Below are 144179 nucleotides of genomic sequence, written 5' to 3'. Positions count from 1 at the left end.
ATCGGGACCTTTCCGTGAGTACCAGACATGTGAGCTGGGAGCGCTCTCAGCACATATGTTTTTCTTAATTGCACACAAATGTGTGGCCGCTCGGCGTCTAGGCCCATTTGTGTGTGGCCAGTGTGAACAGGTTAACAAAGACTGGTCACTGCTGCTCTCTCTCTTATGCAAGAAGACTTGGTCTCATCTCCGCCCCCTCCTGTACTTTTCTGCAGGCAGCCTCTAGTGGGTGGAGCCTGCTGGACCCCTCCCACAGCTCTGCTCTCTGAACAGGGTGTGTACAGCACAGTGATTACAAGGTAATATCTGGGTTTGCAAAGGCATTTGTTTCACACAAAGTGGATTTATATTCTTTGTGGCTTTTGGGGAATGTACTTCAATTAAATTTTCTGTGCCCGGAGTTCAGCTTTAAGGGTTGAAGCAATCATCTCATGCCTATGGAATCAGGAAAATGCTGTGCCACTCGTAAAATAAAAATGTAATTTTCTTGCCACGCTTCAGATGAATTTTTTATGCAAAAGAATGGTTCATCCAAATTTTTTATATCCCTACGATCTCTCCTCCCCACAATTTGATGTGTCTGTTTATGAAGCCAGGGAACAGAACATCCTGTGTACAAGAACCATGACAATCCCCGAGGCTCTCCGTAAAAATAGATCCTGAATTAATGTCATTGTGGGTTGGGTTGTATGATATCATATAGAAAAATATGTTTTCTTATTTTTTGTAGTTCGTGTGTATTCAAGAGGTGAGGCGGTCCCCCGAGGACCTAGGGTCTGCTTGTAAATGAGACTTTGTTCCTACACCACAAATTGAAGGCAGTTTTCTACTTTACTTCTACTTTTATTGAAAAAAACCTCTTTAATGGGCAAGTTATCTTTTTGCAATGTTGGTCATTGGTGTGGACTTTCAAGTCAATAACAAGAAGGGGCATAACTACAATTTACGGGTCCCCATAAAAAAAAATTATGGGGCCCCCCCAGCAGGCTTCCTTTGTGACACCCGGCAATCCTGAGACAATATTGTTATTGATTTTACAATACAGTATGCCTTAGTCTAGGTTCACACCTATGCAGGTAGCGTTTGAGCAGTTTCCGCATTGTGTTTTGCGTTGAGTTTTTGCTGCATTTTTGCTGCGTTTTGCTTTGTTTTTTTCCTGTTGCTAGGCAGATTTAAAAACGCAGCAAAAACACAGCAAAAATGCACTACATGCTTTTCTGCAGCATTTCCATCGATAGTCTATAGATCGAAAAACAAAGGTAAAATTATTGGCGCTGGAGAGGAAGGGATAAAACTTTAAAGTCCCAAAGATTGGTAACTCACTAGATACAAGTGGGTCAGAGTGGGCATGTATAACAGGCAAACGTCATCCTGGTGGAGTTCCGGAGGCAGGAAGGGTTGGATAGATGGACATCTGGGGGCCAAGGCTGTGGAAGAAGCCAGGTCTCCTGACTCACATCATGTCCCGATCAGCGTGCCGCAGGCTGTGTCTATGTTGAACCCAGGCTGGAACGCAGGTGGCTGCCGGGCAGAAGTGACGTCACCACGTGAACGTCACGCCACAAGGAGGGGGCAGTAACGCGTTTCAAAGCTGCTGATTCTTCGTCAGACCTGACTGGCCACTGAACCAGCCATCTAAATAGGGAGCTGAAGGGGCGGGGAATGGCTGCAGGGGACGAGTCTGACCACCCTCAATCACAACCAGTACAGGAAGGGTAATATTAAAAATCATTGGGGAACAAGCAGAATGGAAAATATACATGATATATATATATATATATATATATATATATATATATATATATACACACACACACATACACATGTGAAGAACAATAAAACAGAAATTAAAAAGTTATAAAAGTTAAAAACTATGCATTGCCCCAAGGCATGAAGACATTGGCAGTGGCAATACCAACACTTATTAAGAACGTTGTGCATTATCATCATTACCACCAGTGTCATTATTGCACAATGTTCTTAATAAGTGGAAAACACTTAGGTATGAACCTAGGGTTAGGCTCAGATCACACTAGCCGACTCAAAAGTTGGACGATTTCCCGTGCGACTTTGGAGTCTGACTTTGATGCGACTCTGATCCGACTTTACGCTCTATGGATCTAAGTCGCACCAAAAGTCGCACTAAAGTAGTACAGGCACCTTTTCAAAATCGCCGTGACTTTAGGTGACACTGATATGAATGGGTGCCATTGAAAATAATGGGCTGTGACTTGCATATCTCCCAACTTTCTGAGATGGGAATGAGGGACACCTATTAGCAAAAGTATGTAGGCATAGGACACACCCCCTTAAAGGAGAATTATACAAAAAAATGATTAATTAAACCAGGGGTAGGCAACCCTAAAGAGGTGGAGATCTACCTGAACAACATGGGAGAAGTCAAAGATCACCGGGCACAGTGTCCCCTCCTCACACCTGATTTAAAACTCTAATTGCCCTACTACTGTATCACAATCGGGTGCATTGCACGCCAATCATGGGTTTTAATTAGGTGATGAGGAGGCAACGTATCACCCCCTCACCACCCTTCAAACACACTGGGATCGCTTTGCAGAGGAGCAGCAGTGCCTACTGCACCTGTGAATGATCCCTTAGTTGTAATCGGCAGCGACTCCCTAAGGACTCGTTCACATGTAAAGTTTGGGGGTGGTAAAACCCTGCGGTTGAATCACGGCTTTATCGCTGCCCAATCCCTACCCCCTTTAGCTGCTGAGGCAGCAGCCAAAAGTGTACACCTGCTGCAGCAGGAATGACACCCCCTGCTGCTTTTGCTGGGTGCTACCGCCTGTTAACTGAGACCCATTCAAGTAAATGGGGCCACTCTGCAAGTGTCCTAAAACTTCATGCTGCTGCAGGGTCCAAGGGCCTAAAGCAGGTGATGAGAAAGCAACGCACCGCTTCCTGTTTAACTCCTTGTTTGTAAGTGCCCTGCAACCTTGTGCAGTACAGCAGAGCGGCCTTGTCCACTTGAATGGGTCATGCTTGGCTGGTGCTACACCCACCAACCATGACGGGGCGTAGGAGCAGCACGACAGAGGACACATCAACTTATACGACTCTTGTTCCCTACTACAGCTCCAACTTTACAAATAGTTCCTCTGCATTGCACTCTGATGCTCTGGGATGCCGGTCAGCAAGCCCAGACCATGATCTACCCGTCACCTGGCTGCTGACCCCTGAGTTAAACCCACAAGTGGTTTTTTTTACCTCTACTATTCCTTTGTATTGGCTTTTAAGTGCTTTCCCGCTGCCCTATAGCAGATATATTGCTACAGGGCGGCACGGGTGCGCAAAATCACGCATATATATATACGTGATTTCACATTTCCGGGTATTCGCGGATTTGGCTGTCAATCACTGGGTCCCAGCTAGTGATTACTCGCTGGCACCCAGTGATCGTGGAGCATTACCGACAGAGGGAGAGAACTGTATGTAAACAATATAGTTCTCTCCCCTGTCAGCTCCTGCACACTGCTATGCATGGCTTTGCATAGCTGAGCCATACAAAGCAGTGTGCTTACAATTGAAAGCACACACACACCACACAGTGAAACAGCACATAGCACACAGTTAACCCTTTGATTGCCCCACATGTTAACCCCTTCCTGCCCAGTGCCATTAGTAGAGTGTCAGTGATTTTTATTAGCACTAATCACTGTATTGGTGTCACTGGGGATGTCAGTGACACCAAGTCAGTTCCTCCCAGTGTCAGAATGCCCACCACAGTCCCACTATAAGACACTGATCACCGCCATTACTAGTAAAAATAAAAAGCAAATTCCAGTATCTATACAGCCATTTGTAAAAGCTATAACTTTAACGTAAACCAATTTATTTACACATATTGGGATTTTTTTTAGCAAAGACATGGAGCAGAATACATTTTGGCCTAAATTTAGACGAAATTTGATTTTTTTAAATTTTTTTACTGGACAAGTTTAATGTCAAAGTCAAAAATATTGGTTTTTTTCTCAAAATTGTCAGTCTTTACCACCAAAAGAAAGCTCTATTCGTGGGAAAAAAGGACGTAAATTTCACAAAACAATAATGCAGCACTAAGATAAATGAAAATGTATGTGTAATACAACAGTGCAATGAAAATATATCAATCTCTTATGTGTCACCATAAATTGAAAAATTAAAGGAATCCAAATGTGGAGCCAAAAACTGTGAATTCAGTGGTTCTTCAATTATGAGGGAAATGACAGATGTGGATGCCAAACGCCACCAAAACCTCTTAGTGATGAACCACACAGCACCTCCGTGTACAACAACGGGAGGCTTACCAGAATCATATGACCCCCAATTAAGAGTGGTCAACCAGCACTTGTGTATCAATCCAAGATATCCATCTTTCCTCTAAACCACATGTCAAACGATGGTACTGCCGTGTTATATCAGATCGCTGCGCATATATACTCAGTTGGACATAGTATCATTAAAAAGACAGGCTCTCCATAGTGTAATCCAGATTAAAACACCAAGTTAATGTGGTGAATGCACTTACAATGAAGCGGTGACAATCAGGCACTTCATATGATATAAACAACTCGCATTCCAAAATCCAGGATGGCTGCAGCTGGATCATGTATGCATAGTGCCGTGTGTTCCGTCTCTTCCCACACATTCTATTGGCTGGAATTTACCTTTATTGAATTATTATACAGGATTTATATAGACCTGACAGTTTGCTCAGCGCTTTACATTAGGTGGGAGACAGTACACGAGACAGTACAGTAACAATACAATACAATACAATACATGAGGGGTTCGAGGGCCCTGCTCCTTGGAGCTTACAATCTAGGAGGGAGGGGATAGTGGTACAGGAGGAAATAGCTGTGGGGGATGGAGTGGTAGGAAGAGTGGAGGAGTTCAGTAATTAGCTGAGGGCGTGGTAGGCTTCCCTGAAGAGATAGGTTTTCAGAGTGCGCCTAAAGGTGAGCAGAGTAGGTGATAGTCTGATGGATTGGGGTAGGGAGTTCCAGAGGATGGGGGAAGCCCTGGAGAAGTTCTGGAGACGTGCATGGGAGGAGGAGACCAGGGAGCTAGAGAGTAGGAGGTCTTGTGAGGAGCGGAGAGTACGTTTTGGGTGGTATTTGGAGACAAGATCGGTGATGTAGTTTGGGGCAGTATTATGAACAGCTTTGTACGTCAGTGTTAGCATTTTGCATTTTATCTGTTGGGCAATGGGAAGCCAGTGGAGGGATTGGCAGATGGGGGTGGCAGATACGGAACGGTTAGTAAGATGGATGGGTCTGGCCGCAGCATTCAAGATAGACTGAAGCAGGGATAGCCTGCGGTGAGGTAAGCCGGTGAGGAGGGAGTTATAGTAGTCGAGGCATGATATAATAAGGGAGTGAAGGAGTTGCTTAGTGGTTTCCGAGGTTAGGAACGGTCGTATTTTTGAGATGTTGTAGAGGTGAAGTCTACATGAGTTTGTCAACGATTGGGGCTGGAAGGACAGATTGGAGTCTAAGATAACACCTAGTACTCTGGCTTGAGGGGTGGGACTGATGATAGTGTTGTTGGTCTTGATGGAGAAGTCAAGGGGGGGGGTGCAGGCTGGGGGGAAAACTAGGAGCTCAGTTTTGGAAAGATTTAGTTTGAGGAAGTGGAGTGACATCCAATCCGATATGTCGTTCAGTAGGCTTGTGATACGGGCGGAGACTGAAGGGGTGAGGTTAGGGGTAGAGAGATAGATTTGCGTGTTGTCGGCATAGAGATGGTAGTTGAAGCCGTGGGAGTGTATCAATTGGCCAAGGGAGGAGGTGTAGATGGAGAAGAGAAGGGGCCCAAGAACAGAACCTTGAGGGACCCCAACAGAGAGGGGGAGTGAAGAGGAGGTGGCAGCGTTATAGGTAACACTGAAGGAGCGCTGTGATAGATAGGATGAGAGCCAGGAGAGAGCGGAGTCTCTGAGGCCAAGAGAGTGTACTGTAGTTGTTTGGAGGAGGAGGGGGTGGTCAAGAAGTAGGAGCACTGAATAGTGGAAATTAGTTTTGGCAGTAAGCAGGTCGTTGGTGAGTTTGAGTAGGTCAGTTTCGGTGGAGTGTAGGGGGCGGAAGCCAGACTGTAGGGGATCAAGGAGGTTGTTGTCGGTGAGGTGGGAACTCAGGAGATTATAGACTAAGCGCTCTAGGAGTTTGGATGTAAATGGCAGCAGGGAGATGGGTCTTAGGTTGTTCAGGTCGGTGGGATCCAGGATGGGTTTTTTAAGTATGGGAGTGATGTGCGCGTGCTTTAGAGGGGAGGGGAAGGTGCCAGTAGAGAGGGAAAGATTAAAGATGTGAGTGAGGGAGCGTAGGATGGAAGAAGAGGGTGATCGTAGGAGTCGTGAGGGGACAGGGTCAAGGTGGCAGGTGGTGAGGTGGGCTTCTGAGAAGACCTTAGTGGCCTCTTCAGTAGTAGCGAGGCCAAAGGAGTGGAGTGTTGAGGGGGTGTTAGTGTGAGGAGTGCTAGGTGGGGTAGAAGTCTGAGCAGTGGTGAGGTCGAAGGAGTGGAGTGTTGAGGTGGTTTTAGTGTGAGGAATGCTAGGTGGGGTGGAAGTCTGAGCAGTGGCGATGTCCCTATTAATTGCATCGATCTTGTTTTTGAAGTGGTTAGCAATCTCGTGGGCGGTGAGTGAGGTACTGGGTGGAGGTGAGAATAGAGAGTTAAAAGTAGAGAAGAGCCGGCGAGGACTGGAGGAGAAGGTATTAATGAGGGTAACAAAGTAGGCTTGCTTGGCAGCGTGAAGGGAGGAAGTGTACGTTAGGAAGGCAGATTTATATCGGGTGAATGCTTGTTGGGATTTGGATTTTAGCCATAGTCGCATAGTGAATGGAGCTCTATGAATGAAAGACAGGATCATGAAAGGTCCACCTCATCTATTCGTAGATCGCTTTTCACTAAGAAAAGTTTTAGTACAGTTTTTTCGACTGGAGGAGGGGGTGGAAAGGGCGGGCATAGTTGGTACTCTTGGGGAATGCCTGCCAGGTCTAGCCACTGGCATTAATCCCAGCAGCACCGGAAGATCACTGCTGCAGGGGTATGGGGTTTGGGTTTCAACTAACAGAGCAGCCAGCAGCACCAGGGACAGTAGTTACAATAAAGGTAAGTACTGTCCCTTGTGCTGATTTTTTAACCAAAAAACATGCTGGCCCTTCCCTTTCCCTGGGATGTTATTAGCATAGGGAAGATTACAGTATGTGCAACCTACCTGCTGTCCCTAGGTGCCACTAATTTGCAGAGTCATGACTAAGGTATTGCAGATATTACGGCTGCTCTTCACCTTTTAAAACCCCAACCTACTTTTGTGACCTCCCCAAACAACAGACGACACTGACCTGCTTTGGAGTTGAAAAGGCCATAGCATTTTATTAAACAAGATTACAACTTTGTTACTAGATTGTTACAAGTAACAAGAAGTAACAAGATTGTTACTTTGTTACCAAAATACAATTTCTTTATATAACTCTCTGAACATTAATAACATTCATCACCTTAATGCTACGGAAATGACCTCATTAAAGTCTAGGGTCTTAGAAGGCAACTTGTATATCATCCAACCAGCTGTATTTACCACCAAAATAGACTTCAAGGCCCCCAGCCGCAAATACACCGACTCAGGGACAATTTACTAAAAAAATACCCTTGATACAGCCAACTGACTCTTGAACCATTACTGACATAAATTTACTAGGGTAGGTACCTGTGATAGACCCAACCCACCATTCTCCCAAATTTAAACCGTCAAAAACTGCTATGACAGAACCCAGAGAAAACAAGCGAACCCCCAAAACACACAGTAACATGGCCAAGCAATCTCCCATATAGGAAACTGCCTGAGCACCACCACAGAAAGGCAGGAAATAAAACAAAACAAAGGAAGCACCGAGAACACGGAGCTACAAGACATGTCGTACGGGAGGGAGAATGTTACTCTTCTTAAAGTGACCATTTTATCTGCCCATGTGGAACAAAGTAAAGTGGTCACTTGGTGCCCCTCTTTCCCAATTGACTATGCTCACTTTTTCTAATTTACTCACTGACCTATTCAGTCACTGGGATTGTCTTTTGTAAGCTCCAAAGTGACTTGTTGGGACTCACATGGGGCTATGTACTTCCTTGGCCCATTCAACAGTTCTGTGCCAACCCCATGACATTAATGCTATCACACTGCTGACGTAAAGTGCAAGGTTTTTCACTTCACTCCTGGCAGCTCAATGGAGAGGGGTGAGAGCGAGGAAAGGTTAGTGCATACTGCTGGGAAGAGTGGGGGAGTTATAGTAGTTTTAAACTTCAAACATGAAATGTAAACAAAGCATATCCCTCTATAGTGTGTACCAGGCGGACTGACAACTCATGGCGCCCCTGGGCAATAGGGGATTATGGGGCCCCTGTGTCCTTGCCCTGTTAAAATGTCAGGTTTCTGTGATGTAAAAAAATGAGACAAAGATAAATCATTTCAGAACTTTTTCCACCTCTAATGTGACCTATAAACTGTACAACTCAATTGAAAAACAAACTGAAATTGTTTAGGGGGGGGAGAGAATAAACATAAAAAACTACAATAATGCTGTTGCATAAGTGAGCACACCCTCCTATAACTGGGGATGTAGCTGTGTTCAGAATTAAGCAATCACATTCAAAATCATGTTAAAAAGGAGTCAGTACACACCTGCCATAATTTAAAGTGCCTCTGATTAACCCCAAATAACAATCAGCTGTTCTAGTAGGTCTTTCCTGACATTTTCTTAGTCGCGTCCTACAGCAAAAGCCATGGTCTGCAGAGAGCTTCCAAAGCATCAGAGGGATCTCATTGTTAAAAGGTATCAGTCAGGAGAAGGGTACAAAAGAATTTCCAAGGTATTATATATACCATGGGACAAAGTGAAGACAGTCATCATCAAGTGGAGAATATATGGCACAACAGTGACAATAACAAGAACTGGACGTCCCTCCAAAATTGATGAAAAGACAAGAAGAAAACTGGTCTGGGAGGCTGCCAAGAGGCCTACAGCAACATTAAAGGAGCTGCAGGAATATCTGGCAAGTACTGGCTGTGTGGTACATGTGACAACAATCTCTTGTATTCATATGTCTGGGCTATGGGGTAGAGTGGAAAGACGTAAGCTTTTTCTTATGAAGAAAAACATCCAAGCCTAGCTAAATTTTGCAAAAACACATCTGAAGTCTCCCAGAAGCATGTGGGAAAATGTGTTCTGGTCTGATGAAACCAGGGTTGAACTTTTTGGCCATAATTCCAAAAGATATGTTTGGCGCAAAAACTGCACATCACCAAAGAACACCATACCCACAGTGAAGCATGGTGGTGGCAGCATCCTACTTTGGGGCTGTTTTTCTTCAGCTGGAACTGGGGCCTTAGTCAAGGTAGAGGGAATTATGAACAGTTCCAAATACCAGTCAATATTGGCACAAAACCTTCAGGCTTCTGCTAGAAAGCTGAACACGAAGAGCAACTTCATCTTTCAGCATGACAACAACCCAAAGCATACATCCAAATCAACAAAGGAATGGCTTCACCAGCAGAAGATTCAAGTTTTGGAATGACCCAGCCAGAGCCCAGACCTGAATCCGATGGAAAATCTGTGGGGTGATCTGAAGAGGGCTGTGCACAGGAGATGCCCTCACAATCTGACAGGTTTGGAGTGTTTTTGCAAGGAAGAGTGGGCAAATATTGCCACGTCAAGATGTTCGATGCTAATAGACTCATACCTAAAAAGTGCTGGAATAAAATCAAAAGGGGCTTCAACAAAGTATTACTTTAAAGGTGTGCACACTTATGCAACCATATTATTATTTTAGTTTTTTATTTTTACTTCCCTCCACCTAAAAGAATCCAGTTTGTTGTTCAACTGAGTTGTACAGTTTATAGGTCACATTTAAGGTGGTTCCGAAATTATTTATCTTTGTCTCATTTTTTACATCACAGGAACCTGACATTTTAACAGGGGTGTGTATAATTTTTATATCCATTGTAAATGCTACGTAAATCATCTACCCTTACTGAAGATGGCTGCGGCTAGAAATGCTGGGGGGTGCTTCTCAAATTGTTTTTCCAACAAAATAAAGCATGGAGACATGGATAGATGAGAGAATTAGCTTTGAATAGTAAAAATGTTGTTTTTTTTAGTTTTCGGTGCTTTGATACAGTTTCACTTTAATTTGTACAAAAAATGTTCAGTACTGCGCATTTACAGGCGGGGTGGACTGACAACTCATGGGGCCCCCGGGCAATAGGGGATCATGGGGCCCCTGTGTCCTTGCCCAAACTCAAAAAAGCCTATGAAAAAGGTACCAGGGGCATCTCATGGGGCCCCCTACTGACCCCGGGCCTTTGGGCAGTGCCCGAGTTTCCAAATGGTCAGTCTGCCCCTGGTGTGTACTTGTCTCAATTAAGAGCACTAAGTATCATTTCTGTCTGCTGCCTCATTTCTCTGCTATCTGCATGAGTCACTTCTGACAAGTCTTCCTGATACCAAGAGAAAAATGGTGACACGGGAGGGACCTCCAACAGATTGACAGCCTCAGCTCTGTTCCTGTGAGCTGAATGGAGGGGATGTGTCTCTTCCTTCCAATCAGCTCTCAGAGCTCTCCTCACTGAGCTTCCAATGTGTATTTTCAGCTCTCACCCCATTTTTTTCCGAACTCACAGACAAGCTTATACATTTCAAACTTTGAATGGATGTAGAGAAGAGAAGACTGCAGATAAACAGATAAAACATATGTAGGAGGATTTGTTTAATCTCCGTGTATCTTCTGAGGCCAGTCACTTCACTGGGTATATGTAAGGGTTTACAACTACTTTAAGCGACTCTTTTACATTGCCCTACATGGGCATAGGAAACGGACATTTTAAGCTAAGCCAAAAAATGTAATTAATTCTAAAAATAAAGACACCAATTAATATGGTCTAATTATAAAAAGTTAATTTATTATGAGATAAATTGGATGTGGAGTTAAAAAAATGTCATCAGGAAACTATCTCCATCTGCATGTTGGCAGTAGTACCGAATGTCCACCCATCTACATGTATCATTGTAAGATTGGGGATCCCAAGCTCAAATTCAATAGGGATTTTTTTCTTTTTTTTTGCTAGATAAATAGTTGAAATATACAAAATGTTTAATGTTCTACCTGGTAAGCCAGTCTTTTTGATTGCTGCCCACTGCACAGCCGAACCGGTGACACACCTATCATCTGGCTTAACTTTGTGGATTCCTGTTATCACTCCACCTCAAGTCTGCTTATTGGATAATCAATCAACACTAGTGATGGGCCGAACACTGCCATGTTCGGTTTGTGGTCGAACATTCGAATCTACCAAAAGTCTGACTGCGAACTTCGAACAGGGACAGTTCACTAAGCGGTATCTTACCGCATCTGAGTAGGCGGTAAGATACTGCACAGCTACTTATATTATTAAGTCATGCAGTAGTTTAGTAGAAAAAAGAATTGCTGGCATCGCCTGGCAATTAAAATTAAAAAAAAAAAAAAAAAGTATGAGGTCCCTCCCATCCATACCAAGCCATTTGGGTATGGTATGGATTTTGAGGGGAACCCCAACACCAAAATGTAAAAATAAATGCCAAGCATACTGCTAGGCAGGTCAGGAAAGGGGGGGATGAGCGAGCACTCCCACCCCTTTGGAATCATACCAGGCCACATGCCCTCACCGTGGGAGTGGGGTGCTTTGGGGCAGGGGGGCCCCCCCAAAGCACCTTGTTCCAATGTTGATGGGGACAAGGGTCTCTTCCCCATAACCTGCCCCCCCCCCATGTGAATAAGTATGGGGTACATGTAACCGCTACCCATTCACAAAAAAACCTCGCTGTGCTCTCAACACTGGCTCCTGCCGTATGACAGATGACAGCTGTGCCGGGATGACAGTTCTTAAATAGCTTGATGCCACAAGGGGGCAGGGTAACCCCATCCCTTGTGACATCATCATGCGCTGTGATTGGCCAAAGCATTGCACCTGACCTGTGGTCAATCACGATGCACTTTCAGAGCATTTCCGTTCGTGTGTTTGCCAAACACACGAATGGCCCTTGTTCAAGTCGAGCTTATGTTTAATTCAAATGTGAGGCCCAACCCTAATCAACATCCTCACCTCTGTCTAATGACAAAGTGAAACACTTTTCAGATATTTTTAAAACATTTTGGAAACCATTTATCATTTTCCTTCCACTTCCCAATTATGTGCCACTTTGTGTTGGTCTATCACATAAAATCCCAATAAAATACATTTACATTTCTGATTGTAACATGACAAAATGGGGAAAATTTCATAGAGTAGAAAGGGGTATGAATACTTTTTCAAGGCACTGTACAGCAGAAAGCTTTCAATGGTATGTTTAACAGACCAAAAGAGGGCAAGTGAGAAAAGCTCATTGTTGGGGTTTACATGTCCTTTATTCAGCTTTTCAGTTTGCCTTTTACGCTTCACATGAATTATTTGCTGTGCATAGAATTTTGTGTTAATAATAATGCTTTTTAATTAAATATCCCTAACGGAAGAAAGATTTATATTTTGCTATGAAGCCTGAGGACTGGGATCATTTGTCCATGTCATGTACAGTTCACCAGACTTTTATTGCACCTCCGTGTCCCCAACAGAACAGCTGAGATAACCTGGTGGGGTCAGGGTGAGGGGACACCATGAATGGAGTGATTTGCTAGGATACAGCAGGTGTTCTGGATCACAGAGACTTCCCATTCCTAGTTTTATGGCTGGCGCTGTCTACTTCCATGTGCTGGCAGCAATACCACCTGATGGGGAATTTATATGAGACTTTCTGGGGTCACGAGTTTAAATTCCATCAGATGCCATTTTGTCCCTTAACCCTTTAACTCCCTATCTACAACTAGAGCCAGCTCGTCTTGAGATTTAGATGTGAGATTCATTTTCTATAAATTGATTCTACAAAATATTTCTACAAATGTTCAGTTAATTTTCAATATTATTTGTATTTTATTCAGGCAAGAAAGAAATACTCCCTTTTTTAAACATAGCATGACTTGATAATGGTATTATGTGTCATAATGATCTGTGAGAAGTATCATTTTTTTGATAGTTCCACTTCAATAGCTTTGATAGATGAAAGGGCTAGAGCCCTGGTGCCCACCCTAATGACCGATAGGAACCAGTTGATTTTCAGTCCATGTATACTCACCGGCCACTTTATTAGATACACTTGTTCAATTGCTTGGTAACACAAATTGCTAATCAGCCAATCACATGGCAGCAACTCAATGCATTTAGGCATCTAGACATGGTGAAGATGACTTGCTGAGGTTCAAACCGAGCTTCCGAATGGGGAAGAAAGGGGATTTAAGTGTCTTTGAATGTGGCATGGTTATTGGTGCCAGACGGACTGGTCTGAATATTTAAAAAACTGCTGGGATTTTCACTCACAACCATCTCTAGGGTTTACAGAGATTGGTCTGAAAAAAAGAAAATATCCAGTGAGCCGCAGTTGTGTGGACAAAAATGCCTGTTTGATGTCAGAGGTCACAGGAGAATGGGCAGACTGGTTCGAGATGATAGAAAGGCAATAGTAATTCAAATAACCACTCGTTACAACCAAGGGATGCAGATTACCATCTATGAATGCACAACTTGTGGAACCTTGAAGCAGATGGGCTACAGCAGCAGAAAACCACACCAGGTGCCACTTCTGTCAGCTAAGAACAGGGAACAGAGGCTACAATTCGCACAGACTCACCAAAGTTGGACAACAGAAGACTGAAAAACCGTTGCCTGGTCTGATGAGTCTCGTTTTCAGCTGCGACATTCAGATGGTCGGGTCGGAATTTGGCATAAACAACATGAAAGCATGGATCCATCCTGCCTTGTATCAATGGTTCATGCTGCTGGTGGTGGTGTAATGGTGTGGGGGATATTTTCTTGGCACTAGCAAGGTGTGCCTTATAAAGTAGCCGGTGAGTGTATATCCTGCACAAGGAGCAGGGCCCTCCTATCCCTCTTGTATTGAACTGTATTGTTGCTGTATTGTCTCCCGTTATATTGTAAAGCGCTGAGCAAACTCTTGGCACTATATGAACCCTGTATAATAATAATAATAATAATAAGTCCCCTGAAGCATGTCCCCTGTCTCCAACATGCAACCTCTGACCATCTGTTATAGCACGTCTGTAGTCTATGACCATCTCCTATAGTCGCTACTGTTTCCCTGTTGGATAGGTTCATCCTCTATATTTGTCCTGGTGACCATTGTCTCTGGGACAGAAAGTAATGGATGTCCAAAATGTCTGTAACTGTCACTAGTAGAGGAGGTAAGTGGAAATCTTCCAATGGTCAGGCGTGGTCTGATGGCGTCTAAAGTTGGCCGTATATGGAGTGAATTTCCACTGGTTCCGGAACCACACAAGATTTATTCAATGGGTAGCCCTGTATGGGGGTCTAACCATTCCATAAACTATCCAAAAGAGAAATGAAACACACACAGCATAAAAAGGAAACAAATGGGGGTTTGAATTATTTCCTACTCTATGCCATAAAAAAGTGTTGCTAATTCTTAATGTATACAGTATCTAAAGCCAAAAGCAGTTGGAGTTTACTAGTACTTAGATGTAGTGGGTGCATTAGTTTTTTTTCTTTTATTTTTGCCAGGTGCTCTTGTCAGTTACACACATTCTGTCCTAGGCTGATCTCCTAAATTGGACTAGAAACACCTCCGCTCTTCTCATCTCTACATGGAGGAGCGTTGCTTTTTTAGTTTATAGAACATAGCTGAGAAAGCTGATAATGTTTTTTAAGATTTCAGCTCAGTCCACAGTAAGTTAGACACTCGTTAAACACAGGATTTCTAACAAAATCAACCATTATTTGTCTACATTTCCAGACAATGTACTTGGTCTGAAAATAAAACTAATGCAGTCACCGCACCTGGACTGGTAAAAGGAAATACAATAAATGTTTGTTCTTAAAACCCAACTCTGGGAAGCTTATAAAATTGTTCCTTGCAATTTACTTGCAAATGGGCTAAGGACCTGACATCATCTAGATTAGGGTTCATGGTCCTACAGTGGATGTGATTACACCAAGGAACAGTCCATCGCTGAAGCATGGGGGAGCTCCATCTGCCAGGGGAATCAAGGATTGGGTAAGTGTTTTCACTCTCACCTAAACTAAATAAGCCATTAATCCTTGCAGAGTGGGTGCAGCCGTACTGCAAGGGATAATTTGAAAGTGTTACTAAAGCCATGACCTTGCATTCACTGTATCTGGTCTCCCACAGTACACAAAACATGGAAATCCAATTATTTTAGTAAGTATAAACTGCTAAATACCTTTTCTCATCAGCAGTTAAGGCAGTCCTGTGGCTTCTATCAGTGTCCAGCAGAACACTAATTAGAGCTTGTAGAGGGAGTTTTCATTCTCCCCCGATTGTCCTTTGAGGCTGCATAACCCCTGACCCTTTGTCTGGACTGTGCTGATCACATGCACCCTCCCAAGAACGAAAAAAAAAAACTCTAGCAATACACATCAAACTGAGCATGTGCATAGTGACTCCTAGGGCTCTGTATTATCAGCAGATAAATTGGGGACAGTAGAAGAAAGGGAGGATCAGAGAAGACAGGATCAAATATCTTTTTACACAATGCAGAGGATTAACCCCTTAGGTTCCATAGTGAGTATAACAAACATGCTTTACTGCATATACAGACTGATTTTACTGTTGTGGGTTTAGTAACACTTTACGTTTCATGGAGTTGGGCTTTAAGTTGAGATATAGTTTAAGTACAGTAACCTATGGCAGCCAATCAGATTCCATCTTGTACTAGTTTGTGTGCAGTAGAGTTCTGATCAGTTGCTATGGGTAGTTAGAACATCGTTATTCTTAAATAAGGTTGTCACCAAAAAAGAAGCTTAAAGTGGTTCTAAAGGCTGGTGCATTCTAAGCATGAAGGTAAAAAAAACCTTCTGTGTGCAGCAGCTCCCCCGGCCCCCTCAATACTTACCTGAGCCCCATTGTGATCCAGGAATGTGAATGACAGCCTTGGCTGCTCTGGGTCTCTGTCTCCTCATTGGCTGAGACAGCAAGCAGGAACCATTGGCTCCCGCTGCTGTCAATCACAGCCAGTCAGCCAATGAGGAGGGAGAGGGGGCAGGGCCAAGCCATGGCTCTGTGTGTGAATGGACACACAGAGCAGCGGGTGCCTCCATAGCAAGCTGCTTGTTGTGGGGGCACCAGACAGACAGGAGGAGCCAGGAGAGCCTGTGGGGGACCTGAGAAGAGGAGGACCCAGGCTGCTCTGTGCAAAATCACTGCATACAGCAGGTAAGTATAGAAATGTTTGTTATTTTACCAAAAAAAAAATGAACCTTTAGAATCGCTTTAACATGTTTTCTGCACACCTGCTGTGTTCTGCAAATCCTTCTATTCTGACTCCAAATTTTGTATTAGTGACTTATCCCTTGCTGAGACTCTATGCCTGTTTAACCACTTCCAGTCCGGACACTTTTACCCCCTTCCTATCCAGGCTAATTTTCAGCTTTCGGCGCAATCACACTTTGAATGACTATTGCGCAGTCATGCAACACTGTACCCATATGAATTTTTTAGCATTTGTTTGAGACAGATAAAGCTTTATTTTGGTGATATTTATTCACCACTGGGATTTTTATTATTTTTGCTATGCAAATGAAAAAGTCCAAAAATTTTGAAAAAAAAAATGTTTTTCTTATACAATTTTGCAAATAAATAGTATTTCATCATAAATCTTGGCCAAAATTTATTCTGTTATCTTTTTAGTAAAAAAAAAAATAACCCAAATTAGTTTATAACCAAAAATTATAATTTTTAAACCTTTTTATTTTATATTATTAATGTTTTTTTTTTTTACATACTGTCACCCTAGCAGTACAGTGTCACCATGGTGACACTGTACTACTTGTGGGGGGTGAAGAAGATTTTTTTTTTTTTTTTTTTACACTGATTGCTTTTACACCCATTAAGGCTGAAAAAGCAATCATTTCTCCTTCTCTCTAGTTGCATTCTTGCAGCCATTGAGAACTACTGTGTGAGCTGTGATTGGTCACAGCTTGTCACATGGTACAAGGCTGTTGTGAATAGCCTTGTACCATGTGACCTCTGTGATCATTCACAGATTTCACACGTAGCAAGGAATGATGTCACAAGTGACATCTTGCTTACTACTCTGCATGTGATCACTGATTGGCCAATGCGAGGCCTGTGCGAGGTCCTGTCTGACGATCGGTGTTCCACTGTGTCCGGAGGACACAACGGGCACCGGATCGTGGTGCTGCACGCTTCTAGGGAGCACGCACAAGCAGGGTGCGGGGAGGCCGTTTATAAATGGCCACCCGACCCTGCACTGCCACCGTCCGGCCGTTTATATACAACGGCTGGACGGGAAGTGGTTAAGTAGATACAATCACTGCAAACAGTCTTTATCAGATAGCTGAACTCACCAAATATAGTTTTCCTGTCCACGGATCTTTTATTGCAAAGCAGAAGGTACAGCAGACAACAAGATGTAGCAGATGAAAGGATGGTATTTTCAGATCAAAACATGGAAATGTGTCCCCAGATGCGAGCAGATTACATGTAGCCATATTCATCCCAAGAAGACAGTGAAGAAGGAAGAGGAAATGCATCACTAGCTGGTGGGAGGGACACAGAGTGGAAGACAGAAAAAGGAAGGTGCAATAACCAAAATATTCACAAGATGGCAGTATATTAACATTAACCATGGGTGTCAAACTGGGGGCCCTCCAGCTGTTGCCAAACTACAATTTCCATGAGGCATTGCAATATTGACAGTTACAAGCATGACTCCCAAAGGCAGAAGCATGATGGGACTTGTGGTTTTACAACAGCTGAAGGGCCACCAGTTTGACACCCATGACATTAACCATAACTATGTATTGTTACACAGTAAGTGTGGCAGTACACCTCCACCTAATCTTTTACCGTCAGTTTCCAAGCCAATGGGACCTAAAGGAGCTGCTCCAATATGGTAGCTCTAAAAAGAGAAGACCAGAAAAAAAGCCCTAATTTCTTCATTATCTTCAACTTCTTGGTTGATGCTTCATACTAAGATTGCTGCATCTTCAAATTAAATGACTGATGTGCCTTACACACCCGCATGTTACTAGTATACCATCCCAAATAAAGATAGTTTGAAAAAATAGTAACTTGCCCCAAATGCTTTTAGCAAAACACACTTTTCGCCTACAGCATTTTCATTCTCACATCTCTCTGGTTGGGTGTTATTATTATTAATATTATATAGCGTCAACAGTTTGCTCAGCGCTTTACAATATAAAGGGAGACAATACAGTTAAAATACAATAAAATACAAGAGGGTTAAAAAGGCTCATAAGAGCTCACAATCTAATAGGGTGGGGCAAATTGTACAAAAGGTTGGGGATGAGCTGATGGAGTTAAAAATTCAGTTAGTTGGAGGTATGATAGGGTTACCTGAAGAAATGAGTTTTCAGGGATCGCCTAAAGTGGAGATAGCCAAACAGATTGAGGTAGAGAGTTCCAGAGGATGGGAGAGGCTCTGGAGAAGCCCTGTAGATGAGCATGGGAGGAGGAGACAAGAGAGTTTGGGGGCAAGAGATCTTGGGAGGAGCAGAGGGGACAGTTTAGGTGATATTTGGAGACAAGATTGGTGATGTAGCTCTTGGAAGAGTTGTGAATGACTTTGTATGTTGTTGTTAGTATTCTGAATTCAATTTGCTGGGCAATCAGAAGCCAATGGAGGGATTGGGAGAGAGGGGTGGCAGACACTAAGTGGTTAGTAAGGTAGATAAGTCTGGCAGCAGCATTCATGATAAACTGTAGAGGGGAAAGCCTATGGAGAGGTATGTCTATGAGAAGAGAGCTGCAATAGTCAAGGCAAGAGGTAACAAGGGAGTGAAGAAGTAGCTTGGTGGTTTCATTAGATAAAAGGGGGAGAATTTTAGAGATGTTACAGAGGTGAAGTCTACAAGCATTTGGCAGGGATTAGATTTGGGGCCAAAAAGACAAGTCAAAGTCCAGGATGACACCTAGTACCCTGGCGTGAGGGGAGGGACTGATAGGTGTATTATTGATCTTGATGGAAAAGTCATGGAGGAGGGCACAAGCCGTGGGGGGAATATTACAAGCTAAGGTTTAGAGTGATTTAGATTGAAGAAGTGGTGTGACATCCATGTTAATATGTCAGTTAGCAATGCAAGAGGAGACTGAAGGAGTGAGGTGAGGAGTAGAGAGTAGATTTGGGTGTCATCAGCGTGGAGATGATATTGGAATCCATAGGAGGTTATCAAGTGACCAAGAGGGGAAGTGTAGATAGAGAAGAGAAAGGAACCAAGAACAGAGCCTTGGGGGACCCCTACAGAAAGAGGAAGGGGAGAGGAGGAGACAGAGTTGTAGGTAACATTGAAGGAGCGCTGTGATACTGTAGGTAGGAGGAGAACCAGGAAAGAGCAGAATCTTGAAGCCAAGAGAGTGGAGTTTTTGTAGAAGAATCTAAGGAAAGAGTGGACTATGTACAAGAAAACATTTGGGGTCACTTTATTTATATAAAAGCTAAACTCCTGGATACTCTTATATTTTCCCCCTAACAATTCCCTTCCCCATCCCAAATAGAAATTAGTAGGTTTTCTTTAACTCACTTACATATATGCTGAGAAATCATATATCTAAAGGACCTTATCAGTGGGGCAACACAGTAGCTAAATGGTTAGTACTTCCGCCTGATGGCACCAGGGTCATTCGTTCAAATCCCCACCATGGCACCACCTGCCTAGAGTTTGCATGTTCTCCCTGTGCCTGCATGGGTTTCCTCCCACACTCTAAAGACATGCTGGTAGGTTAATTGGATCCTGTCTAAATTGGCCCTAGTATGTGTATGTATGTATGAGTTAGGGACCTTAGATTGTACACCCCTTGAGGGTTAGGGACTGATGTGAATGTACAATATATATATATGTAAAGCGCTGCATAAATTGACAGCGCTATATAAGTACCTGAAATAAATAAATAAATCAGTGCTAGTCAGAAAATTCAAAGGATGAGACCAGCTTTAGTGTCACAACATTTGCATTTGGAAAACCTGCAGTGTGTGGGAGAGATTGGGAGTCTTCTGTTAATCAGCCCCTGCAGTCATACATAGCTGGGGCAGATCAGCCTGGGTCCTCCCACTGCAGAAAGCATAATGTAATTATGGCACCGCTCATAGACTAAGGCCCCATTCACATCTGAACGTGTTGTAGCGTGAAGCGCGAAGCTCCAAAACGCTCAGGGTAAAAAAAAATCTTTGGAGATGGTTCTCATCTCCATTCCAAGTTGCCTGAAGCAGAACGGCTGAAGCTCAAAAAAGTTATGGAGCTACTTTTGTAGCTCCATTCAGGCAGATTAATGCATTTTTGGCACATTTCAATTCCCACAGAAATACATGGAAACACACAAAAAACGCGTTTTTATGCGCTATAGCGAGTTTTGTTGCGCAACCAAGAGCGTTTATCGCCAAAACATGGCAACAATTGATGTCACAGATGAAATTTCTCTCTATTAGCTAATACAAAAGGGCCAACACAAACAAGCAAAAAAAAAAATGCGACAAACGCGCAACAAAATGCACAAAAACACTATGCTCAGGTGTGAATGGGGCATTTATATGACTGGTGGCCAAGGGTGTTGAGGGCAAATAGGTTACCAGTTTTAAAAAAAGCAAATAAAGATGAGGGGACCCTAAAAAGGAGAACCTGGGGGGGGGGGGAGTCATGGCTCATTTACAAAAGTGCTTTTACATTTTCGTCTGTAGTTGGGCTTTTGGGCCCAAAATTAAAATATTTGTTAATTGGGGCTTTTTCTCCACCAAGAATCAGATCAGGGCGGACCTGATGAATCATTGGTGGAGCAAATGTGAAGAAGTAATGCTGAAGCTAGCAGTGGTGTGTTTTCATAGAGACATGAGTCACTTACAAGCAGCAGGCATGTACACAGGGATTTCACCTTTCATCTACAACATATTCCTGTTTTTTTGGCCAGCAGCCCAGACTGGCACTTGAGTGCTTGGGTGCATAGTGTGAGTTGTAAGCATGACACATTAACAAGGCTCAATGATGGCTCATAACTAGTAAACTGACACTAAGGCAGCAATGCTGCCTATCACACACCAATGGATGGCCTGACACGAAACCAAGTATTGCTCATCAATTGAGACCTTTTTGCCATCTATGGGCTGATTATAACGTTTTTGTGCAGACTGGTGTGATTTCATGCAAACAAATGTTCTTAAAGGATAAGTCCACTCAAAAGTCAATATTTAAGTTTTGTTGGACACCAGCATTTTCATTAAAATAACAGCTGTGTTAAAAGTCGATCAATTGATAATAATCATATGTGATGAACTAATAGACCATGACAGCACTACCAAATAATATCATTATTCTTTGTATAAAAGGACCTCTGTCTTACCATGTAGAAAAATTGGCCTTACTCCTTGGTGTAGCCCCCAGTCTTAGCAGTCCAGGTATCTAGATACCATTCATTACTGCAGAATCAGCGGTTTTCAATCTGAAAGGAAATGAGCAGATCTAGGATTGCCCGTATACACGTAATTACCAACCATACATAGAAGCAAGGTCTTTAATGCATTACCAAAGTGGTTGTAATGGCTTCAGGTTTTTTCCTCTGCCTTAAGAGAAAAGACCTTTTATGCTCATTCCCCCCTAAATACTTACCTGAGCCTGATCTTGATCCAAGGCTGTGCCCGAGAGCAGCAGCTCTGCTCTCTCCCTCTTCACTGGACTCAGTGAGAGCAGCAGGAGTCATTGGCTGCTGGCAATCAAATCCAGTTACTAGGGGGCAAGGCAGGGCCAAGCGTGCTGTTTTTCAATAAACACACACAGCATGGCTCGGGATCAAGCCCACATGTATGCCACCATAGGAAGCAGCTTCTTATGGTGGTACACATAGAAGAGGAGCCCAGAGCAACATGTTAAGAATAACATGTTTGTTATCAAATAAAAAAAACAAACTTTGGAATACAGTAAAGAAAATGTGTATGCAGAAGTTACCTGTCATGAAAAGGGCATGTAAAAATAAGCAGATTCAGAGATATAGGCAGCTAAAGTTATACACCAATCTTGACTTTTCCTCTGTGAGTCAAGCATGGCTATTCTATTTCCCATTACCTCCTGGCAGGGGCGGACTGACAACTCATGGGGCCCCGGGCAATAAGAACTCATGGGGCCCCTGTGTCCTTGCTCACACTCAAAAAAGCCTATGAAAGGTACCAGGGGCATCTCATGGGGCCCCCTACTGACCCCGGGCCCTCGGGCAGCGCCCAAGTGCTCAAATGGTCAGTCCGCCCCTGCCTCCAGGTTTATCTATTAAAATGAATGGTCTTTGAAGTTTCCTTTAAAATGATTGGTCCCTTGTTGAGCAACTGGGTAACCCAGAAGGCAGAAAGTCTTATGTTGCACAGGGAGCTGGATCCTGAAGAAGTCTACACTGCAGGGATGCCCTGTCCTCTTCCTGTCTCTGAATGCTTCCAGTGCAATGGTTTACAGCTTCACTGCACGGATGCCCCATCCTCTTCCTCCTTTATAGGTGCTGCAATGGTTCACAGCTTCAGGTCTTCAGGCAGAACAACATTGCAGATGGTCCATCAGGGATATGTCCACTCCTTTTTTTCTCAGTGAAATTCTTTCAATGATTATACTGCTTGTAACACAATCTGTGAAAGAGGGAGAGAACTATGTGACTGATCAGTCTCTACCCCATTCACAGGATCTTGAAGAGTGCAATGATCACCGTAGTAGCGTAGACTACTACAGTCATTGTCAGATTCCAGAGAACTCAGGTATGAGATATTAGTATTTACAATGGTCGAAGATGGGTCAATATAGATAGATCCTGGAGTCCAGCTTTAAAGCCATTGGATCACCAACCATGCAACTAGCATTTTAAGAAGGAGATGATAGTAACGGCAGCCTCCATGTTCTCTCACTATAAAGTCTCTTTAAAACCAGAAGATAACCAATGGTATCTGACTCCGGTCAAACTCTCTCTCTACTACCCAAACCACTCCCCTACATGCTGGAGACAATGTGGGGAAACGGGCTCAACGATACATATCCTGTAGTCTTGTAAATCACTTAGATCCTTCTGGAATACTACCTTCCAACTAATATCTGACATAACCAAAAGTGTAATTACCCCGAATCCCTCATTAGCACTCCTACATATCGAGATTGAAAAATTTCCCTCTCACTCCCGTACAATTATCACCCACATTCTCTTTGCTGCCAAAATAAACATCACTAGACTATGGAACTCAAAAATTGCCCCCTCAATCACATCACTGATTACAGACCTCAACTTCCAATGTGAAATGGAGAAAAAATTTGCAATCAACACTTCCTACCTCCTTAAATTCAACCACAAATGGACCCGATGGTTAAGTCACCCAAAATGCTCTGTACAACCCTGATAACACTCAACATTTAAAAACATCACCTAACCCCCTGACTGGTACATCCTTCTCCACCTAGTTACACCTTTCCCTCCCCCTCTCTCCTCCATCTCCCCTACCAATAACCCCCCTAACATCCCAACCCCTCACCAAAGTTTTTCGTTCATATATAAATGCCTCTGATGATATAGCTAATTAAGACCAACTTCATCATTGCCTTAAGAGTGGAATAACAACAACTACACTGTTCAAATGTACAATGTTTTATTTTATTGCATTATGATATGAATGAACAATGTCTTATTCCCTTGTTCTCCTTTTCCCTGAAAAATTCAGTAAAAATATTGAAACATAAAACCAGAAGATAGTATTTAAAATGTTGTGTGACATGTTCACATTTGAGGGTAGTGCTGGTATTGCTATTTAGTTAGAGATTATTCACGCTGCACCTTTATATAATAAGTTCTGCATGTCTATAATGGAGAAATGTTACATTTGCTTCCAGTATTTCAAAAATTACTGTACTAGTCTAACACAGATAAAAAGGACAATCCTGCCCCCTAGCGGCCAATATTGATGTACAGATTTCATTTGCACATTTATTATATCATATATACACCATATTACCAAAAGTATTGGGCCAGCCCTCCAAGTCATTGAATTCAGGTGTTCCAATCACCTCCATGACCACAGATGTAGAAAATCAAGCACCTAGGCATGCAGACTGATTCTACAAACATTTGTGAAAGAATGGGTCGCTCTCAGGAGCTCCGGAATTCAAGCGTGGTACCGTATTAGGTTGCCACCTGTGCAATAAGTCCATCCGTGAAATTTCCTTGCTACTAAATATTCCACGGTCAACTGTTAGTGGTATTATAATAAAGTGGAAGCAACTGGGAACACCAGCAACTCAGCCATGAAGTGGTAGGCCACGTAAAATGACAGAGCGGGGTCAGCGCATGCTGAAGCGCACAATGCGCAGAAGTCACCAATTGTCTGCAAAGTCAATATCTAAAGACCTCCAAACTTCATGTGGCCTTCAGATTAGCACAACAACAGTGCATAGCGAGCTTCATGTAATGGGTTTCCATGGCCGAGCAGCTGCATCCAAGCCTTACATCACTAAGTGCAATGCAAAGCGTCAGATGCAGTGGTGTAAAGCACACAGCCACTAGATTCTAGAGCAGTGGAGACGTATTCTCTGGAATGACTAATAATGCTTCTCTGTCTGGCAATCCGATGGACGTGTCTGGGTTTGGTGTTTGGCAGGAGAACGGTACTTGCCTGACTGTATTGTGCCAAGTGTAAAGTTTGGTGGACGGGGGATTATGGTGTGGGGTTGTTTTTCAGGGGTTGGGCTTGGCCCCCTAGTTAAAGTGAAGGGAACTCTTAAGGCGTCAGCATACCAAGACATTTTGGACAATTTCATGCTCCCAATTTTGTGCACAAAGCAAGGTCTGTAAAGACATGGATGAACGAGTTTGGGGTGGAGGAACTTGACTGGCCTGCACAGAGTCCTGACCTCAACCCGATAGAAGAACTTTGGGATGAATTAGAGTGGAGACTGCGAGCCAGGACTTCTCATCCGACATCAACTCATCCGACATCAGTGCCTGACCTCACAAATGCACTTCTGGAAGAATGGTCAAACCTTCCCATAGACACACTCCTAAACCTTGTGGACAGCCTTCCCAGAAGAGTTGAAGCTGTTATAGCTGTAAAGGGCGGGGCCAACTCAATATTGAACCCTACGGACTAAGACTGGGATGTCATTAAAGTTCATGTGCATGTAAAGGCAGGCGTCCCAGTACTTTTTGCAATATAGTGTATATAAATGTATATATGTAAAAGCAATCCGCAAAAGAAAAGAGTTAAAGCTCAACTCCAGCATCATCTCATAGTATGTCCACTTTAAGACCAGGTCTTTTCTGACACTTTTACAATGTTTACATGTAAAAAATAGCTTTTTCTAGAAAATTATTTAGAACCCCCAAACATTATATATTTTTTAGCAGAAGCTCTAGAAAATAAAATGGTGGGTTTTGCAATATTTTTATGTAACACAGTCCTTGTACAGTGGTTTCTTAGAACTCAAATTTTTTTGAGAAATACACTGTAATGAATTTTATTGCACACAAACACAGTATAATACTCAGTTTATGTAAAATATAAAAGATGGTGTAACACCGAGTAAAAAGATACCTAACATGTCATGCTTTAAAATTGCGCACACTCACGGAATGGCGCCAAACTACAGTATTTAAAAATCTCCATAGGCAATGCTTTAAAACCCTTTACAGGTTGCTATGGTATGTATACTGTAATATTTATTTATTCATTTTTTTATGTTAGTAATGTCAGAGATCAGCAGCTTATAACGGGACTGTGATATTAAGGAGGGCAATCTGACACTGTACAAAACATAAATAAACAGAGAGGGCGCAAACGCCTAGTGCAGTACCTTTAACAATTTATTGTACAAAACAAGTATAAAATATACTCACAAACCTAGTGAGCTTAAAAGCATACAGATGCATAAAGCCAAATAGAAGAGTCCGCTCTCAACCTCCACTTCCACCTGGAGACAAGATGACAACAAGCTGCTAACTCGTTTCAAAGATCGGATCCCATTTCTCAGAGCTAACTGACACTTTGTGGGAACTGACTAACTACCACTGACATCTCCAGTGACGCTAATACAGTGATCAGTGACAATGACACACTAACTGACACTTTGTGGGAATTGACTAACTACCACTGACATCTTCAGTGACACTAATACAGTGATCAGTACTAATAATATACACTGACACAGTACTAATGACAATGGCACACTAACTGACACTTTGTGGGAACTGACTAACTACCACTGACATCTCCAGTGACACTAATACAGTGATCAGTGCTAATAATATACACTGACACAGTACTAATGACAATTGCTGGAAAGGGGTTAACATCTAGGAGCAATCAAAGGGTTAACTGTGTGCCTAATACTGTGTAATGTGTGCTGATTTTACTAAGGGATGTGTCAGTTTTTATTCCCTGCTTCGCCAGGAAACAAAAACTGGCACATCCCCACTGACAGGCTGCTTACATTCACAGAGCTCTATCCTGTCATCTGCTTTGCCGATCAGTGGGTCCCTGCCATTAATCATTGGCCAGAACCTACAGATTGGCTTGTGCTGCAATTAATCACAGCACAGCCAGGACGGCACGCGTGTGCCTGCGCCCCCTAATCCAGAGAGCTGGATCACGTATTAGATACATGATCCAGTGCAGAGAGGCTGCTTTACCACCGTACTCCTACGTGAGACAGGCAGCAAACAGTTAAACTGATGCTTCTTTTTTTGTGTTTTTGTGGTTTATAGAAAATCGTGAAAATGTAATATGAGGCTCATCCTTGACACTGAGGTCTATAGACATGATGAGAAAACAGAACCTGCTTGCCTCCAGCCACCCTCTCTCTGATTGAAAATACATAGGGCCCCCATCTGACTAGAACAGGGAGGGGAAATCACACATCTTTTGGCAGGTAAAACACACATGTATTTGTACTGTGCATTAATCCGTGTGCCTGGAGTTCCCCTTTAACTGTAGTATCATATGTTGTAACACATGATGTATGCATTGTCATACTGTTAAGGGTCAGTGTATATTGTGCTTTAGTCTCCAACGTTTCCTTGCAAACAGACAACATTCTTTATATTCTTTGTGTGCAGGAAAAAAATGTACAAAAGCGGCAATCTACAGTATTGCAGACTGTAACCTTGAATTAGACCATTTTCTGTAACATCAGAACATATGTTTGGTGTACTTTCCCTGCAGATTGCAAACAGATTAAGTGTTGTTTCACTTCCCCAAGTATGTCCTTATCTTGTTCGAGTTTTCTATTAAACGTTAAATCATAGTGTGCAATGTTTGCAGAAAATCTTGCATCGCTTGTACGTAGTCTCTGCTGAACAGAGAGCTGGGCGAGGAAATTCCCCAGAAAAAAAAATTCTTCAGTTACCTGAATTACAAGTCAGTCCTTGACCCTCTGTTGGCTTCTAGAGACAGAATATTTTTGAATTTACTATGTTTAGAGATCAGAATTAAAAAATAATAAAGATAAAATGTATAGTTTTTCTTAGAAAAATATTCCCTATTGGTTATAAATAATATTTATTAGAGGTACTTATATAGCGCCATCAATTTATGTACTGCTTCACATCAGTCCCTAACCCTCAAGGAGTGTACAATCTAAAGTCCCTAACTCACATTCATACACATACTAGGGCCAATTTAGACAGGATTCAACCAGCAGCAGGGGCGGACTGACCATTTGGAAACTTGGGCACTGCCCGAGGGCCCGGGGTCAGTAGGGGGCCCCATGAGATGCCCCTGGTACCTTTTTCATAGGCATTTTTGAGTTTGGGCAAGGACACAGGGGCCCCATGATCCCCTATTGCCTGGGGGCCCCATGAGTTGTCGGTCCGCCCCTGACCAGCAGTGTGGGAGGAAACCCACACAGGCACAGGGAGAACATGCAAACACTAGGCAGGTGGTGCAGTGTTGGGATTTGAACCCATGACCCTAGTACTGCCAGTTGGGAGTGCAAACCATTTAGCCACTATGCTTCATGAAACACTTCCCCTTTAACCCCTTATCACTCACGTAATGCATATGTGCAACGGCAAAGAGGCAAAGGGCCTTAGCGCCCATGCGCCTCACATATCAGGTGTGACAGTTTAATTCCTGGAATGAACTGTAAAAAAACATTTGCTTACCTATACACCAGTGGGTGTTGCCACCTTCAAAGTAGTCCCCTTGCGAACTGACGCTGCATCCTAGACAACTTTGCCACTGCCGGAAACATTCATGAAATGAGTTTTCTGGAACACTGCACAGTATCTTTGTCGTGGCGCACTGGATGTCCGGAATGTTATCAAATCTGTGTCCTTTTAAGGCATTTTTAAAATTCTGGAAACAGAAAAAAGACGTAGGACACAAAGTCAGAGAAATAAGGTGGTTGGTCAAGTTTCTGAATGTATTTCTGGGCCAGGAACTCGCAAACACTGACATGTGCAGGAGCATTGTCGTGGTGGAGAATCCACTTGTCAGGCCAGAGTTCCAGTCTGTCTTCCAAACAGTTTCCTGTAACCTTTTCAGAATTTCAAAGTAACAATGTTGGTTGATCATTGTACCATGTTCTTGCATCATCATGGACATCTTCCTGTTCGAGTGTGAATGGCTGTGTGTCTCTCCATTATAGTGCATTCCAAGAATTAAATTGTCACACCTCATATGAATGCATATGAGGTCACACCTCATATGGATGGCTGAGGTTCCTGTGCCAAGAGCATGCTCATAGACAACTCAGGTGTCTATTAATGATCAGGAGCTGGTAGAACAGGCTCCAGATCATGTGACAAATGTCAGTCAATTACAGTGGCCTCATTATCGGCCTGTCAATCACACCCCCAGGGTGCAAACATTCAGTTTAAGGGGTGCCAAGGATGCACCGGAAGGGTTTTTTCCTGTATAATATCACTATTTATTCATATTGCACTTGCCACTGATACATAGCCATTAGTTCTGTTCCTGTGCTCAGATCTTCCAACTTCTTTGCATTCCTCCCAGCTTTCTCAAATGTTAATGTGTTACTAAACCCACAACAGTAAAATCAGGCTGTATATGCAGTAAAGCATGCCTGTTATACTCACTGTGAAACCTAAGGGGTTAATCCTCTGCATTGTGTAAAAAGGCTGTTTGATCCTGACGTCTCTGCCCCTCCTCTTGTTCAATTGTCCAGGCTGATAAGACAGACTGAACCTGTAGCCCAGCTGTACATGCTCAGTTTATTTAATTTTTTTTTCTTGGGAGAGTGCATGTGACCAGCACAGGGCCAATCAGTACTGTGCACACAGAGGTCAGAGGTTTTGCCTCCTCCTACAGGAAAATGAAAACTCCTCCTACAAGCTTTAACCAGTGCACTGCTGAAGTCACAAGACTGCTTTATACTGCTGATGAGAAAAGGTATTTTGCAGATTATATTTACTAAAATAATTGCATTTCCATGTTCTGTGTACTGTGGGAGTCCAGATACAATGAATGCAGGGTCCGGGGTTTAGTAACACTTTAAAGAGGAACATATTTTAGCATAATGTATGAAGGCAAAAGACACAACATTCCCTCTGTTATATGGACCACAAAGAACTCCAGGCAGATATAAAAGACAGAAAATAATGCAGCTCTGAATTCATTATTATGCCATTTACTGGTTTTGTTTTTTGGGGGTTTTTTTAATGCGAGCAGTGGAAGTGCCTAAATATGACCTAGTGTCAGTCTCTTGCATTCCACAGTACAGCAGTGCTCAGACTGGGAGACAGAGAATCAGCACAAGCAGCCAATCAGTTGTGCCACAGTGATAACAAGAAACACTGAAAGTAGGAGAGAGCAGAGAGACTGAGAGATGAGCTCAGTAGTTTGCTGCTTCCTCTTTCAATGTCCAGTCACAGTTCTGTGTTACTTATCTGCAGCAAAATAAAATGAAGGTCTTTTGCCCTGCTAAACAGGGCTGTGCTTGTGACAGAGATGTGTGAATGTCACAACTGGATGAACAGAAATACAAATCCTTTGGCAGGTCAAACCAAAAAATTATTAGTTATGCTCACAAGTGCTTTTTTCACTATTTTCCTGGGTTTTTACATAAGAAAAGCACTATTTAGAGGCTTGAAAAAGGTTTAATGTAGTATAACATTTTTGGTTGCTAAATTATTTTTTAAACAGAAGGTCCATACTTCAAAAGGGGGACAGATGGATCTGGTTCAAAAAAGAGGGACAGACTCTCAAAATGAAGGGTAGTTAGGAGCCACACTATATTGCCAAACGTATTGGGACACTCCTCCAAATAATTTGATTCAGGTGTTCCAATCACCTCCATGGCCACAGTTGTATAAAATCAAGCACCTAGGCATGCAGACTGCTTCTACAAACATTTGTGAAAGAATGGGTCGCTCTCAGGAGCTCAGTGAATTCTAGTAGAATTCAAGACAGGTTGCCACCTGTGCAATAAGTCCATCCATAACATTTCCTGGCTACTAAATATTCCACGGTCAACTGTTAGTGGTATTATAACAAAGTGGAAGCAACTGGGAACAGCAACTCAGCCACCAAGTGGTATGCCACGTAAAATGACAGAGCGGGGTCAGCGCATGCTGAAATGCACAGTGCGCAGAAGTCACCAACTGTCTGCAGAGTCAATGGCTAAAGACCTCCAAACTTCATGTGGCCTTCAGATTAGCACAACAACAGTGTTTAGAGAGCCATGGAATGGGTTTCCATGGCCGAGCAGCTGCATCCAAGCCTTACATCACCAAGTGCAATGTAAAGCATCAGATGCAGAGGTGTAAATCATGCCACCACTGGACTCTAGAGCAGTGGAGAAATGTTCTCCGGAGTGACGAATCACACTTCTCTGTCTAGAAATCCGATGGACGTGTCTGGGTTTGGCGGTTGCCAGGAGAATGGTACTTACCTGACTGCATTGTGCTAAGTGTAAAGTTTGGTGTGGGGTTGTTTTTCAGTGGTTGGGCTTGGCCCCTTAGTTCCAGTGAAGGTAACTCTTAAGGCATCAGCATGCCAAGACATTTTGGACAATTGCATGCTCCCATTTTTCTGGGAACAGTTTGGAGATGGCCCCTTCCTGTTCCAACATGACTGCGGACCAGTACACAAAGCAAGGTCCAGAAAGACATGGATGAGCGAGTTTGGGGTGGAGGAACTTGGCTGGCCTGCACAGAGTCCTGACCTCAACCCAATAGAACACCTTTGGGAGGAATTAGAGCGGAGACTGCGAGCCAGGCTGTTAGGAAACTAGTGTAGCTCATGCTAATTCCCGTGCAGCTAATGCTCGTTCACGTGTACCAGCATACAGACAAGTCAAGGCTAATGTGCAGCGGGCAATGACATGTAGGTGCATTTCTATGCGCCATCGTGCATCGGCGTGCACGTCTTCCCACATTGGCACCAAGCTGCCTATTTAAAGGAGGCTGTGTACTAATCGCTGGATGTTCTTCTTTTACTCGACACAACCTCATCTTTTATTTTGCACAAAAAACTGGGCCTATATTGTGTTTTGTGCAATACAATTCACTTTAGTGTATTTTCCTAAAAATATGGATTTGGTAAACAGTTATGCAAATATTATGCAACATAAAAATTTCAACTCTTACAACTCTTTGAATTTACCATGTGTGAAAATTGGAAAAATTGCTCAAGAAGGGAAGTGGTTAAAAAAGTCAGTGTATGCTAAATTCATAACTTTATGCCATTACACCCAGATAATGTCTCCACATTCCAAAATATTATTATGTTGATGGTTAGCAAGCAGTCTAGTGGTTGAGCACTGTTCAGAAACCTGACCCACACAACACACAACTAATAAATACCTTTGGAGCATCAATGCAATACATTCCAGAGCAGTAATCAATTACCATGCCATGCAGTGAAGGTTATACATGTGTAATGCCCTCCAGGTAAGTTAGATAGGTTTTTGTTAGATAGAGACTGGGTAGCAGCCTGGGGATAAGTCAGCCTGGGGAGAGAGGTAGTGAGGTTACCACGGGACAAGCAGGGTGTCACGGTCTCGGTCAGGTTCAGAGACCAGTTGCTATAGCAGTAAAAGGCTTAACTGAAACCAGCAGGATCGGTACACCAGCGGGTCACCCTGGGAAATAGCGCAGGCTCACCTGAGGTGCAGGGTCTAAGTATTAACCGGTTTTCACCAGAGCTCCTAGCGGTGGAGATGGATTTGGCTGCGTGTTAATACCAGGTCGCAGATCTCAGGATCACCCCACCAGGGAATGAACAAGCTGGAAACCAATAGCAGTTCAAACAGGTTAGGGATCAAACAGAAGCAGAGTCAGTCACAAGCCAAGGGTCAGTCACAAATGGTAGCAGATGAGGCAAAATCGTAGTCAGTAGCAAGCCAAAGGTCGGTAGCGAAGATGTAGACGGCAGCAGGAACGATAAGCGGGATATTGGCTGGGAAGGCATAATAATCTGGCAAAGAGGAAATGTAGAGGCATGGCTTTTATCAGGAAGTTCATGGAAGGAGCAAGGAGTTCAAGGTTCAACAGAAAACAAGGAACAAGGCAGGATTGTCCAATAGATCAGGCAGAGTGTTGTCCAGCATCCCAGGTAGCTCAGTGAGAAGAAACATTGCCTCTCACCACAGAAGGCCCAGGTTTGATCCCAGGCTCTGACACAGGGAGGCTCTAACAGGTCAGGGCTTCTGGAGCCCTCCCACCTCTCCATAAACCTGAGAGATTTCTGGAGCCCTCCCACCTCTCCATAAACCTGAGAGATTTCTGGAGCAGGGGTGGAGAAAGGGAGAAAGCCCAGATCACATTTGAGGGACCCTGGCCAGTCCCCTGGTAGAAGGCTGGGCAACCCTCAAAAGTGGCAGAGCCTGTGCATAGGGGCAGAGAGTGGAAGATGGAGTGAGAGGCAAGATGTGTGGATCCTGGGAGGGGGCTCAGGGAACGGGCCTACCTACAGGCAGGCGCTGGAGAAGAGGATCTCCATTTTACCACCGTCTCTGGGAGAGGACAACTCGGAGTAGCAGGGAAGGACAGCAAAAGGCCTGAAGGCAGCCACCAATTGATTGAGCTATCAGGAGAGGACAGTGTGAGAATTCTTACACCCCCTAGGTCGGATAAGGGAAGAGGGCAGTCAGGTGGAGAACCCAACTAGCTTCTCATATGGGACTGCTGCTTTATATTGGCAGGCAGCAGGGTGAAGAGGTGGATTCATCTGGGGTCTGAGGAGGTACACCAGAGAGCGCTCTTATAGGAGAGACTATTTTGTCCACATCTGTACATAGGTGCTAAGGAGTTCGTTCTCAAGTTTGCAGTTTCCTTGGGCATCCCATACACCCCTCAACCCCATCCAAGGTATTAACCACTTTAATAATATCACAAAACCAAGCTCAAGGACTATTTACTGACTCTGAATGCAACATGTGGAAAAAAATGCGTGTTGCCTGGCTGTGCAGAGCTGTAGGGGGACTCAAAATTCAGTGACTCCTAAGGGGGTAGTTCTACAAATGGAATAGCAAACCAGGGTTCCTCAAGGCTGCAGGTAAAAGATAAGTTCACCTTTGGGAACATGTTACATGTTCCACCCATTTTTAGGAAACAATATGGCCTGGATGGATAACACAAGCCCAGATTGATCCAAAATATTTCTTCAAATATCTCATATGCTTCTACTTCTCTTTTCTGTATCGCTTATCATAATAATTCCCAGTTGGTGTTTTCTGTATAAACATACTGTAAACATTTATTAAACTTTAAATAAAACACACTTGCACGGTACTGTGCACTGGACTGGTGCACCACAGATTAATAGCTTTACACTGCTCTCTTAAGGCATAAATGGCAATTGCACTTCATTTATTCAGATCCGCACTGTCCCCTTACGGTGTCGATGGATATCACAATAATTGCCTCATAGGCTTGCACTGTCTCCTTAAGGATGATAGATAAGTCTCCCTTACTATGTTTTACAAGCTTTCGATCTTCCACCCTGCTTACTGTATGTTATGCTAATGTCACCAGCTCCACCCCTTACGCGTTACGCCACTGTCCTGTGGCTTCATCAGTGGATAGGCCTATGGTGGAGAGTGCACATGTGGTGAGCATACTGTGGAAAAGTGATGAAAATCACAAGATTGTTTTACACACAAAGAATTGGGACTGTTCATAATTCTAATGGACTTATATGAGATATATATTTTTTCTTTTGAGCCTCAAATATATATGTATAATTGCAGTGCTGTAGGTTTCCTTGCAGCCAGATAACATTCTTTACATTCTTTGCATGTGGGAAAAAAAAAGATACACAAAACCGGCAATCTATAGTATTGCAGACTGTAACCTTGAATTTGACCATTTTCATTGTAACATCAAAACGTATGCTTGGCATGCTTTCCATGCAGATTAAAAACAGATAAAGTATTATTTCAATTACTCTGCCATTTATTTTATTTTATATCTGAAAACTTCCTCTCTCTTAGTACTGATTATTTTTCTGCATGACAGGTAACAAATTCTGGATGGCCTTGGTCCCTTCCTGGCAGATTTACTTCCTACAAGAGTAATGCTTCTACTGTCTTGATAGCAGTACTGGATGTGTGCCATTGTAAGAGAGTGCCAAGAAAGAGGAAGTTTTGCTTCTGGTAGCTATGTGAATATGATAACCTTCTGGTTTGGGATTGGGTTAATTTAGACTTGTGTTGGGGGGGGGGGGGGTGTCACAAAAATAAATGCACAGTTGAACTGGATTTATAGGGGCACCCCCCCCCCCAACCATCCTCCTTAAGCTGGAAAGGCAGCAGAGGAACAGAGCGGGGGAGCGTCAGTAGAGACAAAAAGGGGGGAATGTTCAGTGTACGGAAGGCGTATGGCCCCCTAGGCTGGTCTCCCTGAGGCTCAGGCAGTGGCAGCAAGCAGCTGGAATCCACTGCTTGCTCTGTTTCAAATCTGCCGTGCAGGACACACAGAACCTCTTTCACAGGCACAGTGCATGCATTAAATTATCACTGAACGCCAGGAGTTGGAGTGTGATGGGACACAGGAGATATCACAGGAGGTGGAGCAGATACAGTCTTCATTCTTTTCATGCAGGGGCGTGTGGGCAGGGCCACTCACCCTGTATGCCAGAGTACCTTTTGCCACGCATCTGCCCATCAATACAGAGAACCACGTTCATCTGTGAACAGGGGTGGACTGACAACTCATGGGGCCCCAGGGCAATAGGGGATCATGGGGCCCCTGTGTCTTTGCCCAAACTCAAAAAAGCCTATTAAAATGGTACCAGGGGCATCTTATGGGGCCCCCTACTGACCCCAGGCCCTCGGGCAGTGCCCGAGTTTTCCAAATGGTCAGTCTAGCACTATCGAACTAATACAAGCTGCCAGAGAGAGGAAGGGATATAATACACAAAGTGCCAACATCCCTAACGAATACAATGGGGGGGAAAAGTCCTCTTTTTTGGTGGGACTTTAACAGCACAATTTACTTGTATGATAAATTTCAACAATTCAAAAGAGATTTTTTATAAAAACAGTATGAAATTTTATTTTTACAATCTTCAAAAATAAACATAAAGCTACAATACAGAGATGGTATTGCAAATCTAATCATGGATCATGCATGGTTCGCACTTGACGCATTTCGAGATCAACAAAAATCTCTTCCTCAGAAGTGCTCAAGAAGGCATGCCGTATGATTCCATGTGAGGTAAAAACAACCAAGAAATATTAAGAACAAATTGTTATGTGAACACAGCCATGGATTTCTCACATATCTCAGGCAAAGATGATGAAACAAAAATTAATAAAGAAAAAACTGAGACCAGTGGATGAAAAATGCCGCCCAAACGCCTCCTGAAGGGGCCCCACCCAAATGCACCATCAACAAGATTACCTGCTGGTTGGTACTGATAGGGCAGTGCTACTCTGAGTGCGAAGCGATAACCACAAGGAATTTGCGTGAGAAAGTGTTGATGACCAGGTCTATCTGACAAAGCATGCTTGATCGCTGTGAGCAAGCAAAGTCCATTCAGCAAGAGTCCAATGCTGGAAGTTTCCTAGCCCAGGGAGAACCCCATCAGGGTGGCCCAGAGGGGAGCCACGTGCTTAAGTAGGACTACATGTTGCGGCAGATCTTCCTCTGTAAATCCCACATGGAAGAGAAGAACTTGCTCTGAGCCCTCCCCTGATATCTATGTGGCTTACAGCAGGTGGCAGGACTCAGAAAGCCCAGGAAAAGAGTCTAGACTCAGATAACTCCTTCCCATCCTGAGCAGACTGTAACTGTCTGCATAACCACACAGTGTAAAGACTTTTACAGATAAGGGAAATCAGGGTGCTTTTTACAAACTGTCTGTGAAAATATGAACAGTTGAAAACCCTGCCAGTGATGTCATCACTGGGTCTGTCTGATTCTCTCTTCAATGCAGTCAGATTATGTCTGCTGAGATGGTGCTGTACATAGCCTCCTGAAAACAGGAAGCTCTGGCAATGCCCATTTGAAATGCCAAACCTCTATGATTGAAAGACATGAAACCCAATGAATCAAAGGGGCACACAGAGACAATAAGGGTGGGGAGAGAAAGGCTAGATCAGGGTTTCTCAACCAGGGTTCCTCCAGAGGTTGCCATGGGTTCCTTGAGCAATAAGCAATTTCTGTCTCTCAGATAAGTTCCCACTCACACCACTGACCTTTTTTCGCTATCTGTAATAGGGTAATTCTTCCCACTGACCATCACACTAATGTATCATGAGTTGTAGATATAGTAATTTTTAGCAGGGGTTCCCTGAGACAGGAAAGTTATTTCAACGGTTCCTCTGTGTTGAAAAGGTTGAAAAAGGCTGAGCTAGATGATTCTAAACATTCTCGAGCCTGGCAATGATGAGTGAGCTCTGACCTGTTACTATCCTTCAGTTATGAATGGACACAGGAGAGATCCATACAGATCACTCCCTTTGCCCATTCAGAAAAGGAAGTGGCCGGTAAATTACATAATTACTGGTCCCTTCCCCTGCTCTCCATCCTGAAACATCAGGGAGGGGTCAGAAACCAGCAGGAAACAAGTAAACTGGATAGGAGGGGTGGTGGGGGCAGCATATAGAGGAACCAATACCCTTCATTTTCCTTCTACAGCTGCTGAAGGCCAGGGGGAGGGAAAGGAGGAGAATCTGGCTTTCAGCGGCTGCAGGAGGAAAATAAAGGGCATTGTTTTCTCTATATACTGCCCCCACCACCCCTCCTATCCAGGTGTAGAACCAAATGTGACAGGGGAGCCGCATGGGCCCCCTGGAGCATGGGGCCAGGTTGCAATTGCAACCCCTGTGACCCCTATAGCTACACCAGTGCAGTAACGTCAGAAAGCTGTGACTGGGGGGGCAGCAAAGTTAAGAGGCTTCAAGGAAGCGGTCACATGGAGAGGAGAAAGCAAGTAGCAGGAAGGAATAACATAAATATGTTTCCTTACTCCTTTCTCTCTGGCAAAGAGATTTAAACCATGTGGGCAGGAGAGGAGAACCCCACTCCTTGGGTAAAATTAACGGCCTGAAATGGGCCCTGTCAGGTGAAACCTGTTAGCTGGTAGGTCCCATAGGGGCTGTGATTGTGGTTGTTTGAGCAAGTAAACCTGGACGTGACATCTATGTGCGGCTGATTTTTTCAGAGTGGTTTTAAAGATCTACATGCTATATTATATGCTGTATTTATATCACAGTAGTTCAGCAAATATTCCTGATACGCATTATTCCAAGCGTGTATACTGCTAATCCTGCTGCCGCAACACAGCTCTTTGCCTTCATACTGTAATCAGCAGTTAGCAATTTGCAAGAAATTCTTGAGTAATGGAAAGCCTTCAAAAGCTACAAGATTTGTCAAAGTGTGTTGGAGTGGGTTGAGTAACCACAGGAAAGGAAAGTATAGCAGTGTACGTTCAGTACTTTATTCTGGGGTGTAGATGGCAACAAAAACCATGATGGGTGTACTGAGAGGGACTATAAACCAGCTTTGTTGCTAAATTCAATCTTCATAATCAAGGGATCCCTGCAATACTCATCTCTTGCTGCTGCTTGCATCATTGATCTCTGCAGCTGTGAAGAGAAACCACAGGCTAAGATCCTGCAGAATCCGACACTTCCAGGAGTGTCGACTGCCTGGTCTTTGCTGCAGACTGTGGTTCATCCCACCGGCCTCTATGTCCCTGGAAGATACTATATTGATGTAGCAGTCAGCAAGTCAAACTGCTAAATGCAGAGGGAAAAATGGAATCTGACACCGCCACAAGTGTTGGATTCTGCAAAATCTTCATCTGGCACTTTTATATGCTTCCTATTGCTCCTTAGTATCTCGTATCCATGTACTCCCAACTCCCCTTTGAACTGATTCCATTCTCTGTAGGGAGCCTGCACCTTCACTGAGCCCATGTTTATACTAGACTGCTGTGGAACGCCACCTGCTTAGCCATCTTCATCATCTTGCGCACAAACGAGTAAAAAGAACCCCAACATAGCCGGCAGAAATTCACCATAAAGTCATTTTATCTTTCGGGCAGAATGGGGTTTCTGTTACTGAACTCAAATGTAAGGCCTAAGCTTAGCCCTTTGTTACAGAGTTCTCAAGTGATTTAGTCTGTGATATGATTTTATAATCTTTTTCAGTCACTTACGGTGTAACCTCTCATTAGGAGAGCCATCATTTACACTCCAAATACTGCAGAATAAGCTGGGTTTAACCCTAATGGCATTGCTGTTTGAAGACACTGTAATGATTACTGCTGTGTTCATATGCAATGGTGTTGATTTATCATTTCACCCTGTTTTATGTGCAAATTTAAACTGTTAATACAGTCTGCTTATCTTTCTAAAGGGCAGTGTGTGCAATTCTTGTATGTCTTTCGGGAGTTGTCAAACAAGGTATCCTGGTGATGTCATTGAGGATGACGTCTCGTCTAGGAAGAGCAGAGGACCCTAGATCACTAGCAGCTCCTGTGCTGGTAGCGCTACCAGGGGCGGACTGACTATTTGGAAACTCGGGCACTGCCCGAGGGCCTGGGGTCAGTAGGGGGCCCCATGAGATGCCCCTGGTACCTTTTTCATAGGCTTTTTTGAGTTTGGGCAAGGACACAGGGGCCCCATGATCCCCTACTGCCCGGGGGCCCCATGAGTTGTCAGTCTGCCCCTGAGCGCTACATACAGAGACTGCTTCAAATCTGTAGGTACAAAAGGTTTTTTTTCTGTTGTGGATGTATATTTGCTATTGTCAGCAGAGTTCCATTTCTACTTCTTTTTTTCATTCTGCATGTGGTCAGTTGAACTTTCAGCCCCAATGAAATCTTTTGTCACTGTTGTTTTGTTTTTTTTTTGAGTTCACTATATATTATGTATATTTGTATGAAAACTGAGACCTACAGGGGTATGCGTGCAAAATCCAACCTCCTAGAGGCATATCTTTCAGCCAGGCTTTAAACGAACATGCATGTTGGCTTGCTGTTTATGACCTTGTTGATGCGTCCTGTAAAGTGAAACTCAAAAATAAAAGAACCGAAATTGCTATGTTAAAAGAAAATGTTAATTGTATCTAAGAAGTAAGCTGAAAATGTACCTTCTGTCTGGAATTGTTCCTGGAAAATAGCAGTGCACTTCCTGGTATGTAAGTGTGCCTAGGCACGTCTGTGCTTACAGCCCCATAACTGTATATTTACAGTGTGAATTCTTAGTTACACAATTACATACAGTAGTCCATCTAGTTCAACCAACAGAAAAAAACCTGTAAATAAAGAACCTCCCTATACACGATCCCACACACACGGTTGATCCTGAGGAAGGCAGAAAAAACCCTGTGAAGTATGATCCAATTTGCCCCAGTGAGGGAAAAAAAACTTCCTGATCTTCTAGGAGGTAATCAGATATTCGCTGGATCAACAATCTGAAGTGTTATTACATAGAATAATATATTTGTGCATTTAGGAATATATCCATCTCTTTTTTAAAGCAATTTACTGAGCTGGACAAAGCCAGTTATTGAAGGAGTATATTTCACATTTTCACAGCTGTGCAGAGAGCTGCAAATAGCAGCAGTGGTTGGATGAATTCCAGGAAGTACAGCGGATATAAAAAGTCTACACACCCCTGTTAAAATGTCAAGTTTCTGTGATGTAAAAAAATGAGACAAAGATAAATCATTTCAGAACTTTTTCCACCTTTAATGTGACCTATAAACTGTACAACTCAATTGAAAAACAAACTGAAATTGTTTAGGGGGGGGGGAGAATAAACATAAAAAACTACAATAACGTTGTTGCATAAGTGAGCACACCCTCTTATAACTGGGGATGTAGCTGTGTTCAGAATTAAGCAATCACATTCAAAATCATGTTAAATAGGAGTCAGTGCACACCTGCCATCATTTAAACTGCCTCTGAATAACCCCAAATAAAGGTCAGCTGTTCTAGTAGGTCTTTCCTGACATTCTCTTAGTCACATCTTACAGCAAAAGCCATGGTCTGCAGAGAGCTTCCAAAGCATCAGAGGGATCTCATTGTTAAAAGGTATCAGTCAGGAGAAGGGTACAAAAGAATTTCCAAGGTATTATATATACCATGGGACAAAGTGAAGACAGTCATTATCAAGTGGAGAATATATGGCACAACAGTGACAATAACAAGAACTGAACGTCCCTCCAAAATTGATGAAAAGACAAGAAGAAAACTGGTCTGGGAGGCTGCCAAGAGGCCTACAGCAACATTAAAGGAGCTGCAGGAATATCTGGCAAGTACTGGCTGTGTGGTACATGTGACAACAATCTCCTGTATTCTTCATATGTCTGGGCTATGGGGTAGAGTGGAAAGACGGAAGCTTTTTCTTACGAAGAAAAACATCCAAGCCTAGCTAAATTTTGCAAAAACACATCTGAAGTCTCCCAGAAGCATGTGGGAAAATGTGTTCTGGTCTGATGAAACCAAGGTTGAACTTTTTGGCCATAATTCCAAAAGATATGTTTGGCGCAAAAACACTGCACATCACCAAAGAACACCATACCCACAGTGAAGCATGGTGGTGGCAGCATCCTGCTTTGGGGCTGTTTTTCTTCAGCTGGAACTGGGGCCTTAGTCAAGGTAGAGGGAATTATGAACAGTTCCAAATACTAGTCAATATTGGCACAAAAGCTTCAGGCTTCTGCTAGAAAGCTGAACATGAAGAGCAACTTCATCTTTCAGCATGACAACAACCCAAAGCATACATCCAAATCAACAAAGGAATGGCTTCACCAGAAGAAGATTCAAGTTTTGGAATGACCCAGCCAGAGCCCAGACCTTAATCCGATGGAAAATCTGTGGGGTGATCTGAAGAGGGCTGTGCACAGGAGATGCCCTCACAATCTGACAGGTTTGGAGTGTTTTTGCAAGGAAGAGCGAGCAAATTTTGCCAAGTCAAGATGTTCAATGCTAATAGACTCATACCCAAAAGGTGCTGGAATAAAATCAAAAGGGGCTTCAACAAAGTATTACTTTAAAGGTGTGCACACTTATGCAACCATATTATTATTTTAGTTTTTTATTTTTACTTCCCTCCACCTAAAAGAATCCAGTTTGTTGTTCAACTGAGTTGTACAGTTTATAGGTCACATTTAAGGTGGTTCCGAAATTATTTATCTTTGTCTCATTTTTTACATCACAGGAACCTGACATTTTAACAAGGGTGTGTATAATTTTATATCCATTGTAAATGCTACGTAAATCATCTACCCTTACTGAAGATGGCTGCGGCTAGAAATGCTGGGGGGTGCTTCTCAAATTGTTTTTCCAACAAAATAAAGCATGGAGACATGGATAGATGAGAGAATTTGCTTTAAATAGTAAAAATTTAGTTTTTTTTAGTTTTCAGTGCTTAGATACAGTTTCACTTTAATTTGTACAACAAATGTTCAGTACTGCGCATTTACAGGCAGGTGTGGACTGACAACTGATGAGGCCCCCGGGCAATAGGGGATCATGGGGCCCCTGTGTCCTTGCCCAAACTCAAAAAAGCCTATGAAAAAGGTACCGGGGCATCTCATGGGGCCCCCTACTGACCCTGGGCCCTCGGGCAGTGCCCGAGTTTCCAAATGGTCAGTCCGCCCCTGTTTACAGGTGTTGCTTCCTGCAGCCTTTACATTACTCTTAGCTCAATGTTGCAACAATTACTTTAAATGAATGCTGAAAACACGCTGTTGTTCCTCTTTAAAAGAGAAAGAGAACTATGGCCAAAGCTCTTTTGGCCCTACTACTCATGTGGGTCAAAGGAGTGCAATTAGATCTGCTCCCCTGTGACTCAGAACCAGCAGGCTTTATAGATGCTCCAGACGCTGAAGGGATCCTGACAATAATGCTGGGCTCCTTCCAGATGCCTTATAGGTAGCTGGCTCAGTCTCTCAGTGGGCCGTTGAGAGCCTGAGCCAGCTGCTCCCATCCCCTCTCCTGCCTGGTGTTACCCTAGGTTCACACCAGGGGCGGACTGACAACTCATGGGGCCCTCGGGCAATAAGGGATCATGGGGCCCCTGTGTCCTTGCCCAAACTAAAACACGCCTATGAAAAAGGTACCAGGGGCATCTCATGGGGCCCCCTACTGACCCCGGGCCCTCGGGCAGTGCCCAAGTTTCCAAATGGTCAGTCCGCCCCTGGTTCACACCTAAGCGTTTTCCGCAGCATTTTGCAGAAATGCAGTACAGTCCATTTAACATGATTTCCTATGGGACACGTTCAAATCTCTGCGGTTTCACCCAGTGCGTTTTTTTGAAAGGGTCAGAGACTTTTTTTAAGGCAAAAATTTGCATTTTTGGTTCTATAGACTTCAATGGAAACACTGCAGAAAAGCATGTGGTGGGTTTTTGCTGCGTATTTTATATGTTTTTGCAGTGTTTTTGATGCATTTGGTTTTAAATCTGCCCAGCAACAAGAAAAATTTTAAAAAATGAGTGCAAAAACGCAACGCAAAATGCAATGCAGAAACGGGTCAAAGGCAACCTGCATAGGTGTGAACCTAGCCTAAGAGGGGAGGGGCAGATAACAGAGCGGTGACTGACAATCACTGCTCTCTGCTCAGAGTGAACTGAGAGCTGAGTGATCAGCGGTTATGTGATTGCTCAGGTCTCGGGCTCAGAGCCGGCATGGGACAGCTTGCAGCATCAGATCAATGTTGCAGCAGGTAGGTAAGCATGTATGTTTATTATTTGATATTCCTGCACTTCTCCTTTAAGCATTGTATGTGAGTTGAGGATCATAAAACAAGAACGAGCACTGACAAACAGTGCATATGGTGGAAAGTTTAAGAGCTTCTCCCAGGGCAAATCTCTGTTCCAATCTGCTTTTCTACTAGTTATCCTCAATCACTGCAGAGATGCTCCTTAGGGCTGGCACAGATGGTCGATAATGTGGTTTTGTTGCTGCTTGATTTTAACTCTGGCTCATCCCATCTGAACATTTGTGCCACTGATTTCTAGCATCAGCACCTATGTGCTTTTACAATGAAATGTGCCTAGACTTTTACATTTTGCATGTTTTTAAACCTGAAAATAAAGCTGTTGCATACATATTTATATAACAGGTTGATTTTCCAAGTCTGACCCAGATTGGGATAACTTGCACGATTTGCAAATATATGCAAATGTTTTTGCCCCCCTGGGAGCTTTGTAAATACTTGTGTCTGTTCTAGAATGTTTTGATGTTCCTTCCATGTCCCCTGCCAACATTACATCCATTGGCATTGTCTGCACCCCCAACTTTGACATTTACACTGAAGTAGCTATAACATATCAATGGTGGCTTAGCAATTTGGAAAGTTTATTGTTTTCATGCCCTGCTAAATGTAAATTATTTTTTTACTTTTAATTAAAGTCTGTTAACGGAGCTTTGCTGTGGCTTACATCTAAACTGACACCAACTTTTTATATTTTCTTTGCAGTAACAGATTTACATCTATCCTGGCCAGGAAGAGCTAGATACTACTTCCAAACTGGAGCCCAATACAATGCTTGAGAGAGGACAGCGCTGCTTCTAGATGTATCTTGTTGGAATACAGCATGCGACAACTACATCAGTATTCAGTAGAGATATATTGTTCAACCAGTAGATGGCAGTGTTTACAGTTTGTAGCTCCATCTATGGTATACTCTATTGCCTTTTCTCTGAATAAAGTTTCCTGTGTCCTTGTTGCAGTGAAGCAGAAAAGCACATATGGACTGTGCACTGTTCTGTAGGGCACTGTTCTGTAGGGCTATACAGGGTTGTGGATAAGGGGGTACCATGAGTCCTCCTGTACAGGGCCCAGGCCAGCAGGAGGGCCCAGGCAGCTGGGTGAATAGGATGTGGGAAGGGAGGGTGATTGCCATGGCAGGGGGGCAATCACTGGAAGCAATCCCCTGTATGGCTCTCTCTGCAGCAGCTGAAATCTGGCTTCTTCTTCCCTCCTTCCTGCTTGCATTCAGCTGCTGCAGAGAGAGGCATAAAGGGGATCATGTCCAGTAATTGCCCCTCCGCTGCAATTATCACCCTCCCTCTGCACCACACGTTTCCCCCTGCTGCCCAGGCCCCCTGTGTGCCTTCACCCCCGCAGTGCTGCTGGCTTCCCTCCTCTCCTTCCCGCCGGCAGCTGCAAGCACACAATAGGATCCTTCAGGATGGAGAGTGGGGAAGGATCCAGTTAATATGTCACATTTACCAACCCCTTTCCTTCCTGAATGAACACAATGGCTGATTGGTACTGATTGCTCACTGTGTTCATTCATAACTGAAGCATTGTAAACTGGTTTTTTTTTATGGGGGGGCTGTCAGGTTGTCTATATGGGGCTCTGTTGTTTCTAACAGTAGCCCTGGGGCTATATACAGAATTTTGTAATATATCTTGGGGGAGAAAGCTGTTCTGGTGTGGGCAGCTAATGCAAGCAGAGATTTTCCAACTTGTTGGATGTGTAAAGCCCAATTTAACGTTCAGACGGTCAGCTGAACCCTTTTGCTGCCAATCACATGTCCCACACTGTGAGAAAGTCACAGTATGCAGTGAAATCACAGTAAGCATTTGTAGTGCAGGGAGAGAAGCCTGTACAGCTGTGAAAGACTGGAGGTAAGGTTGGAGATCAGCTTTAAAAGGTACCTTTTTTTTGTTTTGGATAGAGTATTTTTTTCAATCTATTTCCCATTAGATAGGTTTCCCTTCAATCCCTGTTCTGTAGACAAAATGGTTATTTACTAAAACTGATGAGTGCAAAATCTGGTGCAGCTCCTCATAGAAACCAATCAGCTTCCAGGTTTTATTGCAAAAAGCTTAATTGAACAAGTTGACGTTAGAAGCTGATTGGCTACCATGCACAGCTGTACCAGATTCTGAGTGCATTAGTTTTAGTAAATCCCCCCCTGAAGACATGTGAGTTAATATCCCCAAAGTGAGAAATTCCACCAGAACAGGATTCTCCATGGGAGGATTTCTCCTCAACACTAGTTTTTTTTTGTTGTTGTTTTGAGTTCCATTGGAGAAGTTTAACTTCACTTTCTGTCTCAGCACAGCAGAGTATTCAATGAAACAGGCGCCCCAAGAGGAAACTTTCCCTCGGAATCAGTGGCTCCCATCATTGGTGCAAGCTAGTCCCACTGGTTCTTGGGCTGCCAATGCTTCTACAGATCACTCCATTGGCATACTTGGAAACTTACCAGATTTGACCCAGCAATACCGAAATGTAGCTCCAGTTGCCAGGTCATTTAAAGGAATCCTTACATCTCCAAAATGTATATTCCACACATGTAAACAAACTGCAGTGAACAATATATCCTTTAACCGCTTCTTTCCCAGGATATGCATCATTCTGGGAGGACATACCCATACATCTTCCCAAAATAGGTGCTCATGCAGTCTCGGGCAACGCAGTGGTACGATCCATGACCACTCTGTCTATCTAACACAGCGGATCACATATTGGAGGGCAGGGCCGCTGTGATCGCAGGGACCAATCACAACAATTACAGTCAACAAGGCTAAACAAAGCTGTGTGCTAGGCTGTATATACTTCTGACCAGGGGCAGACTGACCGTTTGGAAACTCGGGCACTGCCTGAGGGCCCAGGGTCAGTAGGGGGCCCCATGAGATGCCCCTGGTACCTTTTTCATAGGCTTTTTTGAGTTTGGGCAAGGACACAGGGGCCCCATGATCCCCTATTGCCCGGGGGTCTCGTGAGTTGTCAGTCCGCCCCTGCTTCTGACTCCCACACTTTGTACATTACACATCTGCTTCCTGCACTTGTATGTACCTTATATACGTCTGTCTCTTACATTCTGCATGTAGGCTCAGGTTTTAAATGCATGCCTGAATTAGGTGAAGGTAGTTTTAGAGGGTACCTCGGTTTATGAATTTCTTGGTTAACGTAATTTTCTCTTTACAAATGAAAATCCATTGAAATTAATGCCTCGGTTTACGAATTTTTTTCGCAATACGAACCAAGTTTCCCCAGGATGCATTGTGCCTGGGAGGTTTATAGCGCCGGCCCCGTGCCTTTAGAGGCAAATTTGTCTATATTATTTTTTCATCAAAATTGAACGGAACGAAACATGAGAAATAATAAAAATATATATAAGTAACATAACAAAAAAACTAATACAGATGTAGCGATGAGCCATGGGGACAAGTAAAAATGTTTCCATACAACAGCAAAATGAGGGGATCGGCAACACAAAGTGCAGAGTTATGAAAACATAATTACTGAGGGGGCATCCCTGGGCGAGATATATGAAACTAAATGAGAAAACTCCGTACAACCACATATATCAATCTGAGCTAAGAAAGAAGATAAAAAAAAGGGAAGAAAAAAAGAAAAACCGGTCATAGAGGTAGTGAAAGATAAGAAGAGAGGGTCAGGAGACGGTAACGGCGAAAAGAAAAATCGAGGCGGCTCTCCATCAGTATCCACCAGGATGACGCCACCACCCGCGCCCAGGCGCGGTCCGCAAGGCCAAGCCGGAGCATATTCCAAAACGAAAATGGATGAATCGGGGGAGCAAGGTTCAACTCCCCAAGGGCACAGCAGAGGAACACGTCTCGGAGAGTCGAAGAGGAGGAGAAATGGAGCCAGACCATACACAGTAACTTATATTTACCATAGGTATCACTGGCAAATGCCAGCATTTCCTCCATACACATGAAATCATTAAGCACAGAAACCCACATCGGGAGAGGCGGGGGGCCCCGTGCCTTTAAAGTGCACTTTATAAAGAGTTTTGCACACATAACACTTTTTTTTTACTTTTTTCTGACCTCCGGAACGGATTAATTGGTTTTCAATGCATTTACGAATTTTTTTCGCAATATGAAGCAAGTTTCCCCAGGATGAATTGCTCCTGGGAGGTTTATAGGGCCAGCCCCATGCATGCTGGAGTCTGTGGGTAGCACGTGGCGTCAAGTGTGGAGGTGTTGGAGCGGTTTTTGCATCGAGTTTTGGAACCATTCTGGAAATTTGTAATCATGTCCCTGTACAGTATTTATGCCTTTAAGGTGCACTCTATAAAGAGTTTTGAACATATAAAATACTTTTTTTTTACTTTTTTCTCACCTCTGGAACAGATTAATTGGTTTTCAATGCATTCCTATGGGAAACCGCGTTTCAGTTTACACATTTTTCGCAATATGAAACGTCCCGGAGAATGCATTAAATTCGTAAACCAAAGTATGCCTGTATCTCCAGAAAAGTGATGCAAACGCTTGGTTGAATTCCCCAGGTTGTGTCTTATGCTGCAGCCCCTGAAGAAGCGCTGGAGTGAGCATGAAACCCCTCAGCATTCTACTGTGATCTGATTCACTTTTCCATACCAAATAAAAGAAGTTTTAATACTTCACTGTGATCCTAGAGATCTACCTTAGTCGTTTGGCCTCCTGTTATACAGCTATCTAGGTCAGTAGAAATGGTTCTCTTCTGATGTGTGAACCTATTGCGTGGGGCCAGCCCTGTCAAAGGTAATTTTTTAGAGCTATCCAAACCTTTAATAGCAACAGTTGCTTGGCAAAGTGGAAACAAAGAGGAGCAACGTTCTACAAGCTGGATGTAAGCCATTAAAGTGGACCTGAAGATTTGCTGTTACTTATGGAAAAAGGGTCATTGTGGGGAAGCAGTGGTGAGAAAGAAATGCCTTTTGTAATGAATTCCTTAATTAAAACTAACAGTGTGCTTCCTGACATATTAATGTGCTTCTGCAGTCTCATATTTTGCAATTTAGGATCTCCTAAGGCATATCTAGCTTATTCTTGCCTATCATGATCATGGGGTTTGGAGTGTCTCTCTGAGCACTGCAGTGACACTTGTCAATGGGACTACCATTCTGCTCAATGTCCATCTGTGAGCCGGCTGGAGAGCAAGCTGTGTCTGAGGACCTGCACTGCATGAATCTCCATGCTTCTGCTTCAGTTATTGCCTATTGTTGACTATGCTCATGTGCTCCTACTGTCTGTGGATATGTGGCTCCTGCTGCCTATTGATTATCCCCTCCCTCCCACACTCATCAGTTTACCAGATTGCAACTTAAAGAGGAACTTCAGCCAGGGCTTCAAAAATTCAAAGTCAACAGCTAGAAAACTGAAATGAGGAAGCAAAGTCCTGTTCCTCTACCAGTCTGACCACCAGAGAGGCACAAGGCATGATAGGTCATCACCAGGGGTGGACTGACCATTTGGAAACTCGGGCACTGCCCGGGGTCAGTAGGGGGCCCCATGAGATGCCCCTGGTACCTTTTTTTGAGTTTGGGCAAGGACACAGGGGCCCCATGATCCCCTATTACCCGGGGGCCCCATGAGTTGTCAGTCTGCCCCTGGTCATCACTGAGCAAAGATCAGCTGCAGGAGACTGCGGGCAATACAGGTGACTAGTGCAAAACTTTTGCATTATAGGCTCTCTTTAAAGAAAACCTATGGTGAAAGAAAGTATATTGGCTGCCATTATTGACCTCCCTTTGAAATTTTTTGTTGTTTGGCACTCTTGAGACACTATTAGGACTCGGTAGTTGACCAGGTTTTTTGACTAGGTTTTTCCCAGAAGCTCCAAAGACAGACGGATAGGGATGTACTCATGCTGTGACTCATTATTCCCCGTTGCATTTGGTGGGCTCTACCACTGCCCAATGCAACCCATTAAAGCGAATAGGGCTACCCCCGAGCATTTACAATGCAAAAACAAGAATTGGGGAGGTAACATATTTCCTCCTCAATGCTTGTCAAATGCCACTGATCGTTTTCAGAGATGCAGCAATATTAGCTGTAGCTAAATGGTTTTTGTTAAATAACATTTTTGATTGTTTACAAGCTGAATGTCTGAACTTTGATACTATTTTTATTCCTTATGTAACATCTTCATTTTACAAATACATAAACATATAATACAGGACACGTCTATTAGGCCTGGGTCACACCAATGCAGTTTGCATTTTGTCAGTTTTGCAGTGCTTTTTTGCGGTGCTTTTTGATGTATTTTATGATGCATTTCGCATTTTTTTTGGGCAAAAAATGCAAAATGCATCAAAAACACATAAAAACGCACTACATGCGTTTTCTGCAGCATCTCCTTTGCAGTCTATTTAACAAGAAAAGCAACATTTAGCATTTAATAAAGTCCCTGACCCTTTGCAAAAGCACAGCAACTCAAAAACGCATAGATGTGAACATGTCCCATAGGAGACCATGTTGAACGAATTGTTGTGCGTTTCTGCAAAAAAAGCAAAAAGCACTAAAAGACGCATTAATGTGAACCAGAGCTCATTAACTTTCTATTAACCAGTTCCTGACGGTGCTATAGCCAAAAGACGGCTACAACGCGATCGGCTAGTTCTGGGAGGGCATCCATGGACGTCCTCCCAGAACCACAACCCCCGCACGCCCCTTGGGGTGCACATTGCGTGCGATCTGTGATTGCTGTGTCCTTTGGACACAGCTTCTCACATGACTAAGGGATGGGCCAATCACAGCCGCTTTTACCATGTGACCAGCTGTGTCCAATCACAGCTGATCACCGGGTAAATAGGAAATGCCAATTATCGGCAGTCCTCTCCTCATGCTGACAGTGGGTGAGGAGAGGAGAGCCGGTAAGTGGCATTTCGCAGGGGAACATCTACACTGATCATCAGGGCACTAATCATCAGTGTCCTGGTGATCAGTTTAGCCCCATCCATGCGGTCAATAGTGCCCATCTGTGCTGGCAATCAGTGCCCATCAGTGTTGGCAATCAGTGCCCATTAGTTGAATCAGTGTCCATCAGTTGAATCATTGCTACCTATCAGTGCCGACTAACAGTGCCCATCAGTGCCACCTAATAGTGCCTATTAGTGCCACCTATCAATGCCCATCAGTGCCGCCTAACAATGTCCATCAGTGCCACCTATCAATGCCCATTAGTGCCGCCTAACAGTGCCCATCAGTGCAGCCTCATCAGTGCAGCTTATTAGTGCCCATCAGTGACTCCTTATCAGTGCCCATCAGTGCAACCTATCAGTGCCCATCAGTGAAGGAGAAAAATTACTTATTCACAAAACTTTATAACAGAAACTAAGAGACACTTTTTTTTTCAAACTTTTTGGTCTTTTTTAGTTTGTTTAGCAAAAAATAAAACCCCCAGTGGTGATTAAATACCACTAAATGAAAGCTCCATTTGTCTCAAAAAATTATAAAAATGTACTTTGGGTACAGTGCTACATGACCGCGCAATTATCATTCACAGTATGACAGCGCTGAAAGCTGAAAATTGGCCTGGGCAGGGGTAAAAGTGCCCTGTAGGCAAGTGGTTAAGAAAGCCTAGCAGTGCCTGCTGACTTTTTCACTGTCTCTCACCAACTCTTACAGTCATAAGGACAGAGAGGGACTGGGGTGAGTCCCTCCTCTGATCATTCAGCTGTGTGTAGAATTCAACAGCAGGGTTGAAGACAGGGGTGCTCAACCTATGGCCCACGGGGCCTTTTGATGTGGCTCTCAACCTCAAACTAAGGAAGGGCATGGTTGGGATCAGCAACCTGGTAATCGCAATCTGGGCTTGCCGACCCACCAATCCCAGAGCATCAGAGTGCATGGATCCAGTGCCGACAGTGGAAGAAGCAGGCAGCGGCAGAGAGAGCAGGAACCACATAAGCCGATGCTTCCTCTGTAGTGCCGGTGCCTGTCTCAGGCGGAGTGATACCAAGTGCTGCATAAGGGAAAAGGGATGGGGAGAGAGGTGCCAAGCCGCCAATAATGTAGCAAGTTTTATTAAATGAAAAAGGGTATAAAATGCAATAATTATGCACTCACAGACATCTCCAGTAATGAGCATTGAATCAAGCTCCAAATGGAGACATCAGTCCAGAGTCCAGTGCACATCAGTGCCACTGTCAGGAGCACTATGAAGCCAAAGCAGGGATCCAAGTAAGCTGCCAGGGAGCCCCCCCGCTGGAGGCCGAATCTGTCTGAGAGCTGTCCAAGGAGCTGTCAAATGCCCAGGGTGCTGTGACCAATCGGAACACGCTTCGGAGGCCAAATCACACCTCCTTCATCAGCCTCACATTTACCCTAACCTCCAGGGGTTATATACTCACTGCCATTATAGTTTCCAAAGCAATTATCAACGTAGGCACATTGAGGGAGCAGAGCAGTAAAACAGTATTATAACTTAAAAAAAGATTATACACTATAACTGAAGGTAAGCAGTTAAATATAAATATTATTTAATATAAATAATGTTAAATATACAAATTGTTGGGATCCCATCACATATGTGGATAAACATTATAAAATGGGGCAGCACAGTGGCTAAATGGTTAGCACTTCCCCTGGCAGCACTAGGGTTGTTGGTTCAATTCCCAACCATGGCACCACCTGCCTGGAGCTTGCATGTTCTCCCTGTGCCTGCGTGGGTTTCCTCCAGTTTCCCCCCACAACCCAAAGACATGCTGGTAGGCTAATTGGCTCCTGTCTGAATTGGCCCTAGTATGTGTATGAATCTGAGTTAGGGACTTTAGATTGTACACCCTTGGGGGCGGGGACTGATGTGAATGTTCTATATTTATATAAAGCGCTGCGCAAATTGACAGCACTATATAAGTACCTATAATAATTACAATTTTATTAAATTCTATATGCATGGATACATACATATTTTTTCCTTTTTATGAGAATCAACCTCATTAACAGTATCAAACAACAATGCAGCAATCAAGAGAATAACGATAAGTAAAGATATGAAAAATTTAAGTATTTTTGTTATTAATATTGTAAATATCAACCTAATAGATAATACCAAATGATAAAAATCAAAATAGATATTTAATCGTATGTGAGTTACCAACATGTATATACCCAATGCAACAACAAAGAAGGGAAATTCTTTATATCTATATATGTATTTTATGAAACATGATGGTAGAAGGAAACTAGTGAATGATTAAGAAAGTGGAATAAAAACTAGTAATAAACCAAGATCCCAAAAAATTACAAAATGATTGAAGTTTAAAAGGCGGTAAAACCCCATAGTTGAGGCGTGTTTTTATCACACCCCTCAACCACTGGTGTAGCGCCCCATAATAGGTAGAGTGAAGTAACCAACAGTATCCAGATTCTAGTTTATGGCAGTCAGATCAGTGAAAGGTGTTTTATGATTGGTTACCATGAGCTTCTAAACCTCGCACAGCACCATTGCTCTTTGCACCATCTTGTTTAAAGTGCATTAATATTAAGGTAAGTATTTTCATGTTATGTGAACACACTGTAAGTGCAACATTTTTAGGTATTGGGTATTCATTACCTCTCACAGTATTCCCACTGACAATGCCCTTTCTACTTTTCTCTCCAGACGAATGGAGCCATCTTTATTCAGTCATCATCCATTGTCATCATTCACTTCCAGGATGAAATACTGGCTTAGAGATGAAAAAGTAAAATCCTAGTGCCTGTGCAGGTCCTGACTGCGTTCACAAATTTTCAAATGATACAGACCAGCACCCTACCCCTGCCTCACACCCTGTGACCTGATACAATAAAGTAGTCTGCTCACTGGCAGAGATGAGATTGTGGAAATGTGTCCTCCTGTGAGAAGCAGATTGAGGAAACCATCTCAGCCTAGGGAAAGTCCCTTGAATTGAGCTCAAGGACAGCTTTCTAATAATAAAAGGTACTGCTTTTTGAAAAATGAAGTTGTTGCTGTATTGTGACATGCCAAGAAACTGTTCATGTAGACTTGTAAAGTCAATGAACGGTCCGTTTTAATAAGCATGATTGATGCATTTGGATTAGTAAAGGAGACAGTGGCGTCCCGAGGCAGGTGGGAGGGGTGCGATCTGCACCGGGTGACACCGACCGCACGGGGTGGCACCGGACCCGCTCCACAAAAAGGTAAGTTGTAAACCAAGCTGACGATCCCCACAGGATGGATCCGATCCGTCGACTTTCTTTACAACTTACCTTTTCTTGGAACGGGTCCAGTGTCACCCCGTATAGGTTGCATGCCGACGATCCTGCAGGGATCGTCGGCATGCAACCTATATGGGGTGACACTGGTGTAACGGGAAAATGTGTCTCTCATGTCGATAGATCGTGCCTGAAACCGGGACATGTGCAGTTGCTTCAGGGGGGACATATCTACATGGGAGACACATCTTGCCGCTACACCGGACCCACTCCAAGAAAAGGTAAGTTGTAAAGAAAGCTGATGATCCCCACAGGATGGATCGGATCTGCGGATTGAGCATAATGGATCGGAGTCCAATCCATTATGCTCAATCCGCAGATCCGATCCATTCTGTGGAGATCATCGGAGGGGGTGTCACCAAGTGTTACCGCACCGGGTGACACCAACCCTAGGGACGCCTCTGAAAGGAGGTATGGGTATAACATCATATTAAAGGGTGACTCCACTTTTTGTTGATGTAGCACTACTCCCTTAGGAGTTGCTAGAGATTTGGATCCCCCTATAGTCCTGCACAGCCAGGCAACATGCATTTTCCCATCCAGACATACATCCAGGAGACAGTAACCAGTTCTTGAGCTTGTTTTTTGGATTTTATTAGGGGAATTAGAACTTTAGCAGCAAAAGAACAGATCCTTCTTCTTGGAGAGCTAGCCAGCATCTCCTGTAGTACCACCCCAGACGCCAGATACTCCCTATCTAGCTCTTCTGGGTGAATCCCTGGGCAGGGGATCCAGTGTCTGTCACTTTAAGAGAATCAGTCCTGGGTAGTAGCTAATCCATTTTCCCACCAGCGTGCTCCTTCTCCTTACTAGCCCAGGTGGTGCAGGTCTACTCACTTAGTACTTCTCCTATGCTGCTGCTGGGTTGGTGCTGGTCTCAGGCCTTCTGCTGGGCCCCTCCTTCCCTGCTGCATAGGTGGTCCTCTCTCAGGAGGCCAGTGAAGTCCTGAGCTTTCCTCCTTCCAAGCTTCCCTGCCTATAGGCAAGCCCCTTCCCATCTGGGCCCCCTCCCAGGCTCTTGCTCTCCAGCCTCAATTCTCCATCTTCCACCCAAATTGTCCCTCCTGCTGAGCAAGCTCAAACACTCTTAAGGGCTGTCCTGGCCCCATGCCAAACCTCCTGTTGGGGACTGGCCAGGATCCCTTGATCCCACTCTCTCCTACTGCTTCTAGAATTTTCTCCAAAACTCTAGAGTATGGGGAAGTCCCAGAGAGCTTGTCTGCAGAGCCTCTCAGCCGCAACCAAAATTTAACCACCTGGGCAGCAATTCAGCCCTTCTAACTAAAAATTAGAACTCTAGTTCCCCCTAGCTACCTAGGAGGATGTTACATTGAGATAAAAACATCCCCCTCTGGTGATCTATGTACATTGTAAGGATTTTAGCAAACTTTGTTGTATATTTTTACTTTTTGTTATTCCGAAGAAAGAGCTATTTGTTTGATCGTGTCCATGTGTAAAGTGAATGTGAGAGACTTTATAATTATCAGTCAGCTGCTACACTTGCAGGGCTCTAACAAGGAATGTGGCATGGTCTGCATCCCTTTAGACCTGATTTCCCTTTGGGCAGGGGGGACTGACCATTTGGAAACTCGGGCACTGCCCGAGGGTCCGGGGTCAGTAGGGGGCCCCATGAGATGCCCCTGGTACCTTTTTCATAGGCTTTTTTGAGTTTGGGCAAGGACACAGGGGCCCCATGATCCCCTATTGCCCGGGGGCCCCATGAGTTGTCAGTCCGCCCCTGCCTTTGGGAGTATTTCACAAAAAAAATTACATTTTTGTTGCAGGGGAAGCCCAGTATTTCTAAGGGGGATGTTGTTCCATACACTGTGTACAGAACACTTCCAGGCTGCCATATTGCATTGCATTTTACAAAAAACTACAGCACCGCAGATTGAAAAGGAAAGGTCATTTTTAATAACATTCAATTGCAATATTATATATATATATATATATATATATATATATATATATATTGCTATTTATTTTTGTTAATTTGCTTTTTTTTCCCATGAAAGTGGGGTTACTATTTAAGACATTTGTTTAGTACACATATACTAGAAAACTAGAATCAACAGTCACAGCCTCCTTGCACAATGAATACATGCACAGGGACGTCCCCTATTATTAGTCTGGCACTTCCTCATTCCGTATTTCTTCCTTGTTGAGGTTTCACATTCAGTAACATATAAATGCAATGATTGCAGCTTAACCACAGTACCAGTGAAGCCACGGACAGGTAGCAGGGATGGCCATAGCAATGGTATTTTCCCATGCCATACCTCTGACCTTGTCACTAGCCATGTGTCTGAGCGTGGCCGGAGCTGTGAACCCTGGATTTGTGGTCAGGCTCACCCAAAAAGGACTGGATTATGGTAAGTTCCGATGAAATGATGTGGCAGATCTATCGATTACACTGCAATGCTTCAGTGCTTTAAGAACGCTTTCTCAAGCTTCAACCTTTTATTAGGCATTTCAAGCAATTATTTTTCTCAGCTGTAAAATTTCTTTGTACATTTCAATTTTGCTTTCTGTGACAGGTATTATTAACTGACTAGCTTCAAATGAAGCATACTCCAACCTTTTCACCGTCAAGGCTGACAGCTCCAGCAAACCTTGGTTGTGATATGTATATTGGGTAGTATTTTTACTATCATTCTGTGGACTGTCTAATATCATAATCATTCTCAGTGTGGCAACTCGTAAAATATTAAAGTGGAACTTCACTCTCTCAATCAACAGTGACTATTTTTGTAATCCTTATGCTGTTAGCATTAGTAAATAACAGAGGAAGGTATATTATAATTACGTGTTTTAAACTTTTTTTTTTATATTTATTCAGTTACTTCATTGTTTTCATGCCTAGGCAAATGATGTCACACATCCCAGGAGGCATCAGGAGAGGAGAAAGGGCTTTCTCTCCTGCCTGCATGTCTGGGTTAAGGGCAGAAGGATTCCAGGAAGTAAATGCTACATTAATCATCTGCCCCTACTTAACCCCTTGGTGTCGGCGCCTCCTGGCCCTTTAAGCGTTCCAGAAGTCAGGGAGGCAGGGCAGGGTTTTAGGGTCATGTGATCGCCGTGATTCGCTGTCACGGCGGTCACATGATCAGGAAAGGTCCCGATCGAAAGAGGAGATCGGGACCTTTCCACGAGTACCAAACGTGTGCTGGTTTAATAGAATGCAAATGTGCGGCTGCTCGGTGTCTAGGCCCAGACACCGGAAGGCCGCACATTTGCGTTCGGCCAGTGCAAAGAGGTTAAGACGGCCACAGACAGAAATGCTACAGGGGTCTTTTTCAAAGTGATTTCTCAGCAACAAAATATGGAGATGTGAATGGATGAGGGAGTTTATTTTGGATATTAAAAATGATTTAAATAGTGTTTTTGGTTTGTAGTGCAGATGCAATGTAGTCCCACTTTAAATTTCACTGTTGTCAAAAATTGCAGGGAGCTAGAATTATTTTAGCAGAAGAGGCATGCAAGGTCTCTTTTGTAAAAAAACATTTCATCCAGCATTCAATTTTTGCTGGACTGTATGCCCAAGAACAAGCAAGCAGGAGCTTGGTCGAAATGAAGCATTGTGGGACCCAGAAGAAGCAACGTAGGATGGTAGCAGCAGACTGCCATCACTGATGGAGGGCACAATGAAAAGTAAAGGAAGCCATAGATTATGCAATGGATGAAGGAAAGATAAGCACTCAATTTCTCTATCATCACAGTCAGTCATGATGGGGGAATCCTTCATGCTGTGCTATTGTGTCCTGCCATCGGGAGGTTTCCCCATTAGCAGAATACAATGATTCAGGGGCGGACTGACAACCCATGGGGCCCCCGGGCAATAGGGGATCATGGGGCCCATGTGTTCTTGCCCACACTCAAAGCACACCCAAAAAAGCCTATAAAAAAGGTACCAGGGGAATTTCATGGGACCCCCTACTGACCCCGGGCCCTCGGGCAGTGCCCGGGTGCTCAAATGGTCAGTCCGCCCCTGCAATGATTACTGTTGGCAGCTTTAGCCGTGAACGCACAAAAAAAGACTTCAGTACAATCAGCTTACCCATAGATGGATCGAAATTCATCTGGTTCAGAATTTCAATCTATCTATAGCCAGCCTAAGAGTGCTTTAATGTGTAAGTATACAGTGTGCGATAACAAGAGCCAACCCCCACTGAGGAAAACTTTAATTCCGCTTCAAAGCCAACTCTGTCCAAACTCATATTTCAGGTTTAACTGATTGATGGTAAGTGAAAGAACAAGCTAACTCCTTCTAGGTAACGCCATAGATAAGCGTCCTCCCCTACAATGCCCAGTTCCGCTCAACTGCTGCCACCATTACAAAGACAAATAATGATGTCAGGCTCTTTTAAAGGACAAACTCCATAAGAGATGAATAGTTGAGCAGTCCACCATACATTGAATAATACCTTAGATTTCACCTCAAGGACACAAGCTGATGTGGGACATGCTCACTATTTGAGTTAGAAGAACATGCGTGATTTATCCTTCAGTTACCCACCAAAGTCTGAAATACACGCTTTAAGTAAAAATCACCTTCAAATCACCTTCAAATATTTCAACCATAACAGAGATGTTCTTTTAAGCATCTATACTGAGCACTGTACAACTGTTTAAGAGGTTGTTGACTGTGGGAGTGCTAAGTATGGCCAAAAAAAAACTAACTGGAGTACATAGGGCATATGTAGCACACCCAGTCGCTCTTATTGGCAATTCCTGGCTGTCAAAATGCATATTATCAGCAGATGTAATACAGAGATTATATCAAAGTTTAATAAAAAATCAAATCAAATATTGTTACATTGTATTGTGTTATATTCATTAATGCATCAAAGTGCTGACATTGTTATCTTCAATAATAACAAAGTCAACACCAAATAATTGGGTCCACAGCAGAAATATAAAAATTGTTTTGATTCCTAGGAGAATACAGGTGGGAGAGCTGAAGTGGTTAATGATATCTTTTTTCTGTAAAACCAGTTCTTGGTTTTATAGCCAAAATTATACAATTGCAGACCTTGCATTTTCTACTATTTGTTAGCCCTGACACCCCCAAAAAAATAAAAAAAATTCAATAACACATAAAAAGCACATGGAAGAAAAAGTAAAACATTCCTTACATCCTGGCTTCCAGTGCGCTCCCTTAGGTGGGGGTTTTATTACAGGGTCTCCTTCCAGGATCTTGGGAATGTTGAGGATTCCAAATCCTGGGAGAAATTGTTCCTAAATTTGCATATGATTTGGGATCCTCAGCTTTCCCAAGATCCCATGGGAAGGCCAGGTGATGTTACCCTTGCCAAAGTCAACTTTCCAGAAGCTGGGGTGTAAGGTATGTTTACTTTTTCCCCTTTCCATTGCTCCCTCGCTTCTCCCTATGTAAACCCCAAGCTGCTCTCTTTGAAGGTTACACAGGACTACGAACTCTTGACCATCCCTCAATATGGCAGTATTCAGGTCCAAGAATTGGTCACTCACTCAACAGGCATTGTTGCTCCAAACACCAAAATGGACCAACAAGGGTGAATGGCACAGATTTACTATTTATTTATTTCAGGTACTTATATAGCGCTGTCAATTTACACAGCGCTTTACATATATATATTGTACATTCACATCAGTCCCTAACCCTCAAGGGGTGTACAATCTAAGGTCCCTAACTCACATTCATACATACACATACTAGGGACAATTTAGACAGGATCCAATTAACCTGCCTGCATATCTTTGGAGTGTGGGAGAAAACCAGAGTACCCAGAGGAAACCCACACAGGCACAGGGAGAACATGCAAACTCCAAGCAGGTGGTGCTGTAGTTGGGATTCAAACCAACAACCCTTGTACTGCCAGGCAGAAGTGCTAACCACTAAGCCACTGTGCCGCCAATAGGGAACATGAACTTGGAAGTAGACAAGTACATGCTGGAAATGTTCGTTTAGCATGCATTGGTTCATTAAAGAATTTTGCTTCATCATACTTATTATGATAAACTGATTTTCAGGATACATTTAGTTATATTTGGCATTTGTTTCATATATTTATTAGTCCAGATGGATTCGAAAAATTTAGCATTTTTTTCGGAAGACTGCTATATATTCGTTTTCAAATTCTATATTTCGGCAGAGTTGTTATTTATGTATCAAAACTATTTGGCAGGATTCAGTATTTTTGGATGCAGTGGAATAAATACTGCAAAATGCGGCAGCCCCAAATTTTACAAACCTGAGATTTGCATTAGATTGTAGAAATGAAATGTTAATTACAAGTTCAATTTGAATCACAACTTTACTCAAATCCGAGTTATTGATTGAATTTCAAAACTGAATTCATTTCCCCATGGGCTTGACCTACTTTCTAATCATGTGCCATTATCTGAATGAAACAAATAAAATGAATACATTTGATAATTTCATTATTTGTTATTTTTTCTGATTCGTTGACATTCGTTACTACGTCCATTCAGAGATTTGTATATCCGAATCTCCTGAAATCAAATTTTTGGATGAAAATAAATTTATACGTACCAAAATGCACATGTCTATTTGTAAGCTTTAAACAAAGATTTAAAAAATAATTGACCAACACTACATTTCCCTTTTAGGGCTACAGCTGCTTGGTTGGACTAGGTGACAATATTCTTTTTTAAATATATATATATATACAGAGCTGATACTGTCATTGCTTTACATGTTCAGAATGAAATATTGCTACTTATCTATCATTGCTGGTGGGGATTGTATTTTGCAAAGGAGTTTGGCAGCTACTTTGAATTCAGAGATGTCTTATTTTCTCAATGACAGCACGCCAGGAGGGAATGAGCGTTCTGCAGAAAGAGCTCGCAAAGGTCCATATTCCGGATTTTTCAGGATCAACACACAGTCCTGTGGGGAAAATCAAGTACAGTTTCTATGGGTGAGAAGTAAAAAAGGTTGATACATGCCTTACTATTTGTGCAACAATGTAAAATTCTGTGAATATACTGCCCTCTAGAGGTCACAAGTGCCATTACAAATCAAAGCTGAAGCTTTTAATTTCTCTGCAGATCTGGCACAAGCAAAAAGATTGCAGGCCATACATGCAGACTATTTTGCGCCCTAGGCAAGACCAGCTACTTGTGCCCCCCCCCCCAAAAAAAAGTAAAAACAGTAGAACATGTTCATTTAACAGAACATGAAACTGCTAAATTTCTTTTAATTTGCAAAAATAAGTGCCATAAGATAGCTTTGACAGATCCCAGGCTGGAATTCCCCAGGCAATGGGGGGAGATAAAACGCTGCAACAGCAGGCAGCCCAACGCACACACACAGAGAACACCTGAATTAAGCGATCCCTCACAGTGACAGATCTGACACAACACACCACCACCTACACAGCCACAGATGAGCAGGCCCAGCAGGCACTAGAAGAGCAGGCTGTGGGATCATGATAATGTCGACAATCAGTGACACATTGCCCATGTAATGGATGGACAGACACGAGACCTCAGAATCAGACATTACCTTCCTCCACAGGCGCAGCTCCGCCTCCACTGATGAATGAGAAGAGAAGGGCTGGAACTCCACAGTGATCAGCAGCCACCAGCCAGCTTGCAGTAAAGGACTGAGTCTGAGAGGAACACTGGTAGGAGCAGCAACTCAGCTGCTACACTGGCCCCAGACACCCAGCATCTTTCTCTGTCCTTTCTCCTCTCCCCCTTTGCCACCCCTTCCCTCAGCTGAAGGATCATTCATGACATCCCACACAGAGAGAGTGCCAGCCTGTGCTGCACCCAGGCGCCCCTAGGTGGCAGTACACCCTGGGCAGCTGCCTAGTTTGCCTAGTGGAAGTAACAGCCCTGCATAAATGGGTCAAATTCCAATAAATTTTCTTTAAAAAATTGGAAATTTTGTGCAGTTTGTAATTCGATGGTTCCACCATTGATTTCGAAATTCGACCAACCAAGCCTTCAATTTCACCTCATGTTGCTACAGAAAAGAAATGTCATGGCTGGGAATATTCTTTTCTTTACAGGTAACAGCTCATGCGTATTTCTTTTTCGATTATATTTCTCGCACGATTCTCCTATCATTGATTAGAAAATTTGTACATTTTTCAAAAAATGTCCACCATGCCTGATCACTCAAATTCAATAGCTGTGCGAAATTCAGCTGTTGCTGCGGCCCACTAATGGTGCAAAATTTGAATGAAAATTCTTAGTTACAATTTTCGAAAGAAAATTTGTTTGGATTTCAACCCATGTGTGGCTGGCTTTAAGCCAGCATTACCTAGCCAGGTTTTTGTGAAGTCCTAAGTCTAGTACACTGAATCAGAAAATCATACAAAAAAATACTGCTTTTGAACCAATTGTACGATAATCTGATCAGCTTTCATCCAAAACTATTAAAAAGGACAAGCACGAACATTTTTCACGTAGATACCAGATCGTACAATTTTTGTTTAATCAGAACTGTTTTCATTTGAAAATGCAATATAAATACATTATAATACATGACATCACTGCCAAATTTTTTCTGTCCTATGAGAATTTTCGGAACTTTAGAAACCTTTTCATTATCAATATGAAACTAGCATGCAAAAAAAAATGGACGCTCATTCATCTGACATTCTCAGCGCGTGTATGGGGCTGTAAACCTGGTACACACTAATACAGTAGTTTTTTTCATTCAATCCAGCGGGCTGAATGAAAAAAAACCTGACAGCTCAAGAGGAGCCAGTGTACTAACTGTCTGATGTTAGTACAGGGATCTCCCCTGCTGTGCTATTGTTTTTTTTATTTTAATTATTATTATTATATCTTTTATTAATTTTAATTAACATACATTATTTCACATTTTACAACAATATTTTTTCCATATCAAAAATTTTTACACTAAACAAAGAAAAAACCCTACACCTTCCCCCTCCCCCGCCCCCCTCCCCGATCATCTTAACCCTCAACTAACCTTATTCTTTCCTTTGCCGCACACTTCCCCTTCTCTTTCATCTTCTTTCCTCTTCCTTCTTCTTCTTCCCCTTCTCCTTTTCCTTTGTCTTTCCTTCACATTCCTTTCAATTCTGCATAACTCTTAGTTGTTTATAAATTATCCACTCCTCCCATATTTTTCTAAATTCTTTGGTTTTATCTTCTCCAAAAACATGAAATATTAACGTATTCTTATATTGCTGCACCGTGAAGTCTCCTTTATAAAAAATATACACACCCAAGGGTTATTTGATATTCTAGTTCCTGTTATCACCTGAATTTGTTGGATTATTCTTTGCCAAAACTCTTGGATATTAGGACAATCAGACCATATATGTGCCATGGTACCTTCAAACCCACATCCCCTCCAACATAGCAGTGAATTTTGTGATTGTTGTTTATGTGCTACACTCGGTGTACAGTACCATCTTACTAGACATTTATAGTTCATCTCCACTATAATCAAATTTGCAGCACTATGGGCCAATCTAAATATTTTCTTCTTATCATGCTCCTCTACATAGTTAGTCTGGCTGAAAAAAAGACAAAAGTCCATCCAGTTCAACCATTAAAAAAAAAAAAAAGTTATAATCCTGTTCCCACAGTTGATCCAGAGGAAGGAAAAAAAACCAGCAAAGCATTATCCAATTTGCTCCTGCAGGGCAAAAAATTCCTTCCTGATCCCCCTAGAGACAATCAAATATTCCCTGGATCAACTTTACCTATAAATGTTAGTATCCAGTTATATTCTGTGTATCAAAGAAAGAATCCAGGACTTTTTGAAAGCAATCCACTGAGCTGGCCAGAACAAACTCTTGAGGGAGTCTATTCCACATTTTCACAGCTCTCACTGTGAAGAAACCTTTCCGTGTTTGGAGATTAAAATTAATTTCCTCTAGTTTTGTTCCAAGCTCTTTTTCCCATTTCTCAAGGTACTTCAGACAGACAGCTCCTGCAATATTAGTAAGAATCTTATAAATACAAGAAGTTGTATGTTTACATTTCGTCTCCTGACTAAACAATCGTTGCAGAGGATACATACTGTCCACCGTCCTTATTGGTTGCGGAAGAGCTGATAGAAAATGCCTCAGTTGGTGGTACCGCCACACATCTAACCTAAAAAACAAATCCCTCTTATCTTTTAATTCTAAAAAAGAAAGCAACTCCTCCTTTTCTGTGATATCCTTCAAACGTGCATTTTTATTTTTTATCCAGTTACCTGCAATGTCTTCCTTCCCTGGTGGGAAAAAATCTGTTCCCTCCAGTGGAATTAATAGTGAATTATATTCCCATCCCATTCGCTTATGTGATCTATCCCATTCTCTTAAAACATTCTGTGTTAAAATACTTAAGTTTTCCGAAAAAGTTCGGTATTGTGGAAGCCATATTATCTTATCTAACTGTGACCCACTTAGTGTATTTTCTATTTTTACCCATATCTTCTCCGGTGTATTGTAAATCCACTCAATCATTTGTGAAACCAGTACAGCGCGATAAAACCTCTTAAAGTCCGGCACGCCTAATCCACCATTAACCTTATCTCTACAGAATACTTAAAAACTAACCCTGTAAATATATTGGAAGCATATGGAACTTATACAGGATTTTCAGAACTATAACCATTTTTATAATATTTATGTGGCCCAACCAGGAAAGTACCCGTACAGACATTTTCCTCAATTCTTCCTTAACTTCATTTACATGTGAGATATATTTTATTTGGTAAAGATTTTTCCAAGAGGGAGTGAGCTATACTCCTAAATAACTTAATTCTCTTTCTCTCCAAACAAAATGGAAGGCTTCCTGCAAGTTCTGTTATTTTAACTTTGAGACTGAAATATTCAATATCTCTGATTTTGAGGAATTGATCTTCAAATTTGACAGTTTTCTATAGTATTTTAAAAGTTTCATTAGGGTTCGTGACATAGAATAACATGTCATCTGCACAAGCTGCAACCTTATGTTCTTCCTTCCCAATCATAACTCCTTTTAGATCTAAAGACTTTCGAATGGTCTCCAGAAGTGGTTCCAGTGAGATAACAAAAAGTAGTGGTGAAAAAAGGCAACCCTGCCTTGTCTCATTATACATTTTGAAGAATTGTGATAATGAACCAATAACCTTCACTGTGGCTGAAGGAAAGCTATACAATTTTTTTATCCACTGTATCATCTTATATCCAATACCCAATTCTTCTAGTGTGCTCATCATGAACCCCAAATCTATACTGTCAAAGGCTTTTTCGGTGTCAGTTGACATTATCAATGCTGAACCCCACTCTTTCTTGCTTTTTTGCAAAAGGAGCAATGATCTTAATCCATTGTCTGTTCCCTCCCTCCCTGGTACAAATCCTACTTGTACAATATGTATCCAATCCGCCATCAGACCCTTCATCCTGTTTGCTAAAACCTTTGCAAATAGCTTTGTATCTATATTTAAGAGTGATATTGGCCTATAACTAGAACATTGGGAGGGGTCCTTTCCCTCCTTCGATATGACTGTGATATTTGCTTGCAGAGACTCCTCCCTCATATCCATCCCTTCTCTCAATGCGTTCATATATCTACATAATTTGGGCATAAGCTGTTTTTGAAACTTCATGTAATATCTCAGTGTAAAGCCATCTGGTCCCAGGCTTTTTCCTGTTGCTGTACTTCTCAATACCTTACTTATTTCTTCATGGGAGATTATTTTTCTAATGCTAACAATCTCTCTTCCTCTATCCTGGGCAATCCCGCTTCTTTTAAATATTGCTACCTCTTTCTTTCTCTTTCCCCCTCTGATTCTTTCCGGCTACTGGGTTTTAAATCATACCGGTATAACTTACTATAATTTTTTGGGAATGTTTTAGCTATATCAGTGGTTGAATAAACCATTTCACCATTTTCATATTTTATTTTTTCTATATAATTCCTTGATCTCCTCTCTCTTACTCTTCTTATCAGATATTTTCCTGGTTTATTTCCCCACTGATACCTTTCTTTACCCACTCTATTAAAAACTCTTCTAGTATCTTGTTTCATGATGTCTTTCATTTACTCTCTCTTCAAAATTATCTTCTGTTGTGTCCCAACATCTATTTTCTTTTTATGTAGTTGTTCTAAATCAAATAATTCTTTAGTTAGCAATTTTATTTTCTTCTCCCTTTTTTTCTTTTTTTGAGCTCCTATTGAGATCAAAATGCCCCTGATATACACCTTATGATCTTCCCAGATTGTCGCCAGAGATATCCCTTCCGTTTCATTGAGCATAAAGAATTGCTCCATCTCTTTCCCTAATCTTTTCTCCACCTCTGGGTCTTGAATTAGTGTTTCATTTAATTTCCACACGTTACTTCTATTTTCTTCCTTTCTCCATTTTAATTTCACTATAACAGGTGCATGATCTGATAACGACATTACTCCGCTCTTAGAATTTACCAGGGATTCCAAGTATCTATGTTCTATCATTATGTAATCCATTGAGTACATCCCATGTGTCGGGGAAAAGAAGGTATAGTCCCTGTCCCTTGGATCTTTAATTCATCACGTATCCATCAATTGACACCAATACAACCTTTTTTTGATTGACTTTAGACAATTACCTCTGTCCCTCCGTGCATATAAAGATGTATCCAGCCACGGATCCATACAAAAATTGAAATCTCCTGCCACAATCAATTGACTGTTCTTAAAATCCATAAGCCTTCTCATTAATTCCTCCAAATAGGCCATCGGATTTCTATTAGGACAATAGATATTGTCAAGACTACATTCAACTCCCTGCAATTTCCCTTTCAGAAACACCGACCTTCTGGGTCAACCATTCTATCATCTACCGTAAAACTAAAATGTTTTGCTATCCCAATTGCCACCCCTTTTGCTCGTTTAATGGGTGAGTCCGCATAGAACCATGTAGGATAGTATTTAGAAAATAACTGGGTCTTTGTATCTTGGGATAAATGTGTTTCCTGTAGGAACACCATATCTGCCAAGTATTGATGAAATTCCTTAAGGATCTTATATCTTTTAGTCCTTGTGTTCAATCCTTTAACATTATATGTTATAAATTTACATACATTCATCACCTTTCCTCAACTGATTTCACTATAGACCCATAACACAGAGAATAAGCAAATACAGTGGGGATCGAAAGTTTGGGCACCCCAGCTAAAAATTTGTATTAATGTGCATAAAGAAGCCAAGGAAAGATGGAAAATTCTCCAAAAGGCATCAAATTACAGATTAGACATTCTTATAATATGTCAACAAAAGTTAGATTTTATTCCCATCATTTACACTTTCAAAATAACAGAAAACAAAAAAATGGCGTCTGCAAAAGTTTGGGCACCCTGCAGAATTTATAGCATGCACTGCCCCCTTTGCCAAGCTGAGACCTGCCAGTGTCATGGATTGTTCTCAATCATCGTCTGGGAAGACCAGGTGATGTCAATCTCAAAGGTTTGAAATGCCCAGACTCATCTGACCTTGCCCCAACAATCAGCACCATGGGTTCTTCTAAGCAGTTGTCTAGAAAACTGAAACTGATAATAGTTGACGCTCACAAAGCTGGAGAAGGCTATAAGAAGATAGCAAAGCGTTTTCAGATGTCAATATCCTCTGTTCGGAATGTAATTAAGAAATGGCAGTCATCAGGAACAGTGGAAGTTAAAGCAAGATCTGGAAGACCAAGAAAAATATCAGACAGAACAGCTCGCAGGATTGTGAGAAAAACAATTCGAAACCCACGTTTGACTGCACGATCCCTCCAGAAAGATCTGGCAGACACTGGAGTTGTGGTACACTATTCCACTATAAAGAGATACTTGTACAAATATGGTCTTCATGGAAGAGTCATCAGAAGAAAACCTCTTCTACGTCCTCACCACAAAAATCATCGTTTGAACTTTGCAAATGAACATATAGACAAGCCTGATGCATTTTGGAAACAAGTTCTGTGGACCGATGAGGTTAAAATTGAACTTTTTGGCCGGAATGAGCAAAGGTACGTTTGGAGAAGAAGGGGCACAGAATTTAATGAAAAGAACCTCTGTCCAACTGTTAAGCATGGGGTTGGATCAATCATGCTTTGGGGTTGTGTTGCAGCCAGTGGCACAGGGAACATCTCACGAGTAGAAGGAAAAATGGATTCAATAAAATTTCAGCAAATTTTGGATGGTAACTTTATGCCATCTGTGAAAAAACTGAAGTTAAAGAGAGGATGGCTTCTACAAATGGATAATGATCCTAAACACACCTCGAAATCCACGGGGGATTACATCAAGAGGCGTAAACTGATGGTTTTGCCATGGCCTTCACAATCTCCTGACCTCAACATAATTGAAAATCTATGAATAGACCTTAAAAGAGCAGTGCGTGACAGACAGCCCAGAAATCTCAAAGAACTGGAAGACTTTTGTAAGGAAGAATGGGCATAGATACTTCAAACAAGAATTGAAAGACTCTTGGCTGGCTACAAAAAGCGTTTACAAGCTGTGATACTTGCCAAAGGGGGCAGTACAAGATATTAACTCTGCAGGGTGCCCAAACTTTTGCAGACGCCATTTTTTTGTTTTCTGTTATTTTGAAAGTGTAAATGATGGAAATAAAATCTAACTTTTGTTGACATATTATAAGAATGTCTAATCTGTAATTTGATGCCTTTTGGAGATTTTTCCATCTTTCCTTGGCTTCTTTATGCACATTAATACAAATTTTTAGCTGGGGTGCCCAAACTTTCGATCCCCACTGTATATACAAATTAGAACAGGAAAATTTTTCTTCTAGGTGACCTTTACCTTCCCCTCCATACCCTTTTCCTCTACGCCCTCCCTTAACCCCTTAGCCCATATTCTAGCCCGAGAATGTGTTGTGACTAATTTCACTTTTGATTCCTATTCGGGGTAGGACTTGGGTCCCTGACACCCAGCTATACCGGTATTTCAAAGCTATAATAACCCGTCTCTTATTTAAGTCTCCCTATGCCCCTCATAGATGAAAACACTAAACAGTGAAGAGTGGAGGGGAGAAAAAAAAAAGGAAAGAAGAAGAGGCCTTTCCCCTCTTTTCTCCCTTCACCCTCTTCCCACCCCTCCCCTCCCTCTCCCTGTCCCCTTCTACAACAACCTTTATGTCTCCCACAGTTGGAGGTAAAAAAAAAAAAAGTCCCCTGAAAAACACCGGACTAAAAAACGCCCTCTGAAAAACACTGGTCTAAACAAAAACAAAAAAAATAACGCCCTCTGAAAAACGCCGGACTAAAAAACGCCCTCTGAAAAACACCAGACTAAAAAAAAAAAAAAAAGTCCTCTGAAAAACACCGGACTAAAAAAGTCCTCTGAAAAATACCAGGCTAAAAAAAAAAGAACAAAAAACGCTGACCACCACTGTAAGAGAACACTTCTACTGACCACGAATGTGAGAAATCACAATTTATAGTAATAATTTGTGACTTTTATTTGCTTTTACTAAAAATATTTTTTAACTAGAGAGCAGCCCATGTTCTTTTATTTATTATTTTATCTCAACATATTGTTCAGGCCAATGCATCCTCAGCTGTAGAGCTGTAGATATAATAATTATTAGTAGAGTTTTCCTGAGACCTGGATGTTATTTCAAAGGCTTCAAACACAGGAGTTAAAAAGATTGAGAAAGGCTGCTCTAAGCAAAAACTTTGAAATAAGTCTCTCCAAGTGGAAGGAGGATTTTGGGTTACATGTTACTCTATAGCTATATGACCTGCCTGTAAGTGAATGTTGGTATTGGGTAATGTTTGGTTCTATTATTGCTGAAGAAACAACTCCAAGATGATGTTCAGTAGGCCAAAGGAGCATTCTCTACTGGTGTGTGTAGGTAGGTGCAGTCTTTTCTCCACTGCAGGTGTTGCTCAAACTGCAGCAGCATTGCAGATGGAGGAGCAGTCAGGAGGAATGTGCTCCTCTATGGTGTCCTGGGTCACTGGGAAGCGATCTGGTAGGATGTCACTGTTCCATGTGACTCTAGTGGCCATCTTAGGTCAGACAGAGTCTATTTAAGATCCTGGCTCCCGAGCTTGGTGCGCATTTTTGCGAGTGGACATTGCAGGAACAGGTCGACCATTTGACAGGGAAAGTGAAGAGCTGTACGAAAGGGTTCCAAACTAGTAGGTATAGCACAGGGACATGCTATCCTCTCCAGGAATCCTCCTAGTTGGACATGAATTCTCCAGACCACATTCCACCCACTGAGACAGATGCTGTCAGCACATCAGAACCTGCTCTGCTGTACATTGCCACACAGATTTGTGAGTGTTCCCAGTCCTGAGCTGTTTGTAACTTTGAGCCGATACCTCAATACAAGTTTAGTTATTTGCAACTGGACTCTGACCTGATTACTGCCGCCACACTACACATGTGAATCAGTCTGACATGAAAAGACATATATATATATATATATATATATACACACATACCCCCACCTCCTGTTTTAAAAGATCTTGTTAAATATGTACATGGGATGAATATGACACTATTACCAGTAGACTCTTGATAGTGAAAGCACAATTAACTACTATAGATAGGACAGCTTGTGGGTGTTTTGAAAGCATGACATCCACTGAGCATACAGGTATGATAGTACAACGTATAAATCAAGAACAGAAGAGCACAAGTATACTGTATATTGCCAGGACCTTGAGAAAGATGCCTGATGAAGGGGTGCTGCATGGCTCCATAACATTCCCTTCTACTACTGTGATGTGATTGCTGGAATATACATTTGGACAACTTTCTCAAGATTCATAGTGTGCTGGTGATATATACTTGTGCTTATGATGTTACTAGTCTCCAACCGGTAGTTGCTTCTGCATCTACTTAATTTTTTGCCACTTCCAGGAATGTGTGTAATAGAAATATTATATGTGTGGACAGAAAAGGTCCCTCAACCTGCCATAGACAAATGAGATCGGGCAGTTAACATTCCACCTAATAGTAGAACTACAGTATGTGAAATAACCAAACTGCATCTAGATGTTAGAATTCATAGATATAAAAAAAAAGCCAACGCTCACTGAGCTAATGTGACACTTTTGGACAAATTGTGGTATCATCTAAGGAGCAGTCCAGTAATTTAGCTAACTGTATTTCTTGGTGTTTATGGTAGAGGTTTCATAGCTGATTATGTTGTAATGACTGCCAAATGAAGGCTTGCTACAAGGCCTTGCTTAAAGTCAAGTCGCTATTTTGAGGCTAAAGTTGTTTAGTGTGGTGGCCATAAAATGTATGCACATCCTAACTTTTTGCAAAACTATATGTAACACCCTCTGAGTCAGCCAGGGGGAGCTCTAGCTCCAATTGTTAAAGAGGAGGGCTGAGCAGCAGCCTGGGTGTGATAGCCAGATGGGTCAAATTGCGGTCAGAACTGAGAAGAGCTGAGAATACTCTCTAGGACTTTCCCCTGCTCTAGAACTTTGGAGAAAGATCTAAAAGCAGTGGGTGGAGGTGGAGAGTAGCTGGTGTGTACTCTTAGAGGATCCGGGCCGATCCCCACTTGGCAAGTGGCCAGGAAAGCCTTTAAGAGTAACTAAGCCTGCTCAGCAGCAGTGAGGCTGGAGAGCGGGAGCCTGGGAGGGGGTCCAGATAGGAAGCTTGGAAGGAGGAAAGCTTGGGACTTCACCGAACCCCAGAGAAAGGACCACTTGTGTGGCAGGGAAAGAGCAGCCCAGCGGAAGGCCTGAGAGCATTCACTGACCCAGCAGCAGCATAGGAGTAGGACGAGTGAGTAGACCTGCACCCCCTGGGCCAGATAGAGGAAGGAGCACTCAGGGGGGAAACGAGATTAGTGACTACCTGGGACTGTGTTACTTTAAAATGAAAGGCACTGGATCCCCTGCTCAGAGATTCACCCAGATTGTCTGGATTAGGAGAATCTAGGGTCTGGGATGGTACAATTGGACACTCTAGCTAGCTCTCCAAAAGAGAATTTTTTGCTGTCTGAAGAAACTTGCATATAGTTCCAGAAAGTTCTCCTCAGTTTCACAGTTCCACTAGGCATTCCTTACATCCCTTACTCCATCCAAGTTCAATCCCCTAATAAAACTTCAAAACAAAGCTCAAGGACTGATTACTGACTCCTGGATGCAAGTCTGTGGAAAATGCATGTTGCCTGGCTGCGCAGGACTATAGGGGGACCCAATTCTCTGGTGACTCTTAAGGAGCTAGTGCTACATATACATGCTTACTTGTAAGTCTTAAGCTGGCCATAGATGGTTAGAATTCCATTATAAAACTATTCTTTTTGAAACATTTATTTGAGTTTCTAACATTTAATGTGCTCCAGTGGATGATGGTTGACCATAAGGAGCTGAAAAACAGAGATAAAGTAATGGAAAAACGTTCTTGTTTTTAAACAAAATTATGTCAATGTGGTTTCCTATTGTGAAAATCGTATGTACTCTAATGTGCACAAGCTATGAAAAGCTTTGTAAGTATTATAAGTACAATAACACGAAAGTACAGCCAAGGGGAAGGACAGAATAGGGTGACATGCATAATTAAACATTACATAGCTACTAGGATCTCAAGAAGCTGCAAACAACTCCTCTCTATTACATCCCTTTCAGCATGGAAAACCATCCTCCATAAGTGGATCTATCTGGAACCCCCCACTATTTCTTTGTTTATACTATACTCAAACTATCCTATGTTTTTCGCATGGACTGGATGAAGGCCTCCTTTACTAATGAATCAGGGGACAAAACATTTTTTGATTTTTGGGAATCCTTTGTCCAAACCCTACCGGTTGGTACTCAACAGTTTATAATAAAGTGTTTACAATATACCCAGTGGTATCAAACTAGATTACTGATGACCCTCAAATTGATTTTGTGTCCTCCACTTAATTGGAAATATTCATTAAAGTTTTTTGTCTTCCCCCCCGCCCGGACACCACCCCCCATTGACTTCTCCATCACGTCTAACAAGGCCACCATCAAACCTGCCCCGCAGGCCAGAGTACTTGGTATCATTCTGGACTCCAACCTATCCTTCCAGCCCCAAGTCCAATCTTTAACAAACTCGTGCAGACTCCACCTCCGCAACATCGCCAAAATACGCACGTTCCTAACCCCAGAAACCACTAAACAGCTCATCCACTCCCTCATCATATCACAACTCGACTACTGCAACTCCCTCCTCACTGGCCTGCCTCGCCGCTGGCTATCCCCGCTTCAGTCTATCCTGAATACGGCTGCCAGACTCATTCACCTTTCCAACTGCTCCATCTCCGCCACCCCCCTCTGCCAATCCCTCCACTGGCTTCCGATTGCGCAACGGATCAAATTCAAAATCCTAACACTGACGTACAAAGCTGTCCACCATACTGCCCCAAAATACATCACTGACCTAATATCCAAGTACCGTCCAGCACGCACACTCCGCTCCTCACAAGACCTCCTTCTCTCTAGTTCCCTGGTCTCCTCCTCCCATGCCCGCCTCCAGGACTTCTCCAGGGTGTCACCCATCCTCTGGAACTCCCTGCCCCAACCCATCAGATTATCACCTACTCTCCTCTCCTTTAGGCGCACCCTGAAAACCCATCTCTTCAGGGAAGCCTACCCCACCCCCTGATAACTTGCCGACCTCCTCCACGCTTCCCACCACTCCATCCCCCACAGCTTTCTCCTCCTGTGCCACCATCCCCTCCCTCCTAGATTGTAAGCTTTAAAGAGCAGGGCCCTCAATTCCCTCATGTTTTTCATTGTATTGGTATTGTTCTGTCCCCCTTTGTAATGTACAGCGCTGAGCGAACTATTGGCGCTTTATAAATACTGTATAATAATAATAATTAAAGCCTAATAGTCAAAGCCAGCCTAATAGTCAAGGCCTCCCCTTTCTATCTCCACCTATCAATTTTTAACCGACCGCTGTCCATCCTGGTGCTTACTGTTATTCCTTTCTAGACCCTGTTCTACTAGTTTAGTTTTAAACCATTTTTTAAGAACTGTATATTGTCACTTTCAATTATTTCTTCAGCCAAATGTTGCAGACCCTTCAAATGTGCTCTCACGTAAAATATAAAATTGAAAAAAAAAAAATAGCAGCATCAAAAATTAAAAATTCAAAACATTTGCATGGTCATTGAGCAAACGTTTTAGTGGTTTTGGACAAACTTTGTTGAATCAATGATGTAGGTATTGTGTGCTCTAATGAAAGATTTTTCAGAAAATTCATATCTATGGTTGAAGTAACTGTGTATGGCCAGTTTACAGTTCTGCACTTTCTGAAGCGGCAAAGATAGCACAAAGTATGCCAGCAAAGGACATTCCTCTCCCACACCATTCTTTACACGTAACTCAGGGAATAAATATGCCAAAAATGATTGGATATACCCATGAGGGCTTTTACCCAGCACTATTTTTACTTTATACTGGCTTTTTCCAAAAATTGCAATAATTTAGAGGTTGGATGAAAGTTTTGTGTAGTATATAGAGACCTATATATCAAATCCAAACGCCTCAGGGACACAGAAACTAACTACCACAAGTCCCTTCAGGCACTACAAGGTGTTGGCACTTCAACAGTATTTTAAAATTTTTAGGCCATTATAGGTTTGCTTTAAAGTATACTTGCTTCATCAGAATATATTATTTTAGTTTTATTGTATTCCTTGTGTGTTTCTTACATGAACAGACATGATCACTGGTTGATTATTAACATGGTGTCTTATTCTTGTCTAGCATGGCTATCCGTAACTTCCAGTTACCCAGCTCACAGATCAGTCCTGTGCCCAATGTTGGTCTGAAGTTGTCAATCTCTGGAGCTTTCATTGAGATTTCTGGAAAGTGGAGATTCAAGACAAGGCTTCACATGTAAGATATCTTCCAGACATCGTTCCCGGTTATTTGATGTTAATTAATTTTTTTCTGAAAAATACTGACAAAATTTGGTGCTAAGCAATAAAAACTCAGTTTAAATCACTTTCGGCGCCTCAATGTCCTATATCACCTCTAGTGTGGACCAAAACATTATTCAGTGTTCTTCCTCCACATGTGATAAATCTTTCATATTCACTTGTCACCCTCAGAAAAAAGAAAAATATAACAGCACATAGTGCATTATCCACAATATGCTGATATAATCCAAAAACCCCCCCAAAAAAACGCACTTACAAAATTAGTGTTTTGGTCCACACTAGTGGTGATATAGGACATTGAGATGCCGAAAGTGATTTAAACTGTGAACTTTTGGACTTTCAGGGGTGAAAGTATAGTTTTGGTGTTTGGGGTAGAATTAACACTTGTGTATATACATTTTGCAACACCGGTCTATTTATGCATAAGCAATAAAAACTGTCCATTGTTACTTATATAATTGTGCTCAGTTGACCACTGTTTATAAGTGCTCGGTCACACCAAGTCTGACTTTGAAATCGTGCGACTTCACTTGAAGTCGCACGATTTCCAAGTCGGATGTCAGTAGGACTTCAGGTGCGACTTGCAAGACATCTGTGCAATGTCATGTACAGATGTCTATGCAAGTCGCACCTGAACTTGCAAAAAGTGGTGCATGCACTACTTTCAAAATCTGTGCGACTGCAGCAAAGTCAGAATCGCAGGAATCACAACAATATGTCTTAAACGATCAAATCACATGACAAGTCGCACCGGTATGACCGGGGTCTAAAACACTGACAATCACAGCTGCTCTATATGCTATTGTGTATGTCATCTGATTGAACGTCGTGTTGGTCACTATCTGACTGTTTACAGGAAAAGCAGATTTTGAATGTACATAGAATGGTTAAATAGAGGGTAAAAAAATGCAACTTATTTGATATAAAAAACACAGAAAAAAATATTTATTGTATTTCTGTAATTATTCAATAATTTTTGTTATTTCTGTTTCAATTATTATTTAGAAGCTAATTTTCACTGCTCTTTTCATAACCCGAGGAAATATTATGCACCAGTATTCTATTATTTCTAATGTAATGAAAGGATTAACACTGTAGCATGATGCAGTTTTAAAATAGGAAGCGCAAAATCATGCTAAAATGTATTTGGATTGATAGGTTAAAAATGGTAAAGCAGCATGGTGCTACATTATTTCATTCATTGTTGTTAAAGTACGGTGACAAAGAACTACACCAATGCCACTGTCCTACTAGCAGGAATTTTGTTCAGCATGAACACGGGGGAGCTCAGGTACGGCACCTCCAGCACTGAATGTATGTAGTGGCAAGGCATGCCGTGGTCTGCTGGGGGGGGGGGGGTGTTCTATTGCTGCTGGATGCTGAGGAATTGTACTGTTACTGATGGATTTATTGTTACTGGGGGAGAAGGGTGGCAGCCTTTTGTTGCTAGAGACATCTGCTGTTGGTGGTGGGGGATCTATTGTTGCTGCAGGGGTCTTGCATTGCTGTGGGGTCATTGTTGCTGGGAGGAATCTGCTGTAGAGGGAGGGGTCTATTGTTGCTGGCTGCTGTGAGATCTATTGTTGCTGGTGGGGGTCTATTGTTGATGAGGGGTATTATGCTGCAGTGGGTCTATTGTTAATGGTGGATCTATTGTTGCTGAGGAAAGATCTATTGTTGCTGGCTGCAGGGGGTCTATTTATTTTACTACTATTCTTGTTATCATTAACAAATTCTATACAAATTACTTAGCACCACAAAATTTTCTGGGCTGGAACAAGGGACGGTGCTTGGAGGTGGGTAGGTTGGGATAAGAGATGACTTGGAAGGGTGGAGTACCTGCACCTATTCCTCTGAGAAATAAAAAGCCCTACCTACTAGGTACTGTATCTCTATCAATGAGTAAACACAAAATAGACACTGAGAATTTTTTTGCATCATTGGTACAGGGCAAGTGTTGTAGGTTGTCTCTAGAGAATACAGGAGTCATAAGATAAGATTTCTACTGATAGCAGAAGAATCAGGACAAGGGACACGCCATACTAAGAATCAGGACAAGGGACACGCCATACTAAGAATCAGGACAAGGGACATGCCATACTAACCGTAGGTTATGTCCCCTGATCTTTCTGCGTTTAGTTTTAACTAGACTTCTTATTCATTCCTGTGGTAATTAAAATCTCTGCATTGAAGATGGAATATTGCTGAAGGATCTTTATTGTCCATCACACTTGTTTATGTGTTGGAAGCCTTTTTTTTGCCTAGCGTCCAAAGGCATAAAGTCTCTGCCACTTTGAGAAAACAAAGCAGATTCTGCTCCTTATTACCAAAAGGCATTGTTAGTCAGGGGTGATCTGCTCTGTTTTCTCATAACTCATACCTGAAGGACCACTTTGTAAATACATAATCATTATAGTAACCGATGCTACTAGAGTGATAGCTGCGATATTCTGCGTGCAGGGCTGAGTAACTGATCACACAGGACACCACCACCGTTCACAGACTGCTTTGGGGGTTTTTTTTTCAACTATTCCAAGACATTCTTGATTGGACAAGGTGGAGATCATATCATTACTGCCTCTCCTCTCCACCTAGTCCAATCAGAAAATGTCTTGTCTTGACTGAAAAAAAATACAAGGTGATCTGTAAATCATGCCGAGGGAAGAACCCCCTGTAGTCACTTGAAGTGGGGCAGCTGCTTGGTGCAGGACCAGGATGATTGCAGTGGTCATTGTAGCAGAGCTTACTACTGCAGTGATTCCACAGCATTCCTTCAAGTGGTTATAAAGGCTGAAGTTTTTATTACCTTCATGCATTCTATGCATGAAGGTAAAAAACCTCTGTATTCAGCTCCCCTGCAAAGCTCCCCCTTATTCTTACCTGTCAGTCCAGGGAAGTGCACGAGAGCAGAGGCTCTCCCAGGTCTCTCTCTCCTCCCTGGCTGAGACACAGCAGCAGAAGCTATTGACTCCCACTGCTGTCAATTACAACCAGTGAGGAGGGAGCTGGGTGACAGTCCTGTTGTCTGTGTCTATGGAAGCAGGGCTCAGGAGCAAGCCCGCATGAGTGCCCCCACAGGAAGAGGTTTCCTATGGGGGCGCTCACTGAAAAGGAGGAGCAGGAGAGCCGCTGGGGGACCCGAGAGGAGGAGGATCAGGGCTGCTCTGAGCAAAACCATTGCACAGAGCAGGTACAGTAAATATGACATGTATGTCATTTTGATTCATTAATTTACCTTTAGAATCACTTTCAGGTATGAAATACGCATTCTTACATTGCTCCAAGCTGGACCAGCTGGATGTAAGCAATGCAATTAAGATAATACCTAGAGTTCAACTTTAACTAATAAATAAGTCATATAAAACAAGCCAAAGCATTTCAGGGACCAGAAAGCCCCCCACCCCCCAGCCAGGGCTTCAAGAACAAATATAAAACATAATGATGTCAAAGTTTACATGCATATAGGTATACAGACCTGGTTATACCACAAAAACATAATTACATCTAAATTAAAGCATTGAAATGTAATAATCCCATAAAAATAGGACATATACAGTATAAACATATAAGGATTAAAACGATGAATATAACAAAACTGTAAAATGAACATAGAAGTAAAAAAATATATAAAATTATATATATAAATTGCAAAAAAATAAAATGTACGTAAAAAAATAATGTCGTAACGATGCTAAAAAAACTTTTTAAAAAAAATTGTTGTATTAAGACTAACAGCTTAACATATTAGCATGGTTGCTGATCATATAAAGAAGTTTCTCTTCCTCACAAAATAAGATGTGCTGTTTGTGAAACTTAACAAAATGGAGAATTCTTCCCCCTCTAATGCTGGCCATAGACGGGACGTTTATGGCCGAATTGATGAAAAATCGGTCGTTACTGCTTCCAATGCTTACAAAAAATGGATGTTTTTCGTAGATTTTCCAGCATGACCGATAAAAAGAAACGAGAAGAACCATGAAAATCGGCCGACCCCACTAACGGTGTGAATATCGGCCGATTATTCGTTTGGCCGACAGTTCGGCCGATAAATGTCCCGTCTATGGCCTGCATAAGTCAGAACCCATAGTGGCATTTAAATACATTTTCAATTTTTTTCTACAACTAATGATATCCGCAGCTATTATTACTAAAAAAATAGTTTGGGGACATCCTGATCCAGGGAATTGAACTCATTGCTCTAGTGGTATTGGTAACATTTTTTTAACCCCCATTTGTTTGAGCCCCTGAAAACTGCTGATGCAATGAGAGTTTGAACTTGATGGTTAAGAGTTTGTTTCAGACTAATAAAAAGAATACCAAAGTAAATCGGTCATAGACTGACATTCATGACCTCCTTCCGAAAAAGCTAGCTGCTTGTCGTTGTGATACTCTGTCTTTTAGTACTTTCAATGCTTGTGGGAAGCTGAAATGTAAATGAAAAAAAAAACCTTGACCCGTGTTCATGTTTTCTGGACATGTGATCCCGTGTTTAGATCATTTAGCGGTGGATTTGATGTGAAGGTGGAAGGACTCAGTATATCTGTCGGACTAAAAGTGGGCAGCGATGGAGCGGGCAGACCAACGATAGCTCCCTCTGACTGTAGCTGTCATATCTCGAATGTCGATGTCCATGTATCAGGGCGGTACGGGTAAGTTGTTAATTGTTGTTATACTTATTAATATAATAGAACTAGAATGTTCATCCTATACTGCTCTTTTTTAATTATTTGTTGGTATTCTCTCCCTGTCAGAATAAAAGTGTCAAGGTGAGTGCCAGTCTGGAAGCCTCAGCATAGACTGTCCTATCTCCTGCCCAAGCTTAGTGCCAACAATAGATACTTTTGAAACTGTTCTTTCACAAAAGTGAAATCGACATTGCATAAAAACCCTAAAGCTTTGTTAAGTGTTTAACTTTTCTCCAGCAGCCTCAAGAGACTATTTGTTGTCATCACTTAGATCAGGCTCTGTAGAAACTTTTCAACTTGACACTTTTGCTTTGACAGTAAAAGAACACCATTAAAGAGCCTATTCAAACCTGTGTGCTGTGATCATGTACAGGGGCGGACTGACAATTCATGGGGCCCCCGGGCAATAGGGGATCATGGGGCCCCTGTGTCCTTGCCCAAACTCAAAAAAGCCTATGAAAAAGGTACCAGGGGCATCTCATGGGGCCCCCTACTGACCCCGGGCCCTCAGGCAGTGCCCGAGTTTCCAAATGGTCAGTCCGACCCTGATCATGTACTATGGGGTTGATCTACTAAGGGCAAATAGACTGTGCACTTTGCAAAGTGCAGTTGTACTCTATAAGAGCAGTTGCTCCAGAGCTTAATAAATGAGTAGAAGCTCTGCTGACTTCTACCATCCAATCATGTGCAAGCAAAAGTGATTTTTTTTCTTTCAGCTTTCCTTGCAAAGTGAATATTTATCTAATTTACAAAGCTCTGGAACAATTGCACTTGCAGTGTGAAACTGCACCTTGTATGGTGCACAGTCTGTTTGCCTTTAGTAGATCGACCGCTATGTGTGCATTAGTGAGCTGCAATGCCATTCATTGTGAATGTACCTTCCCAATCCACATGTGTGCCTTAACACCGAGTTGCTACATACAGTATCTCACAGAAGTGAGTACACCCATCGCATTTTGTAAATATTTTATTATATCTTTTCATGTGAAAACACTGAAGAAATTTGGCTACAATGTGACGTAGTGAGTGTACAGCTTGTATAGCTGTAAATTTGCTGTCCCCTCAAAATAACTCAACACACAGCCATTAATGTCTAAACCGCTGACAACAAAAGTGAATACACCCCTAAGTGAAAATGTCCAAATTGGGCCCAAAGTGTCAATATTTTGTGTGGCCACCATTATTTTCCAGCACTGCCTTAACCCTCTTGGGCATGGAGTTCACCAGAGCTTCACAGGTTGCCACTGGAGTCCTCTTCCACTCCTCCATGATGACATCACAGAGCTGGTGGATGTTAGAGACCTTGTGCTCCTCCACCTTCCATTTGAGGATGCCCCACAGATGCTCAATAGGGTTTAGGTCTGGAGACATGCTTGGCCAGTCCATCACCTTTGCCCTCAGCTTCTTTAGAAAAGCAGTGGTCATCCTGGAGGTGTGTTTCGGGTCGTTGTCATGTTGGAATACTGCCCTGTGGCCCAGTCTCCAAAGGGAGGGGATGATGCTCTGCTTCAGTATATCACAGTAGATGTTGGCATTCATGGTTCCCTCAATGAACTGTAGCTCCCCAGTGCCAGCAGCACTCATGCAGCCCCAGACCATGACACTCCCACCACCATGCTTGACTGTAGGCAAGACACACTTGTTTTTGTACTCCTCACCTGGTTGCCGCCACACACGCGTGACACCATCTGAACCAAATAACTATATCTTAGTCTCATCAGACCACAGGACATGGTTCCAGTAATCCATGTCCTTAGTCTGCTTGTCTTCAGCAAACTGTTTGCAGGCTTTCTTGTGCATCATCTTTAGAAGAGGCTTCCTTCTAGGACGACAACCATGCAGACCAATTTGATGCAGTGTGCAGCGTATGGTCTGAGCACTGACAGGCTGACCCCCCACCCCTTCAACCTCTGCAGCAATGCTGGCAGCACTCATGCGTCTATTTCCCAAAGACAACCTCTAGATATGACACTGAGCACGTGCACTCAACTTCTTTGGTCGACCGTGGCAAGGCCTGTTCTGAGTGGAACCTGTCCTGTTAAACCGCTGTATGGTCTTGGCCACCATGATGCAGCTCAGATTCAGGGTCTTGGCAATCTTCTTATAGCCTAGGCCATCTTTATGTAGAACAACAATTCTTTTTTTCAGATCCTCAGAGAGTTCTTTGCCATGAGGTGCCATGTTGAACTTCCAGTGACCAGTATGAGAGAGTGAGAGCGATAACACCAAATTTAACACACCTGCTCCCCATCCACACCTGAGACATTGTAACACTAATGAGTCACATGACATCGGGGAGGGAAAATGGCTAATTGGGCCCAATTTGGACATTTTAACTTAGGGGTGTATTCACTTTTGTTGCCAGGGGTTTAGACATTAATGGCTGTGTGTTGAGTTATTTTGAGGGGACAGCAAATTTACACTATTATACAAGCTGTACACTCACTACTTTACACTGTAGCAAAGTGTCATTTCTCCAGTGTTGTCACATGAAAAGATATAATAAAATATTTACAAAATGTGAGGGGTGGACTCACTTCTGTGAGATACTGTATATGCGTCTCTGTTCTGGTGATTGCTCAACTGTCCCCCCGCCCCCCGGAAAGTACAGCTGAGCTATCCAAGCAAGAAGGTTCCTGATTAGGTTATCATTGTGCAGCCAATCACAGTGAATGAATAACCTGGAGCCTCTCCTACCGGCCTCTGCGTCATGATGCAAGCTCCCACCAGCAGCAAAGAGCTAAGTAAACCTTGAGAGGTGAAACTGCACTATTATACTATGGAGTTTCAGGTTATTAGATAAACACCTTCTTATCTGGTTCTCCTAAAGTGCATGCCTAAGGAAAACGAAAGATAAACATATAAAGTATATCTCTGCAATACAGGTACATTTCTTAGGCTACTTGTACACTGGAACTCCCCAAAAGATTAACTCTCCTGGCAGCAGAAAAATGGCAAAACCCGCTAAAAACGCAAAAACACATGTAAATGCGGTACTACGCTTAGCGCTTGGATGTTTAATCATTTAGTTGGCCAGAGTACTTGCCACTGAAATGAATAAACGCGGCTAATGCTTAGGCACGTTTATGGCATTTGCCTTTTTCTGGACAAAACGTTTCTCTCCTGAACACAATTCTTCTGCGTTCAGGAAACGTTTAACTGCCCCTAAACTCTGCTGCTCCTGAACTCTGGTAAAAGCCTATACGTACATGGACACAAGGGGCGGACTGACCATTTGGAAACTCAGGCACTGCCCGAGGGCCCGGGGTCAGTAGGGGGCCCCATGAGATGCCCCTGGTACCTTTTTCATAGGCTTTTTTGAGTTTGGGCAAGGACACAGGGGCCCCATGATCCCCTATTGCCCCGGGGGCCCCATGAGTTGTCAGTCCGCCCCTGATGGACACATAGGCTTTTACTGAGTTGAGTTCAGGGGCTTTGGCAAAAAAACAAAACTTAAAAGCTCCTAAACTCACATTTAGGAGTAGCAGTGTGTATGAGGCCTTAAGTATCTGCCAGAAATCCAGAAAACTCCTAATTTCCTGAAGTGGACTGAAAAAGCTATCTTTACTGCACTGAAATTATAATCAGCCCTGTCTAAGTTCTCCTCCGCTGGACTACAGAACACTCCTCCTTTATGTTATGGAGATGAGGAGAGGGGTTGGTGGTGTTCTGTAGCCCAGCAAGGGAATCCTCATACAGGGCTCAAAGCACAGCTTGGAATTCTATTAAAACAGGGGCAGCTTTGTCGGCTCATAAGGGAAGTTAGGAGCACATTGGATTTCTGAAAAGATCAACCGGTATATTTCTGTATTTGCAGCATTTTTGAACAGACAAAACATGGATAATATGTTCATCTATTGCAAGAATGTACTGAATATGATTTTTTTAATTTTGCCTAGAGATATACTTTAAAACTTGATGAAATCCTTCACTTGAGTGGGAGAAACTTAACCAGCATGTCTTCTCTTTTGCAGCTGGCTGGTCGATCTTTTCAAACACAACGTTGAAAGCGCATTAAGGAAGGCTATAGAGGGTCAGGTAACTGGGAATATGTTCATATTGTTCTAATTAAAAAAAAATCAGCATAGCATGTTTACTATTTATTCTCTGTCTAACTACAGCCTTATACCAGGCTATTCACAGCATAGTAGTAAAGCGACTAAGCATAAATGCAAAAAAAAGCCACAACCCGCTGCCAGTAGTAGTAGAAATAAAATATTAATCATACCATTAATATTTATCTGACAAAAAAAGAAAAGCCAAGCGATTTAAATTGTACTGTTTTTTTTCCCTAAACACCAAAAAATGAATATACTATATCAGTATTTAACTAGTGTAATTTCTTGGTTACCTTTGTGTTTTCTTCTCTATAGATCTGTCCATTGGTCAAAAATGCCATTGCCACTAAGCTGGAACCACTTCTACAAACACTTCCAGGTGAGCTGCCACTCTCAGTACCAAAAAATCATGGTGATGGCTTATTGTAAATTTCGAGGATCAGTTAGGAATGAGTCACCCAACTTTCTGCTCAAGTTCAACTGTACCTTTTTGGGCAAGGTGCAAGGGTGTACACTATTGCATCCATCCCCATACTTTCTGGAAGCTGAATGTTTGGCATGTGATACTAGTTTTTGCCCTTTTCCTTATGTTCTTGGATAACCCAATTTTAAAGGTGACCTTGCAGTCAAATGCAAGATTTGCTGAAATTCCCCTCTCCCTTTACAAACCATCTACTGTTACCAGGTGCAAAATGCACCTGTAAATCTCATCCACATGCTATGGAGATGCCCAAAATGATTTTGTTACTGGGCTGAAGTGTTAACCACGATCAGTAAAATTTTTTACACTGATTTATCCTTGGTTACCAAATTATTTTTGTATGATCTCATGGATGAGGAATTGATCCCCCCCACTGTGCATATACAAGACCTTTTTTTTAGAATATCAATTTATAGCACAGAGGTGGTCTGTTTCCTCTCCACCAGACCATTCCACATGGATCCATCTAGTTAATGATATTTTGACATGGGAGAAATTGATATACATACAAAGGAGTTGCCCAGCTAAATTTAAAAAAAAAAACGTTTGGGAAATTGGCTCAGTACCCCTGGTTTGGCCACCTTCTCAAAAATAACATGTCAGTTTCTCTCCTAAAACTGAATCGCCCCTTCGTTATCTATATCTCTCTAGCTCACCCAAAGTAAGCTGAATCAGAGGGATCCAGTCGACTTCCAACTCCTTTTTGAGGTTCCCAGATACTATGCCTAATTTCCCTTTCTCCACCTCTGTGGCTCTATGTCGTTTCAGGGTGTATATACCGTATTATATATATGTAACTATCATTGTCCATCATGTTGCTGACTGTGGATGAAAGCTCATATTAGAGGATATTCATCCTTTTCCTAACAACATGTCTCTGTATGTTCTTGTTTTGCTTGGTTTAGGAAGAATGAGAGATAGGTGGATAGGTGGAAAATGTTGGTTATGTTTGTAAATGATTAAAAAAGTAAAAAAATTAATTTAAAAATGCATGTGATTAAAAAAAAAGCTGAATTATACCTACCTTACCCCCATTTTCCACATCATTAGGCATGACATCACTGTCCTGAGAAGATTCCTGAGGAATGTAGAACAGGCGAAATCTTGCAAGTAGACACTCACTAATTGTTAGACACCTACTAATTGTAGGTGATTTGTGAAGGGAAAGGAGACTGAGCAGTGTAAGTGAACCTTGCATTTTACTGCAAGGTCCTCTTTAAGTGCTCTAGAGCAGCATTTCTCAAACTTTTCAACACAGAGGAACCCTTGAAATATCTTTCCAGTCTCAGGGAACCCATGATAATAATTAATATAACTCATGATACATTAGTGTGATAGTCAGTGAGAAGAATGCTCCTTACACTTGTGGTCATTGTAAAGAATTAGCCCCTTACAGATAGCTAAAAAGATCAATGGCATCAAGGGGAACTTATCGGAGAGGCAGAGGTTTCTCATTGCTCAAGGAACCCCTAGCAACCTTTGGATGAACCTTAGGGTTCCATGGAGTCCTAGCTGAGAAACCCTGCTCCAGAGTATTATCCAAGATGAATTATGTTGTAAATTATACTGCACAAGTCAAACATAAAAATACGTCAGATATTGAGGAATCATGATATGCTGTCAATAAATTATTTAATAAAAACAAGCTATACACCGGAAATTAAATATCATTACTGCCATTGGGCCATTGTAATAGTGAATCACTTAGGGATGCAGAAGCTTTCCAACTACAGTAAAGAAAACAAGAGTGAAAAGGGAAGAGAAAAACCCATCTGCCCAAGAACTCACTACCATTCCAACTCGTCTTTTCAAAGTGTATGCCTATTACAAAGTATAGAATCTGACCCTTGATGGCAGGATAGGGACATGTGTGCACAGACTTGGCAGTTATAAAGGAATCCCAATTTGGGCAAATTACTTTTATATCATGTTTCTTGCAGTGACAGCAAAGATTGACAAAGTAGCTGCCATTGATTATTCTCTCACTGGCCCTCCACCTGTGACTGCAGCATATGTGGATGTTCCACTGAAGGTGAGTTTGTTACTACTGCTTGTGCTAGCACTGGTTTATAGTAGTATATCGCAAATTGTAAACCTGCAAATAAATAATACTGCTCATTAACACCACCTTTTTACTAAATTTGGCTTTGAAACTGATTTCGAAGCCCATTACTCTACCACGCCTACCCCAGTCACTTTTGCTGACTGGCACACTAAGGCCAGGGAATTGTATTTGATTCCTATAGAACGAAGCCAAAAAAACTCCTAGTTAGAGAATATTCGAGCTAGATGATAAGAACAGTCGCCTATTAGCATATCCTCCAAACCAGACTTTCAACTCTGTACTATTCCTAGAATGATGACTTCTACAGGAGTAATTTTTGAACAAACCCAAGATGTGGTCCATTCTTTTGTATTTTTCTAAACTAAAGCACACTATAATATTGTTGAATTAGATGATTATTTATATGATATCTGACTTCCTAAATTGTCCGTAAGCCAAGTTTTGCTTCTAGATGCCCCTTTTACAACAAAGGAAATTGAATAGCCATGTCTTCTTTGCACCAGGCCTGGATGGCTTTCCTATTGAGTGGTACTGGCAATATAAAGGTATCCTCTACAGCACCTACTTCAGGAGTTTAATTATGCCTTCAAGCTGGCTGCTTGCCCCCTTCTATGTCAGAGGCACTAACACTCATTCTGAAACCACATAAGGACCACCTCTATTGTGAATCCTATTATTCCATCTCTATAGTACACTCAGACCAAACTGGATTTATTCTGGGACGATCTAAATTCATTAACTTACACAGGCTATTTACAAATCTCCAGGACACACATGATGTTGTAGGCTCCAGGGCTGTATTAGTGCTGGAAACCCATAATGCTTTTGACTCAGTCGAATGACCCTATCTACTGGAGGTACTTGCAAAATTTTGCTTTGGACCTAATTTCCTTAGGTGGATAAAAAAGTTATACTATAAGCCGTGGACTGTAATAAGGGTAAATAATTATGTTTCTCAGTCCTTTACTATAACGCAGGAAACCAAACAGGGCTGCCCCCCATCACCCTTGTTATTCACCCTTCGCTGAATTACTTCAAACTAATTCTAATATACCTGAGTTGACTAATAATGGATTGGAAGAAAAGATTTCCTTATATGCAGACAACATGCTCTTACATATTTAGAAAACCCACAAGCATCATTACCCGTTCTTTTAAATGTCATTCAGACTTTTGGACATTACTCAGGCTTTTGGGTAATTTGGGAAAAATCCCTTATCTTCCTGTTAGACCGAGATGCCCTTGCCAATGTCCCGTCCTTTTGCCCTTTGAAAATTGTTCACAGCTTCTGATACTTGGGCATAATAATAGAACAACTTCTTTTCCAATATATTCAGAATAACCTAGACCCTCTTTTGCTTAAACTAAAAAATACTTTTAAAGTTTGGAATAATCTTTGACAGTCCTATGGTCTTCACCATAGTGGAGTTTGGAGTGTGACTGTTTGAGGTTGTGGACAGGTGTCTTTTATACTGATAACAAGTTCAAACAGGTGCCATTGATACAGATAATGAGTGCAGGACAGAGGAGCCTCTTAAAGAAGAAGGTACAGGTCTGTGAGAGCCAGAACTCTTGCTTGTTTGTAGGTGACCAAATACTTATTTTCCACCATAATTTGCAAATAAATTCCTTCCAAATAAGCCAATGTGATTGTCTGGATTTGTTTTCTCATTTTGTCTCTCATAGTTGAGGTCTACCTATGATGCCAATTACAGGCCTCTCTCATCTTTTTAAGTGGGAGAACTTGAACAATTGGTGGCTGACTAAAACCTTTTTTGCCCCACTGTACCTATTTTAAATACAGGGAACATGTATTCATCTTTTTGGCTTCAGTCTATTTGATTGCACAGAGATATGATATACACAACATGACGTGACTCTATAATGATATTTATTCATTGTGTTTTCCACAGGGGGAATTTTTTGAACTGTCCCATCGCACACCTCCTCCTTTTTCACCGCCATCACTGTCCTTACCTGATGACCACAACCTCATGATTTATTTTGGAGTCTCTAATTACTTGTTTAACACAGCTGGCTTTGTATACCATTCAGCTGGGAAACTCATCTTCAGTGTCACTGATGACATGGTATGTTAAGGCCTAAAGTAGATGTCCAGGATAGTATATAATAGATGTGGGAGGATGGGTGGTTTCTGTAATGTACATGCTGCTATGAGGAGTAGTATGACAATGAGGTAGCTGCAGAAGTGACTGTTACTGAGTTTGGTGTCCTGGTGTGGTCCAGTTGTTGCACTGAATAAGTCCTAGTACACACGATGAGAATATTGGACAAATGGTCATCCATTTTTTTTGTGCATGCTAGTCTCATATCGAAAATGAAGAGATTACTAAAGTTACGAAAATTCTTGTACGACAGAATACAACTTTGGAAGTGATGTAATGTATTGTAATGTAATGTATTCTTTAATTTTTCGTGCATGGTCTTGGTAATTTTTTATGGATGAATACTGTACTGATTAAATGAAAATCGGTCCATCTGTTATTGTATGAGAAAAATTTGTGGGCTTGTCCCTTTGGATAATTTCCCATGAACGGTCATGATCAGCTCTCAAAAGCTGTGTTCTAACAATCAGATTATCGGACAATCGCTCCGAAAGCGGTATTTTTCATCCAAATTTCTTATTATGTGTACTAGGCATAAACCATACCAGGTAAAATAGATTGATGGATCTGGATCCCTGGGATTTTTCGCATTCCCTTATAATGGTGTAAGAGTTGTGTTTCAGTGCAGTGTCTAGGCCAGCCTTTCTCATCCAGAGTTCTGCAGAACCCTAGGGTTCCTCCAAAGGTTGCTAGAGGATCCTTGAGCAGTGAGAAACATCTGCCTCTCAGATATGTAACCACTGACACCAATAATCTTTTTAGCCATTTGTAAGGAGGATATTCCTCTCACTGATCACCAATGTAAGGAGCATTCATCCCACTGACCATCACAATAACGTACCTTGAGCTGCTGATATAGTAATTATTGGTAGGGCTTTCTTGAGACCTGAAAGTTTTTCTTCAGGGTTCCTCCATGTGAAAAATGTTGAGAAAGGCTGGTCTATTCACTAGGCCGCAGCTGCAAACCAAAAGGGCTCCAACACCACCTAAAAGCAACTTCTGAAATACAGAATACATTGATTGATGTGATGCAAGGCCAAGCTTTTGCCCCAGAAGAGCACTGGCCTTTTCTACCATCTTTGATCTTTTATGGGAGTGGAGTTGTTATTTATGGACTGCAGCGTGGTGCTTCATTCATACATTCCTGTTCTAAAAAATTTATTGGGCCTTTGTCATTGCTCCACCAAGAACATCATATACAGTGGATAAAAAAAGTCTACACACCCCTGTTAAAATGTTAGGTTTCTGTCATGTAAAAAAATGAGACAAAGATAAATAATTTCAGAACTTTTTCCACCTTTAATGTAACCTATAAACTGTACAACTCAGTTGAACAACAAACTGAAATCTTTTAGGTGGAGGGAAGTAAAGATAAAAAACTAAAATAATATGGTTGCATAAGTGTGCACACCCTTAAACTAATACTTGAAGCACCTTTTGATTTTATTCCAGCATTCAGTCTTTTTGGGTATGAGTCTATCAGCATGACATATCTTGACTTGGCAATATTTGCCCATTCTTCCTTGCAAAAACACTCCAAATCGGTCAGATTGCGAGGGAATCTCCTGTGCACAGCCCTCTTCAGTTCACCACACACATTTACCATCGGATTCAGGTTTGGGCTCTGGCTGGGCCATTCCAAAATTTTAATATTCTTCTGGTGAAGCCATTCCTTTGTTAGTTTGGATGTATGCTTTGGGTCGTTGTCGTGCTGAAAGATCAAGTTCCTATTCAAGTTCAGCTTTCTAGAAAAAGCCTGAAGGTTTTGTGCCAATATTGACTGGTATTTGGAACTGCTCATAATTCCTTCTACCTTGACTAAGGCCCCAGTTCCAGCTGAAGAAAAACAGCCCCAAAACATGGTGCTGCCACCACCATGCTTCACTGTGGGTATGGTGTTCTTTGGTGATGTGCAGTGTTATTTTGCGCCAAACATATACCTGGTGATCGTGCAAATAACACATTTCCTGTCCTAGGGTGATGACATTTATCACTGTAGTGTATATATGGAGGAACAATGATTTCATCCTCAGCTACTCTTCCAATTTCAACTAGAAGCAACTACTACTACAACTACTACTACTAAGATGAGTAGGAAGGTTGATAGCACTGTCTGAATTTTCAGCTCAGTACACAGGAAAGGTACATAGAAACATAATTTTTAGAAGTGCAATTCGTTTCAATACGAATATAAATTCAGGCAAAATTTTCATTATTCGGAGATTTCAATGCATCCAAATTTCCAAATCACAATAGTAACAAATTTCAATGAATCCAGAATAAATTATAACAAAACGAATAATTCAGATTTGAAAATTAGTTCAAATTAGAATTTGAAAATGAATTTGAATTTGAAATGGAAACATATTGCAGTAAGGTATAAAAGTGAAATAAGATGATTCCTACTTAGGCTGCTTTATAGAATATAATAGAACATAATAGAATGTAAAAGTAAAAAATAGAATAGAATAGAACAGAATAGAAAAAGAATAGAATAAAACAGAATGGAATAATATAAAATAGAGAATAGAATATAAATGAATTGAATATAATAGAATACAACAGAAAAGAATAGAATAGAAAATAATAGAATAGAAAAGAATAGGATAAAACGGGCTACAACATAAAATAAAAGAATAGAATAGAAAACAAATGAATAGATTATAAAAGAAAATAGAATAGAAAAAATAGAATAGAAAAGAATAGAATAGAAAAAAACTAGCATAGATTATAGTAGAATAGAACAGAATACAATAGAAAGAATTTAGCCGTCTTCCAAAATTCGAATTCTGAAATTCGAATCAATTCGAAAATAATGAATATATGAAACAAATTCCAAAAATGAATCATTCTAATACAACAAATATGACAACACAAAATTATTATTATTATTATAGAGGATTTATATAGCGCCAACAGTTTGCTCAGCGCTTTACAATATACTGTAAAGGGAGACAATACAGCAACAATACAGTTCAATACAAGAGGGTTAGGAGGGCCCTGCTCCTTGCAGCTTACAATCTAAGAAATTATTAACAAACAAATTCGAAACAAAACACATTTTTTCCATTGTGCACATCTGTAATGATTTTTGTCAGGTTCAAAAGGTATATTTCTGTACTTGCAAAAATATAATAAGCTTGAGAAAAGAAAACTATTGCTGCCTCCATATTTAAAGATGAACTGCATGGATGATATATTTTGCATACTTACATTGGGACAGCTTGGCACATGTAAGCATGTATGCGTAATACCTAAACAGCTTCTGTTGAAGTTATACATTTCTTTAGTATCCTGAGCCTCTACAGTGATGGGCACAATCTTCCAACTCCTTCTGGACACCATTCAGAGAACACCTTGCATTTTTCTCAATGAATGCAAAGCATTCTCTGATTGGACAAGGTGGAGAGGAGGGGCAGTGACATTACAATCTAAACCTTGTTCAAGCAGGGAGCTTTGCATTCATTTAGAAAACTGCAAGTGTTCTCATAGCGGCCATGCTGAGTGAGCGACCTCCTGAGATCAATGCGCAGCAGGGTAGCCACTGCCTCTGAAAGACCATACCCACCACTGTGGTAGCTCGGGCTTCTACAGTGACTTACAGTATCCAGAGAGGCTAATTAGGTATCACACATGCATAAATACATTCTGCCAAGCTGCCCAACGTGAGTTTGCAAAATATATCAGCCCAACTCTGGGAAACTAAAAAAATATCCATTGCCGTGCGGCCGTTAATTGCTTGTTTAGGTCTAATACACATAGAAAAGAAGATCTACTTACTCGATCCTCTATGCTGCTAGACCCCACAGTACCTTTTCCCCTGTGCTCCAGCAGTCTAAGGTCGTCAACAAGACCAATGCGGGGCACAGAGCCCTGCAAAGAGAGGGGAAAAAATAAACTTGAATGCATAAAAAATGCACTGGAATGCGTCAAAAACACACTGGAACGCTCCAAAAAACGTGTAAAAAACACATCCGGAATGCGTTTCTATAGTGTGGATCAGCCCTTAAAGTTTTAGTTCACATTTTCAGAAAAAATGGTGAACTAATGTACACCCTCCTTACCCCCTGGTCTCCGCAGTACTTACCTCAATGGGTGATGGTCTGTCAGCGTTCACACAGCCAGTATGGTGGTCTGGATTTGAAATCCCTGCTCTTCATCCCATTTTTTCTGGCACAGATCAGAGGGCTTCTGATTGGTCAAATCAGTCACGTGCTAACCAATCAGAAATGCTGTTGTCTATCCCAGAAGCCCTTCATAAAAAAGAAGAAGAGCGGGTATTTCAAATCTGCACCGGCAGTACTGACAGATCATCACTCATGGAGGTACAGTAAGTACAGTGGGGCCCATGGGGTGGGGTTAAGTGTATGGTGTTGGGTCACTTTTTAATTTTTTTCTGAACAGGTGAAATTACACTTTAAAGTGCAGAAACCCTGTACTATCTTTTACTGTTGTATCTGCCATGGGCCCATAGGATAGAGGTAATTACTCAAAGAAGGGGGCTTTGTTTGTTTTGAATACAGTTCTTGAAGATTATTGGACTTTTCCTGGATTTCATGCAGATTGTGCACTCCTGGCCACAGAGAAAAGATAGTATTCTGTAAAGGGGTTCTTTACATTCTAAAAATATAAAATACACTTGATGTGGAATACCATGTAACACAACATACTGTACAACCTTAACAAACGTTGGCTGCTATTACATAATGTAATTACATTCATTTTTAGATTCCTAAAGACTTTAGCATTCGGCTAAACACTTCTTCATTTGGTGGGCTAATACCTCAGGTAAGAAGCAAAGTGTTTCTATTTAGTACCATAAGTGTTACTGATACAAAACTAAGCCCAACATATGACCCTTAATCCTGCTTAAAACCAATTGAAAATAAAGTGCCCCCAACGAAAAGCTTACTAGCATTCCCCAAGACACACATAAGAAATTGTTAATATCCGGGGCTCTGTGGATACAATACGTCCACCCCTCCGTGTCCCCGAAGAGCTAAACACTGCTATAGGCATTTAAAGCCCTGGGTTTCTGGCTGGGGTGTCCCCAATGTCCTTCTATTCTCCTCTTCTTCTTTCAATCAGTGCCGGATCTATCTCATCTGGGGGTGCAGTATAAAAAGTCAGGGGGCATAATGCCAACATTGTAACAAAAATGCAGGGAATCAGTATTTCCTGTTCATGAGTCACAACCTGGAAATGACAGAGGTGGTTCAGGAGTGAGCAGGGGACACTAGTATGTACTAGGCTGTCATTATATTAGGATGATTAAACAGAACCTGTGCCTCCTAATATCATGTAAAATTTCAGGAGTCCTCATCAGAGTCCCTCTTTACATCAGATGCCCTCTTCAGAGTACCCCATTTCCTCAGGAGTTCCCATCAGAGTGCTTCCCTACATCAGGTGTCCCCATCAGTTTGGCCCGTTATATCAACTGCACCATCAGACTGTCCCCTTACATCAACTGTCCCCATCACAGCCACCCTTACAGCAACTGTCCCCATTAGAGTGCCCCCCTACATCAATCGTCCTCAACAGAGACCTCCTTACATCAATTGCCCCCATCAGACTGCATCACAGATCAGTAGATCCGCTCTTAGAGGAGGAGGGGGCACAACCCCAATCTGGGAGGGCACAACCCACCCTAGCACCCTCCTAGATCCGTGCCTGCTTTCAATCCTGTTCTACTTCTTTCCCCCTTATTTCTTTCTTGGCCCCCTATTTTGGAAGGCCTTGACTACTATATTTTTTGACTATCCTCTGTGCAGGGCCTGACTCTTCCATCTAAGAGTGTCTCCCAGTTTGCGGTTAACACACGTTTGCCATCTTCCCATCCCCCCCCCCACCTTTATTTTCCTAACTACCCTCATGCACTGTAGTTCATAATATATGTATCGTTGCTGAAAACCTAGCTTGTAACATGACATACTTATTGATTTGTGCTATTATAACCTGTATTGTTTTCTATGACTTACAGATGCACTCTGAACTTTTTTCATATGTTGGTTACATTTGAACATTTGTACTGGTCACACTTTCTTATAAAACATCAATAAAAACTTACTGAAAAAAAAAAAAGTGCCCAATGTGCCCTAAAAAAATGAAAAAGCAGATTTTTGCTGCAATTCTTCTATGCTGTTCCCCAAAGATTCCCATCTCTGTATTGCTGTTGTTCTACTGGGTTGACTGATGACCATAATTATTCCACGCTCTTCCTGTGAGCCCAGGCTGTCCTGGTCACACCCACCAGGAGCGCGTCACTATGTCATCCCGAGCTCACAGAACAATAAAGTAGAAAACTGTTTTTGCATGCAGTGGGAAGGGGATTCTGAGGACTTACTGACTGGAGTTGGGCTTTAATATTATTTGAGGCTCCAAATAGGCATCCACTAGCACACCATCACCATCTGAAAGTCCCACCGCTCTCCACTGGAACTGTCCACTTTAGTCAACTCAGTCAACTACTGTTAAAATACTAAAAAAACAGTATTTACTAAAAAAGGTTTTCCTTTATTCCTCTTCTGACAGCTAAATAAAAGCTACATTGTGAAAATACTGAAGCTCTATAGCTGAGAATTAGAGATGAGCGAATCGAACTCGGCGAAGTGGAATTCGTTTCGAATATTAGGAAAATTTTGCGCCGAATCCGAAAAATAGCAGACTTCGGATGCGCGAATCGAACTTTTTCCAAAAATGGCGGCGACATGTGTGGCGACGGAGCGGGGATCTCTGGGAAGGCGCGCAGACAAGGTGCGCTGACCCATAATGCATTCATTCATGACATGTGATCGCATTAGCCAATCAGCAGCCAGCCAGCACTGTGTAATGGTGGAGCTATAAATTGCGGCCATCTTACAATTCTCCATTTGCCTCTGGTCATTCAAGAGAGACAGACCTCTCTGTATTAGGGACACAGAATCGTTACTTAGGGACACAGAACCGTTACTTAGGGACACAGAACCGTTACTTAGGGACACAGAACCGTTACTTAGGGACACACAATCGTTACTTAGGGACACAGAACCGTTACTTAGGGACACAGAACCGTTACTTAGGGACACACAATCGTTACTTAGGGACACAGAACCGTTACTTAGGGACACAGAACCGTTACTTAGGGACACAGAATTGTTACTCAGGGACAGACACAGAATTGTTATTCAGGGACAGACACAGAATTGTTACTGAGGGACACAGAATTGTTACTGAGGTACACAGAATTGTTACTGAGGGACACAGAATTGTTACTGAGGGACACAGAATTGTTACTCAGGGACAGACACAGAATTGTTACTCAGGGACAGACACAGAATTGTTACTCAGGGACAGACACAGAATTGTTACTGAGGGACACAGAATTGTTACTGAGGGACACAGAATTGTTACTCAGGGACACAAAATTGTTACTCAGGGACAGACGCAGAATTGTTACTGAGGGACACAGAATTGTTACTCAGGGACAGACACAGAATTGTTACTGAGGGACACAGAATTGTTACTGAGGGACACAGAATTGTTACTCAGGGACACAGAATTGTTACTGAGGGACAGACACAGAATTGTTACTGAGGGACACAGAATTGTTACTGAGGGACACAGAATTGTTACTCAGGGACAGACACAGAATTGTTACTGAGGGACACAGAATTGTTACTCAGGGACACAGAATTGTTACTCAGGGACAGACACAGAATTGTTACTGAGGGACACAGAATTGTTACTGAGGGACACAGAATTGTTACTCAGGGACAGACACAGAATTGTTACTGAGGGACACAGAATTGTTACTGAGGGACACAGAATTGTTACTCAGGGACACAGAATTGTTACTCAGGGACAGACACAGACTTGTTACTGAGGGACACAGAATTGTTACTCAGGGACAGACACAGAATTGTTACTGAGGGACACAGAATTGTTACTGAGGGACACAGAATTGTTACTGAGGGACACAGAATTGTTACTCAGGGACACAGAATTGTTACTCAGGGACAGACACAGAATTGTTACTGAGGGACACAGAATTGTTACTGAGGGACACAGAATTGTTACTGAGGGACACAGAATTGTTACTCAGGGACAGACACAGAATTGTTACTGAGGGACACAGAATTGTTACTGAGGGACACAGAATTGTTACTCAGGGACAGACACAGAATTGTTACTGAGGGACACAGAATTGTTACTCAGGGACACAGAATTGTTACTCAGGGACAGACACAGAATTGTTACTGAGGGACACAGAATTGTTACTGAGGGACACAGAATTGTTACTCAGGGACAGACACAGAATTGTTACTGAGGGACACAGAATTGTTACTGAGGGACACAGAATTGTTACTCAGGGACACAGAATTGTTACTCAGGGACAGACACAGAATTGTTACTGAGGGACACAGAATTGTTACTGAGGGACACAGAATTGTTACTAAGGGACAGACACAGAATTGTTACTGAGGGACACAGAATTGTTACTGAGGGACACAGAATTGTTACTCAGGGACACAGAATTGTTACTCAGGGACAGACACAGAATTGTTACTGAGGGACACAGAATTGTTACTGAGGGACACAGAATTGTTACTCAGGGACAGACACAAAATTGTTACTGAGGGACACAGAATTGTTACTGAGGGACACAGAATTGTTACTGAGGGACACAGAATTGTTACTGAGGGACACAGAATTGTTACTCAGGGACACAGAATTGTTACTCAGGGACAGACACAGAATTGTTACTGAGGGACACAGAATTGTTACTCAGGGACACAGAATCGTTGAATTAAAGAGTATGTCAGACAACATGCAGAGGAGTGGCAGAGGAGGCAATGTTTTAGGAGCGAGCAAACGTGGCAGCAGAGGAAGGGGTCGAGGCAGCACTAGTCGCAGCCAGAAGCCAGTGCTCCCGGTGTCATCCAGCGGTCGTGTCTCCACCGACAACCCTGCCGTCATCGATTGGTTGGCTCGGTCGTCGTCCTCTTCCCAGGTCACCTCTGACACCTACAGCCAACGGTCGGTGGGTACGTCAGACACAACCGTTAGTTGGCATGGCCCGGGAGCAAGCCCACTGAAATCACGTGTCCTCTACCTACCCCTGTCCTTTGTGTTCCCTCACCAAGCGAAGCATCGCATGCTGTGGGCTCAGCCCCACTGTACAGTGAGGAAGAGCTAACAGAGGGCGGTCAGGAACGGGGGGAGACATCCGCCTCTTCAGCAGCCAGGCGAAGAAGTACTGGCGAGGAGAGTGGCTCGGTAGCCGGTCTAGAGACAGGTCTGTCTCCTGACCCACACGCAGCCGAGGGGGCTAGTAGTGAGGCGGAGACCCTAATTGATGATGATGAGGCTGATCGCACTTGGCAGCCTCGTCGTCATCAGGCTATTGCTTCCGCATCATCAGGAGAAGAGGGTGCCAGCTTGGCAGCGAGCAAAACAATCGGTGGGTTGCCCAGGAGGCAGCAGGGTCGCAGCAGTGTCAGTGGAGGCAAACGGCCACGGAGTAGAGCACCAGCTCCACTGCAGCCTACCACCACGGCCAGTAGTGGTGCCGGTGTGCACGGAGGAAGTAGCAGTCAGCCAGTGAGGAGTAGCGGGGACAAAGTTTCCTACTCGGCGGTGTGGCAATTTTTCGTCAAGCCGCCCGAGGAAGTAAACGTAGCCGTATGTCGACTATGTGGCCAGAAAGTCAAGCGTGGCCAGGGGGCCCATGTTGGGACTACAGCGTTGCGGCAGCATATGCAGCGTCGCCATTTGGTGGCCTGGGAAAACCGTGATAAAGATACGGCGGTTCTGCCTGCCCCAGCCCCCGCTCCATCACCCGCTCCGTTACTTGCTCCGTCACCCGACGTCAATCACCCTCTATCAGCCAGTCAAGGCTCCAACACCTCTGCTGAGGGGAGTTGTCGCTCGTTGGCATCTTCCGCTCGTTCAGATGCTCCTTCTCCTGCTACTCCTCTTCACGGATTCCGTCAGCAGTCTTTCTTGGAATCCGTTTCCAAGAGACAACAATTTGCGAGCACGCACCCGACGGTGCAAAAGCTGAACGTCCTCCTGTCCAAGTTGCTGGTGCTGCAGTCCCTCCCTTTCCAAGTGGTGGACTCAGCACCTTTCCGAGAAATGATGGCTTGTGCCGCGCCGCGGTGGAGAGTGCCAAGCCGGCATTTCTTCGCCAAAAAGGCAGTGCCAGCCCTGCATTCACATGTAGAAGAGATGGTGGGCCAGTCTTTGAGCATGTCGGTCTCTGCCAAAGTGCACGGCAGCGCCGACGTGTGGAGCTGTAACTACGGTCAGGGACAGTACATGTCATTTACGGCCCACTGGGTGAACGTGGTGCCGGCACAGCCGCACCAGCAACTTGGACAGGTCACGCCGCTTTTGCCTCCACGTTTGCACGTCCTTGGTCCGGCAAAGATGTCCGCCTCTACCACCTCTTCTTCCGCCGTGTCCTCAGCCGCCACCCCCGTGCCAAGTCCCATTACCCGACCGGCATATCACATGTGCAGGGCGCAACGGTGTCACGCTGTGCTGCACCTGGTATGCCTTGGTGAACGTAGTCACACAGGGGAGGAACTTCTGAGTGTAATGAACAGAGAAATCGACAGATGGCTGTCTCCGCACAAACTCAAAATCGGAACCATGTTGACCGACAACGGAAAGAACATGGTGTCTGCTCTGCGTCAAGGAAGGTTGTGCCATGCGCCATGCATGGCTCACGTGTTCAATCTGGTTGTCAAGCGGTTCCTAAAATCCACCATCCCACTGCAAGACATCCTTAAAATGTCACGTAAACTTTGCATGCATTTCAGCCATTCCTACACCGCAAAGCACACCCTCCTTGAGCTGCAGCGGCAGAACGGAATTCCACAGCATCGCCTGATCTGCGACGTTGCAACAAGGTGGAATTCAACCCTACACATGTTAGACCGCCTTTACGAACAGCGAAAGGCCATCACCGATTTCCTGATGTTACAAGCGGATAAAGGTACTCCCCTGTGTAACTTCGATGTCAGCCATTGGCAGCTCATGCGTGACACCTGCCGCTTGCTCAGGCCCTTTGAGGAGGCCACGCTATTCGTGAGTCGGCAGGACTATGGGATGAACGACGTCATTCCTCTGTTGCACGTCCTGGAACAAATGCTGTTAACAATGGCTGGTCAGGGTGCGGTAGACGTGGCGCACAGATCTCAACGCCACATGACCCCTGTGGGGGCAGGACAGGAAGAAGAGGAGGAGGTAGAGGAGGACATTGGTGCTCAGGAATTATTGAGTGAAATGGGTGGTTTTTCCACTCAGCGGACAGGAGTGGAGGAGCAGGAGCATCTGGTAGAGGAGGAGGAGGAGACAGAGGACCCAGACGCACCGTGGCAGTATGCTGTGGAGATGGAGGCAGGGAGTCCCTCGCATTCCTTGGCACAAATGGCCCATAGCATGCTCGGTTGCTTGCGTAGCGACAGCCGAATAATAACCATCAGACAGAGGGATGACTTTTGGCTGTCCACCTTGTTGGACCCTCGCTACCGTTCAAAAATGGTGGCCTTTTTCACACCTGCTGAGAGGGAGGCCAAAATAACGTACTATAAAAACCACCTATGTAGTCAGTTGGTCTCTGCCTTTCTGCGCCAACGTCCATCCTCAGACACTGTGGGCCCTGTGCGCTCGCGTTCCGCTGCCATGGCAGCAGGGGAGGGGTGGGGTGGTAGGAGCAGTGGCAGCTCCACCAGCAGCGGCTGCCACAGTCTGCAGTCGATGATGAGTAGCTTTCTTCACCAGCGCAGTGAGGAAACTACTAACCAGCCGCAGCAGCAGCAGCAGCAGCATCAGGTGGACCTGGAGCAGGACCTCAAACAACAGGCTTGGGCCTACTTGGACAGCACCCTGCCAACCGAGGTAGACAATCCCCTTGACTACTGGGCAACGAAACTTGACCTTTGGCCCCAACTAGCTGAATTTGCCCTTGAAAGGCTGTCATGCCCGGCCAGTAGCGTGGCATCGGAGCGCGTGTTTAGTGCGGCAGGAGGTATTGTAACTCCGCGGAGGACACGACTGTCCACCCAAAGTGTGGAGAGACTCACGTTTGTGAAAATGAATCAGGCGTGGATTAGTCTGGATTTCAAACCACCAGTTCCTGACACAACTGACTAAATCCGCCATGAATCATGCCCCAAACATGTGCCACTTTCAGGTCTCCTCACACTGCTGGTGGGTTCCATTTTGTCATAGGGTGCTGGCAGATTACGGGCCTCCCATTGCTGCTGCCAGGCCTGTAATCTGCCATGGGCCCCCGTACCGCCTCCTCATGCTGCTGCCAGGTCCAGAGTCTCTCATGGGTCCCTGTACGGCCTCCCATTGCTGCTGTCTCCATCGCCACACTCTGCCATGTGCCACTTTCAGGTCTCCTCACACTGCTGGTGTGTTCCATTTTGTCATAGGGTGCTGGCAGATTACGGGCCTCCCATTGCTGCTGCCAGGCCTGTAATCTGCCATGGGCCCCCGTACCGCCTCCTCATGCTGCTGCCAGGTCCAGAGTCTCTCATGGGTCCCTGTACGGCCTCCCATTGCTGCTGTCTCCATTGCCACACTCTGCCATGTGCCACTTTCAGGTCTCCTCACACTGCTGGTGTGTTCCATTTTGTCATAGGGTGCTGGCAGATTACGGGCCTCCCATTGCTGCTGCCAGGCCTGTAATCTGCCATGGGCCCCTGTACCGCCTCCTCATGCTGCTGCCAGGTCCAGAGTCTCTCATGGGTCCCTGTACGGCCTCCCATTGCTGCTGTCTCCATCGCCACACTCTGCCATGTGCCACTTTCAGGTCTCCTCACACTGCTGGTGCTGTCCATTTTGTCATAGGGTGCTGGCAGATTACGGGCCTCCCATTGCTGCTGCCAGGCCCGTAATCTGCCATGGGCCCCCGTACCGCCTCCTCATGCTGCTGCCAGGTCCAGAGTCTCTCATGGGTCCCTGTACGGCCTCCCATTGCTGCTGTCTCCATCGCCACACTCTGCCATGTGCCACTTTCAGGTCTCCTCACACTGCTGGTGTGTTCCATTTTGTCATAGGGTGCTGGCAGATTACGGGCCTCCCATTGCTGCTGCCAGGCCTGTAATCTGCCATGGGCCCCCGTACCGCCTCCTCATGCTGCTGCCAGGTCCAGAGTGTCTCATGGGTCCCTGTACGGCCTCCCATTGCTGCTGTCTCCATCGCCACACTCTGCCATGTGCCACTTTCAGGTCTCCTCACACTGCTGGTGTGTTCCATTTTGTCATAGGGTGCTGGCAGATTACGGGCCTCCCATTGCTGCTGCCAGGCCCGTAATCTGTCATGGGCCCCTGTACCGCCTCCTCATGCTGCTGCCAGGTCCAGAGTGTGTCATGGGTCCCTGTACGGCCTCCCATTGCTGCTGTCTCCATCGCCACACTCTGCCATGTGCCACTTTCAGGTCTCCTCACACTGCTGGTGGGTTCCATTTTGTCATAGGGTGCTGGCAGATTACGGGCCTCCCATTGCTGCTGCCAGGCCCGTAATCTGCCATGGGCCCCCGTACCGCCTCCTCATGCTGCTGCCAGGTCCAGAGTCTCTCATGGGTCCCTGTACGGCCTCCCATTGCTGCTGTCTCCATTGCCACACTCTGCCATGTGCCACTTTCAGGTCTCCTCACACTGCTGGTGTGTTCCATTTTGTCATAGGGTGCTGGCAGATTACGGGCCTCTTATTGCTGCTGCCAGGCCTGTAATCTGCCATGGGCCCCTGTACCGCCTCCTCATGCTGCTGCCAGGTCCAGAGTCTCTCATGGGTCCCTGTACGGCCTCCCATTGCTGCTGTCTCCATCGCCACACTCTGCCATGTGCCACTTTCAGGTCTCCTCACACTGCTGGTGCTGTCCATTTTGTCATAGGGTGCTGGCAGATTACGGGCCTCCCATTGCTGCTGCCAGGCCCGTAATCTGCCATGGGCCCCCGTACCGCCTCCTCATGCTGCTGCCAGGTCCAGAGTCTCTCATGGGTCCCTGTACGGCCTCCCATTGCTGCTGTCTCCATCGCCACACTCTGCCATGTGCCACTTTCAGGTCTCCTCACACTGCTGGTGTGTTCCATTTTGTCATAGGGTGCTGGCAGATTACGGGCCTCCCATTGCTGCTGCCAGGCCTGTAATCTGCCATGGGCCCCCGTACCGCCTCCTCATGCTGCTGCCAGGTCCAGAGTGTCTCATGGGTCCCTGTACGGCCTCCCATTGCTGCTGTCTCCATCGCCACACTCTGCCATGTGCCACTTTCAGGTCTCCTCACACTGCTGGTGTGTTCCATTTTGTCATAGGGTGCTGGCAGATTACGGGCCTCCCATTGCTGCTGCCAGGCCCGTAATCTGTCATGGGCCCCTGTACCGCCTCCTCATGCTGCTGCCAGGTCCAGAGTGTGTCATGGGTCCCTGTACGGCCTCCCATTGCTGCTGTCTCCATCGCCACACTCTGCCATGTGCCACTTTCAGGTCTCCTCACACTGCTGGTGGGTTCCATTTTTGTCATAGGGTGCTGTATGGCCTCCCATTGCTGCTGCCTCCACCGCCACACTGTGGCTCCACACTCTGGTTTTGGCCCCGTGACTGCCCAAATGAGTGAAGTGTGCGGTGATTCTAAGATCGACGGCACTCATCTGCATGTCATACTGACTGACAGTATTATTTCTCTTCCCCAGCAGACTCCAAGGGCATTTAAATTAAAGGTACAGTGTTCTGCACTAATGTAAAGGCTCTCTGAAGCCTAGAAACACCCTTTTATAAGTTAAATTCGCAGCGAATATATTCGCCTCGAATCGAATTTATTCCTCGAATTCGCCGAATCAGCCGAATCGAATTTTTGAATACTTCGCTCATCTCTACTGAGAATCACAACACTAATATAATGCCAACACTGATTTGTGCAACCATCCAATGTTCTTGTCTGGTTTTGTTACAGTTATCCAAGATGTACCCAGATATGCTCATGAAACTCAAGGTCTCATCTACCTCAGCTCCATTTCTAGACATCAAACCAGGAAATTTGACTATTTCCCCAAAAATGGACATTCAAGCCTATGTGATTTTACCCAATGCCACTCTGGCTCCAGCTTTCCTACTAAATGTGGTAAGCTAAATTTATATAGCTATGTCAATAGATCTTAGAATGTTTCATAAATAGAGGCCAGGTGCACCTGAAACTGATCAAAAGTAGTTTTGGGTGACTACTTGTAGTTACACTATATTGCCAAAAGTATTGGGACACCCCTCCAAATCATTGGATTCAGGTGTTTCAATCACCTCCATGGCCACAGGTGTATAAAATCAAGCACCTAAGCATGCAGACTGCTTCTACAAACATTTCAGAGCTCAGTGAATTCAAGTGTGGTACCATGATAGGTTGCACCTGTGCAATAAGTCCAAATTTCCTTGCTACTAAATATTCCACAATCAACTGTTAGTGGTAATATAACAAAGTGGAAGCAACTGGGAACAACAGCAACTCAGCCACGAAGTGGTAGGCAATGTAAAATGACAGAGCGGGTCAGCGCATGCTGAAGTGCACAGAGCACATAAGTCGCCAACTGTCTGCAGAGTCAATAGCTAAAGACCTCCAAACGTTGTGTGGTGTTCAGATTAGTACAACAACAGTGCGTAGAGAGCTTCATGGAATGGGTTTCCATGGCCAAGCAGCTGCATCCAAGCCTTACATCACAAGGTGCAATGCAAAGCGTTGAATGCAGTGGTGTAAAGCACGTCGCTACTGGACTCGAGAGCAGTGAACAGTCCACCACACCATACCAAGACATTTTGAACAATTTCATGCTCTTATCTTTGTGGGAACAGTTTGGGGATGGCCTCTTCCTATTTCCAACATGACTGTGCACCAGTGAACAAAGCAAGGTCAATAAAGACATGGATGAGCGAGTTTGGGATGGAGGAACTTGACTGGCCTGCACCTCAACCCGATAGAACACCTTTGAGATTAATTAGAGCAGAGACCGCTAGCCAGGCCTTCTTGTCTGACATCAATGGCTGGCCTCACAAATGTGCTTTTGGAAGAATGGTCAAACATTCCCTTAGACACACTCCTAAACCTTGTGGAAGCCTTCCAAGAAGAGATGAAGCTGTAAAGGGTGGGCCAACTCAATATTGAACCCTACAGACTAAGACTGGAATTCCATTAAAGTTCATGTGCATGTAAAGGCAGGCGTCCCAATACATTTGGCAATATAGTGTACAGTATATCACCCAATGATTCATTTTATTGGGGCAGTTTCTAGTTGAATGTTATCATTAGCAGGGTTTATGGTCCAACCCCAACCATGGTCATTATGAAACCAAAAGAGGTGGATTCTCTATGTGTATATATGAGTTATGTATTCGTTCAGTCGTATCTGACTCTTTGCAGTTGTATGGTTCAGCACTCTAGGCAACATGTCTGATATACTTGAAAGCCTTTTCCATAGAATCTTCTTGGTAAAACCTTTTACAAGGTAGGCTAGGTTGCCAAGTTTTCCCTCAACCCTCCTCAACTGATCGACTTGGAAGTAGCATGCACAATGTGATAACACATGTGCCTAGCCAATTTGTAGACACATACTAGGACCAATTTAGACACAAACCACTTAACTTACCAGCATGCCTTTGCAGTGTGGGAGGTAACCAAAGTACCCAGAGGAAACCCAAGCAAACTCTATGCTGATAGTATTCTTGCTGAGAATCGAACCAAAGACTCCAGCTCTGCAAGGCATAATTACTAACCAACACATGCCTTGCACAACTGGAATCTTTGGTTTGACGCTGTGCCACGTCTTCCATAATGTAAAACAAATCAATGATTGTGAAATCTAGCAACGAAAGTTAGACCCTTGCTGGTGGATGGAATTAGGAACTGCAAACAGAAAACTCCAAAGAGATATAAAAAAATAGTCATCTGTTCAATTCACCCAAAAAGGGATATTTTAATTTCTGGTAAGCTCTGGAGAGTTAACCAGTTACATCTCTTTGGGAATATTACACTTAAGTTCCTAACTCAGTACACCAACTGAGATACTCTTGCACTTTTTCTTTCTAGATTTTTTTATTTTCTGTTTCAACTGTGTTTATTAAGAGGGAGGAAACATTACAGTGAAGTACAACATAGGCAGATTGGCCAACGTTAAAGTTTAATCTGAACTCCATCTACAAAAACTTTAAATATATTCCTCAAAAGCTACATAGGATAATAATCCACTGTGTGTACACCAAATACATTTTCAAGCCTAGATATCACCTTGTAAAAGTAGCAGTTTCAGCATTACTGTGCTGTACATACCCTGTTCAGTGAGTAAAGCTGTGGGAGTGGTCCAGAAGACCCCACCCACTACAAGCTGCCTGTATAAAAACCCAGGAGGGGTTGGAGACAAGACAAGTCACTCCGAGAGAGCAACAGTGAGTGGTCTTTATTACAGGAAGCCCCTGGACAGAGGAAAGGTTTCACACTGGGTTACTGCATAGATCTGGAAGAAATACAGAAAGCACACCAAGATTCAAGGAGATAACACATGTCTCTTGTATCTAAAAATAATTTTTCTTAAGCCGGAGTTAAGCTTTAGCATAAAGAAAACAAATTCCAGTATCTATACCGCCATTTGTAAAAGCTATAACTTTCAAGTAAACCAATTAATTTACATGTATTGGGATTATATTTAGCAAAGACATGCAGAATACATTTTGACAAAAATTTATGACAAAATTTGATTTTTTTACTGGATATGTTTTATAGCAAAAAGTCCAAAATATTGTTTTTTTTCAAAATTGTGGATATTTTTTTGTTTATAGCACAAAAAATAAAAAACACACAGGTGATCAAATACCACCAAAAGAAAGCTCCATTTGTGGGAAAAAAGGACATAAATTTAATTTGGGTGAACCATTGCATAACCGTGCAATTGCCAGTTAAAGTAACGCATTGCAAAAAATGGCCTGGTCAGGACGGGGAATAAATCCTCTGGAGGGCAGGTGGTTAAATATCTAACAGGCCTATTCTTAAGTTGGGGTGAGTGGTGTGTACGTATATATAGTGGTTGTGTTGGCAAGCACTCTCCCCATATAGCCAATTACAGTGCTGCATTAAGAGAAGATATTAAGTGGGTTGTGTTGAGAGAATAACAAAAATAAGAGGAGGTTTGGATTTTTCAGATCTCTGGTAAAGTTAGCTGCAAGCTATTGATGGGGGGGATCTAGTTAGGTATGGATCAGAGAGTCCAGACCTTTAGGGAAGTTCTGTGGGTGCTTTTTTTTTTATTTCATATTACAGCATAGCTGGAACATACAAAGGCAGTAAAGACCATGTAAAACGGCCAGGAGGAATTACGAAAGGGAAATATTGCTTTTGTAGTATCCAACACATAAAACAAGCCAGGTTCCGACTCAACACACTAGGCTCCAACCATAAAGAAAATATTTTTAGTGGAGTGAGGCCCCATGTACACGGGACACTTCTGAACGATGGAAACTGACTGCTGGAAAACGTATATTAAAAAACGTCTGTTTGCATACCGCATTTATGATGTTTATGAGCGTTGGCATTTAGAAGTGTTTTTTTAAGATAACCTAAGGAGACCTTCCAAAATGCCAAGAAAGCACTGAAAAACAGTAAATAATTAACTATTTTAGATATTTTGAGAGAAATAGAGAGAGCAGAGGCAGAGAGAGCAGTATTTGTTGAGATTAGCCATCTTTTTTTTTGTGGTGTTTGGATGTGTTCCAGCTCATTTCTGTGCAGACATTATTGCAGCAGTGTCTAACATATTTTTTTTCATGCAAAAACTCAAAGTATGGTGTGCCAGGTCCATTTGAGTACTGGGAAAACACTTTGCATGCATTTATCATGTTGAAAAAAGTCTCTGGACATCTGAAAATGGAAGAGTTGAAAAAGAATATTCAAACGCAGACGCCTATAAACACGGTTAGCCGCATTTAGCCGCGTTTACATGAGTTTTCAAATGTTTGAGCTTGAAACGCTGTTAAAATCTAGGTGAACGCAAGTTTTCTGCGTTCAAAAAAACTACTGTACACTCAACTGCCTGCAAACGACTGTAAACAATGATGTGTACATGGACACATAGGAAAAGATTAGGGAGAGTTCAGGGGCTGCTGAAAAAACCGCTGAACAGTTCCTAAACGTGAGTTCATCAGCTGCAGTGTACATGAGCCTTGAGACCCTTAACTTTAAAGACATGCTTACTCACCTTTTTTTTACTTTTCTATGTTTGTTTTGTGTGAATGCAAGAGGGCTCTGCTGAATTTTTGATGTGATTAATTATCCATCCAGACATCTTTTCACAGAAGGAAACTGAACACACTTCACTCAGTGATGTAGAAAGAAGAAGGAATCATGGTCAATAAGCACAGCCCCATCTGTTGTGTCTGCTTGAACAGACCATGGGCGGTATCCTAGTACTTTCTGAAGCTTCTGCTATTGCCATATGGAGGGGATTTTAATACAGTATTGGGGTCCATAATGCTTTAGTTCCTCCCTGGTGACATTTGTTCCTGTGTGTACAGAGTATTATATAATCAGTTAGCTCAACTGGAGCTGATCTATTAAATATTAACGTATTAGCCAGAAAAAAAAATCCAGTTGTCATTTTTTTTAAAAAAGTAGCTAAAAAAATATGTGAAATGATATAATTGCTTTGCGTTTTATCTGCGGCTCTACTGTAATGATTGCACATTGTATATCTTTTTTTATTGTCATCTTCCCTGCAGACAACCAGCGCTCTAGCGAAGGTGGCTGTGAGTTCAGGAAGGATTGTGGGTAATCTGGAACTAAGTAGGTAAGCACAAATAAATTTTAGTTCTATGAACTTTGATTTTCATAAACGATATTTCCTTTTTTTCTGGCTATGTTTGAGATATACGCTTCACATAACAGTTTGTTGACAGCAGAGATGGCAATTACCAACAAATTCTTTGTTTGACTTTCATGTCTTCATGTTGTTTATAGGATACAGATGGACCTCAAACACTCTGATGTGGGTCCTTTCTCAGTAAGTATGGGGAAGGTAGATGAATCTGATTAAAACAGCAATTACAGTAGTCATTGTAAAGCCGGCCATACAAGATTCCCCCATTGACGCTATACAGCGAGAACAAATCTCCTGCTGTGCCTACTGTATTTTGACAGCCAACACCAATCAGATGCGCCCAGCACCTTGATTTTTCAGTCAATGAATACTGGGTGGGAGGTGGCCGACAGGACCCCCAGGGAGTGAAATTTGTACAGTCAGTGTATGGGCAGCTTAACCGAACATACCTATGGTATTATTCCATGATATTTTCAGAAAGAGAGGTTAGCGATGACAGACCCCATGCTTCTCTTGAGAGAAATTTCCTTTTGGTGTAGTAACCTGCACCAACCAATAAGAACTATTTTTGCACTGGTCTGACTTAAAGTGTATCTCTACTCCTGTACATTTCTTTTAATAAGTTCCTTCCATCTTCTTGAGTACCACCTGCTAGCAGGGGCAGACTGACAACTCATGGGGCCCCCGGGCAATAGGGGATCATGGGGCCCCTGTGTCCTTACCCAAACTCAAAAAAACCTATGAAAGAGGTACCAGGGGCATCTCATGGGACCCCCTACTGACCCCGGGCCCTTGGGCAGTGCCTGAGTTTTCAAATGGTCAGTCCGCCCCTGCCTGCTAGGTAAAATACTTACCTTCAGCCCCGATCCAATGATCTTCACTGTGCAGCCCTGCTCTGATCCACATAGCCTTTCTCCCTAAAATTGCTACTTTGTACTGTGCATGCGCTGCTCAGCCTCATTCATTCCTATGAGAAAGCTGTTCCAGCCATTTTTGTGTTTATTAAAAGTCAGCGACTACAAAAACTGTAGCTGCTCACTTCTAATAAACACACACTAACCTGTCTCAGAGTCCAGGGACGTTCTCACTCACACCATCCCTTCTTCCCTTCTTTCCTCCACGGCGCTGGCACCTCAGCTGTGGACACCAGGCTTTGACAGCTTGCGTCTTCACAGCCTAGTGCCCACTGCGCATGCGCGAGTTGCGCTGCGCCTCCTGATTGGTCCGGCAGTCTTCTTGGACCTTTGAAAGTTCCCAGGAGACTGTGGGAGGAAGGAGGGGGACGAACTTCCGGCTCACTTCGCTGAGGCGAATTGAGCCAGAAGTGGGAGTGGGTACCTGTCAAAAACAGGTATCCGCTCCCCTCTCCCCCCAAAAAGTGCCAAATATGGCAGTGGAGGAGGAGGCAAATAAGTGGAGCTTCCACTTTTGAGTGGAACTCCGCTTTAAGTGACTGCTTAAGGCTGTAATGAGCACACATTTTTTTTAGGAAGGAAAGGAGCCACTGTGTGAATGTACAGTGCAAAATAGTCCCATATTTGGGAGAAGACTGTGCTGTTCTCAACAAGAAAGCACAGTAAAGATAGCTGGAATGGGGCTGAAGGTAAGTATTTAAAGTGGTTGTAAACCCTCACCCAGTGAAGTGACTGACCTCAGGTGATGAAACAGATCCTCCAATAATACGTTGTACCTGTTTATCTGCAGTATTCTCTTTTCTACATCCATTCAAAGTCCAGAATTGATACAGCTTTTCTGAGAGTTCAGATAAAAGGGGGCAGAGAGCTGAAATTACACACTGCAGAGCTCAGTGAGCAGAGTTCTGAGAGCTGATTGAAGGGAAGGTACACACCCCCTCTACACAGCTCACAGAGCTGAGGCTATCAATCTACTGGAGGTTCCTCCCCTGTCACCATTTTTCTCTTGGTGTCAGTAAAACTTCCAGAAGGATTCATATTGATAGTAGAGGAACAAGGCAGCAGACAGAAATCACACTCCATGCTCTTAATTGAGACAAGTGCACACTATGTCTCAGGAATATGCTTTGTTCATATTTCATGTATGAGGTTTACAACCAATTTAATGTAGTGGGTAGCACTCAGAGGGGTGGGAGGAATACTACACTTACACTTTGCTGTTTGGATTATTCTTTGAATAAGGCTTTATGCATTTCAGCAGAGATGTTTTCTGAATTAAGTGGGCCTGTGTGCAGTATCATATAGTTGGGCCCCCTTTCTCATGAATGGAAAAACTGAAGGTTCATTCAAATTGGCTTCTCTGGTGCTGTGTCCAGAACAGTGAATGTCACAGATCTGGATGCAGCACCACTCTGGGCTATGGGCACAGTGGATGCTTTGCAGCATCCAGTGTATATGCGCCCTGATATAGTTACCCTGGACTCTAAGTATTTGTGATCAGGGTTTGATAAGAGGTACTGATTGGATGTAACCATTAATGTGGAGGGGTACATACAATCACCCCATTTTCAGCCAAGCACCATCCAAAGATCGTTACAATGTATACTATTACTGGGTTTTATAAATAACTTTTATTATTTGAAATTGTGTTTAGGGAATGTAAGGAATCTGGCACTAGTCTAGATTTGGGGCTGGCCAAGGCATACATGCGTATTACATGAGTACTCAATCAGTGCTTTGTCAGAACTGCACCTACGTCCTTCAGGGGACAGGTTCAATGCTAGCATATGTGGATCTCCTGCGATCTGCAACTGCAAGTGATAGGCCTAGTGTTACAGGATTACCGGTGATCTGAGTATGACAAAGATGCAGCCTGTAGTATCTGTATATAAAGGAGAATAGAATACACATGTTGCTCACTTGCTCATTATGAGTTTAATGTGTCAAACAGAAATGGATCACATTATACAGCTAATTACTTTCTTTATAGTGGCAGTGCAGGCCACATTGAAAAGCGTGTCAATTTGTGTTAGAGAGTGACCATTACTTACATATAGGATACTAAAAAGAGAAAGTGAATATCAGAACAAACACAAAACTGAACGCAAATAGCATAAACCAAGTGTGACTAACCTATATCAAGAGGAGAACAGAAAACAAAATTTGCTCACTTACTCATTAGGAGTTTAATGTGTCAAACACAAATGGATCACATTATACAAATATTTACTTTCTTTATAGTAGCAGTGCAGGCCACATAACATAATCCAAGTGTGACCAACCTGTATCAAGAGGAGAACAGAAAACATATGTTGCTCACCTATTCATTTCGAGTTAAATGTGAGCTTGTTGGCTGTTATTCTCCTGAAGTCACATTACAAATCATTAGAGCTCCCTCTAGCTGTAGCCTAGTAATAGCATTAATGAGAGGTTTCTTCATTTATTTGCTACAATAGCTGCAGCTTACAAGCTGGCATTGTGGCGAGGAGTGCCTCCTAAATTGAATCTGTAATGTGTGCAGTCAATGCACAGTGGTTCTCCTCCCGTTTGGGACCCATGCTCACTGCACACACTGCACACATTAGAGACTCACTACTGCATTTTACTTTAAGGCTCCATGTACACGAGCAGCTCCTAAACTTGAATTTAGGAGCTTTTGGCATTTTTTTGCCAAAGATCCTAAACTCATCTCCATAAAAACCTATTTGTCCATGTACACATAGGCTTTTAGCAGAGTTTAGGAGCTTCCGCATTTAGGTTTGGTTAAACTGCCCTCTCCTAAACATGGAAGAATCACATTCAGGGTAGGAATGTTTTGACCGCCGAACGTGGGAAACCGCAAAATGCAGCAAAATCGCAATACCGCGCTTACCGCGTTTTGCCGTGGCCGGCGGTCAGGGTAGGCTCATGTACATGGAGCCTAAAGAAGAAATTTATTCCTTCAATCAACATTGGTTATTTTGAATCCTTATGCTGCTAGCATTAATCAATAGATAGGAAAGTATATCACATTTACTTGTTTTAAATTGTTTAGAACATTTCTTTAGTTACTTCCTGGTTTCCATGCCTAGAAAAATGATGCCATACATCCAAGGAGTCTTCAGGAGGGAAGGAGGGGTTTTCTCAGCTAAGCACACCCTCCTGTCTGCATGCCTGAGCTAAGAGCAGATGGATTCCAGAATGTAATTACTACATGAATTATCTACCCTTACTCAAGATGGCCACAGCCAGACTTGTGGGGGTTTGTGAGTTTGCTTTGAATATTAAAAATGAATTAACTATCACTTTTGGTTTGTTGAGCTCATGTGCAGAGTAGTTCCACTTTAATGTAATAATAGCAGTAAGAGTAGAAACTGTGCAGAAATTACATGAATAGTAAATGTAAAAAGGCTGTGCTGATATCAATTCCTCCTCTTATTTATTTGCAGGTGGCGATATTAAATGTTGCTGTAAACTATTATATCTCCCACATACTGCTTCCCCAGGTTAATGGTATGTAGACTGCTTTAAGAACAGACAATTCTGAACTATATAAATAAAGCAGACTTGGATTTCTTCGGATTAGGATCTCCATTGTCTGAACTCATCTGCCTTCTCTAGGTTGTTTAATTTTCTTTGGAAGTGTAGCAGCTTTTCTTCCTTTCTGATTCTGCTCACAATAAGCTTTCAAATCTTTTTATTGGCAAGCAGAAGTGACCTGAAAGTACCATTGTCTGTGGGTTGAGTCCATGTTATAAACGTTCGGCACTCTTATCGTCCTATGTACAGAAGTTGTATTTCCTCTTTGAATCACTAGCATAGCAAGTCATCATTGACACAACCAACAGGAACTTTTCCTTACTATACTGAAATTTTCTAAAAGATCCAAGTTGCATTAGTCTAACTCTAGAGATTGTGCTAATGTTTCATAAAGTACACTGCTCAAAAAAATTTAAATAATACTTTCTAATCAGATTATAGCATCAAGTCAATGAAACTCCTGAGATATTGATCTTGTCATTTAGGTAGCAGAGGGGGTTGTTAATCAGTTTCAGCTGCTTTGGTGTTAATGAAATTAACAACAGGTTCACTAGATGGGCAACAATGAGACGACCCCCAAAACAGGAATGGCTTTACAGGTGGAGGCCACTGACATTTTTTTCCCTATTCATCTTTTCTGACTGTTTTTCATTAGTTTTGCATTTGGCTAGGGTCAGTGTCACTACTGGTAGCATGAGGCGATATCTGGACCCTACGGAGGTGGCACAGGCAGTTCAACTCCTCCAGGATGGCACATCAATACGTGCCATTGCCAGAAGGTTTGCTGTGTCTTCCAGCACAGTCTCAAGAGCATGGAGGAGATTCCAGGAGACAGGCAGTTACTCTAGGAGTAAGAAAAATTAATAATAGCGCCTATGGTCAAAATTATATAACTTACTAATAGTGTACCAGCTGCAAAAAATCACCATATATAAAGTGTACCAATAAATAAATAATTTGCGCTAGTAAATGTGTATAAATATATAAATATATATAAAGAAATCATCAAATCATAAGTCCAGAAAAAAATATATATATGCCAATACCACAAAAAAAAAAAAAAATATATATAAAAAAACTTTTAAGTGCAAAAAACTTTTGTGCAAAAAAAGTGTCTAAATATGAAAAATTTCACCAAAAAACCTTGATAATATAATGGCAGATCATCCATAAATATATCTTCAGAAACGGAAACTCTGCAACACACCGATCCTCATCGATCGAAATAACAGGATGAAAAACTTTGTAGTTAATCGAAAATCCACTTCTCCAATAGATAAAGGACAACCTTCAAACGTATCCATGGGGGGAAATGCCAAGCACTCGAGAGAAACAGAAAGACTTCATGGTGCAATATTATAAAAACCAATTCCTTTATTAGGTACTCATTGCACTTACTCAAGAGGTGTCCCAGCCGACACCAGCATCAACAGCATAACAGCAATCACATAAACGAGCCTGGCTACTCAGCACATGCGCAGTAGCTGGCAGCCAAAAACGTAATGACGTCACATCAATCAAGCTCCGCCCAAGCTTGGGCGGAGCTTGATTGATGTGACGTCATTACGTCATTACGTCATTACAAAGTTTTTCATTACGTCATTACGTCATTACAAAGTTTTTCATCCTGTTATTTCGATCGATGAGGATCGGTGTGTTGCAGAGTTTCCGTTTCTGAAGATATATTTATGGATGATCTGCCATTATATTATCAAGGTTTTTTGGTGAAATTTTTCATATTTAGACACTTTTTTTGGACAAAAGTTTTTTGCACTTAAAAGTTTTTTTATATATATTTTTTTTTTTTTTTTGTGGTATTGGCATATATATTTTTTTTTCTGGACTTATGATTTGATGATTTCTTTATATATATTTATACACATTTACTAGCGCAAATTATTTATTTATAGTTACTCTAGGAGAGCTGGACAGGGCTGTAGAAAGTCCTTAACACATCAGCAGGACCGGTATCTCCTCCTTTGTGTAGGGAGGAACAGGGTGAGCACTGCCAGAGCCCTACAAAATGACCTCCAGCAGGCCACTGGTGTGAATGTCTCTGACCAAACAATCAGAAACAGATTTCATGAGGGTGGCCTGAGGGCTCAACGTACTCTAGTGGGATCTGTGCCTACTGCCCGGCACGATAGAGCTCGATTGGCATTTGCCATTGAACACCAGAACTGGCGCCCTGTGCTTTTCACAGATGAGAGCAGGTTCACCCTGAGCACACGTGACAGACGTGAAAGGGTCTGAAGAAGCCGTGGATAATGTTATGCTGCCTGTAACATCGATCAGCATGACCGTTTTGATGGTGGGTCAGTGATTGTTTCGGGAGACATATCCATGGAGGGCCGCACAGACCTCTACAGGCTAGACAATGGCACCCTGACTGCCAATTGGTTTTGTTATGAAATGCTTGAACCCATTGTCACACCATACACTGGTGCAGTGGGTCCTGGGTTCCTCCTGGTGCACGACAATACCCAGCCTCATGTGGTGAGAATATGCAGGCAGTTCCTGGAGGATGAAAGAATTGATACCACTGAATGGCCCACACGCTCGCCTGACCTAAATCCAATAGAACTCCTCTGAGATATCATGTTTCGGTCCAGTCAACGCCACCAGGTTGCACCTCAGACTGTCCAGGAGCTCAGTGATGCCCTGGTCCAGATCTGGGAGGAAATATTATTATTATTATTACTACGAGTTTATATAGCGCCAAAGGGTTTGCTCAGCGCTGTACAATAGGGGGGGACAATACATGGCACAGTACAACAAAGACAGACAGCGTACGAGGGGTAAGAGGGCCCTACTCTTACGAGCTTACAAGGACACCATCCGTCGTCTAATTAGGAGCATTCCCCAACATTGTCATGCATGCATACAAGCACGTGGGGGCCATACAAATTACCGAGTACAATTTTGAGTTGCTACAAAAACAATTTCAGCAAAATGGACTAGCCTGCTGCATAATTTTTTCACTTTGATTTTCATGCATGTCTTTGAATTCAGTCCTCTGTAGTTTGATAATTTTCATTTCCATCAAACCATGGGTCATCCTTACGTCCCTAACACATTACCCAGTCCATGTCAGTATAGATATCCAGCATGGTATATTTCCCCATTGAGATCTGATGTGTTTTCAAAGTGTTCCTTTAATTTTTTTGAGCAGTGTATAATAAGGGAGATACAGTCCGTAACACCAAACAATGACTATCTCTTTTACCTATACAGGCATTCTGCAGAAGGGTTACCCACTGCCACTACTGGACCATATTCAGCTCATAAATGTTGTCATAGATCCTCGTGAGGTTTGTACCATTTAATATTCCTTTATAAGAATTATATAGAGACACTTCTGTTACCTCCCTTGTTCCTCCCAGTGCACAAGAAGAGAAAAGCAGATTGATAGGGCATGATGAGGTCTGAGGTCTGGTGCCTGTAGGGTGGTGGCTAGCAAGTTTCCTCTAGCCAACAATTATATCAGCTTTTCTCAACCAGGGTTCCTCCAGAAGGTGCTAGGGGGTCTTTGAGCTGTGACGGTGGATCTTGACCTTCCACCCATGCTGTCCATCAATGTTAAGCCTTGTACACACAATGAGAATAACGGACGAATGGTCGTCCATTTTTTTTTGCATGCTAGTCTCCATATTGAAAATGAAGAGGTTACTCAATTAACGAAAATTCCTGTACAACAGAATAGAATTCCAGAAGTGATGTAATGTATTGTATTTGTATTGTATTTTTGGACGAAATCTACATATTAAATGAAATTTGAACGATCTGATATCATACAGGAAAAAATTTGTGTTTGTTCCTTCAGATAATTTCAGATGAACTGTTGTGATCAGCTTTCGAAAGTTGTGTACTAACGATCAGATTATCGTACAATCGCTGCGAAAGCAGTATTTTTCATATGATTTTCTGATCGTGTGTATTATGCATTAGCTAGCACTTGTTCACTGACAATGTAAGGAATCGTGTCTATTATGACCAGTGATGTCAGAGGGTGTGCTTTTCAATAGACCACTAATGTAAGTTTATGTATCTACAATTTACTGTTTTTTCAAAGAGATCTCCTAAAAGCTGAAGGTCATTTCCTAGGTTCCTTCAGGGTAAATGGTTAAGAAAGGCTTAATTATAGTAACAACACTGGTTAGGGGTCATCATTACCTGAAATATACTATTTTAGGCCTTGATTAGGGAGTTCCGAATGCTATACATATATACACTATGGAGCTATTTAGGATGAAAAGTGTGAAACAACTAAGTAAGCTTGTATTTTGCTAAAAACAAAAACCTAACCCTGCATCTTGAAACATACCTGAACTCTGAGTGCTGCCCTAATACCAAAATACTTTGCAAGAAAGGAAACTGCTTTTGAAAGAAGAGGCCCCATAATGCTGACTTTTAAAGTAGCAGTAAGTTCCACTTTTTAACTTGTACCTACAGGTAAGCCCTATAAAAAGGCCTACCTGTAGGTACAGTAAATGTCTCCAGAAATTTGCAGTGTTTAGGAGATATTCAAGCTGAAAGCAGCCGCACAGCGCACTTAATCGACAGCACACTGAGTAGGCCATCAATTGAGATCAAACCGGTAGTAAAAATGTGTGCTGCTCAGGCTACAATGGAAAGCGATCCTGTGTCCACCACTGTGCGTGTAGGCCAGGGAAGGAGCTTGTCTTGGCTCCAAGCAACTGTTAGGCAAAGGATGGATCCCATGAAGCTGCACATCTATGCAGATTCGCTGGTATTGGAATGAATGGCAGTTTCACACTGGGTTCCCACCAGGCTACGCCTCCAATGTATTTCACCCCATCCCTCGGACTTAATCATGTGGGGTTGGAGTGAAACGTGTTTAGAGAGTTGCTTCGTGGAAGCCCAGATGGAGACTGCCATTTGTTCCAATACCAGCGGGTCTGCATAGATATGTAGCTTCATCAATTCAGAGCGCTGTGACACAACTGTGACTACTGTGTGCATGCTTGGGAGTGACTTCATCGTGGCCCAGCTATTCAAATGGGTGGAGCTGTTGAACCCAGAGGGAAGACCAGGTGAAGAAGGAAGCCCTGTCAGTGGTGACAGCATGGAAGGCCTCGTTTTAAATAGTCTGTCATAATGTGCTAGTATGTGATGTATATTAGCACATTATGACTTAAAGCGTAGTTCCACCTGAAAAAAAAAAAAAAATACAAAAACTGTAGCTGCTGACTTTTAAAATACAGCCACTTACCTGTCCCTTGGTCCAGCGGTGTCCTCACCACGCATAGTTTCACCGGCTGTCTTCTCTCCCTGACACCAGCATCTTCAGTGTGGGCACCCGGCTTGCGGTTTCACAGCCTGGTGCCCACTGCACATGCGAGAGAAGCGCTGCGCTTTGTGAATGGCCCCGTAGTCTTCTGGGACCTGTCACGTGTCCCAGAAGACTACGGGGAGGGAGGACAACTTCCGCTTCTGATCACCTAGGCAATCGCAGCGAAAGTGGGAGCGGGTACCTGTCAAATTCGGGTACCCGCTCCCCAAAGGTGCCAATCCTTAATGGGGAGCAGGGGACAAAGGCTTAAAGCAGAACTTCCCCTTTGGGTGGAGCTCCACTTTAAGGCACCTGAGGGCTTCTTCAAAGAGATTACTATGGCTTTAAGCAGACATAAAAGCTACAAATGCAGATCTGTATCAATTAATACCTCATCAAATGCATTTTTAATGCAAGCAGTGTAATCACCTTTATTTTAGCTGGTGTCAACATCTTGCAAACCCCCATTCAGCAACACTGGGCACTTATTCTGCCGTGTTTATGTGCTAGTGGGCCTATTGATAGTTTTCTGTTTGCTTCCAACAGGTTTTGCACCTCTATATTTCTAAGACAATAGAAATGTGAAACCTACCTGAAGAAGGACAAATGCATCTGTCAGTAGAATTCTACTTAATCTCAGAGACAGTTCAGACTGGTGCTATCCATAAAACCCCACAGATATAGGCTCTAACAAAGGATGATAGGAGGAGGGTGCACAGTGATAGATGTTCTAAGGCACTCACATTACAGAAGAACAGATTATACATTCTGCTGTTGCATCTCAACGATATTTTTTATTTCATTTCAGAATTTCCTTCTCTTTGGAGCAGATGTTCACTATGGAATAACAGAGGACAACTGGATTACTGAGTTATACTGACAGAGAAGGAACTGTCAGGATTATACTGTATCAAAGTAAACTTGTGCTTACCTAAAGGTCAATAATTTTGTAGCAGGATCTCTAATCAAAACTGAACATTAAACCTTGAGGTGTATACAGGGAGCATCTAGAACTTCACAATATCATCCAGGCATTGCTACAGTGCACCCTATAACTCAAAATAATTTTCTGGTTGGTTTGAGAACCCTGGCTCATCATGTTAGATCGGCCATTCTCAACAAGGATTCCATAGAACACCAGGGTTCCTCCAGATGTTGCTAGAAGTTCCTTGAGCTGTGTCTAATTGACCTCCAATTTCAGGTTGCCTGCATAGTTCCAGGATAAACACCAGTTCGGCAAAGTTAGCATGACACCTGTTATCTATTTAACTGTCTTTAAGATTGCCAATCCAGTCACCACTCTATGGGTGGCATTTTTCTTACTGATCACCATATGAAGGGACATTTTAACTCATTGACCCCCGATGAATTGGTTTTAGTAAGGATGCCCAAGATCAGAAAATTATTGTAGGAGTTCTTCTGGGGTAAAGAGGTTGAGAAAGGTAGCGCCCTTCAAAACACACCCCCTGCAGGCTCCATGTTATCTCTCACATATAGAGAACCTTATGTAAAAGGAAAATATAAATTCCAAGAGGTACCAGTCATAATCAGGTATGTTTAAAATTACATGGTGATACAGGAAGCTGAGAGGACGTTATACAACACTGGCTTCTGGAAGTACATTCCCAGTGTAGTGAAGTGCTGACGTTTTGACAACTGTAGATTATACATAATACCAATCAAGTTCTCCTTCTGAATTACCCACAGTTGCAGCATTTGCTATATTATGAATTTTAATAGACAGATATTTTTAAGTTCCCCCGTTAGCACCAAAACCCAAAGCTACCAATTTTTGTAAATACCAACCTCAACTCAGAGATGCATGTCACCCCCCCCCCCCCCTCTTCTTCTCCCAGAATGTCAATGTTCTCTAAATGTAATATAAAGCCTCAATAAATAGTGAGGTATATAGGAATGGGCTAGAGCCATTTTACAATCTGAATCATTAGTCCTACTTTTAAATTTTGTTAAAAAAAAAAAAACCAGAAGGAATGTATACATAAGAAATCAGAATGTCTACTATGTTTACTTTTTTTTTAAATAAAAAACAGTAAAACAATTTTTTTTTTCTTTTTTTGTGTCACTAAAGCCACTGAAGACATACCACAGAAGTTTGTGGTGTTTATGATGAGCACGGGTTGGGTCTCACAGTAGGTTGGGTTTTATCGTTTCACAGCCAAATTTTTTCCCCTTAGTATACAGAACATAAGGATATGCTGACCACAGAGTAGCATTCATCACTAATATCTGCCATTTTCACCCAAGTTAAAGAGACATCAAAGTCTGGTTTTAAAAGGAAATTCTATGCCAGTAAGTACTCCTAACTAAAAAAAAAATCCTTCTATTGCTCTCAACCTCCTCCAAATTTTTATTTTTAGCCGCTGCAATCTGACGCTTGTTTTGAAAGGTGGCTATGTTCATTCTCCATGGTCAACCTGTATGCAGGAATGTAGCCACTCTCTCATGCTCAGTCCCAAGAGGGACTAGCAGCTATGGACCATGGGTTTGTGCATACAGTAGTGCACATGACAGCAACCAAAGTGCACTGTTCATTCCAAACAAACAGAAGAGGGGGAGAAAGAAGATGTTCAATGGCTTATGGAGGACGTTACAAGGAGGCCAAAAAACACAAGAAACAACAATTTTATGAAATAAAGATTACACGACCATCAAGTAGCGCATGTGTATAGATTATTTTTGAAGAATAGGGATACTATGTGGAACTACACTGTATCTGAGCAACACAAACCAAAAGCACTATTTAATTCATTTACTAAACCCACAACAGTAAAATTAGTCTGTATATGCAGTAAAGCATGCCTGTTATACTCACGTTGGAACCCAAGGGGTTAATCCTCTGCATTGTGCAAAAACGCTGTTTGATCCTGACTTCTCTGATCCTCCCCTTCTTCCAGTGTCTCCATCTTATCTCCTGATAAGACATATTGTGTGGAGACACTCTGCACAAGCTCAGTTTAGTGTGTATTGCTAGATTTTTTTAATTTTTTTTTTTTTCTTGGGAGAGTGCATGTGATCAGTACAGGACCCATCAGCACTGTCCAGACAGAGGTCAGGGGATCTGCATCTTCACAGAGCAGAATGAAAACTCCTCCTACAAGCTTTAACCAGTGCTCTGCTAGACACTGATAGAAGTCACAAGACTGCTCTAACTGCTGATGAGAAAAAGTATTTAGCAGTTTATATTTACTAAAATAATTGCATTTCCATGTTCTGTGTACTGTGGGAGACCAGATATAGTGAATGCGGGGTCCGGGGTTTAGTAACACTTTAACATTTAAAGTAAATGTTTTTTCATGCGTTAACACACATCACGTCTAGGGCAGCCCATTCACTTGAATAGGCTGCCCTACATGTGATAAATGCCCCAAAGTAGCTCCAGAACCTTTTTGGTGGAAGACGTAGGGCATTTTTCAGTAAGTGTTTTGGAACATTTGTAACACATTTTGTCGAGTGACAAATGCGCTGCAAAACAAGCATCTGCTACCTGCGCTTGGGGTGCCATTAACAATTTCATACTGGCCACTGCCATACCCTTCACACTCCTCTCCCTCACCTGCACATAGTGCCCACTGTCATACTCTCCACACTCTTCTCCTGTACATACTGCCCACTGACATACCTCTCACCTGTACTTACTGGCCTCTGTCATACCCCTCACACGTTTCCCCATCAACTTTAAATACTGCCCACTGTCATACCCTTCACCTGTACATGCTGCCCACTGTCATACCCTTCACCTGTACATGCTGCCCACTGTCATACCCTTCACCTGTACATGCTGCCCATTGTCATACTCTGCACCTGTACATAGAGACTACTGTCATACCCTAAACTTGTACATACTGCCCACTGTCATACCCTTCACCTGCACATACAATCCACTGTTAAACTCTCCACAAGCTTCACCTGCACATATTGCCCACTGCCATACCCCATACACTCCTCTAATGCCCATACTGCCCACTGTCATACTTTCCACACTCCTTTTCTGCACATACTTCCCACTGTCATACACCTCACACTTCTCTCCCTCACCATCACATGCTGCCCATTGTCATACCCGTCACCTGTACATACTGGCCACTGTCATACACATCATACTCCTCTCCCTCACCTGCACATACTGCTCACTGTCATACCCCTCACACTGCTGTCCCTCACCTGCTCATGCTGCCCACAGTCATACCCGTCACCTGTACATACTGCCCACTGTCATACACCTCACACTCCTCTCCCTCACCTGCACATACTGCCCACTATCATACCCCTCAGCTGTACATACTGTTCACTGTCATACACCTCACACTCCTCTCCCTCACTTGCACATAGTGCCCACTGTCATACTCTCCACACTCTTCTCCTGTACATACTGCCCACTGACATACCCCTCACCTGTACATACTGGCCTCTGTCATACCCCTCACCTGTACATACTGGCCTCTGTCATACCCCTTACATATTTCTCCATCAACTTCACATACTGCCCACTGTCATACCCTTCACCTGTACATGCTGCCCACTGTCATACCCTGCACCTGTACATACTGCCCACTGTCATACTCTGCACCTGTACATACTGCCCACTATTATACCCTAAACTTGTACATATTGTCCACTGTCATACCCTTCACCTACACATACTGTCCACTGTTGAACTCTCCACAAACTTCACCTGCAACTTGTACATATTGCCCACTGTCATACCCCTCACACTCCTCTCATGCCCATACTGCCCACTGTCATACTCTCCACACTCCTCTCCTGCACATACTTCCCACTGTCATACACCTCCCACTCCTCTCCCTCACCTGGACATGCTGCCCACTGTCATACCCGTCACCTGTACATACTGGCCACTGTCATACACCCCACACTCCTCTCCCTCACCTGCACATACTGCCCGCTGTCATACCCCTCACCTGTACATACTGCCCACTGTCATATACCTCACACTCCTCTCCCTCACCTGCACATGCTGCCCACTATCATACCCCTCACCTATACATACTGCCCACTGTCATACACCTCACACTCCTCTCCCTCACCTGCACATGCTGCCCACTATCATACCCCTCACCTATACATACTGCCCACTGTCATACACCTCACATTCCTCTCCCTCACCTGCACATACTGCCCACTGCCATGCTTTCCACACTCCTCTACTGCTCACTGACATACCCCTCACACTTATCTCCCTCACCTTTACACCCCACCCACTGTCATACCATTTTCCTGTACATACTGGCCACTGTCATACCCTCCACACTCTTCTGCGGCACATACTGCCCACTGTCATACTCTCCACACTCATCTCCTGCACATGGTGCCCACTGACATGCCCCTCACACTCCTCTCCCTCACCTTCACTGTCTCCACGGTCAAACTCTCCAGACTCCTCTCCGGTACATACCATCCACTGTTTCTGGGTCCCCCTAGGTTCTGCACAGCCAGGCAACATGTATTTTCCATACTTTCATCCACAGTCCATGAGTTTTTGTTATTTTATTAGGGAAATATAACTTGAATAGGGTAATAGGGAATATGGGATGCCCGAATTAATTGAATCAAAGCATGGAGACAACTGCCTTACTATTTACAGAAACAGATCCTGGATTGTTCTTTTCCTTGAAAGCCATCAATCACTGAGGATCAGTAGCAACAGTCCTTTACGAGCAAGGAACTTGCAGCCCAAATGAAATCAACTTAGCTTCTTGTAAACTGCATGCAGAGATGTCCCCTCTCCCCCGCAGAGCTGCTCCCAGCTCTACAGCCTGCAGACAATTCCAGCCCTCCTGGCTGCTCTGAAGATCCCCCAGGACAAAGATAAAGGGTTAAGCATAGTGCCATCCTTCAAAAGCTTGCTACATGTTGTGACGATCGCGACGTCAGACCTAGCCCTTCTCACCAACTTGTGACCGAAGGACTAGCCAATCTAAAACCACGCTGTCACGTGCATAACAATGCCGCGCTCAGCTGCACCCTATACAAAGATTTTCCAGCTAATGGACCACAATCTATGTACCTGCAGCCTGAGAGCGATTGTTACTGGGTCAGGTTAATTATACAATTAACCCTTCACACTGCCACCACCACCTTTTTGTAGAGAAAAGGAGGAAACTCACCAAAATTAGCAATAACATTTTGATGTTTGAATAATCGTCTGTATACCACTGTCACCGCAGGCAGAGATATATTGAGGTTTAAAACACACAGTAGCGCTCTTCAGAGACAGGGATTCTTAAGTTTGCATTAACGAACTTTAGAAACAGTTCAACACTTTTCAGATAATAGGATTTATTACTGAAAAGGTCAAAAGGGTGCAATAACAATATTTACAGAAAAAGATGTAGCCAATATATATATATATATATATATATATATATATATATAAAAACATATAGAGAGCAGTAACACAGCAAAGAGATAACAGAAAGAAGTTTTAGAGAGGTAGAGTATTTTTCAAAAGTCCTAGGTTAAGCAGATCAAGTTTCAGAGCAAGGGTACCATCTCCCAAGCAGGGGAGACTGACAACTCATGGGGCCCCCTGGGCAATAGGGGATCATGGGGCCCGTGTCCTCACCCAAACCCAAAAAAAGCCTATGAAAAAGCAAATGAAAGGTACCAGGGGCATCTCATGTAGCTCCCTAGTGAGCCCGGGCCCTCGGGCAGTGCCCAAATGGTCAGTCCGCCCCTGCTCCCAAGTTGGTTCCGATATTAAAAGGGGAGAATTCTTCAACTTACTACTCCAAGCAAAACAGCCTTTTTCTAGGAACTCAGCAGGGTGTCTCCTTACAGCAGAGAACCAATTGCCTCATTTGGGGAGGGTTGTTGTAGACGGGGGACTCAGACTAGAACCAAAATCCCTCCCAAGTAATACAATGGGCAATAACCTTCCCTAGGTACATGTAACATTCTATCCACGGGTATATTAATATGCCGAATCATCTGCTGAACGTCTAGATATCAAACATGGCATAGTTCACTATTTAAGCTAGAACTATATGGCTTTCTGCTCTCCTGTAGACTTCAACTAGGGGGTGTAAGATATCAGACGACTCACATTAAACTGAGCTATCCAAATATATGCTTGGTTTGTATGTAATTATTTCCCATCTCCAGATATAAAATTTAATGGAAAAGTGAGTTTTAAATGTGTTGTCTGTTTTACGGCTAGCTGGAATGTCTTTGAAGCCCAGTGAAGGACTGGTTTATGGTTTTACAATTCTCTCAGATTGAGAAGCTAACAGACACCTGGGCACCAGCTAATTTGGGATTTATAACCATGAAGCTTTCCCGCTGGGCCTGATTGCCTGTGCACTTTTGAACCCAGCACACAGGGATCACGTGTCACTCAACAGAGAGAAAGGGGGGGATTTCAGGGGGAGAGATACAAAATGGAGGATCCTTAGCAAGATGGATGACCGCGTCCATCTCTGTGTGCACAATTGCTACATATGTGGCAGACCTTCTAAATTCCTGGGTGTGCTGATGTACTTACTCTGTTCTCCTTGCTCCCACTGCTCCCAGACCTTGATCCTGTTCATGCCGTACTGCTGAATGGATTGTCCTGGGCCAGCCCCAGTCCAGCCTGGAGGCCATCCCCCTCCAGACCTAGTGGACCCCTCCCAGGCCACCAACAGTCTCCTCAGCACTCCAGCCTGACTATCCCATATGTATGGGCTGGGCCTCCAAACCTAGGACCCACAAACATGCAGATTAGGTCCCCAACTCGTCTGTCTACTGGCCTCTAAAAGGTTCCCATGGTCCTCCAGAACCAGGTGGAGGCAACAGAGTCACCCAGCTTGACCTGCAGTAACCGAAACTTAATCACAGATTCTCATAGTTACCATGAGTCATACATAATAGATTTGCCTACACTATTTTAGTACCACACTCGAGGGTGCTACACAACCAACAAAGCTGTCAGTTTCATCCTCAGCCAAAAAGAATGGCAACCATCTTGAATAGTCAGCAACACTCTCAGGGTGGGTTGTCAGCTTCACTCTCAGCTACCATTACAAGGTGTAGTTGGTGGTAATTTCTTGAAGGGAATTAACAGTATATTTTTGTGATTTAAGGTGAGGCTCCAGACAATTATAGTGACTTCTCAATGAGTCAAGGCAAATCTTGTCAAACATCACTTACAGTCTAGTCACCCCAGTATGGACCTGGTGGTCCCTCATCACATCTCATACATCGGGCCAGTCTATCTAAAGTTCGAGCTATAAAGCTGAAAGGGGTCCCTCTGCCAGCAAACAAGGATTGGTGAGAGAAGTTTGTCAAACCCATTTTACACAAATTACAGAAACAAATAGATACTGCTATATCACATTTTAGGACATCCAATAGAAATAGCACTCATCCTACTCTCTGCTCCCATTGGAGCTTGTTTCAAATGATCTACACCAAAGTTTCCATTCTTTTCTAAAGTATCACCTTACATACACCTTTAGCCCTGGTTCACACTGATGCAAATTGTCATGCGATTTGACTGTTCATATCGCATGACAAATCGCATGCAATGTTTGGCAAATGAACTGTTCTAATTGGTGCAACTCCCACTTAGTAGTTCCAGCACTACTTTTCCCAATTTGGGGTGCGACTTGTATAAATATCTGTGAATGAAGTCGCACAAATGTCTATGAAGTCGCACCCAAAGTCACACTGCCATCCAACATTGAAATTCACTTAAAGTCACACTATTTTAAAGTTGGATCCAGCATGAACCAGGGCTTAGAATGATTTACGGACCTAACCAAGATTCACCATGTGCAGCATCAAAGAAGTGCCCCAACTAAGCTAGCAAAAAAATGACAAAATGGTGTTGGGGGGGGAGAAGGCTCCTCTGGGTCCGGGAACATGCAGGAAAGGGCATCTGCCTTCCCGTTCTTGGATCCTGGGCGGTAGGTTATGTGGAAGTTAAACCTGGAGAAATATAAAGCCCATCTAGCCTGTCGAGGTCTTAGGCGCTTGGCGGACCTTAGATACTCCATATTTTTCTGATCTGTGAAAATCATAATTGGGTGGCTGGCTCCTTCTAAGAGATATCTCCATTCTTCGAAGGCTATCTTAATCGCTAAAAGTTCCCTATCACCCACATCATAGTTCCTTTCGGCTTGGCTCAGTTTTCTAGAACAAAAGGCTATTGGGTGAAGCAGAGCCTTTGGGCCCTGGCGCTGAGAGAGTACGGCTCCTGTAGTAACTTCAGATGCGTCCACCTCCAGGATGAAGGGGAGTGTTGGCTCTGGATGCTGTAACACAGGAGCAGAGGTGAATTGATCTTTTAATTGCTCAAACGCTTTTTGAGCTTCCGGGCTCCAGCAAAATCGTGTATGCTGGCGGGTGAATTGAGTAATAGGGGCAATGATTGTGGAAAAGCCCTTAATAAATTTCCGATAAAACCCACAAATCTTTGGACCCCTTTCCTGTCTGAAGGTACAGGCCAATCCAGGATAGCCGATACTTTCTGAGGGTCCATGGAGATTCCCTCAGTGGAAATTATGAGCACCAGGAACTGGATGGACTGCTTCTCAAACTCACACTTCTCCGCCTTGGCGTACAAGCCATGCATCCTTAGAGTGTTTAGCACTTTCCTAACGTGATCACAATGGAGTTCCAGTGAGGTAGAGAAAGTTAGGATATCGTCCAGGTAGACAAATCACAAAAAGGTCAAGGTACTCTCTAAAAATGTCGTTCACAAAATGTTGAAATGTAGCAGGGGCATTACATAGCCCAAACGGCATCACTATGTACTCAAAATCTCCGAAGCGTGTTCTGAAGGCGGTCTTCCACTCATCGCCCTCTCTTATACGGACAAAATTGGAGGCTCCACATAAGTCCAATTTAGTGAACACTCGGGCTGTTCGAAATCTCTGAAACAACTCCGGCACCAGAGGAAGAGGATACCGGTTTTTAATGGTAATTTTATTAAGTTCCCTGTAGTCAATGCAAGGTCTAAGAGACTGATCCTTTTTTTCTACAAAGAAAATACCAGCCCCGGAAGGAGAAGAAGAGGGGCGGATGAATCCTTTAGCGAGATTCTCGTCTAGATAGTGCCGGAGGGCTTCCAGTTCAAGTTCGGACAATGGGAAAATTCGCCCAAATGGTATTTCTCCCCTGGGAGTACCTCAGTTGGGCAATCGTAAGACCGATGAGAAGGCAATGTGTCGTCCTTCTTCTTATCAAACACATCAAGGAAGTTGTGGTAGGGAGAGGGAACTGACTGACTGGCCTCTGGTGGAGGTTGGACTGAGAGACATACAGAAGAATTGGTGAGAGCAGGGGCACCACCGTGTTGTAGACAATATTCTGAAGAAAAGATGATTTCCTTCTTGGGCTAATTGATCTGTGGGTTGTGGGCTTGCAACCAGGGTATTCCTAGGATGGCTGGAAACATGGGGGATCTGATCATGTCAAAACGAATAAACTCCTGATGGCCGGAGTCGGTGGTTGCAAGAATAGGAATGGTTTCCTGGGTAACAGGTCCGGAACTCGGAGTAGTGCCATCCACAAGTAAGACGTCAAGTCTTTGTTTCTTAGGCAGAAGAGGGATGTGTAAGTCCTTGGCCAATTGGATGCCTAAGAAACAGCTACAAGCTTCTGAGTCAACGACTGCCCGCAACTTGACGTCCCTTCCAGCCACCTGCAATGACATGGGGAGAATGACATGGGTGGTTAAAGTCCTGGATAGCTGAAGGTACAAAGGATGGGCCTGGCTGGACTTACTTGGTCATACTGGGCAGTAATGCAGGAAGTGGCCCATGGCCCCACAGTAAAGACAAAGGTTGCCTTGTTGTCTGCGTAGCCTTTCTTCCGGAGTTAGGGCAGGTCGGAGAAGGCAGATTTGCGCAGATTCTACCTACGAAGTGTTGATGGGATGTGGAGCAAGGGCAGGAGCCGCTGGTCCTGGAACTTTTGGCAGAACTCAAGTGGGCCGAAAGGTCTGAGTACACTCTTCGCATCTTTCCCATAGATGCCGATCCAACTGAGTAGCGAGCAGGATAAGGTTCTCCAAGGAGGAGGGAGCTTTTACCCTAGCAAACTCATCCTTGAGGTACTCAGGCGCCTGTGCATGGTATGTGAAAGGTTGTCGATAGCCCCTGGCTATCTAGTCTTTTTAGTCCTGTTTCAGGTACCGACGCGTCGGGAAGATTGACTTCACCTCAGAAGAGAAAGACATACACACAGTGATAGGTGAAATTAATCTCTCAAGTTTATTAGCGGGAAGGAAATTAATATAAAAGAAAAAAGAAAGGTGGGGGGCACAGAGTATCAAAAAGCTGAGTTGTCAGTAATTGATTGGCTGAATACAAAAAGACAAACATTGACGTCAATTCTGAAAAGTGATGAGAAACAGGGTTTCATTTTCCCAACAATAAAGAAAGTTTCTACATTGTTTTAAAACACTTATCTACTACATACAATAGAATCTCGCTAGATACGTGTCAAGGCTATGAACATGACTTTCTCAGGCCTTGAAATCAGTTACAAGTATCCAACAATTATTTTCCCATGGGACAGAAGTATTTGACTTTTAATTATATCATAACAGAAACAGGTGCTGTTAATACAAAGAAATAATTGGATACTATCTCCGTCTCTACCAAGGCTAACCTAACATAGCATATTTTCATTGACTCATTCTGGGTATAATACAAAACAATTAACCAACATGTTAGTACAAAATATAAAATGGAGTGGGGAAAACAAAATGACAGACCTAAAAGACATACATTTCCCTTCAGTATGTAAGCCCTTACGGGATTTAGATGTTTACTGGGTAGTCGGTTCAAGCCAAGGTCAGGTACCAGGTGGGAATCAGAGCAGACGTAGTCAGATGGGATAGCGGAGGTCATACACAGAGGAGCGAGAGAGAGAGTATCCGTAAGCCAAGCCGAGGTCAGATCAGGGGTAAAGCAGAGTAGACAGGTCCAGGAGCAAGCCGAGTCGGTAACAGGAAATCACAGGTCAGAATCACAGGGAACAGGGCACGGGGAGCTAAAGATCATCCAGCAACTTGAGGAAGTGATGAGCCTCCTTATAAAGGCCGTCTGGCACCAAACTGAGGCTGATGTGTACTTCTGCGGCCATGCAGAGTACTGGCAGAAATGCCAGATCTTCCAGAACTTCTGCCGTGGACAGAAACCTTACAGAGAGAGGAGAGGATATGATGTAATCCTGGCTGCTCCACCTCCGACTTGGCAGAGCAGATGCTGTTATCATTTGAATTATAGAGATGAGGTCATATAAATTCAGTTAGACCTTCTCATAAATGGTAAGGATTTTCAAAATGTTATTAACTGTTTAGTGTTTTGTGTAGGGGATGTACGAATGGGTGATTTTTTTGCCTATCCTGGAGTTCTTCTTTAAGTCTGTTTTGTGACTGCATTGCATAGTAGTAATGTATTAAAAGCTCGTCATTATAGTTGTACAACCTTGTCATGTTGACTCACCTTCTATATATTGAAGGTCATTTTAACCACTTGCCGACCGCAGATAGCCAAATGATGGCTTCACCGCGGCCGGCCAGTTCTGGGAGGGCATCATATGACGTCCTCCCAGAACACGCCCTCCCCCTGGCCGCTCACAGCAGCTGGGTACCAAGCACTGTGAGTACACAGCCATCATGGGATTGTGTCGCTGCACGCACCAGGGGGCACGCCAGTGCGCATGTGCAGGGCGATGTACAGGTACATTGTTGTGTCCGCTCATGCCGCCAGCTAGCAGTTAACATATTACTGTTGGTCAGTACGTGGTTAAAGTATAACTACAGGACAATTTTTTTATTTGTTTTGGATAGAGTGGAGATGGATTAGAATACCTATCAGGTTTTTATTGCTGTCTGTGCCCCCATTAGGGAGATCTACCCTCTCTATTTGTCCTGTTTACCACTAACATCAAAAGTGAAAGAAAATCCCAAATTCTATGTGACCTCCAGAACAGGAATAGAGGAAAATCTTCCAATGGGGACACTGGCTCTAGTGACACCCAGGGATTCCTTTACTTTGCAGAATTTTCCCACTTCCTGTTTTGGATGTGGAACAGGAAGTGAGAAGAAATCTCCGTAGTGGGCCACAGATAGCAACAAAACAGACAGGGGTTATTACACCCCTCCTCTACTCCATCCAAAATGAACAAAAAAGACGTTTGCCTTAAAATACTCTGCCTTTACCAGCTATTTGTTAAATTGGTGACTGGGTCTCATTACACGCTTCCCTCAGGGACAGCCGACTCCATTGTTTTATCTTCCTGTCAGGGGCGGACTGACCATTTGGAAACTCGGAGGGCCCGGGGTCAGTAAGGGGCCCCATGAGATGCCCCTGGTACCTTTTTCATAGGCTTTTTTGAGTTTGGGCAAAAACACAGGGGCCCCATGATCCCCTATTGCCCGGGGGCCCCATGAGCTGTCAGTCGGCCCCTACTTCCTGTGCATGGCCATCATTATCAGTCGGACAGTCCTTCCCTCCATTCCGCTCACTCTGCGCCTGCGCACTCCCCCTAGTCACTGAATTCTCTGCATTACCTCCAAATAGCCGCCGGAGGGCGTGGGCGGCCAGCCGTAAAGAGGGCGGGACTTGAGGGCGGACGTAGGAAGGGCCCAGGACGTGGAAGAGGCGTGCTCGGAGCTCGGGGAAGCCGCGGCCTGGAGTTAGAGCTGTGAGGAGGAAGCGGGTGAGGTGAGCCGGGGAAGGGAGCACGGCCATGGGGGAAGGGTGACAGGCTGTGGTGACGTCTTCTCATGCTGTGTGTATTGGAAGGATAGAAGTCCCTCTGCTGGGATTTGTAGTGCCATAAGGGGCCCAGTCTGGGCAGGCCAGGCTCACACACATTGAGGAGGTCATGTGAGGCAAAGGGGCCGCCATGGCTGACCTCCTACAAATACTGGATGCCTGGCACTCCTCTCCTGTCTCTGGTATATCTGAGCTGTGTCCCTGGAACAAGCATGCAGCAAGTGAAGGCAGAATTCCTCTCCTCAGTCATAAGATCCATGAGACAGCCAGGCAGCTGGCAATGTGAGTAGAGACGGCTGCCGCGCTTTGTGTCCGCACAGGAGTGCCTTACGATTGCGTTCACGCCTTCATGGCGAATTTTCTTACCACGTGACAGTGTAGGCCTGCCCATTGGCTTGTATGCCCCCCACTCCCCCCCCCCCACACTTTTTTCTGGTGGTGAGCGCAGTGCATCTTTGCAAGGTTGGTAATGATGCAACCGCTACCTGCGTTTGGGGTGCCATTGAGAAATAATGGCACCCTGAGTGTGACCCGCATCTCCAGGAACATGAATGTGGCTTTAAATGGGACTGAAGGCATTTTGGATTGAGCATACGAGGGTTATAACCCCTGTCAGGTTTTTTTCTTTTTTTTGCTATCTGTGTCCTATTGGGGAGATTTCCCTTCATTTCCTCTCCCATAGCTAAAACAAGAAGTGAAAGGAAAATCTTGTAAAGGGAGGTTGTCACCAGAACTAGTGTCCCCATTGGAAGAGTTCCCCTTTATCCCTGTTCTGGAGACCACCCAACATTTGGGTATTTGGATTCCCCATCAGCAATAACAGTGAACTGGAATAGTAGAGAGGGTGACTCTCTTTAATCCCCGTTTCACATCTATGCGGCCGTGTGGGCTGCGTTTTGCACGAGAGCCCATTCATTTGAATGGACTCCCGTTCCTGTGACACGCAGTGAAGAAGTCCCTGCACTTCTTTGGAAAACGCAGCCCACATGAGAATCTCGGTTCCCAGTACAGTTGTGTTTTCCAGTGCCATTAGGAATAATGGCACCCGCCCGTGGGTCTGTAATTCTTTGTGCGGATGGTGCGGCGGCACCCCCTGCACAGATGTGTACCTAGGGTAAAAAGGGGCTCTGACAGCAATACAAACTGACAGGGGTTCTAATCCATCTCCACTCTATCCAAGACAATACAAAAATGTGCCTTTATATATTAACCCCTTCGTGACTAAGAGTAAAACAAATCCTAATGCCTAAGCACAGTTTTGCAACTTTGACACGTGTTAGTAAAACCGTCCATATCATCACGTCACTACTTTGTTCATCCAGGTGGATTATACTGCGTGCTTTCAGGACAAATTGGACTTTCATTTGGTGGTGAATGGTAATGGATATCTCCTGGATTTTTTTTTTTTTTAACAAAAGGAATACTGGCCAAAAATGGTAAAATTTCTTGCTACTACCATAATCTACCACCAAAGAACAACCCTAAATCTATTCTCCTGCTGCTGACGATCACAGTGATACTACATGTGTGTATGTTAGTTGTTCGTACCCCTAGTACAGACCACAACCAATAGTGCACATTTTGCTTTTTTTTTTCCCCTCCTGCCACTGGTACTAATTTAAAAAAAAAAATCCTGACCAAAAAAACCCCCTGACCTTGACCCAAACACTAACCTTCGGCACAGACCTAGATCAAACCTTGATCTAGGTATTTTTGTTTGTTTTTACACACACTTGTTTTTTTCCTCTCTGAAAGGACAGAGGTGTCCGTTTATGAACCAGCGGTAAATGATCGCTGCTCAGTTCTCCGGCATTCTCGGAGAACACAGTTCTCCTGTGAATGCCTTTTATGAAGCAGTTCTCCGAACGAAGGGAGAGCGCTCTACAAACGCTGGAAAATGGTCTACAAATGCTCAAAAACGGCTGATTTTACTATAATCACGTGAGATTACAGTAAAAGATCAGTTTACTAAACAGAGGTAAATTATCTCTGCTTAGTTTGCGGTCCCTCTGATTCTCCAGCTCTGGGCTGGAGAATCTGGAGGGAGAACACAGATCTCCAGTGAAGGGCTGAACATGTTCTCCGCTGATCTCCTGAGTGTCATAAACTGTGAATGACCAGAGAATAGCTGCGATCCTCTGAATTGCAGCTATTCTCTGTGTCATAAACGGACACCAGAGAGAGAGAGATACAATGTATCTCTCTCCTCCATTTAGAGAGAGAAGGGGGGCGGGATTCACAGTGACTGATCACTGTGATTGCCAATCAGAGACTATCACAGCTATCAGGTTACCCAGAATTGGAAGTTTCGGGGTCCCGATTGTTAGAATGTGACCTGGGTATCTCAGGGACACCCCGGGTCTTTGTGCTGGGAGCGCACCGCGCAGCGTGCTCCCAGCAGAAAGACAGGTAAGCAAATTAGCAGCCCCGCGGAAAATAGCCCAGTTCTGTGGGGTCGGCGTCAAGGGGTTAAAGTAGACCCCCTGACAGCCATTTAATGCGACTCTGTGGCTGCTGGATGGAGGTAAGTAGACATCTGGGGAGGGTTAGGTCAGGGTAATAAGGCAAAAGGGATACATGCACATTGTTCTAAAGTGCTCGTATCCTTTAAAGGCAACTTGTGCATTGCCCAATATGGGCAAAATAACTGATTTTCTTTAAAGCCCAACTCTGGGCAAGTAAAAAAAAAAAAATGATCCTTTGCAGTGACCCCGTGCCCTGCAAGGGATATTTGCTCGATTATGTCTAGGGTAGGAAAAAAAATAGGTGATATACTTACCCGATCTTTCACTCCTCCCCACAGCTAGACTGGTCCCTGCAGCTTCTGTACCCCCGCCCTCCAGCGGTCTACAGTCCTGACGTCATCAAGACCAGAGTCCATTGTTCTGCAGTGGATGGGAGGACACTGAGGATTGGTCCACCACCAGATTGTGGGGGGGCAGAGGATCAGGTATGTATAATGGTTTCTCCCCTCCCCTAGACAAAAACAAGGAATTAACCCTTGCAGTGTGGGCACAGCTCTGTTGCAAGGGATAATATTTTTTTTTTTACTGCCCGGAGCTGGCCTTTAAAAGAGAAGCACGGCATTTGTTTCTTTTTAAAAAAAAATCATACTTGCCTAGGTGGATGATGCATTTGTCTCCTGCCTGTTCTAAGTTCCAGTTCTCACTGCCGCTCTGTGCAGAGAGCGGTGACTGTCAGTCACCACTGTCTGCTATGTCCTCCTCTGCGCTCACTGGAGCGCTGGGCTGTGGAGGGGGAGGGAACAACTGGCTTAAGCTGTCAGCGGATGGCAAAGAGGCTGAGCCAGGTGCTGCTCCAGACTCTGGGGTGGATCCCGACTTTAGCCCGGGTTCACACTAATGCGGTGCTGGAAACACTACAAGTCCTGTTCGTTTCCCGCACCACATTACAATCGCATGGCGTTCATGCAATCTAGTGCAAGTGTCGATGATTGACACCCCAAAACAGATCACAAAACACGATGCGATTGCCAGAAATTGCATCGCATGGGTGAGAACACTCATGCAGTTTGATTCAGGTGCGGTTAAAAAAGGGTCCTGCACCTTTTCGGTGCAGATGCGATGCGATTTGAGCCATACATACTGTGTGGCCTCAAATTGCACCGCACAGACATTGCTTGTAATTCGCACAGGGATGTGGTGCGATTCCTGTACAAATTACATGCGGTGTCCTGCGCCACATTAGTTTGGACCCAGTCCTAAAGTTGGGATCTTTCCCTAGCTTGGACTGGCTGAGTGACGTCAGGCGACAGCAGGCTTCAGCCCGCTATCAGCTGAGAATGGGTCACAGAAGTGCAGAACAACCCTTTAATCTCCTTTAATCATCAACCCTTCTTCAGCATATACTTACCCTTTCTTCACTTTCTCACTACTCCATTCAGTACTGGGAGTCAAAGGAAATACTTGGTGACAGCCCTGGGCCAATCAGCACTGTCACATGGAGAGCCCATAGCCTTGTGTAACCAGCCACTCAAAGCTTAGAAAGGACTTTCCCTTTAGTTCTGGCATTGGGAGTTCATAGGAAACGTAGGTATATGCAGTCGGGGAGGACTACGTTAGAGATCCTGTTCCTTTGTCCTACATGGATGAAGCATACTTGGGTCACATGGTTATTTGTGTTTATACTGGGGGAAACCGACAACAACTCATCTCAGTGGAGACTGGAGCAATTGGATGATGCTTTATAACCTGTCTGGTCAATATTCTCCCAAGATCGCTCCGTGGTGTCTGCAGGCCGGCATAGACAGGAGATCGTCACTGGACTGGGCAACAGTCAGGACTATGAGATGTCTGTTGTATAAGGAAATTGTCTGGAGAGTCACGTCCACTAAAGGAAATCTGAACTTTAAACTTCATGAGGGAGATAAATGCTACCTATCTGTGACCAGCTGTGTCACCTCTCTGAGAGTACTCCATATATAGGGGCTTATGCCTAGAAAGTGGATTAAAGCTGAACTCCCGAGGAAACAAAACTCCTCTCTTGCAGTGGGGCTTTGGAAAAAACAAACACTTTTACTGACCCAGTCTCCTGTTTCCACAGGCTCCCTCCAGGCTTTAAGACTGGTACCTGCAACATCATCTCCCCTACATTCCAGTGGCTGCAGGTCCTCTAATGCCATAGAGTACAATGCAGGGACCATAGCCTTGCATTAGTTATAAATTCACCAGGGACAGCCAGCTGCAGGGGTAGCAGGGATCAAGTCAGAAGTGTTTTCTGATTCCATAGACATAAACAAGTATTTATCTATTGTATTGCGAGAGCATCCAGTGCAAGTGGGGATTTTTGTTTTCCCTGGAGATGGATTTTGACCCAGCAAAGAAATTGAAACCACACAGGTTTATAGCATTTACACAGTGCTATCACTCATGAACCCCATTGCAGTCCTTCATATTGATGTAAATATTTTCAAGCCTCCATAGGGCTGAATAGTGCATTACCATGTGTTGTGACTGCAGCAGATGTGCATTGGGGGGGCCATTAAGAATAGATGGCACTGTCACACACCAGCACATGCACTCTACACAACAGTGTGATTCCAGCTAGAATGCTTTGCTGGGGACATGTATAGACTGTCCTAAACCTTCCTAAGGCTTTATACAGACTCCCTGACACCTCCAAGCCATCCTAAACACTGCCAGCTATAATTCCTTCCTTCATGTTCCATGTTAGGTTATAATGTCATATCTTGTAGAGCTGGTCTTCGCAGAGCCTTTGAAGCTACCTGATATTTGATGGGCTGCTTGACATGGAGCCTGTCTGTAGTTCCTAGTTACTGCCTAATACTTAATGTTCATGTACACACAGGCTTTTAACAGAGTTTGGGAACTGCCATGTTTAGATGGGGTTAAACCTCCCTCTCCTGAACGCAGAAGAATCACGTTCAGGATAGGAATGTGTTGACCACCAGCCGCAAGGAAAGGAAAAACACAGAAAAAAAAAAATTTAAATGCGGTACCATGTTTACACGCAATTTTGCTGCAGTCGGCTAGTGTACGTGCAGCCTTGCTCAGACTCACCTGTGAGTGTGCACAGAACAGTTTCACATGTTTTGCTGTGTCCCGAGGTGGGAGCACGTGTTGAGTAGCCCCATAGAGACCCTTTTAATGAATGAAGCCACCCCAAAATCAGACATCAGCGTTCATTCTCCAGAAGGGGAAATGACAGAGGCTGCAATATGAATGCACATAGCATGTGAGAGGAGAGATTTTTATTCTAGGATTGATTGCACATTGCTTGAGATGTCTTTTTGACATTTGTTTAAAAACATTATGGGGGGAATTTGCTAAAACTGAAAGACAAAATCTGGAGCAGCTGTCCATAGTAAGCAGTCAGCCTCAAACCTCCACTTGTTCAATTGCATTTTAAAAAGGGAAGCTGCTTCAGGTTCTGTTTGTTCCAGTGTAAGTGAATTCCCCTCTATATGTTATCTGAGTGAAAGGAGGCTTCTCCCTGTGATATGAGGGAGGGATGTGCCAATTCTACACTAATGTGGAGGGGAGACATTTTTGGACTGGGGGTGGAGATGGCCATTCCTTAGGTATCACTGGAGAAGCATGCGGTGAATGGTGTGTGTGATGACAGCTTATATTTTCTGCTATCTACCAATTTCAGTTTATTCCATTAGTTTTTCCCACAGGTTCCTTGGAACATACTATGTTGTCTTCAGTTCTGTTATCTGCACAGTAAATGCCTCTAAGCTCTGCTTCTTCTGTTTCTTACTGACAGCAGCCTCTATTGTGATTTAAAGCAGACATGTAGGACAAACCTCTACTATTAATACATCCTGAATAAAGACAGATTAGCAAAGTATAGTTCATACTGCTCACTAGATGTAATGTGGCCACCTAGCTCCTTATGTTTGTAATATCTTGGTTGGGGCCAGGGGTGGACTAACCATTTGGGAACTCAGGCAGTGCCCGAGGGCGCTGGGTCAGTAGGGGGCCCCATGAGATGCCCCTGGTACCTTTCATAGGCTTTTTTGGGTGTGATTTGAGTGTGGGTGAGGACACGGGCCCCATGATTCCCTATTGCCCGGGGGCCCCATGAGTTGTCAGTCCGCCCCTGGTTGGGGCTCAACAGATCCTAGCCGTCAGATCCCCTTTTGGCAATAATCAGCAAATAACTCTCACAGACCTGATAAAGGAGAAGTAAATAGGTGAGCGTCATTTAGTAACCAATTATGCAGAAGATACGAAGACAATTAACCAAAATCTGTCCCCAAGGGATACAATTATGTCACCAATGTCCTCTTTGCAGCACTATTTCAGGACTTTACTGAGCCCTGATCACCTCCAGAACTGCGTGGGGTTGTGTACAAGCAATGGAAAGCCTGAAATAGTCAGTATTGTGTTATCACATGGATATATCTGCATAGCTGGTGGCACATTCATGTTAAAGATGAACTCCAGGTATGTTAGTGTTTACATGGCTGCATTGGTCCAGAAGCTGGATATTACTGTATTAGGTATGGCTCCTACAGTAATCTCCATTCGCTTTCAAATCTCCTGCACTTCTTTCATTGTGAACAAAGGAAGCCGTTAGCTTGGCACAGGTGCCATTCAGGGAACGCTTTGCATTTTATTAATGATTGCAAAGCATTCTGTGATTGGATGAAGTGGAGAGGTGAGTGGTGACGTCACACTCCCCACCTCGCCTAGTCAGAGAACACTTCACATTCATTCTGAAAAGTGTTACTTAAATGGTGCCCATGCCAAGTGAGCAACCTTCTGTAAGCAGAGGTGTACTCGTCCGAGATGCAGAAGCTAGTGGCATTCACTGTAGTAGTGTTGTCTACTACAGCATTTTCCAGCTTCCAGCGGGGATCCCACAGATATAGAATTCAGCTTTAAAATATAAATGGGGGGGGAAGAGTTTAGAACTGTAACATGGGATTATTTTTTGTGTTGTCTTCTCAAGGATAGTGAGACAGTTTAAGGAGAAGGAGATGCAGTTAGTGTGATTGGTTGACAAGTACAGAAATGCTATTATTTCTCTCAAAATGATCCTGTATATGATGATACATACGGATTCTATTTTAACATTTAAATGACATTCTGTTTTCTGTCCCCAGGCTGCCGGCACAGATCAGATAAAGCAATCAGACGAGGTGTGACCTACATACGCCACCATGTACTGTTTACAGTGGCTGCTTCCTGTCCTTTTGATTCCAAAGCCACTGAATCCAGCGCTTTGGTTTAGTCACTCAGTGTTTATGGGCTTCTACTTACTGAGCTTCTTATTGGAAAGGAAACCATGCACCATCTGCGCCTTGGTCTTTCTGGGTGCCCTCTTCCTCATTTGCTACAGCTGCTGGGGCAACTGCTTCTTGTATCACTGCAGCGGCAGCCAGTTGCCAGACTCTGCCAATGACCCTGATGTGGTTGGCACCTAGAGGGAGTACACCGTGCCCCACTTCATGGATTGCTGCTTTTTGCCAAGGACGTGACCCAGCTTGCACAAGTTTAAGGATGAAACTGGTATAACAGGGACACCGTGTTTATTTAAGTAAAGAAGACGGTTTGGTGCAACAGATACCCTCTTTCCCTGATACCATGCAGCTACAACTGGGCATAGACATTTCCATTCCCTGGCCTTGTGGTGCCAGAGGGCTTTTATTTGTTTGTATTTGGGGGACTTTGCCCCTCCAACTATAGATTTTCTTCAAAACCATGCCTCCACATTCTGTCTGTTCCCTGTCATGGCTAATGGGCACATTTTCCTGTCACCTCAGACTAGGTCAAATGGTGTGCTGATCCTGAAATCTTTGGTATTAATGAGAGAGATGATTTGGTAATAAGATCTTTTCTTAGCATGGACAAATGTAGAAATCACTGCAGTATGTGCAATCAAGTGAACCTGTCTTGTACAAACAATAGATGGTATTTGTGGTCTGATCGAATATTCAGCCAATCACTGCATTTGCAACTAATTACATTGCTTAGGCATATTGGTTCAGACCACAGTGGTTGCTTTTGCCACGAATGGGCACAGATTCAATAGTTTTTTACTGCCAAGAAGACATATTTGACTCTGAAGGCTCAACATTAAAGTGTCTTGCGGTTTGATCTTGTATGTTTTAGAAGGGACGTGTAGTCAAACAGACGGTGTGGACTGTAAAGTTCCCTGCCTCTGTTTCCAGAGATTTTATCCTTTTGTGTTTGGAAGAAACAAATAAAGCTTTATCATTGGATTTGGAAAATGTGCCTTTTTTTTTTTGCAAAGGTTAAGTTTAAAGTCTAGGTAAGCATTTTCCTTTGGACACAGCAGATCATAGATCGCGGTAAAGGGCCAATCACAGTGGCTCTTTACCGTGTGATCAGCTGTGTTCAACCACAGCTGATCACAAGTAAACAGATGGCCAGTTATCAGCATTTTCTTTCCTCAGCACCAGGGGCAGACTGACAAGTCATGGGGCCCCTAGGCAATAGGGGATCATGAGACCCCTGGGCAATAGGGGATCATGAGGCCCCTGTGTCCTTGCCCAAACTCAAAAAAGCCTATGAAAAAGGTACCAGGGGAATGTCATGGGGCCCCCTACTGACCTCAGGCAGTACCTGAGTTTCCAAATGGTCAGTCCACCGCTGCTCAGCACTGTCACAGCATGAGGAAAGGAGAGCCTATACCTGGAAATCTTGACAGCATTTTGTTTACACCGATCATCAGTGCAGCTTATTAATGCCCATAAGTGAAAATTGGCCATGGCAGGAAGGAGCTGAAAGTACTGAAGTGGTTAAAGATTAATTCCATCCATTGTATATTTTATATAGTTACATTACACCAATGTGACCAATCAGTCTCCTCTTCCAACATACCAGCCGCCATAAATCAAAAAATTGCCATACTTGCTGTAATTTTCCTTTTCTGGGTGGCTCATGTTAGCCTAGGATTTGTAGGTTGACACGATTAGCCCCAGGAATGACCTGACCAATAGTGCAATCCTACTTTATTAAGCAATCCATAATGCAATGACATAGTGTGATAAAGTTTTATCCAGAGAGCAAAAGAAAACTCCCTTGCGCTAGTGCAGTCCATGAAAGAAAAATGTGCATTCCAACTACTGGAAGTGATGTAGATAGGTCTCTTCCAATGCGTTTTGTCATTCCTACAGATGTCATCAGGAACAACATGAAGTATTGGTAGTTCAGGGGTAGAATTCTCACCTGACATATGCATGAGGCCCGGGTTCAATTCCTGGCCACTGCAGTTATGGTCTTTTTTTGTATTTATAGCCACACAGTTAACTGTGCAGTGGGATGTGTCAAAGGACATATTTCTTGCCTGCTCCTGATTGTCCATAGGATTTATGAAATGCATTGGGCATGACCTATCTATGCCACCTCTGCTGTGTCTCCTTTTGATAGTTAGAATGCAGTGTTGTAAAGGAGTAGGTTCCTTTTATTTGCTAGCTGATCCTTTATCACACAACATAGGTGCACGGTTATTCCCTAGCGGGGAATCTGCCCAAGGTTTATATTAAAAAAAAAAAAAGTGAATATAAATGTATTTAATAAGATAATTACAGTGTGTTAGCAAACTAAATGACATGTTGTTAGAGTTTACATCTCTAAACATTTTCATCTGGTTTTTTTTTTTTGGATAATGCAACCCTCGTTTCTATGAACCAATACTCTATACCAGGTCATGAAAATGCTCAATACTCAGATTCAAAGGGAGGGGGGGGGGTATTGATAACACATCAGGAGGGTGAAACAGGACAGGTTCCTCACTGAGTAGACCTAAGCTGATGCCTTACTTTGTAATGCAGGAGGGGCAATTCTAAGCACACACGGTAGTCTACTTGCTGTCTCACATGGAGAAAGCCTTATATATTGGGCCTCTTTCTTGCGGCTGCATTAATTTACAGAGGATCTTGCTGGCAGCGCAATCCTGCATATAAGAAAAAAAAAGTATGCTGTACACATGTAATGTTTGCACCAATGTTTACACATGTACAGTGTCAGTAGACCTATTATAAATAACAATGTATAGCCATTAGCCCAGCTGATTACACACTATTAATATTTACTTGTCAGCCCTGAATGAGGCATTCATGTGGAGGTGCATGTGCAAAATAATCTCCGCTGCCTACACATTGCTGATATTTACATGTTGATCCCAAGCAGCAGCGACTAATAGGGTCCCTTAATATTTTCCATCCTTATTTAATGTATTTACATTCACCAAGTCTCCATAGCTATAGCATATAGCTGATCCTCTTTCCTAATCATTTTGAACATCAAATCATGGGCAGGGAGTTTCCACATGCTTGGATTATTGAAGTGAATATTCACATTTTTTTTGAGTAACATTTCTCAATTCCATTAGCTAATTCACCTAAATATGTTAGGTTGACTTCAAGTGATTTCTGATCTCTTCAAGTTAGGGTCTGACTGAGGTGGCCAATTTGTGTGCAGTGTCGGGGGTTGTGATGGCGTGTATGGTTTCTGGGAAAATGTCCTCTGAGAAGCATAAGCGAGGTTGACATAGTCAACTGACCAAAAGGACATTTCACAGGATTGTGACCTGAAATAAGAAAACAACTGCTGCAAAAGTGACAGCAGAGCTCAATCTCAGTCCCGTGATCGGATAGCGTTTTTCCAGAGAATATATGTGCCGCCATGGCCTTTGATGCTGTACCTCGCAGCACAGCAGGTAGATTAGCAACTTCAGTCACAGAAGCACTGGATAAGCGGGCACCAACAATTTGCCCTTTTTGAAGCTCAGTAAGCTCTGACATGACTCCGTATTACAGCGCACTCAGTGAATGATGGAAATGAGGTTTTCCACCTGTCAGCTAGGTGTCTCATTACACAGCGGAAGCAAAAGAATATTACATCACTTTCAACGGGAAACATATCACTTTCACACCTGCAAATCATGTAGTGTTTCCATTTTCTGGTCTAACTCCTGTAAATATTTGGCTGCTTTGGCCAGTCACTGAGGGTTGTATTCCAGTGAGCTGAGTGGAAAAAAAAAATAGGGTCCTTTTAATGTTAGCACATTTTCTTGTTCATGTACAGCATACCTTTAAGCAGGATCTTGCTGCCACAAGAAGGGTTTATCTGCATAAAGCATACAATACAACCCAGGACCCAAGGTAAGTATTATACTGTCAAGAGCAACAGTGTGATTGGGCTCACAGCCTTCTATACTGCTGGGTACAAATTATTATTATACAGTATTTATATAGCACTGTACATTATAGTGGGAGACAGTACATGAGACTATACAGTAACAATACACGAGGGGTTCGAGGGCCCTGCTCCTTGGAGCTTACACTCAAATGCAAACAAAACTATACACTGCGTATTTGATGTCCTTGTGAATAGGATTTTAAAGTGTCATATCTTCAGACATCAGTTGCATTGACAGCTTTACTGGAAGTCTCAATCTGATTAATAAAGAAAGGAAGTTACAAGCACAGAGCCACCCATCCTCCATGTGAGGAACTCTGTAAATCATGGCTGCAAAGTGTTACTCGGAATTTAGATTCAATTAAGACATTCATGGTAGCTGCAGTTGTTGACTTTTTAGCGTAAATGCTGGCTGCTTGAAATTTATCTTGGTAAAAAAAAACAGTGCTCAGTCAGATTCTTGCTGCTGGTATTCACACCATGGATAAATGCGGTTACCAATGCAGCCTTTACCACTTTAACTCTGAAAGGTTATACATCCTTTATGACCAGGCCATTTATTGCTATTTAGCAGTGTGCTAATTTAACTGGTAATTCCGTGGTCATGCAAAAACAAAATTATTTTTTTTCCACACAAATAGATCTTTCTTTTGGTGGTATTTGATCACCACTGTTTTATTTTTTGCAATATAAACAAAAAAAAAAAAAAAAGACCATTTTGAAAAAAAAATCAATAATTTTTTCTTGTGCAGACTCCACCTCCGCAACATCGCCAAAATCCGCACGTTCCTAACCCCAGAAACCACTAAACAGCTCATCCACTCCATCATATCACGACTCGACTACTGCAACTCCCTCCTCACTGGCCTGCCTCGCCGCTGTCTATCCCTGCTTCAGTCGATCCTGAATACGGCTGCCAGACTCATTCACCTTTCCAGCCGCTCCGTTTCCGCCACCCCCCTCTGCCAATCCCTCCACTGGCTTCCGATTGCGCAACGGATCAAATTTAAAATCCTAACACTGACGTACAAAGCTGTCCACCATACTGCCCCGAACTACATCACTGACCTAATATCCAAGTACCGCCCAGCACGCACACTCCGCTCCTCACAAGACCTCCTTCTCTCTAGTTCCCTGGTCTCCTCCTCCCATGCTGCCTCCAGGACTTCTCCAGGGTGTCACCCATCCTCTGGAACTCCCTGCCCCAACCCATCAGATTATCACCTACTCTCCTCTCCTTTAGGCACACCCTGAAAACCCATCTCTTCAGGGAAGCCTACCCCTCCTCCACTCTTCCTACCACTCCATCCCCCACAGCTATCTCCTCCTGTACCACTATCCCCTCCCTCCTAGATTGTAAGCTTGAAAGAGCAGGGCCCTCGATCCCCTCATGTTTTCCATTGTATTGGTATTATTCTGTCACATGTTCTGTCCCCCTTTGTAATGTACAGCGCTG

General features: G+C 43.2%; 2 protein-coding genes and 1 long non-coding RNA gene across 6 annotated transcripts; 2 read left to right on the top strand and 1 right to left on the bottom strand.

Annotated features, from left to right (window-relative positions):
* The first annotated feature begins 55652 nt into the window (after window positions 1-55652).
* Window positions 55653-119371, top strand: LOC149465824 (bactericidal permeability-increasing protein-like). The gene is made up of 15 exons (XM_089673364.1): window positions 55653-55865; window positions 60305-60416; window positions 74156-74287; window positions 78825-78980; window positions 82991-83054; window positions 83390-83453; window positions 85496-85587; window positions 87534-87710; window positions 92475-92534; window positions 102693-102860; window positions 107489-107556; window positions 107727-107769; window positions 111929-111992; window positions 115254-115330; window positions 118121-119371. The coding sequence occupies exons 1-15, from the start codon at window positions 55739-55741 to the stop codon at window positions 118190-118192; spliced, it is 1476 nt and encodes a 491-aa protein (XP_089529490.1). The 5' UTR covers window positions 55653-55738; the 3' UTR covers window positions 118193-119371.
* A 9155-nt stretch (window positions 119372-128526) lies between these two features.
* Window positions 128527-131053, bottom strand: LOC149465823 (uncharacterized). Its single transcript, XR_016312208.1, has 2 exons — window positions 130508-131053; window positions 128527-129481 (listed from the first exon to the last, which is right to left on the bottom strand). It is a non-coding gene; the product is annotated as an uncharacterized LOC149465823 (long non-coding RNA).
* BLCAP (BLCAP apoptosis inducing factor) lies at window positions 130861-139788 on the top strand. Of its 4 annotated transcripts, none has more exons than XM_089673360.1 (3): window positions 130861-131012; window positions 133870-134016; window positions 138661-139788. In XM_089673360.1, the coding sequence occupies exon 3, from the start codon at window positions 138718-138720 to the stop codon at window positions 138979-138981; it is 264 nt and encodes an 87-aa protein (XP_089529486.1). In that variant the 5' UTR covers window positions 130861-131012; window positions 133870-134016; window positions 138661-138717; the 3' UTR covers window positions 138982-139788. The 4 variants fall into 4 exon arrangements, with proteins under 4 accessions (XP_089529486.1, XP_089529488.1, XP_089529489.1 ...); XM_089673361.1 differs by having other exon boundaries at window positions 130921-131007; XM_089673362.1 differs by lacking the exon at window positions 133870-134016 and having other exon boundaries at window positions 130867-131012.
* The last annotated feature ends 4391 nt before the right edge of the window (window positions 139789-144179 follow it).

The sequence above is a fragment of the Staurois parvus genome, unplaced genomic scaffold (assembly GCF_062004578.1).
Source record: "Staurois parvus isolate SC_StPar_1 unplaced genomic scaffold, SC_StPar_1.0 ptg000137l, whole genome shotgun sequence".
Lineage (NCBI taxonomy): Eukaryota > Metazoa > Chordata > Amphibia > Anura > Ranidae > Staurois > Staurois parvus.
This window is presented reverse-complemented; position numbering and strand designations above follow the sequence as displayed.

Excerpts from the sequence above, each read along its gene's own strand:
- BLCAP (XM_089673360.1), top strand. The coding sequence starts at position 138,718 with ATGTACTGTTTACAGTGGCTGCTTCCTGTCCTTTTGATTCCAAAGCCA.
- LOC149465824 (XM_089673364.1), top strand. The coding sequence starts at position 55,739 with ATGGCCATAGCAATGGTATTTTCCCATGCCATACCTCTGACCTTGTCA. Across the intron at positions 107,770-111,928 it reads CTGATGTGGGTCCTTTCTCA|GTGGCGATATTAAATGTTGC; the intron begins GTAAGTATGGGG and ends ATTTATTTGCAG. Across the intron at positions 111,993-115,253 it reads ACTGCTTCCCCAGGTTAATG|GCATTCTGCAGAAGGGTTAC; the intron begins GTATGTAGACTG and ends TTACCTATACAG.